The following is a 143,776-nucleotide window of genomic DNA, read 5'->3' as shown; positions in this document are numbered from 1 at the left end:
ACATTAAAAGAATAAGCAAAAAAGCGTATGTATTGATGTCTTAATCTTTTCAAACTAGAGTAGCAGAAAACTGGTGATAAATGATAGTTTTCAAACTGTAATAAAATTAACATGAATTTCACTTCATAGTAGGTGAACATTCTCCCTGCTGATTTCATGGCAGGAAAACTGGAAAGTCAAATTATTCAGAGACTAAGTGTTTCAAATATAGCAAGAAACAAACACATTCATATTTATAGAGATAATACTGTTCCTTCAAATCAGACTGTCAGTTCTCGCTTCTTGATAACAAATGTATTTTATTACAATTCTTACAACCGCTACAGAATATTTATTAAAACATGTTTTATTCCCGTAATTATGTCCACAAGGCAACATTTATAGAAACAGAAGAATTGGAGAAAACATTTCTTCCTGCATTTATGGACTCACAGTTGACACTTTAATTTCTGTAGAATGTTGTCAATACCGCACAAACAGGGATCATTAAGACAAAGAAGATGAGATGAACTGACAGAGGGTGGAAAACTGTTTGAAATTTTAGCTGAATGATGCCTAAGCCTATTTGCCAAGTTCACCGAAGCTGTGGGGCTGTCTGCTGTTTTGCACAACACCATCTTGCACTATGTGAGCTAAAAAATTCTGTTCTTCACGAGATAAAACTACTTCTATGGTCTTTGATGTAATTGATAAAAGGAAACTAATGGTGTGTTGCATAACTGTGAATTAGGGAATGTAGCTGTTAAATTAACAAATGTTCACAGACATGCTGTGGTTTCTCTTGGAAAATGTCACAGGGGATCCTCCTTTATTCAATAATTTGGTTGCAATCTAAATTCTGTTTTAGGATCTACATCTATATCATACTGAACATTTTCTGTGCTCATTAGAAAAAGCTGAAGGAGATTGAGATTTACTGAAGGAATACAGTCACGCCATGATTCCCTACAAAATACATATGAATAATGTGTTTATGCATTTAGAACTGTAAATATGCATAGGCTTAATGTAAGGACACACTCACTGAGGCATCTTTGCTCTGTTGTACCTTATATATTGTCAGAAGTTCTTTGGAATTTCTCTAAAATATTTTTGCAATACTTTACAATAACTGTGTTCCGAAGATTGTTAGAATTTGGATTCTTGTGTTTCTTTTTAATGCTTTTCCCCACACAATAATAGAACAGAAAGTTGTTATTTGGTGTTTGGATTTTCGTATTTCTTTTTTTATAATCTTTCCACATAATGTTTTTCTCTACACAGCAACAGAAAAAAAAAGCTATTTTATGCTTCATTAGGCTGGGTGACATATTCTTCCAAGATCCAATGGTCAGCAGTATTTTCAGCAAATTGTGTGTCACACTTGACTGCAGTTTAGAGGAAATTATAGAACAAGCAACTATAGAATACAACAGGTCTAATTATATTAAACTTTCTTTTCTGCTCACATGCCAGTCATAAACAGACCTTGATTTCTTTGTACATATTTGATATTCATAAGTATTTGCCAAACACCTTGGATAAATTATACACTGGTTTGTTGGTATCTGTTTGTCCTGAATGTTTGTGACTGATCACCTAAGCCAGAATATATTATTTCTACTTCGCACTTTGAGAAATGTTTTAACTGATGAACAAAAACCAGTGCAAGTTCTTGCTCTTGAGTATGTAGTATGCTTTCAAATGGAGTATATACTGTGCATTTTAAAAAATTCTCCCTTTTGAATTTTATTGCTGTGCTCATTTCTCATAGCACTTCTCATGTTGCTCTACTCAGTGCAGAATCCTGTCATCAGAATTTTAAATAACAATAAATTAAGTCCAACAAGGTAGTAAATATGACAGAATTTATTAACATCTCTTTGGAATTTCAAACAGCAAACTTCTGCATGGCAAAGTTGCTAAGTATAATGATTTGCTTTCTGAAAAACAAACTAGAGCTCTATGGAGAGCTCTTTCTGAAAACAATTACCAGTCACAAATCTCCACAGTACAGCTCATAACTGCAAGGAACACCTTTAGTTTGAGTGTTTTGAGGCACACTGGGCAAAAGACACTAGCTTTACAAATCACGATGTCATCAAGTGTCATTTGCCTAGAAATGTTAAAACAATACCACCAAAAAGCTTGTGATAGTTTGGAAATATTTTGGTTCAATATTGCGATAAACCATCCATGTCCAATTTAAAGAAATTATGTGATGGGTTCATACCAACTAACTGGTTGGTAGTTGGCAATGACGCAAAACTTTTTCTCTTGTAATCCTGTAAAACTGTCCCAAGACTGCAATGTCCCCATCCTTCACTGAAATAGTTCAATCTGTCATTTCAAGATGTCAGTGCTAGAAGTTTCCCTTACATTTTTGCCAAGGCTGTTTCCTCTTTAAGGATAGTGGAAGCATTATTTTGAAATACAGTTTAAAAACAGGTTGTAAAATGTTTTCAAGTTCTGAACATAGATAAAGCACTTGCAATTTGGCAGATTCATTTTTCCCTCAAGATGAGTGTGCTACATCATTGAGATTAAATATAGTTAAGCTGTCATGATTCTTAGCTTATTGCTTTGTTTCTCTAGATTCTCACTTCTACAGGTAGTCTTTAAAAATGAGTTAGCACAGAGGGTCAGCAAGAAATCTGAGTCTACTGGAATCCATTTTAAAAGATCAATTCTGACTATTTTCAATTTCATCATCACATCTTAATGATCCATAAAGTGACAAAGAAATGGACTACTCAAGTCAAACAAATGCACATGCATAGTCTCCACCTATCAAGGACAAAGCAAGCTCTTCTCTATACTAGAAACAAAACCGATCCTCAGATACAATTCTTGACAGAATAGCAGAAAAGTCCAAATAGAAGAGAAATTGTCATCCACCTTTAAAGACAAAATTATTACCTTATTATTGACTCAAATGCCCTGTATCCTCACCTTAACTTTGAAGCTTGACTTTCAAAAATGAACCTGCAGTTTGTTCATACATTGGCATAGATGCTTAATTCTGTGTCATATTCTCATGGATTCTGCAGTTCAGAACAAGCAAATACTCCTAGTTAATATGAGAAATGGCTGACTTCTAAAACCTAGGGGCCAATGGACAGCAACTTCTTTCCCTTAAGCAGCAATTTGAGCTCCACAAAATTATTCCGCTGCTAGACAACTGTTTTTTTCAAAATTCCTCATTCTTTTTATCAACCTGTAAAGTGTGTTTTGATTCACCTTTATCTGTGCTTTTCCTTGGGCATCCACTGCTGACCCCTGTTTCTGACTAGTGTGGTCCCTGAGCTGTAGGGAGCATGGCCAACCACCCAGGGCTCTCACCAGCAAAGGCAATCAGCCAAGACACTGGCTGTGAACTTTGCCTCCAACCAGTTCTCATTGCACAGCTGCTCTCTTTCATCTCCACTGAGATCTCCAAGCTGAAGATATGCACAGTGGCTAGCAGACAGTGAAGTGTTCAGTTATGTTTATGCCACAATGTGCACTACAGAAGCTGTTGTCAATTATTGACTCTGGGAAGGGACAAAAAGGCCAAACACCTTCCCAGTCAAGAGTGGCATATTTCTGGAGGAACTGGCTCAGATTCACAGCCAAGCACTGGGTGAGCTCTGCACCCCTCGGGGTCTGTGCAACCCCATCATGCAGCAACCTCATGCACACTGTGGACCCCACTGTGAGGAACTGTACAGAGAGCTCATCACAAAAATTAGAAAACTAACTTCTGTTCTTTATAAAGCTTCTAATCTCCATGACATGTGAGCAGCTCTCAGTAGAAGATCAGGCAATGTGCTGCTCATCTTTTACACATCTGCTCTGCATCTTCTCCTTGGATGAAAGGAGCAGCACAAGTAGAGGATGGAATGCTTCTGATGAGCTTTAATTCACGGCCTTTGGGTAGGCACCAAGCAAGGAAGGTTCTGGTTATCTGTGCCTGTGACATATGATGTCACAAGATTCAGTAACACATGAGAGCAGAAAGTTGAGGGAGATACTGTTTTGAGCAGTTAAAAATAAAATTCTACATTTGAATGGACATATGAAGAGAAGGAAGGTAGTATGGGATGCAAGAAGATAAATACTCATAAGCAGGGCTCCTGCTTAGCACTCATAAAAAAGAAATGCATGTGGACATGCATACAGACACTGCATTTGTTTTCTGTTTGGAGTTTCTCAGAGATTTGTGATGTGTACTCTGGTCACAAATTTCAAGTGCTGCTCTATAACCTTGACAGATAAAGGCAGGCCTTAAAAAAGGGAAGGAAAAGTGAGGAAAGGCAGGAAGAGGAGGGGAGAGAGGGGAGAGATGAGGATAAGAGAGGGAAGATTCCTTTGGCAACTGGGGCTTTTTTATCAAACATTAAGTAATAGTTTAAATAAAACCTTAAGTCTTCCTGATGCTTTATGAATGAAAGCAATAACATAAAAATAGCTGCATTAAACTGACAAAAGTCTAGTTTTAGTATTTTATATTACAGATATTGAAACATTCAGCTGTAGCCTTAATGACTAAACAGTCTTGTTGGATGGAGACCCTAAAAGAATAATCTCTAGAAGGATTAACTGGTTTTCTTCATGAAAATCACAGTGAAGTTTGCTTTCCAGTGCTTAAAAGCTTTTATTTCTAACAGAACTTCATTTAAGTAATTAGTGTCAAAAGTGTCTATCAACTGTTAAGTGTTTCAGTTTAATTGCCATTCTCTTCCCTATAATCTAGTTCTGGATAAAGCAGTATTTGTCAGAAGTATTTTAATAAAAACTGTTTAAACTGTTGTCCAAACAAGCACTTGTGTTATTAAAAGAGAATATAATAAAACAAACTTATGAAATACAATCTAGAGAGACAAATATTTTACTCTAAAGCATCCTCTTTAAAAATAAACACTATTTCTATATTCCTCCTTCACTCTGCAGTAGCTGGAGTTTTCTGGAGAAGTCTTATTTTGTTGAAAATTAGTAACATAATGCATCAGGCCTAGATTCTAGTCTGGTTTATTCACAAAAAAAATATTTAATCCATGTTTACTTGAGCAACACAATAAAACAGACATGAGGCATATGTGGGGTAACATCCTGGACACACTGAAGTCAGTGGTGCCTCATTATTTACTGGTATTTACAAACCTAATTTTTTTTTTTAAAAAAAGTGTGAAACTTTTATTAAATATTGATTATCTATACTCCGTTTTATGATAAAATAGACACTAGTCATTACCACATAGTTTATCATATGTCTAGCTAATAATATCAGATTATCAATTCTTTTAAAAATTAAACAGTAAATCCCAGTAAGAATACCTAGGAAGTTAAGAGAAAGCAAGTTGAACCTTTTGCTTTAAAGTCATATTGGCTGTTCACTGCTAAGAGACTTGAGGAGTTATTCAGTGGTCTGCAGACTTCCAAAGGGAACCAAAAGTTGATAAAACTATTTCTGCCACAGTAAATTATGTATTGTATGTATTTTCCATACATGGAAGACCATTTATCCAAATGAAGAATCCTCCTGTACCCAAGGCAATAAAGTAGTGATTGTACTTAATATTAGAGCTGAATACTGATAAATGCCCTTATCAAAATTTGAATGCCAAAAGCATTCTTGTAATTAGGTAATTTTACAAGTCTTGTCTGCTACCCGTAAGAACTCTTATCATGTATCCTAAAATAGGCCAGTACATTCATCCAGATGCCTAGCCAGTTCATGAAAGACAGTTCATGAAAAGCATCAGCTATTGTGCATATTCTGTGTGTCCTTGGGACTGAGGCTTCTGGTCTCTGGCATGGGACAGCACAGGGCCTAATGCTCACACAGCATCTAGCTTTGATACCCAGTCAGTATTGGGCTAGCATGTGCACTTGGATATAGGCTCTCCAAACTCCCTTATGATCTGCCAGCTGGGACACAGCCAGAGAATGCCAGGAAGGAAATGGCTAATGAAATGCCCAGCTTGATTCAAAGAAGAAACAGATTCTTCCCTCCGCCACTATTTTTATAATGATGTAAAAATCAGTGGCTACTAGTCCTGAGATTTCCGAGGGTCTCTCAAGATAGCAACTTGTGATGTGGTGGTTTTAACTGAGTAGCATCTTATTCCACAAGGGATACTACTGAAATCAACAATAACCATGGAGTAAGATGTTACTGTGAGAGAAAGCTGTCAGCATCTGGCCCCTGGTCAAAATCAACATGTTTTCAAAAATATTTTCATGAAAGGGGGGGCTGGTAGAAGAGAATGGTTTAAACAGAAGATCTGCATTCCTTTCTCTGAGGGAGCAGTGGAGACAGGTGGACAGGGTACAATGTTTCTGCCTCCTTGCAGAGTGGGGAACTAATGCGAAGAGTCTCTGCAATTCTACCCAAATGCTCAACCAGCCTCTGGAGATGGGGAAGAGGTAATCCCTCAAATTGAGTGGCAATTTCCCCACCTTCTATCTGTTGTCTGGTCTGTTAGGAAAAACAGAGAAAAGATGTGTGAAAGAGGGTATCTTCACCTTGGATTTATGTCAACACTGTTGAGATCCAGGAAGAAACAGGCGTCAAACTGCTTATGCCAGGGAAGAAAAAATCAAGTTCTTAAAATGCTATCAAAAGGCCTCCAAATAAAAGCTACTGTAGAATTGACAATGAGCAATGGTTTTGAAGACAACACTAGTGATACCTCCATAAAAAGTGTTGGTTTATGTTTAGGGAATATGACAGCAAGTTTAGGAAGGTTGGGAGGATGAATAAACCATTGAATTAAGGTAATATACCTTTTATGTAAATAGCAGATTGAGTACTTTATTTTCTGAGTACTTTATTTTCAACTTTTGAGGGAAAAAGAGTATTGATGATTTAATAGCAGGAACTGATGATTTGCTATTGAAAATTTAATACCTGGTGTTAAAAACATATGCATCCACAGTAAAAGATGAAAGCCTTGTGTAGTCATTATCTTGAGCACTGAGCTTTTATATAAACTCACATCATGGGACCATAATGTTACTGTCAATTATCATTCTTTTTCATTCATTACTCAGAGGAAAGGAAAGCATGATATGGATTTTTTTAGAGTTGTGGAATTATTTGGGAAACTAGAGTCAACAGAGAATCACTCTCCTCAGTGGCTTTAACTGAAGCTAGTTAATTAAGCACGCAAGTATTGGCTTGATAACTGAGTAAGACAAAAGACTACTTGTGCCATAATGGCCTTAGAATTTTGAAAATAACATCGTAGGGTATTTTTTCTAACTTCTTTTCAGAGTAGTTGTAGTTGTAGTGCAACCTTTTTTTTTTTTTTTTTTTTCCCTTTATAACTGTTCCATGGCACAAATCTTTCGGAATAGTGTATATATTTCAGCTGGGCCTATTGTGACCAAAGTTGCCCAAACTTGACCAAGTTATAAGAGCTCAAACCTTTGAAACCGTAATCCTTTGCTGCTACATAATGTGAAGGTCATGCTGGGCATGTCTGTCTCACACTGTCTCATAACTTCAGGTTCTATTCTGGTCTTTCCCTATGGTGGCCACTTGGATGGATTTGAAGGACAGGACCCTATGCTGTTAGCAATGAATGCTCCATGTTGCTGCAAGTCATGTCATAGGCATGGGAAAAATGTGAGCTCTGACTTGATGAGCATGCCTGAAGAGAAGCCAGAAAGGGTAGGGACAGCATTTCTCCAAGGGGGTTTCCATCTACCCAGAAAGAGGACTGAGGGCAGTTGTGGCTCCTCTTTTGAAGACTGGGAATAGGAGGAATGTCCCCTGGATGCAAAATGATATAGCATACAGGGGCTAAAGGTTGGCATAGATCCAAATGAAGGAGTCCATAACAAACAGAGAAAAGTGGGACATAGCAATTTCACTGCATTTGAAGGGTGCTGGGACTCTGCATTGGCCACCCTGAACATGGCAGCAGTCCTAGGGGCTCTGACACAGCACTTGATTCCTGGTTGCTCCACAGGCAAAAAAAGTGTGAGGGCATCAGTGGTGGACCTGATGTCATCAAAGAGGTTGGGAAACCACTGGAAACCACTGCCAGCCAGTGGAGATGACAGCAGCCAATAAAATGGAGTTGCTGGCAGTAGAGCTAGGGAAATTTCAGGAACCTGGTACACGTGACAAAGGTCTTTCTGTACATACTGATAAGCAGCACAGCAACAGGCTTTGTGCCTACCACACCACTTCCTGGGCCATTGCCACTGGGGCCAACTTCTCCTGACAGCACTGACTGCAGACACAGATATCTTACCTAAATCAACAAAAGGGAGTTCTTTAGATATAAACCATGGGATAAGAAAATTTGTGATTCCTTCCAGACAGACTGAAAAATCCCATGATCTTTCTCATAGTTTCCTTTCCCTTATAAAAAGAAATGTTGTTCTGGCTTTTTAAAATACTCTTAAAGTCAATTCTTGGCAAAAAAAGACCTTGAATGGTAAAGATCAAATCAAATTTCAGGAGAAAAGGAAACTTATAAAAGTACAGAAGAGTGGATATGAAGTTCTTTTACCAGGGAATAACTGAAGTTAAGTCCTTAAGCGGACAGCTAAGGCTGAGAGCAGTGGTGCTTAGAGGATTGAACTTGGCCTGCAAGAACGCTGCACACAGACCAGGATTAGAAATGAAAGCTGCATGATGCTTTTGCAAACTGAGCTCATGAAAAAACATAACGATACCAAGTACAAACCCTGCCAGTCATTGGGAGGTTTGCCATTTATTGTAAAAGCTGATTACACTTCATTATCTCTTCTTTATCAAGTGATATGGCATGCTTTTCAGTTGTGAATGCCTGGCTAGATGGGAGCCAAGCTTGGTAATGCAAAAAACCCAGATTTTCCATGCACCAAAATGACAGGATGTAGAGGATCTTTGAAAGCTGTAAAATAGCATTAGTTAGAGATAATAAATAGAATTTTTCCTCTGTGTTCATTAATAACACGGGGAATGGGAACAGCACTGGCTTTTTCAGAGCTGAAAAATATAAATCAGATGAGGCAAACTACCTTAAAAAGCAAAATCTGTCAGACTCCAGAGCATTTGTGGTATCAAAAGAAAACTGACAAAGTACCAATGCATATTTTCATTGCATATGCATTAACTTCAGTGAATATTTAATGAATTAATGGAAGTTATTCTACACAGCTATTTTGATAATGCAAAACAAGAGGTAATTATTTAACTGGCAAAAATTTTTGGCAGACATTTTTTGTAGCTTTGAGCAACAGCTGAGAATAATGCATTTTCAATTTAAAAGAACAAGACAGTGTCACGAAACACAGGATCTATAATGAAGATTTTGGGAGATGGGATACGAGTGAAGAACTCTAGTATAAAGTGCTATAATAAAAAATAATTTAAAAGAGGAACACTTTAAAAAAAAAAATAATCAGGACCCAAGCTTATTAAGGCTGTTAACAATACGATTTTCTGCCAACTGTTTCCTGTTTGTTCCTCCACTGAGAAATCTGGAAATAATAATGGCAAAGAAACAATTATCTCAGAAGCAGATTTTTAAAAAGAGCATGAATTTTATTATGCCAAATTAAATTCATCTCTCAATAAAAATGCCTCATTCACCTTTCAGCAGAAAGATGCTGTTTTGTACTTTTACAAGAAAGCCATGCTCCTTCTAAAAGACAAAGGCAAAAAATATACTTGAAAGATGGTTTCTTTCCAAAACCAAAAGCTTGATTGTTATTTTGTTGGCTTGATCAAAGGTATTCCTCCTCACTTGAGATCCTTCCTCATTTACATACTCAGAATACCATGGTAGAAAAATTTGATCACAAAGAATACAGCACACATCTTGAAGAACACTTTTTCAGTGCAAAATTAATTATAATTGACAGCTGTGACATTTATTTGTAGAAGAAAACTATATGCCTGGATACATGCCTCGATTTGCATTTCAGTGTAGAGCATAGCTTAAATGGATAGTTCTATCTATAAATTATTTCTGTTGGAGAAAATTCAATTGTTATTTAGTGCATTTTGCCCATAGCCACTACCGTGCTACTACTGTGTTGATGTAAGCCATTCCTTTAAGTCATAGCCCCGGAGTTAAAACTTTCTGTGACAGGATGTGAATAGTGAGACTGAGAAGAGACTTGAAGATTGTGTGACACTGCTATGGGTGCAAGTTACTGGAAACGTCCTGTTTAGAGTCATGTAACTGAGACATAGTGTTGGCCAGCTCTCAAGAGCCAATACCTAAAAAGTTACCACCATGTGCCTACTTCTCCACATCAAACAGTCAAACATAAACAGCCATCTGCAAGGCAGGTGCCTGGTCTAAGCTCAATATCTAGTCCTTCTCCAAAGACCTTGATTTATTCCACAGGTCTCAGTTCCCTATTTTCTGGAGGCGCTTATCTCTTAGCACCATTACAGAAAGAGCCTACCAACATATCTCATACTGGCCCGGTGATATTTGCCATGTAAAAGTTAGGTGAAATGAATACCACTCACAGGCAGTTGCATATATTAGGTACATGTGACCTTGGGAATCTTGGCAGTGGTTCATCTGATTTTAGCCATTCAGTTTAAGAACAAAAAAAAATTTTTAAAAAACCCAACCAAACCAACAACAAAAACAAAAAATGAACAAATAAAAATCTTAACAGGATCTGTTAGCATGGGAAGCTTGACATATACACAGTGAAATAAATTCCATTGAAGAAAAGTGATGGAAAATACTAGGTGTTTATCTGAAATAGGTGACAAAATTTATTAAATTATTTGCATATTTTAGGCAAGCTATTTCAATCATCTCTACTACCACATAAATTATATAAAAAGAATGCAAATAACCAGCCAGTACTGCATAGCTGTTACATTAGTAGAGCAGCTGGATGCAACATTAAAGTCCTTATAAACAAGAGGAATTATTGTTGTTATGCTACAGTATGACACTTGAATAAGAGTTTAAAAGTAGCATTCATTTTCTTGATTAAAGATTAACAAGGTTAAGTGTTTAATTGATATTTTAACTGGATAGCAAGGAGAGAAATTCTGCAGTTGGGAGTGAAATGAATTTTGTGGAACATGAAAGCACAGTTCTTTGTCTAACTTAAAATGAAATAGCTAACCCAAATTGCATTTGTTTAGGAACATACTGATCTAGATTTAGGAAAATAGGGGGATCTGATAAAAGTGTATTTTGATTCCTATGCTTTGTTTCTGTCTCAACTGTTTTTCTGCTTCACAGACACTAAATCGTGTGTAACTAATCTTAGAAATTTAATGATCTTTCAAGTTTGGCTCAAGAAGTTAATGATGCTGATATAACATTACTTCATCCATGAAATGGTGTCCTCTTAAGAACCCTAAAATATCTCTTTAACTGCCAACTGTCCTTCTCTCAGTGCAGCCACACATTTCTGGACCTACATTTTTGTTCATATAATTTCAATAATTTCTTTCTCTTGTCTATGATATAGGTTTTATCCCTTTCCACAAACTTCTGCTGCTTGATCTGTATCTTTTTTTAAAATGGTTTTTCTTCTTCAGCTGTAGTTTCCTTCTAATTTAGGTGTTTCATTTTGCCTTATATTATATATTTAAAAAAACAAAAACAAAAACCCCACAAAATGCTGGATGCCTCACTTCTCCTGACTTCCTTTTTCAGTCTCTACTAATTTTAACCTGTTCCATAGTTCAGCTTAATCCAGAAAGTGGCTAACAGGCTTGTTCATTGTCCTAAGATGTTTCTGTTACCACTTTTGCTCATTATCCTGGAATGAGATATTAAAGAATTTCTGGCTACATGGGTGGAAACTACAATGTCAGACTGATTCTTGAGGAATATCTTTTATAACAGCAATATAGGCATTTCTCTAACTTCAACAATAACTCATACTCTGTATGAATTCACACTTTGTAGTAATTATTCCAGATAATTGTCCCAATTTTCTCTCCTGTTATCCAAGTAATATTGGATTTACACAGCTGTGCTTTTCTGACTTACCAGTTTGTGACTATTTAAATCTGTGAAACATGCTAATATTTAGTATTTGTCAAGAAGTTGTTCATTGCAATGCCTACTGGTTGATAATGTCACCATGTTTAGAGAAGTTGCTTGATTTTCAAACTTTACTGAATAGTAACACCAATCTGAAAGATGAAGCTATGCAATACATGTCATAGTGTATAGGGACTGTTGGATTAAAGATGAGACAAACAAAACTCATAGGCAACAGTAAGAACCTTCCATTTTCAGCATCAGCATCTGCAGTAGCAGATGTTGATCAAACAACGTGTCTTAATAACTTTACTATGAAATGTTGTTGGATAGACCAGATTCTCACTCCCAAATCTATTTAGATTGGTGAACTCAGAGCTCACTTTCAATAAGTGGAGCAGAGGGCTACTTTCTTTGGGAGAGGTGAATTAAGAATATGTTTCTACACTATTTTTATATATTCAGAGATATCCATCACAACTCAGACTTTTTGCAGACAAGTCAGGAAAAGAGAGTCAAGGGACTTTCATTGCTGAACATATGTATCTCCTTCCGAAGATTGTTTAGGAGTCCTCAGATTTTCAGAAGTAGTGCCATCAGCTCCTCTTTAAACAAAACAAAACTGTAAGAGGGCAAAAGGAGTAGAATAGGTTTTTTACATAGTTTTTGATATTGCGGTAGTGTTGAAATGAGTAAACCTCAGAAAAGTCACCTTTAGCAATAGAGAGTGATGATGTACAGAGCAGTGGGAGTCGTGGTGGCATGCTGACCAGAGCTAAAACCGCTTTTGATTTTGAATCCATGCACCAGAGGAAAGGAGATGTCTTTCTACAAAGGGAAATGCATTACTCCACATGATGTGTATATGGCACATCTGTCACACGTGCATTACCATCGTACCTGTGCAGATTGGTATGCAGGGGAACCAACAAATACAGACAGACTATTTACCATAACTAAATCTTGTTCAACTTCAATAAAATTGGCTGGCAGCAACTAGGACCATAAAGGGTAAGAAACTGGTGGCTTCAAGTGAAACACTCCTTCAGCTACAGAAACTGTAGGCACTCTGCAAATGTCTTTATATGCAATGACTGGGATAACTTTATGTGTTATGAAATAATTTTTTTAAGGCTTTAAGGCTTACTGGGAAATGGCATGCTGTTTTAAGTAATAAACATAAAAGCAATATTTACAACTCATGACACTTAGCAGAGATTCTAAAATCATCACAATCTGAATTCAGTTTCTGTAAAATGTGTTCTATTGGAGATCCAAGAAAAAACTCTCCAAGTTGCCCTGATGTAAAGGGAAATCAAAAAAGACCAGAAGAGAACAAGAGCACTGATCTGTACCTGCTTTGGTACACTTACTTCTCTTTGATCCTTGGTAGCTCAGTTATTTAGTTTTGTTGAAGCTGATTGCGGGATCTCCATGTCATACAAAAAACCTTTACAGTTTGTTGTTTTAAGTGGAAAAGGGCTGCTGCTGGAGGATTAAAAAAAAAAAAAAAAAAAAGAGATAGTCAGCCTCTCTAAACTTTACAAACTTCACCTAGAATCTCCTAACAGTATTTTAATTTTCTCTTTACAATATATATAAAAAGGTATCTTTCTCTTTTGCATTAAAACTTAATTGACTGTTTACACTTGATGTCTCAACTGGATAGGAAGAAAGACGTCTCCCCAGATTAGATTGTTTTCTTCCAGATGTCAGACATGCACTGGTTTCTAGCTACAAATGCTGATCCTTCGTTGAACTTCAAACTTCAACGTGGTCACAACTGTGATAATGGTCATGATATCAATGGTCCTAATCTCTTCTATCACTTTGATATATTCAAAATCAACAATTTGTCTCCCATTTAACTTTAGGAATTATTTTTTTTTTTTTACCTTTTCCCGTAGACTGAAAACTGACAAATACTGTTTTATAGAAATATACTTTTTAGTGGACATCTTTTCCCTGCAAGAGCCAACTCTACACACTGATTGACTAATTCATTTAAAATACACTGACAAAAGGCCAGCTGCAAAAGCAACTACCCTAAACCGCTTCTTTCCCGTCAACACAATAGAGAAACCAGATATTTATTATTTGGATTTGATTGTTCACAGCTGGTGCTTTCATCAGCCAGGCATAAATATTGGATGTTGGACCCATGCCACAAAATTCAATTCTTCAAATTGTAATGCCCCAAAACAAATTTTGTGGGGTTCAGATGGAGAATATTTTTTTTTTCTTAATATAATAACAAAGGATGATTTGTAACTTGGGTTCTGTGGTCAAATTTCAGACTCTTCCAGATCTACAAATAATTGGTTATAGTGACTTAATCTGAGCACTTCTGTAGTCAATACACTTATGCACTAATGACACACGAAATGTTAACCTCAACGACTTAGAATCACAGAATAGTTTGGGTTGGAAGTGATTGGAAGCACTTGTTTTTTAAAAATAAATCTGGAGCTACTGAGTAAAATATTTTCACAGTCACCTGCCTTGTCTCTGAAAGAAGTGTCTCTCTAAATCTAACCTTTAGCCTGAACCTTTGGGTGTACAGCACAACATCCAGAAGCAGCCACAGGCATTTTAGGAAGAAAAGAATATTTAACTTAGGAACCTATAAAAATCTGATTCCTTATTTAAGTCACACTTCATTGAGGTTAATTATCTTTATTTCCATTTTTTTGTGTATGTGAAAGGGCACTGATGTAAAAAACAATATAGGTCAGAACTCATTTAATCAGCATTTTGGCAAAGGAAAAGGCCATTCTATATTGCAGCACTGGCTGTTTGCCTTATGTTATCAATCTTTTCAAACATGGGAATTCAAGCTAAAGCAATAAAATATGAACTTCCAATCTTTTTATTTTTTCCAAAAGAATACTGAAAAGGCCACATTAGTCAGAAGAAATATTGAATAAACTGAATAGTAAGATGAATATGAGTTTCTACGTGTGTATCCTCCTTCCTTTTCTAATTTAAGGTGATAAAAAGTTTCAAATTAAATATCTGCTCTCATATCAGTTGGGTAATCTCCAGAAAGGTATTCTGTTATGTACGAGCTCTAGTCAACTTAGCTGTACCTTTGAGCTGGTCAAATCAAAAAGTAGAGTTTATCCAAGCCACTAAATATATTACTTAGAGCATAGCACTTTCAGCATGAAAGATCCCCAACTGCTTTTACAAACTCTATTTACTCATTTTTAGTCACATTATTTTCTAGTGGAATACATCCACTGTTTTGATGGATCATAGCATCAATTTAAGAGCACAGTGACAACACAGCAGTAGACGATGGGAACTGAAGTGTTCTGGATTTACACTGAATGACAGAAAGTTTTAAGTAGATTTGCTACATATTGAGAAAGTGTGTACGAGCCAAAAGAACAGTGTCAGTCTTGCCAACCACCCAAACAAAATTGCTCTGATTAAGGAAGTTGACATGTTGAGAAGAGTACATTCAATTTTTAATAGTTAATCATGTTTCTAATTACAGTTATTTCTGGCTGCTGTGTGCAACTCAGCATCGATTTGAATGATGTGAGCCTTCATGAAAAGTCAAAAACATTATAGCAATGTCTTTAAACACTAAAAGCAACTTACACCATTGTGCAAACTAAGTATCAATTTTTGTCTCTGAGACACCACTGTTTCTCTTGGTTAGCCAACTCAAACAAGAGCAAGCTGGGAGCTTTCCAGACATGGCAGGCTGGCATCTGTAACACAGTAGCAAGTATCTTCACAAAACATATGGGATTTTTTTGCACTGCAGCATGAAACTTGAAATGAAGACTAAAGATGGGGGGGTTGACTATGATATCATCTAAGAGCTTCCTCTGGAGGATCTGACTGATGTTCATCTATACTATGTTTCACATCAATTTCATGATGACACCTGTTAAAGGAGAGGATACCAGAGTGAATATAAATAAATAAATAAATAATACTTTTTTTCCTTGTCATAGTTGTCCTTCCTGTCCTATGCTTTGAGCAGTTCACTGATTTTCAGAGAGCAGTCTGTCTAATATTTAAATATGTAACCTTTTTCTTCAGATGTATCTCCAACTACATTAACAGCTTTAAAATATTTAAGTTAGTGTTAAACTGTGTCCTGGTTCAGCTAGGATAGGGTTAAGTTTCCCCAGCAGAGAAGGGGGAAGGGATCTCCAGCCGGGCTATTCATACCATGCTGACGTCAGGTCCGGCGCGGCAACGCGGGAAGCTTTCCTTTGTGGCTTTGGTCGTGGGGAGCACGGGGCTGTCTGTATCCATTGCGGTGTTTCTCTGTGTATCTTTTGTCTTGTTCACTGTTATTGCTGTTTACTGTTGTTATCATTGCTACTGTTATTGTTCAGATTGTTTATTACACTGTTGTGTTAAATTTCTCCTTTATTTTAACCCGGGGTTTGTGCCCTACTTGTGATCGAGGGTGGGGGAGGGACAACGGCAACGTGGTCGCCGGTCCCAGCAGGGCTTAAAACCATCACAGACTGATACTACTATCTGATATTATGAATGAGTTACCTAGAAAAGGAAGTTAGATATGTGATCAAAACTGAACTTAACTGTTACTCATAATGAAATGTAAACGTGTGTTGGGTTTTAAATTATGACCACTGCTCTATCATCTTTCAACTTTAATGTGGGAGAGGTTTAGCCCTTACTTGAACAGGTTTAAAGAATATGTATGTATACATAAGAAAATTCTTGGGATTTGATAGATGCAATGTTAAAAATACAATAGCTTTCGATTTCTTTCCATGTAAAGCAGTTGATATCATTTCCTTTCATTTATTTCTGGAGTTTGAGACTGAATATATCAAATATTTTACTCTTCCTATTATAATTCTATCAAACACAATGTATGTATCTTTTCTAGGTGTCATTCTACTAGGAAAAACTTCCTTGACTTACAAAAATGAAATATCTGAAGTCCAGGAGTCAGCATCATCACAACTGAAGTAAGAATCTGTCCAAACTCATGAAAGGAAAATCAAATAATCTGCTGATTCTATCATATTCACATTTTCATATGAATTCCACCCCAAGTCCACAATCTTTTTTAACATTTGTGTTTGCTGAATCCAGTCTTTTGCTCTGGATAATGATATTGTAGATGAATCTAAGAAAAGGATAGCAATTACAGTTATCCTTGTGAAAAAAGATTAGAACCACTTAGGTATGAAATAGACAATTTGAGAGCAGAAAGTCTTTATAATTGCAAACAGAAGTAGATGGAGTAGGTAGCTGCTGAGGAAATTGAATAGCCTGAGGACAGGGTCCTTGCTGCCTTCACAACCTCTGCTACTGCCCTGGGTGTAGGGGCTAGTTTCGGAGAGAAAGAAGGGCAGCTCCCAGCCCTGCCCTCACCTGGCAGTGAGGGAATGAACTGCATGCTGCCAAGAGCTGGGAGGAGACACCTGCTCAGAGGAGAAGGTAATGCATATTAGTGAGGGGAGACACAAAGACCTCGTTCCTCCCTGGAGATCTGTGAGTCAAGCCCACCTCCATGCTCTGCCACTTTATGGTTTTCACCCCCCACCCCCCAAAATCTACCCTTGCCATCCCATCCTCCCCCTGCAGCCCCTCCTGGGATTCACTCTATGCCCCCACACCCGGAGCAATGCCATCCGCAGAGGTGAGGGAAAAGATCATTGACATCATCATCTTGGTGAATAACTTCCATTTTGTTTGCATTGCTACAAAACCACGAGCTGGCTCGGGGGAGAAAGCCCACTTTGAAGTTGAAATTGCTTTGAGTGCTGTGGTTTTTAATGGCCCACGTTGGCCAGCTTTTCCTCTTGCTTAAACTTACTGTAAATTTAAATGAATCCTGCTTAAACTGCAGTGTCACAAGTGAATGATTAGTCAAACTTAATGAATCCCTATTTGAAGTTGTTTCTGAAGAGGTTTCACAGTGCATCATCGAGTGGGAAATCTTTTTTATTCATGGAGTTTTTGTCTTAAGCAAAGAATCCTGAATGGTATGCTACACAAGCCTCAGACCAGTGGAGAAAGCAAAGGAGGAACAGGAATTTTCAGACTAAAATGATAAAGAAATCTAGGCATGTATATATTCTCTAGCTTGAATTACTGCAGCTCTGCATTTTATACATGGATCACAGTAATACGGAATTAGACTACAAAATAAACCCAACACAAAGGTTTTATTTGCATAAAAACTCAGCATTACCAAGAATACAGTTATTATTTCCTCCTTTGCCATTGCTGGCACTGTGCAACGTAGTTTACTAATGCACGTTTGAGAGGGGCACAGTGGGTATGGCATACTGAGAGTCTTTGGGCTTACTTTGAACTCAGTGCTCTGTGCACTGCCTATGAACCCACCAGTCCTCAGCTCCTTTAACTTATGTCCAGGTTCAGAAACTTTCTCCTCTTCCACTTCTCCGAAGGAGTCATTCTAGACAGAAGTAAGGTATGGATTTGCACCCTAAAACCTGACCACGACTTTGTCATCTGGATTGTACAAAAATATGTTTTCTTCTTAGGAAGTCAGTAATTGGTAGGAAATGAAAAGGGCTCCAAATACATTAATTCCACATGCTACTAATTTATCTCTGAAAGCATTCAAAGCAGTTTCCTCTTGTGCCTAGTAATAGAAATTCATTGTCTCTCTGAGAATTCTGCCTTTCTTCAGATACTCCTATCAAGAGTCACCAGGTTCTCTAAAACTGGTTATGTATTCACAGTTTTATAACGAGATAAATTGCTTTTGCTTGTTCTGTCTTCTTATTAAGGTCTTCTTATTAAGGTCAGAGATTATATAGGAGATTACATATTTGTCCCCAAAGAGAAAGTGATTTATAGCCTTTGCTAGAGAGGTATAAAAAGCTGGAACACACTTTCTTTCTTCTTTCCTATGAAAAGTATTAGAGGACAGTTTTAAAAAGTTATACTGAATGTGTGGAGGTGAACAATACTTAAGCACTAACAGCAATATAATATTATTACTACACTCCAGACCTTCTATATGACAGGTTCAGCTTTTCACAGCTGAAATGCAAAGTTTAATATTTTTTTTTCTTCATTGTTTTCTTTTTATTTTTAAATGGTAGTTATAAAAGCCTGGGATTCCATTTTAAAAACAAAATATTTATTCTTGAAGTAGTTATGGATATGTTGATAACTATTTATTTCTTTAAATTCTAGCAGTGTTCCAAAGCCTGTGTTGCATGGTAACAGCACTGAGCAAGCACACGTGCAGGCATATTCAGTGGCGAGGGCATGATCTAGAAACAGACTGCTTGATGATGAGTGAGTAAAAGCCATAGAATGTTAACTGATCCATCCATACGAACAATTCTTGAGGACCTAAGAGATGGCTCTCTCCGCCCAGCTCTCTCCGGACAGACGCCCCCAAGCACCAGCACCATCAGCTGTGACATGATCCTGCCATGCTGGCACCAGAGCTGTGGCAGGATGGATTGTATCCCCATGGCCCAGCAGCTTGAGGTCTGGGAAGATTCAGCCACGATGCTCAGCATAGGTTGTTCCAGGCACATTAACTGGTGCATTTAGATGGGTCTGGCCAGCCCAGGTAGGCACAAACTCATGGCAGTTCCTGCTGCCTTGGAAGACAAATACATGAAATTAAGATGCTCACATTAGTAAAAAGTTAAACCATCTGCAAGAAAAGCATGCCTATGGAAAAGCAAGAGCCATGAACACTGCCACATGTGACAGAAGCTGCAAAACGGGCTAAAAATGCATTTCACAGTTGCTACAGGGATTAATCTCATCCCACAATTAGTTTGGATACAAAGTCCTTTGATGTCAAATAGAAAGTTCTTTGGAAAAACTTCAGTGGCTTTTGACCCTGGCCACAGAGAGGAAAAAGCTGTGGGACTCTGTAAATCCTGAATCAGCTTTTGGTTAGTATGCTCTAAGAGTATGGCTTCATATGCTTAAATTAATTGAAAGAACAGTGCTTGCATAATGTCTTCAAGTTGCCTTTTGAAATTAGCTCTGCTACTTTTATTTAGTAGTTTTCACTGAAAAGCAAAGGAAAACTGTCTCATAATTGTATTGATAGCACAAAAGGAATCACTTTCATAGTATTGAAGGGGACTATAGCTGATGTAAAGATTGAAGCATGGATTGACCTTAGGAAGAACACTGTCATTTTCCATATCAGAAACATAGTGCCCCCAAAAAATCTTTTCCAGCCCCAGAAAAGCTGTCAGCAGCTATTTTGAAGCCTTACCTCCAAGCTCATAGAACTCATAAGCTGAAAGTCTGTACATGGACTGGGAACCATTTGCTAATTATGAACAACAACACTCATAATATAGCCAAAAGGCTAGAGAGACCTTTTTTTTAATTTTATTTTACTTCCCTATAGGAGAGGTTTCAGGAAGATTAAGATATGACAAATTTTTGCAGGGTAGTGAATTCCTTTTCCAAGTTGCCTGTTTCTCACTTAACATATCCCCACCGGACTTTATAATAAAGTCAGCTCACATCTTTCCATTCACACCACTGGGCTTATGAGGTGGACTGGTGTTAACAGGACAGAAGTGCTCTTTCTTTGGAGGATTTAGAAATCTATGTGTCATGGTCTTTTCAATTTAATTTAAATTAAGGAGAAAAAACATATTGTAAATATGATTTTCATAAGAACACAAAACATACGTATCAAACAACTGTACTGGATCACCAAAGGATATTCTATCTCCTAGCATCCTACTTCCATCACTGGCCAGTGGCACGTGCTTAACAGAATTATAGAAAGGAAAGCAAGCATGTTGTGAACACTTTCCCAGGGTACTTTCTCAGCCTCCAGCAATCTGTAGTACTAGAACTTACTAAACTAGAGATACAACTTCTAATAATCCACAATGGGTTTTCCTTTGTTGATCTGTCCAGGGGTTTTTTGAATCATAGTAAAATTCCAGCATTCACAACATCCAGTGGTAAGAAATTCCAGAGATTAACTATTCATCATGTGAAAAACACCTTCACTTTTGCTTTTGCTGCCAACTGTCTTGAAAAATACAGAGAAAAAAAATTTTCCTTATCCACTTTGTCTATGCCATTCACAATTTTACAAGCCTCTTTTTGCATTTTCACTCAGTTCTGTCTTTTCAAGCTAAACTACTTAAAATCTATGACTAGTAAGGAGCCAACCTTTGTTTACCCTTGCAACCCTTGGATCTTTTCTGCTTTTAGTATGTTCTTCTGAAATAGGATTGAAACTGCACATGCCAGTTTTAACTTACAAAAAGTCATGGTGCTGTGCTCTCTTCTGTTCTCTGCTCCTTTTCTGATCATTTCTCTGGCTTGGTATTTGCTTCATTCTGTTACTGCTACCAGGCTCAGAGCTGATATTTTCATCAAAAGGACCTGCTTTAACCCCAAGGTCACTTTCTGAAACCTACTCATATCCCATCATTTCCCAACATTTTAAAATAAGGATAATTTTTTTTCAGTGTGCACCATTTTAGTATTCTCATCGTATATAAGGCAAACTGCATACTGGACTCATTTATGAAGACCATGGCCAGAAGATCAAGACAAGTTGCTGTGCTCCTCAGCACTGGGGTCTAGTCTGGGGGTCCTCAGTTTAAGACTGCCAAGAAAGAGGAAAGGCAGGGGAAGGCTGCCAAGGGGTCAAGAGCACCATGAGAAGGGGCTGCAGGAGCTGGGCAAAGAGGAGACACTGCAAGACCAACCAGCAGTTACTTGAAGGGTAGTTGCAAAGGTGACAAATCCAACAGCTCCTCACTAGTGGTAAATGATGTAACACGGGACCACACATTGCAGCAAAGGAGACTGAGGCTGGACATCAGGAAAAACTTTTTCACTGGGAATGTAGTGCAAGTTTCCCAAAAGGGCCATGAAATCTCCGTCTTTGGAAGCTTTCAAGATTTGTGCCCTGATGTTGGCCCAGCTGACTTGGTCTAGTGTTGGTGATGGTCCCACCATCGAGCAGCAGGTTGGACTTGATGACTGCCAGAGGTTGTCCCAACCAACATTACTGCAAATCTGTGCCTGAATGACTACAGTTTTTACACTGGGTATGATACTTGTTGATCTGTTTCTTGAGTCAATGGTGTAGCAAATCTATCTGAATATCTTAATGAGTATTCAGCTTAAATAGATGTCTGTAGTTGTGCATCCTAGCTTTAAAAAGACACATCCCTGAGATTTCGAAGATGGTAGAAGCAGCAGTGAAAAATCCAGTGAAATACCATATTACTTCACAGAGCTCACATACTTGCAGTAAAAATTTGTTCGATTTGACAATAATTCACCTCTAAAAATTTACATGTTTTAAAAATATTAATGTAAGAGCATTTGTGGGTTTGCATCTACAAAAAGAAGAGGGAGCTCTTAAAAGTGTCTTTAGCACTTAACCACTGGGATTGATCACTGTAACTCACACAATGTGGTTTAGGCAACCAGCCGGGCAGATCAAGGGATCCCAATCTCCTTTGTTGGTTGATTCAGTGCACTACAAGCATGGGAGATGCTGAAGACTTTGAAACCTTCAGAGGTGAAACAGGAATAAGTAGGTCTCAAATGTTTTAAATATTTGAATATTTTTCTGTCACCTCTTTCCCAAGAGCTTATATTGCATTTAATAAGGTTCATGAACTCATGATCTTAAAATAGCTGTTTTCTCTCAGTACTACAGGAGACAGTAATAGATCAGATTTATTTCCAGTAATCAGACTCTACAATCAGCTTTATTTTGTCTTATTCACAATACAAATTTCACTTTTATGTCTTCTCCTTGCTGCTTTTATTCTAATTCCCACTGCAGTGAAAAAGTGACTAGAAAAGCATTTCTAGCATAAATTCAAGTGTGAATGCAAAAAATCTTTGTTCTATTTCATATTAGTGAAACAACTTCTCCAAGCATTGGCATAAAGAAAGGAAAATTTACAGAAAATACTGCAAAGTGTATGTTTGAAGATAACTACATTTACATTTGTAAGACACATTTAATGCATGCAGCTTTACTAATATGCAACCAAAAATGTTTTATAAGTATAAAACTGCTTACAATGTTAAGAAAAAGATAAAGATTATTGTACTGAACAGGACAGGTAAATATTTTTCAAGAAAAAAAAAAACAACACAATATAGGCCATATGTCTGTTTGCACTGAATAGCACTTCACTCTTAGGAACATAATTCATTGTCAATAATGCAATACATAAGTTTTGCTTTCTTACTGTCTGAATCTTTTCTGCTCATTTCTTGGTTTCTTTTTCCACAGTAATTTCCAAAGTTTTTACAAATATTGTTCTTTATATTGCTTTTCAGAAGGAGCAAAAAATTTATCATACTAGTGCTTTGATATAGCACAGTATATTTCATTACCGGACTTGATATGATAACCTGTAAAATTTGGTTCATGGTGTGAACAGAGCAGTAGAAAATTCAAATTTCTTTTATTGAATTACTTTATTAAACATCTCGATGTTTGCTTAAAATTGGCTGTTTACTAGACAGTTCACTTGCCAGATATATATAGGAAATGCAGAAGAAGTTGAGATAGGAACAAGACAAAACATTTTTAAAATGAAAATGTATGATGTTATTCTGTTGTGATCTTGGACTCATGGACTTCTTTCAAATAAAAGCAAATACTTCAGCAAGTACACAATCATAGAATCATAGAATACCATGTCAGAAGGGACCACAAGTATTATCTGGTCCAACTTCTCTTGGCAAAAGCATGGTCTAGAAAAGATGGCCCAGCACCCTGTCCAGTCAAATCTTAAAACTGCCCAATGTTGGGGAATCCACCACTTCCCTGGGGAGATTTTTCCAATGGCTGATTATTCTCATTGTGAAAAAATGTTCCTCTTGTGCCCAATCAGAAACTCCCCAGGAATAACTTGTACCCATTACCCCTGATCTTTTCCATGTGATTCCTTGTAAAAAGAGAGTCTCCATCTTCTTCATAGCCATCCTCTAAAATAATAAGTTGCACTGGCAAGAATTAAAAATTTACTGACATGTTATGTTTTCATACTACTGCAAAATGGAGAAACACTATTGCAAAATGATGCATCTAAATGATAAATTCTACCACTTCTCAGGTAATAAGGGCTGAAATGGCCTTCAACATAATTTTCACTCGTTTAAGCTTTATTCTAACTATGTTATTTCACTTAGCAGTGAGATGATGTGGAAGCCCATGCCAGCATACTTTGACAGCCAATGATTTGATTAAGGAGGGGGCATCTCTATACACATGGAAAAAGAAGAGTGACTTACTGTATGGTTTCTTGTCAAGACAATGAGCTAGAAAAATGGAGATTTAACAGGTCAGTCACCTCACTCAGAATCCTTGGAGATGTCCTTTCTCCACCTCCTTCACTCCTTTAAAAAATTTCTTGTAGGAGACATCCATTACCAGTGACACAAATCAAGTTTGGACCCTTTTAAAAGACAGCATCATGTCTTCAGGTGTGACACTGATGATGGAGAGGGGGACAAAGTCTAGGAAAACCTTGGTAAATGTGCTACAAGTGTTCCTGAAACAGAAATCACAAAACGGAAAAGTGGGTGCAGTCTGGAGGCCGAGGCACCATAAACAGAGAGCTCCAGCATCAGGCACCCCCAGGGCAGCAGCCTTGGGACTGACCTAGGAGCATGTACAGGGCCATCAGAGCCACACTGAAGCTTTCTGCTCCATTGTCTTTTCCAAAACACCCTGCACACAGAGACGGGGAGTGGATGATGCAAAACTAGTGAAGTCGGCTTTTTCAAGAGAGGCTCCCTGTATGTCAGTAGAAGTGGCATTTCCCTTACCAGCAGCTTTCCAGCTGGCTCGCAGCAAGGAAGCAGTGTGATGTGCCTGCAATGGGTGCTTAAGGGTCTAAAGGGACACCAAATTCTGGGAGAAAGGAAAGCTCAGTTAAAGCTGCTGCTCCAACTCGGGCTGCTGAAACACTAAGAGTGGCCATGGGAGAAAAAAAGTGCTTCTTCCTGCATTTTAGTTCTGTTGATCTGTGTGTTTATGTCACACGTTTTCAGTTTGCCCTTCCGAGAATCCTACACTGTCATGCAGTCCCCTTGTTTTGGGAACACATGCAGAACGTTTGAAAGCTCCCATTATTTATCCAGAAATGCAGATTACAGCAACTACTGATTGCATGAGGATGTACAAGAACAGTGGTGGAGTACTAAATACTGCAGCAGTTACTGTGGCTCTTCAGTGCACAAAGGGACTGAAAAGATGTTACATGCAAGTACAGTAAGAGGAAAAAAGCTGAAAAGTCCTAAAAAATTACACTAAGGAAAAATTTCAAGAGACAAATTCTGGTGTCAAAAGAGACTACTGCAATAGGTTAATTTTAAACAATGTCATTTGGATTGCTACAGGATGAAGGGACAAATGCTCCTTTTTAATATGTGAAAATGTTCTAAGAGATGTGTTATAATAAATTTAATTAGAATTGTTTAGAAATGTAGGAAAAAAACCCTCAAAAGATCTTCAAGGAGTTAAAATACAGGCAGGGACTTCTTAAATGTATTAACGTTTAAGGGGAATGAAAGTTCAAACAAGACCCTTCCATCCTACATACGATTCAAGCCAATAAAGAAATAAAACCCTGATATGTTAATGGAAAACTATCCATTGGTTTCACTGGGATTTCACCCCAGCAAGCCTCAGATATAGTCCTACTTTAATTTAAAGTTGAATCGGCAAACTTAAATCAGTACTTTTTATTTGAGGAAGATTTCTTAAGCTGCATTGAAACCCAGCAGACAAAGATAAATTATGCTTTCCTGCCCATCTCCTAATTTCTCACTTTTTACACACTTCAGATCAGCTCACAGAGAAGCTGCTCACTGATCAACACCACTCTGTGGTTACCTGCAGGTTTATTTCTGTCTGTTCCTGTGCTAGATCGCTGATCTCTGCTTTGTATTGTTAGCTTACACTAAATTCACCTTACCCCAGCTTGGGTCCAGAGCAGAAAAGCCTTCCGGCTCTGAGCGAATTAACCTTTCATTTGTCGACTTGTTTGATCATTTCAGCTGGTGTTAGATCACAAAGAGGGAAATTGCACTTCTGTACTGGTTTTGGCTGGGATAATTTTTTCATAGTAGCTGGTATGGGGCTGTCTTGGATTTGTGCTGAAAACATCGCTGAGCAGTGCTTACACAGAGTCAAGACCTCTTCTGCTTCTCACACTGACCCACCATGACAGCTTCTTAAAATAAATGCACAGAGGATGGGGTCAGAAACTGTAGGTGTGGTGAAAGATGCTGGTTCCTGACACCTCCACTGGTCCCAGAAAACCTCCTCTCAGGGATCTTCACTACCATGTCAGTGCCGATTAAGGCCGCCTGGCCCTCACACAAAGTCCCAGACAAGGACGATGCAAGTACCGATACCCACTCAATCTTCAGGTGAAGTGGCTGGAAAGGCATGGGGAGGTTGAAGCAGTAAATTTGTCCTTTACACCTACATTAAGTAAATTCATTGGCTTTAAGGATATATACATGTTTTTCTAGATTACTGTCGAGAGCACTTGGAAAGCACAGGTAAAGGCTTCAACACTAATATATAAATCAGTGAGCTTTCCAACCAGTCAAGTGAAGGATTAGAGAGAGAGGCTTCTCTGTCTCCAGTGCTACTTAAAAAGAAGAGTGATTTTTGTTTCTGCCCCCATCTTGCTGTTAATGGATTTCTCTGATGAAAGACCTTCAGCATTTAATTGAAGACTGTTATGTTAACCATGAGTGAAGGGAGATTCCTCCACTAGACCAGACACAAAGGAAACTGTGATCTGAGACATACCCTTGTCTTTGAGGGTTGCTGCTGACACCTCCTACTTGAAGATGATGGTTTATGTGTCTCAGTACAAGATGGCTAAGTTGCACCATTAACCATGCAGAAATCATGGTGGCAGGTCATTCAAAACTTTTTCAGACATCTCCATATGATGCTGAGATCTCAATATACCTTTCCAAAAACCCACTACCAGGTCTGGATTACTTGATCAAGATTTACAGAAAAAATATTGTGACATGATCAAGGACTGGATGTACTTCAACTAGGTCCCAGTTAAGCTTATAAACCTGATACCAGCTTTGTACTGGTTCTGCCACTTACTTGACCATAGAAATAATTCCGTATAACTTACTGAAATATCTGGCCATTAAAAAAAAAGAGCAAAATCAAAATGAGTCCTTAATTTAGGACTCAAATTACATTTGAGTCTGATTTAGAATAGTTGAGTAGGAACAACATGTTGCCAAGTGTTTTAAGAAATGAGGATTTGTGAGACTAAAAGACCAGTTAAAAAGCTTATCTTTAGGTTCTTTCTTTTTCCTGAAGGAAAAGCCTCATCTCTAGGGGTTAATGTTGATTTCAATTATATATAAAATCCCACAGATCAATTATACTCTTAGAGATGATGTCCCAAATATTGATTTTTTTCAATTGTGCAGTTTTTAAAAGGCTTTAAGGCTAAAGTTAGCAAGGCTGAAGTTAGTAATAAGCAGGGAACGTGTCAGTGGGTTTCAGCTCCTAAGAATATTTAGTGTTTCCTCCAACTAAACCATAGGCATTATCCTGATTACAGGAAAAAGGCTAAAAAAAAACATATCAAAGTATCTGGATGACACTAAGAGAATCAAGAAGCAGCAGAGGTTTTCTCCGAAACATATAAATTCAAATTATTGCAAGCATGATCAGATACCACAAACACAATGTAATTTTCTATTGCACGGGGAAAGTGATTTTGAACTATGTTAAAGGCAATAATGAAGATGCAATACGATTGTAAATTTTTAAGGCATTTGTCTTGGTCTCACTTTACACTTAAACTCCAAAAATGGGAAGTACACAAAACTACCACACCATATTCTATATGGATTAAAAGCCAGTAAATCACAAAATCTAATTGTGAACAAGAATGCACTGTGGTGGTGCAACTCCCTCCCTGCTCCTGGGGTGTTTGGTGCTTGGTGCGATTGCCCCTCCCTGGGCCACATAACAACCTAAGATAGATTGCAAAAGGCAGCAGACCAGAGTATTAAGGCTCCCCCTTAGTGGACCTGGCTCCTGCCTCCCCTGTCACTTGGGAACGGTAATGACGATCATCTCCTGACAGCCCAGTACATCTGTACCTGGGTTGTGGCCCAAAGGGGCGAGACCAGAACTTCAAAATCTAGCAAGTTCTGGGCCTGTGCAATTGGTGGAAGGTACCAGAGTATTTCATCATCCAAGTTGGGCTGAAATGAAAGAGTACCTGATGAAAACCAATTGTCTCAGACCCTATAGAGTGACCCTAAGCCCCTTTGAGGTCTCCTGGATTGCAGTTGGGGTGCCTCTCAGGTTTAAAGACCATTGGCCGACGAAGGGCAAGGGTGAAGTCTGACTTCCCAAGGCTCAATTATTGCCCGTTGAGAAATGCTGAGGCACCGTGAGAATTTAAACATGAGAAGAGGGAAATTTTAACTATAGGCTAGCCTCTCCCACCCACCTCTCTACCTATCTATATGTTTGAATATGCACATTTGCCTTCATGAATGTGGGTGTCTACATATTTCTGTCTGTCTCTGTGTGTGTATATTTTGTGTTTATAGATATGTACATACATATACATTTATTTAAGAAAGGTACCTTGTAGTAAGTTAGTGTGAATCTCGGCATTCTCAAATCTGTAATTAAGTCACTGTTTCAATTATAACATACTCTACCAAATCACCTTGTTAATCTTTAAATTGGTCAATCATTCAGTGCTGCTAAAATTCAAACTTTTGATCCACCTCACAGTATTAATAAATCTTGAATTGCTGCTAAATTGTGACCATGTCAAAAAATACTTCATCTGTGACAAACTGGCATAGTCACCAGGATGACAAGCAAAATGACCAAATACTTTCAAAAACATGGTATCCAACCAAATCCCACCTTCACAGAGGACTGGATTTGTAATAATTGACATAACTGGGAAGTGCTAGAAAAACAGTTAACTGATGCTAGAGGTTCAACTAAAGTTGAAAAAGATAAAAGTATAATTTGTAAAATCTTGGGAATGTGCCTAGAAGCTACTTATCAGGAAAGATGAAAACTTACTCATAAAATACAAGACTTGCAGGATGAGATTGAGAGGTGCAAATCTACCAAGACGCTGTTATCAATTAAAATAGAACAACTGCAAAAACAATTTAAGGAATCTCAATTAAAGCAACAAAAACTGGGAGAATGCATTAAAATTATGCTAATGCAATCTCCAAAACCCCATGACATAGTTCAAATTAGAAAACTAATTGTGTCTCCCAAAGTCTGGAATGGTAATATTTGGGGTGATTCAATTAATAATAGCTTGGACTAAGACAGTTCTTTCCATCCACCTGAGCTTCCCCCACTCAGTCAGACAAATCATTAAAACATAAGAAACCGTAGGAGCTCAGAGCAATGCAGGGAAACACACTAGTAAAACAACCCCATTTGATCCGACTCAGAGAGCCAATTTACAAGATCATTATGCCTGTAAGCCTGGAGAAACTGAAACTGAATACCTATGGAGAGTCTCTCTAACCAGGGCAATGCTAAGCAGAAATGAAGCCAGTGACTATTAGGGTCCTAGTGTCTTTTTAAATGCTGGCCCAAACACCCCAAATGACCCCCACTCACTGACAAGCAGAGTGCCATATTGGGCTGGTGGCATCAATGTATCAATGTCTTAGAGAGAGGAGAAACTCTGCTACCTATCAAATCTATAAATGAGCTCTCCACAGCTTTTACAAAGGCTTCCTGTACTCAAGCCATGCATCAATGTGATCCCATCGATGTTCCTGTCTCAGCACCTGTAGGTCTCACTATACTTAAACGGTTGATAAAAGGAGTCCCTGCCACACTCAAACCTTTTCTCATTACAAAGCAAGACGAAATTCAGGGGGACTTAATTCATAATGAATTAGTAAGCTTAACACAGATCATTAGAGATGGTGAGGAAGAACTACAATGAAGGGAGGTCCCCACCTAGGCAGTGTTAATGTGTGACATTATAAATCATGGGTGAGAAATGGGATGGGACAAAATTCCCAGTGGAAAAAAAAACACAGATTGTGCTGTTAGGCAAATTAAACAATCACATCAGAACAGCTCTCAGGAACCAAAACCCTTTGACTGACAATTAAAGGGTCAGGGGTGGAAAAATGAGCTATAGAAACAAACATTGGCACTAGGAATTCCTAGAGCCGCAATTCAGAGACAGCCTACTGGCATTATTCTGACTAATTCAAGTGTTTCAGAAACATGACACTCCAAATATTCCAACTCCTCCTTTAGGCCATCTCCTAGAGAGAAAACCCTTTCCTTCCTCATAGGGATCAATTACAAAACACAAGACCAAAAAAATAATAGTGCCTGGACAGCATTTGGGCCTGACTTTCTGGCAAGTAGAAGCTTATCAATAGCTAAACGGCTCTCATGTTTTAATTCCAGTTGGTTCTCAACAACAATTAATAAAATTTTTAATGAATACCAGAGCACAAATTTCAATAATTACATAACAAGATGTCAACAAGCTGGGTATATGACCTAGACAAAAATGAGTTAAAATTACTGGAGTTACGGGAACTTGTGCTGTGTGCCAAACAGCAGAAGTTAACTGATGGCTCCCTGGCAAAAACCATATGACATCTCTTTGTTTTGCAGTTAAAGATCACCATGAAAATATCCTAGATTTTGATGTTTTGAATGGCTGGACCTGGCATCTGCTGGACAGCAGTTTATCGTCTTCTGGTTTGAATGCCAAGCCTCACCTTAATAACAAACAACAAACTGCCACAATACATGTGCTCCATGCAGCCCCAGTACTTCCTAAATCAAAGATCAACAATGTCTTGAAGTATCCAATTTCTGCTGCAGCACGGACTGGGATTTCTGAAGTAATTACAGATTTAGAAAAACAACAAATTATTTCAGAACTCACTCCCCATATAATTCTCCAGTTTGGTGAGTCCATAAACTGGACGGGAGATGGCATTTAACAATTGATTATTGGTGCTTAAATGCCAATACAGCCCCATTGACAGCTGCAGCCCCCAGTACTGCAACTTTGACAGCTACATTATAATTGATGCACACCCTTGGATGGCAACGCTAAATGTGAAAGATATGTTCCTCACGGTCCCCGTGCAGGAAGAAGATATAGAAAAATTTGCTTTTACATGGGAGGGTACCCAATATATCTTTAACAGATTCCCACGGGGATATAAACACTCACCCGCAATTGCTCATGCTGCACTTGCTGAACTCTTACAGACAGTTTCACTCCCCGAAGAGGTAAAATTATATCAGTGTATAGATGATACTCTAATTGGAGGAACCTCCCCTGAAAAGGTGGGAGAAGCAGCAGCAACAGTTTGGCAAACATTGTATGAAGCAAAAATTGAAATTACACCTGAAAAATGTCAGAAACCAAGCAAAGAAGTAAATTTCTGAGCACTTGGTGGATTGCTGGAAGCACGGCAATCCCACCAGACACTCCAACTGAAATAGAACATCACAGATGCCCCAATATAGAAAAGAATTACAACAGTGGGTACTTTAGATTACTGGAGAAACCATGTACCTGGTTGCTCCATAATTGTCCATCCACTGCATTAACTTCTGTTAAAGGAAGAACTGTGGAAGTGGGACTCAGAGCATGAAGAGGCAGTCAAAACCCTAATACAGGCATTGTAAAAACCTATTAATCTCTCATATCAATCTATCTTACAACTCTATTCTATGGAGTTTCTATTATATGGGGTTTCACAGAACACGGTACTTACTGTAATCTATTTGAAATCGGTCCTAATGGACCAAAAGACAGAACAGAGGTATGCTGAGTGGGAAAAGGGTCTTTTGTCTTTAGTCCATGCAATTAAACAAGTTGAGAAAACAAACTAAGTATGAGCTGTTCAGACGGCTCCATTTAATTTATTAGATGCAATTCTAAAAGAGAGTGCTCCTCCTGAAGGAATTACGCAAAGGAAAATGTATGACTATCTAGTGGGAATAGCAGATGAAGTGTAATTGACTGAAGGACACACACAAGTTTCTATAATTGCAAATGCCTATTAACACCAACCCACAAGCATTACAACAACCATTTAAACCTTCACCAATGTTAAATGCACTCCCTTTCCACTGAAGATACCCTGACTGAGGGCATTTGTTTTACTGATGCCTCAGCAAAGAGAGTGGACGGTAGATGGCAATATAAAGCTGTTGCATTAGGAATTAAAACTGGTAAACCAGTAATCAAAGAGGGGGAGGGCAACACCCAAGTAGGAAAATTAAAATTGGTTGTTTTACCAGCACAAAATAAAGCAAAGGTCATATATGTGAACTCTCATGCTGTTTGGGCAGGTGCCACACAGTGGCTTTGTCAATAGGAAGCTCTAAATTGAGAAATAAATAGATCCCCCGATCTGGAGAACTGAAGACTGGCAATTACTATTACATATATCCAGGAAAACACCATTCCAAATAGTAAGGGTGAAAGCTCATGCCAGCAATAAATCAGCCACAAGTTGGAACAAAAAGGTAGATGAATTGATGAAAATAAGGAAAATAAAAATTGAAAATTCTTTCAACTCCACATGGTATTGACTGGGAGAATGGTTACATCAAAAATTAGGCCACATAGGCTGAGAAACTCTTTATTTTATAGCTCAAAGCTGAGGCTGGCCCCTCAGTAGAAAAACATGTGAAACCATCCTTGCCAAATGCCCCCAGTGGAAATTAAAATGACAAACAGATCACCCTGCTAAACCTCCGCCTTTGCACATTAGCAAAGGAAAAACTCTACAGTCTACTTGACAAATTGATTACGCTGGTCCTTTAAAATCTTCTGCCAGGTACAATTATATCTTAACAGGTGTAGAAATATTATCTGGATCCCTTACAGATACCAAATGCTGAAAGGCTGATGGACAAAATACCATCCGAGGTCTCTCTTCATGGCTCTCAATTTTACATATTCCTGACACCATCCAAAGTCATAATGGCTCACATTTTACTATCAAAGAAGTACAAGAATGGGCAAAACAAGAAGGAATAAAATTCCTCATCCACAATCTAATCATAGAGTCCAACGAGTTAACAGACTACTGAAAAAACATCTTAAACCACATGAAGGGCAATGGGACAATAATCTTTCTAAAACTTCACAGCAACTAAATAATCAGTATGGTCCCTACGGGAGTCCAATTACTGAAGCCTTTTTAACACCTCTAGAGAAGCCTGTAAACAACAGACATACCTGGTCTTCAGTGAAACTGGGACAGCCTTGATGGTAAAATCACCAACTGTGGGAACAATATCAGTAATCCTAATTAAACCATGAGGATTTCTAACATGGGATCCTATTGACAATGATGGAATAGAACACAAAATCCGTATCAGATGGATTTATCCTGTATCATAAAAGCGGTAACCTGTTTGGCCTTCCCCACTGAGGCCGTTCTCTTTTTCTTTCTCCTAACAGAAAAAATAAACTCCACCAGTGACATTGTGGGAACAAACAACACACCTAATGATCCCACTAATAGCACTGTGGAAGCAGTCCTCATCTTCAACATCAGCACCTTCCCAGCATTGTGCCTACGTCTTCTCTCCCTCACTGAATTATCTTCTGGGATATACGTCAATGGCAATGACAACGATGGGTATACGCCCTTCCCCACTCTCCCTGCTCATTGGAGTGACTGTATTCATAATGGCCCAACCACAAGATCCCTGGGACAGTGCACTAGTAAGATACCCTAGAAGCATTGGAACACCACAAAGCAAGGCAGGCCTAAATCTTTCTCTTTTAGTTTTACATGGAAATGAAGTATACTGAAAAGATAAATGGGGCTGGGATGACTCTCATTGGATGGCTCAATTTCAAGACATTCCAGAAGAGAAAATACAAATTGGATGCCAGATAATCAGTGGATCTACTTACCATAGGCCAACCAAAATGAAAGTATTTTATACTGATATTTCCAGAACAAAACCCAACAATAACGTTCGTTATAAAATAACGGAACTAAATTTAGATTGTTGGTATAATTTCATCTTTATGAAATCTATAATTTCACATTGTATTTGGGGCTATAAAAACACAGACTGATTATCTGATTTTAAAGTTGGCACATGTAATATATGGAACCTGTGCACAACAGGATGGCCATGGATCCATGCTCATATTGACTATAATGGATATGTGCCCTAGACTTATCCTGCCAAATCTCTAAATTTGTCTGTAGTAGTATTACACAATAACTTTGTCTTCTATAAACCATAATAGCTTATAAAAGATGAAGATTGACAAATTCCGTCTCTAAAAGGGACAAGCGGAGACACCATTTGAATAGGATGCCAAATTGAAAACCACACTGTGTGCAACAGCTTTACATACTACTGTGGAATACACTGGAAGAAAACTCAAACACGATTTGTACCACACACACGCTTGTCCTTACAGACATGAATGTTAATATACCTTTACCATATTCTGCTCAACGCTCATAACATGTTTTTGGGCCAACCTCAAACTGCATTCCAGGTTGACTCTCCAGTTCAAAGTCTAAATTGAAGAGCCATTTTTACCAACTCAGCCTCCTATTAAACTGTCTCCTCACATTTATAACACAGGCCCTTAAAGGATGTAAAATACAGGACAACAGTGAGTTCTCTTTAGCCCTAGTTGGTCTCTAAAAAAAAGGGTGGAGCTAGTGCTGCACATTAATGTGTCAGCAATTAAATCAGACTGTTCTGCCTTTTCAGGAGTTGCTTACACTGGTGGGCTAAGATGGTTATATGGATGATCTTTAAAACAATCCTGATGTATATACAGTGGGACATGTTATTGGGAACGGGATTAGGAGCACTAAATAGCATAGACACTGAGTTCCTAATGAACAAACTAACTGCTCCTACCAACAACTTAACAAAATTGGAACACCCCCTAAAGTTATCTTTATTTGCCTTAGGAGCAAGTCAATGGCTCCTCTCAGACCTTTTCCCTCACTGGAAATGAACTGAAGGAATTTATCATCAATTAATTGTAAAAGCCCTTGGAACAACCCAAGGTGATGCCTCTCTTGCCTTGAGTGGTATCCAAGCACAACTGTGGACACAGTCTACAAGAGCAGCCATTATTAGAGGAGAAGGAAGGACCCTACCCACTGAGATTCATAAATTGTTTGGGACAATGCTGCAGAATCTGAAAAGGAGTTTCAATCATGATGGCAATTAGCCAATTTCACATATCACTCAGAAGTGATAAGATTGTCACCTTTGTCCTCACCATATGCAATGCTTCGGTGTACAGTATATATCCAGTCACTGCATTGGGACTGAATCACAATGGAACTGTGCTCTATCCCTTAGAGCACAGAGTGTGGGCCCATCAAAAAGAGGAAAAGTGGCAAAGAGTTGATGTAAATGCATGCATTGTGCAAGAGCAACGAGGTTTCATTTGTGAAAGTAATACTCCTGAAGCTCAACACATGTGTTTGGACACGGAACAGAACATTTGCCACTTTGAAATCCAACCAAATGAGGCTCCTGAAACCATGGTCATATATGATGGAAAAGGATGTGTCTGCAAGCCTACATTGTGTAATGCGAACATTACTAATGAATAACTTTGTTTACAACATAATGAATCACTTTGATCTATGTGCATGTAATATGACTATGATTACTGATTGTGACTTTAATTTCTCTGTAACAATAACTACTCAGAATGACTTAACTTTTCATTACATGGTATATTGTGAGCTACAACTTACACCTATTGGAATGAATCTAACTATAATCAAACAACTCCTCCACCACCCTGATTTAAATAACTTTCTGCAACAAGCACGAGAAACCAGACAAAAGACTCTTATCACAGTCCATCATGATATTAAATATTGATGTATTTCTTTAATATTATAATGGACTGGGGTAAGTGTTGAAAAGAGTCAAAAAGGATGGAGCACACTGTGGCAGGTGCACCCACCCAATGAAAGCAGAGCTTCTTGGCTGCTGAAGTGTAGCAGCTCGGGGCTGCCTTTGTTCTCAGGGTTTTGCAGTAATTGGGGCCTTTTGCCAATGGGAGCCGCTATTGACTCCAGGTCAGATTGGGCCTGGGTATAAATGGAGTCCCCTGGGGGAGCCATTGGGAGCTCGTCCCCTGGAGCAGCACAGTGAGGTCAAGGACTCTCCCCTTAGGTCGGGATGCCACCCAAGGAAACTCCTTGAGGTGCCTTGGGTCGGGACACTGCCCTGAGCAGGTCCTCGAGGTTGAGAGCCCTCACTTGTCAGGTGAGTGATAGAGCGTTTGAGGTTGCTGTTAAACCCGAGGGAGTGGGGCTTTGTTCTGTGTTTTGGGTTGCTTAAACCCTAAGAAGTTGTGCTTTGTTCTGCATTTTGGGTTGTTGTTAAACCACAGGAAGTTGTTCTATCCTCCTCTCACAGACATTCAAACCTGTAATATATGGAGAGCTAGTTAATTGTGTTAATAATAAATTTTTAATTTTTGGTGGTTTGTTGTTTATTTGAGAGCCTCTGTAACAAACACCAATGGTGGGAAGTCCAATTTGAATGATCTCCAACAGCAACTGGGACACTGAGCCTGATGTTGTTTCCCATCATGATTTTATTGACTGCTGTTATACTATGCAAGTCATGTTTATATAGTATGCAGGACGTGACACACATCCAAAAGAAGAAATACAAGTCATGTTTCCAGGATGTGAGAGCCTGTCCTGGGAATCACTGCTTTGGAGCAGATGTTAGAAGCCTTGGCAAAAAACTAGCTAAGAATAACTCCTGAGTGACACTGTGGCCAGATTTGGAATATTATTTCTGCAGTCCAAGTAAAAATTCCTCTGTTTCACCCCAAAAGAACTCCACATTACATCATTTGTGTGACTGCTTCTCAGATACTAAGCCCAGTTTTAGTGTTCTCAGAGGATGCTGATCGAGCTCACTTAGAAGAAAATGAAGAAAGAATCACATAATCAATCTCATTAAATAAACTGAAAAAGAAAAAACTAATTTCAGTGAAGATTTCCCCCTGTGAACAGGGAAAGATCTGTAATGACTTGGTCGGTCTAATAAAATCTATAATGGTGAACAGAAATTCAGTAACAGCAAAAAAAAGAATGAGCAAAAACCAAACCAGAAAGTCAAAGGAGACAAATTCAGACGGGAAATACTTTTGGGAATGCATTTTTTACATATGAGAACAATTACCCAGGCTTGAGTATTAGTGGAAACAAAACCTTAAATCAACCAGCAAGTCAAAGTTAACAGGCAGTAAACTTGTATGGCAATTAACACAAAGGACACATGGAGTTAGCATGGTGTATAACTACAAGCGATTTCTAAAGTAAAACGGTTATCATTTTGTTTTTCACATTGTCTTTTTATAGAGATAATGGCAAAAAAAAATTGCAGACTTACATACAAATATTGTGTTAGGAACCTAGAAAAACACCTAGGGACTTTACATGACAAACTGGGCCAGTACAGAATTGAAAAACAAATACCACATTTTAAGTTTATTTGTTGTAAGGTTGAACTTCTGAAACATGCAAGTATGCATGAGTTTAAAAGAATTATGAAGTCAAAGGTAAAAAAATAAATTAAAAATGTAAATAAATGTCTGATATATTCTAGTACTAAAACAGTCACATTTCTGTATGGTATTTTCTGAGGCATGTTCAAGTAAGAAAGCAGCTGAGACCAACTAGTGTCACTGAAAACAAGCTATAAAGTTAAAATATTGAATTGCTCTTGGCCAGGGTAGCTAATACGAGTTATAAATTTGAATTCTCTTCCATTATGCTTAGTGCTTGGAAATGTGGAATGATCCAGCAACAATAAGAAATATATATAAATTGCATATTGTATTTGCTTCTTTGTGATTTAGCATTCTAAAACACTCAAGCAAAAGAAAGGTTGCATTAAGAGAACATCAAGCAACTCATACAGAAGACAGGCAATACCATATCTGAGATTGCTTTTATAATGTTAATTTAGCTCAGCTGTGTGAGTCCATTTCCAAACAGTGGGTCATTTAATGTGAGCATTCCTTTTCAGAAGACCTCTACTTCACTCAGATCTGGGAAAAAGTCAAGTTTGTGTTGAAAAAGATGCTAAATATGGGGTAGCAAATCCCTCATTTGCTGTAGAAATGGAATTTGATGTATTTTTTGATCCGAGATTTTTATTAAAAGAAAAACTATCTACTTTGTATTAGAAACAGATACATAGATGCAATTTATTTCATACTACATTTCATGGGGACTTCTGAGTTTCCTAATTTGTTGAAACTGTTAAACCTCTAAATTCAAAGATTGTATCATTAACAGATACATGCTCCAATTACCCAAACATGCCCTGACATATGTATTCACTAGGTACCCAACTCCTTATGGAATTCAAGTGTATAAACAAGCTCAACTAGATCTACCGACAAGAAATTACATAGAAATTATACATCCAATTGAGCAACATCCCCCTGATGTCTGTTTTTTCTAAACATTTGGCCTGTGACACAATATTACTGTCCCATTCACTTATGACTTGCATTTTTATTTACATATGAAAATGTGTTTCAAAAGTGACTTGATCAAGAACAGTTGAAAATTTGTATGACTGCCAGGCACCACATCTGCATTTACAAACACCTGGTTGGTGCTTTAGTAGCAGTAAAATCCTTCCTTCCTTTTAATTCTCAGAAGAATTCAGTTCTTAAAATACTACTCCTACAAAAGTTTGTCAAATCTTGTAATTTTTAAAAACTTAAATCACAAGAGAAATGTTTTTTCCAATAGCACTATTGAGTGAAATTAACACTGATTCCTGCCTTGCTTTCAGCAGGACCCAGACTCCAACTCAGCTGCATTCACTCTTCACGTGCATGGACTTTTCTGCCTACAGCATTGTAAAAGGTCTAATTTTTACTTAGACTTCTTACTTTACTTTAAATTTTAATTCTGTGTACATCACCAGCTGTGAGAAAAGCCATGTTATTCATTTGTTTTCATTTGGGTGATTGTTCCAGCACAAATCTTCTTAAACCTTGAATTGGTTCCCAGCATTGTTGATGGGTACCCTATATCTGCTTAGCTCTGTATAAAGTATCTATCATTCTGACCTCTAAACTATTGATATATCAGAGAATTGAATCTTCTAGCAAGAATTTTTTCATTCTACTGTGTTATAATACAATGCTGTGTAAAATTATTTCTCTCACCAATACAACATCCAGCAGCCCAGAGTATCATGGTGTAAGACAGATGTTAGTCTGGAGCCATCTACTGTTTGTATTGCTGAGCTCTAATAGATTTGAAAAACAACTTTACATTTGTAATTTTATTGTAATTACAAAAATAACAGTATATATATGAATAGATTAATCACCTAAGTATGCGATGTTTCTTCTGTACTAGTTCTTTGGTATTAAATTTAAATACTCAGTGAACTTAATATGGCCCAATTATCAAAATTTAAAAAAAAAAAAAAATATTTTGCTTTGATGAAATAAATAAAAATGGAGGGGGGGGGGAGGAGGCTAAAAAAGCTCTTATTTCTCAATAACACTGAAAAGAAACCAAAGAATAAGGTAATATTCGTGCTAAGTTGTAAACAATTTAGTGAAGTAATCCACATCTTATTTTTATTGCTGTGACCAAGAGGATAAATAATTTTATTGCCTTGTTTGATGCTTTGTAAGATTTCACCCTGAATTGGTATGTGTTGTTCTAAAGTAGATAAGATGCACCATGTACGGTTTTCTTCAGATTAAAAAAGGCCTCAGTCAATTTTATGACATTCCTCAAAGGCTTTTATTAAAAATAAATTCAGATAATAAGGGTAGCAGATGAACAGAAGTATAAAGCTTTTAAAACCAGAAGTTCTAATACACAAGCTACTACAAAATAAAAATACTCCAGACAATTTAGTTTGGAGACCAAAAGTATATTTATATAATGACACGGTTATGTATGTATTTACCCATTTATTATATTATAATATTGATAATTATTAGTGCTGTAATTTAGTCTTATTTCTATTATTGCAAGACTATATGTGACTAACTGTGTCTTCAGGGACAAGAGCAAATATTTTACAGATTTTACCAGTTTAAGAGAGATTCTTTGCAGCTATTAAATAAGCATACATATACATCTACGTATATGCATGTATACACAGACATTAAAAATATACACATATTAACTCATTATGCTAATGTCTATACGTACATGTGCATATATGTATTATACATGCACATGCATGTATATATACATATAAGTGCATATATATGCATATATGTATATACATGTATATATGTATGCATGTATATTAATCTATATACGTATATACATATATACGCATGCATGCATGCCTATATATCACACCTAATATCCAACTTGTACCTTCTACAATCTCAGTTAAACAAAATCCTCTGTTGGCTGTTAGTGGTACTGGGATAAGCATTTGCCATTATTCACACTTGTCCTCAGCAGATCCATCAGCAGGAGAGACTTCCAACAGCAGCTGTAAGTGGCAAGTAATTTTATCAAGAAATGCAAAATGAAATTTAAAATGTATAAAAGGCAGATAAACAACAAGGCTTCCCAGCATAAACAGGAAAGCATAAACATATTGCAGGTTTGGAGACCAGACTATGGGAGCTAAAACTAAAAAGAAAGACATTGCCACCATCACAAATGGAATGGGTAGAAACACCTGCAAAAGAAAGAAAGAAAGAAAGAAACTGGTTTAGGAAATAAACTGACCAATTGTGATTTTATTCATTCATTCATAAGAGTAATAATGCATTCTTTACCATACTAGAGTACCATTTCTCATGCTGCTGCAACCTCACCCAGGATGAGATTCATCTGACCTCATATTGCCTACAAGACAAATGTTATTTTCTAACTACTTGTTCAGGCTCCTTCTGTCATCAAGGGGGAGAGATAGGCAGTATCTGAAAACCATTTGTCCATATATGATCTTATGGGCTCCTAAAAGAAACTCAGGGTTGGGTGCCTAGAAGAAGTCTACACTTCTAACCCAGCTTTCTGACAGCTAGATTGAGAGGAAATTAAACCTATCCTTAATGTCTGTGGTTGTGTCAGTAAAGATGAGAGTAGATAAAGGTTTAATTAACCATGAATGGCAAGCCTGGATCCCACACTGTTCTGGTTACTGCTCCACTCTACTCTGGATTCACATTGTTTGCACATCACCCCCATTCTGCATATGTCACTCTCTTGTTTTCAAATGCAAGTTCTCTGGAGCAGAGACCATGTTTCTTTTCCTTCTACAGTGAAGCAAAGTTTCTGAATAAAGCTCTAAACATTGGTGATTATTATTATTATGTATATTTTTGTAGTGACTATCCACTTCTGACTTGCACTTATTCCATAACTTATGCACACTACCCACAACTCAAAGAAATCTCTAAAAATATTTTGTAACTTTTTCCATTTACTTTGTATGGTCGATGTAGATGAGGTTCCCGGTATCGAAGTACAATCAGGCTTGCACAAGTCAATCCAATCATAAGCCAGGCAGAAAATCCAAAGTAATTTGTTAACATAATAAGGTCAGAGGGGATGATAAAAATGGATGCAATGGTGGTTGAAAAAATCATGGCTGGTGCTGGAGTACAGGAGTGGACGTTGAGCATGGATATTAAAACAGGCAAATGTCCTGACTGACTTCCAGCATAGCTTAATCGACCTAGCGTGAACATGCTGCTGTTGAGGGCACCAAATATTGAGACAGCAACAGAGAGAGGAATTATCCAGGCAACAGAGGGGATCACTCGATCAGCCCATGTGACTGCCACAGCAACTGCAAGAAAGCAAAGCATTAGGGTAGTGTCAGTACCATGTTCTGAATTACTGACAGACTCAATAGAAATGAAACTTGTAAAATATAAGAAACACCTATTATTTACCAGCAACATCTGCATTTTTGTTGCAGTAGTCAAACGTGACTAATCTAATCCTAAGGGTATTTAATTCAGGAGCTAAAATCTTCCGGGGAGGGATGACAGTAGGAAGGAGTGCTGCCTGCCAGAGCAAGCCAGGTAAACCTGCTGGGGCCAATACTGTGGTAATGGACTGCCCAGCAGGCGAAGGCTGCATTTCACTGCAATGAATCAAATTTACATGAGGCAAGGCCATGCAGAAAACAAAATAAACGCATTAGTCCTGGGCATTGACACAGTGGTGACATGATCTACTGTTATGAGCAAACTGCCAACATGAGCGCATATACATGCAGAGACAGGTCACCAAGCATGTTATTAATCAGGTCTTGCTTTGGGTGGAACTGGGAAAGGTGAGATTATTTCTGAATAAGAGATATTCAGTATTGCTTGGAAATTAGCTACAGCCCATACTGTAGTGAGGACTAATACTTAGTGGGTCTATAACCAACTGCCGTGAGGAATATAAATCTTGTAGTGGCCTGTGCAGCATAGGAAATAATCAGAGATGGGGTAAACACACCTCATTCCCTCCAAAATGTAGTGAAAGAACAAGAGCCACAGCAATGTATAGCAACGTTTGAAGCAAGAGCTATAATTTTAAGGCTATCTCCTCAGCTGACAAAGATAAGCACAGCTCCCCTGGTATGACTGGAGTCGGTCATGCCAGCTGGGAAGCTGCTATTCACAGATAATTTGGTATTTGCTGCCTCTTTCATTGTAGGGTGGATCTGCAAATGCATGCATCTCTCCCAGCAGTTAGCTTGACAATGGCTGAGTGATAATACGAAGTTGCTAAGTGACAGCTACACTGCTCCCATTTATATTATTGAGCTGTTTTCACAGGAAAAAAAAAATAATTGACCCATCCAAATGAGGTATGTATTTTGTCACTCCTGGAGACAAGGTCTGACAGCTCATTCTCATTAGACTGGTTTTTAAAAGGTGCTGTTTGGACTATCAAGGATTGGACTTTTCATGGACAGCTTATTGGTACAGGATCTGAGATAAGCTTTAGATACACTTACATAGACTTGTCCACCTCCTAAACAGTAGTGGCTTTAGCTTGAGACACCATGAAGTAGGGAAGGAAGGAGGAGAGAGGATTAAAACTACAGGAAAACAAAGTCCTTCTCTATACTCAACAGAGACCTGATCTTCACCAGATTTTCCGGGTTTTAATACACTTCTGATTTCTTTTTAGACAGTGCAAGTATGAGCCAACATTTTCAGCACCTAATAACATCTCTCTGAATTCAGTGCAACTTGTGTTATATAGTAAAATTAAACAAGAATTCTCTATTAAAACTTAGAACAAACCCCAAACTTCCTGTGAAGTTAGGTGAGCAGAAGTAACCCAGTAAACTGACATCAGATGGGTATGTTAATGGGCCACACCTTTTAAAAAAAATAAAAATAAAAATCCATACCTGAAGAGACAATTTCCTTCGGTGTGAGAACAGTCAGATATGAGATGTTCACCAGTAAATAAAAAACAATTACTGCAGGAACAGCAGTCATCACAGTTAAGGGGATATTTCTGCTAGGGTTTTTCATCTCTTCTGAAAAATACAGTTTAAAAAGACTAATAAAGCAAGTAGTGTAGGTTCTGCAAGTCTGTTTCTGTAGTGAATCTGCACAGAGCTCCACAACCCTGATACCAAAGTCCTGCCCCAACCTCTAACCATGGCTGATAAGCTACAATGATTGTGAGGTCCTACAGTTGTTCTCAAATAGTTTATTATCAAAGAAGCCTATACTTTTTTTTTTTTTCCCTTATGTAGCTATTTTTTTTAACTATCTTGGAAGAAGGGATGGATGGAGGTCTGATAGACTGATGAAAAATTACAAAAGGACCGATAACTTTGATTTAACACATATTTGACTTACATTACAAAATAGATTTGGTAAAAAAATTTCAAGCAGACATACTTTTAAATCACCAGCTTAAACTCGAGACTCTAAAGTCAGATTATTCACACCTATATCACCTCATTAGTCCTCATCTGAAACTTTCTGTGTATTTTCCTATTGCTGCACAAAACCTTTCTCTTTGACCTTATACAAGGAAATACAGAAAAAGTAATAGGAGAGACTGAAGGTATGCAGTGACTTTAAAAGGGGGCCAGTCCCAGCTGGATTCTGCTGTTGATTATCTTTTCAGGGGAAAAGTTGGCAGGGGAAAACTGTTAAGTGCTAAGCCTGGCATCTTAGCTTAAAACTACTCTTATGAAATAAGAAAAAACTCCAAATTTTGCAGCAGCACCGGCTGTAGTGCACAGAGCCAGAGGGACTGAGTGAGCACAACAGCAGAATTCAGATATCAACTATCAGAGAATTTGGGATTTATTTCAAATGTAAGAAATACACTTGGTAATTTTGAGCCCAGAAGAGGACAATCACCAAAATTGCCAATTTAAATTTATCATTCCATTTGTTTTGTTGCTTGTTACGGTCCTGCCATCCAGCTGGCACCTGATGCTTTAGCTGAGGCTCACAGAAATGAAGTTATTGCTGAAGAATGGGAAATTCAGTCCAGAAGGGGACTATCGCATAGGTTGCATCCATCTAAACAGCTGTGCTCCCCGGTGTATGATATTTATTACTGCTGCTGATCAGGAAATAATATTTTACCAATAATTTTGTATATTCTCAGGCTTACAAAGCTAAGCACTTGCCTTTAAGGAAATCCTAAGATTCTAAAATTATACTTTGCTGATTTATATCACCTTTTTTATTGCAGCACATTGTTAATTCTGAATAGCTGGATTGTAATAATAACAGTAATTTTTTTAAACATTAACCCAATTTTCACACTGTTCTCACCGTTGAACTTTGTGTTATGCATTTCACACATTCAGTTTATTTAATGTTTTACATGTGATAGAGGTCAATGGATAAATAGGGTTAAAGATATAGGAGAAAAATCCACTTGCTTACAACTTAATTCTATAAATCTGATGATACTATAAAATACTATTCATTCAACATGATGTGTATAACTGACATTATGAACATTATCTCTGTAGTTTTCATGAAAAAAAGCTCTATTTATTACTGCCATATGTGTCATTAGATACAGAATACGATAAGTAAATAGATATTCAAAAATGCTTTGAATGTTTAAAATTGAGCATAAGTTATATGAAAGGATTTATACCACTTTCCTTAGATCCTTCATCACCTTCCGTGCACAACTCTATTTGTCACAACTGTGACTACCCTATACATCCCATAAAATTACTATATTTTAACACAATTCAAAAGGAATTTGACCACGTACAAACCAGCGGCATAATCTCAAAGAAGATACACGTATTTAAATACAAATAAATTATCTTTTTTGATTTGGTCCTTATTGTGCACATAGTTTGGCATGGATATCTTAATACTTTTCTAAAAATGAACTGACACTGAGAAAGACAAAATGCAACTTTTTAAGGTATGAAAACATCTGTTTATGCATGAGATTTAAAATTAACTATTTTGATTTCTCTTGTACTCCTCTGGAAATGTCAGCTTGATTCCAGTGACTGCACAAGAAGCAAGAAACTTCCCTAGAAAGGAATGACAACTCTTCTACCAGCCCCAACAAACACAGGACTCATGTAAACATGAGAGACCCTACGGTCTTGAAGGAGAGACAAGTTCTACCAAGATGAGCTAAGGAACATAAGAATGGCAGCAGCAGAACAAGATCTAAAAGAGGAGTGAGATACCTGCCATATAATTGAGGGACCACCAGCCACCATATGCATACAATCCTTGGAAGAAGGCTTCAGCAACCTGTGACGCGTTAGGGATCTCTGAGCCGAACGCATCTTCAAACCTGGCCAGGCTCTCCTTTCTCCTGCCAATGAGGAGAACTATGCCACCGATGGCGATTACAGACAAGGCCATCATCTTCAGCAGAGTGAAGACTGTCTGCACCCATGCAGCCATTTTGACACTGCGACCATTCAAAATCCCCAGGGACCAGAGAACGGCCAAGGCCAAGCATTTCTTCAGCACTTCTGGAGCAGGACAAATGCCGTAGAAGGGCTGGGTGGCGTACTCAGCAAACAGCAAGGCTCGAGCAGCATTTGATGCTGGCTTGGTAAATGTTGATGTCCAGATAAACATGAAGGCGGGTAGGGATCCAAGGCCTCTTTTAATATGGCTGTATTCTCCTCCGGAGAAGGGCAAAGCAGTTCCCAGCTCCGCATAGCAGAGGGAACCCATCAGAGAAACCAGCCCAGACGCAGTCCAGATCGTCAGTGCGACACCGATGTTGAGTAAGGAATGCTTTAACACCCCCATGGGAGACACAAAGATCCCTGCCCCGACAATTGATCCTATAATAAAACTTACCCCATCAAAATAACCTATACTTCTTTTGAGTTGCATCTTGTCTTTTTCTTTTCTTTTCACATCTTTGGGATGATCGCTTTTTCCTTTTCCCATTTTTTTTCTGTTTCTTCACAGCAGGTTTTTTAACTTCAGAGGCTGGATTACATGTATTTGCCTTTCCCTTTGTTGTTAGCAGAATGTTATGGCCCTACTTGCTAGTCAAATGTTACGGGAAGCCTGGCTTAATCATTCAGAAAAGAGAGCATACTTTGGGTTTTGATGTCTTCTTGTGTGAAGATGATTAACTAAATACTTCAAGAAACACTGGCAAATCATGTACCTGTTGGTTTAATATGTACTTCAGAAATTATTAAGGTCTGGAGGTATTTTTAAAGAGAACGCTATAACAAATAATGCACAGTAAATGCTCATTTCTCAGTGGATTTTCATCAATAGATTTCAATTTATTTTTATGTATGTCTTCAGAGACAGCTGCGAGAGGTGGATAGATGTGACCTCTGCATCAGATCTAGGGAAAGGGTGAAAGTATGGCAGCACAAAGAAAGAAATCAATCACCCTTATACTACTGACAGTGACATGGACATTAGTTGAACAGCCTGGTACTGGTTTTCCACTGTCAGTACATAAAATGGACAGTGATAATCAGTGACCGCCAGTAAGTTTTGCCAAATTCTCATCAGTCACTGGGTATACTGGAGCTTGTTTATACTTCACTCATTATACGCTGCCATAGAAACAAAATTACCATTTTATTCCCAGTTTTTCTTGAGCACTCATTGTTATAGTAGTACCAAGCACTTCCTAAGCAGGTATTAATCTTCAGACAGTGCTGTGAGGGGAAGGGGCTGTATCACTGTTTCCTCTGTCTGTATGGGAGCTGTGGAACAGAAAGATCAAGGTTGAAAGTTCCCATCAGTTTGGTGTGTGACTTTTAAGGTGCGGCCACGGATTTTTCTTTGTATTTAATAATCTGAAGTGTATTCCATGTTCACAATACAGAAAAGGAATTCCTCTTCAATCAGATGTGGATATACCATTGCCATAAACTTCTGCCCCCACCCCCCAAAATGTATTTATTCTTTTTAAGCGATGTAGAGAAAAATGGGCAGAAAGATGGAAACTAACTGAAAAAGAAGCTCAGCATATACCTTAAGGGTTGTTAAGTGCCCAAACTAGTAGCTGCAAAACTCTTACTCTTTACCAGTCAAGTTGTGGAACAAGTTTTGTCTCAAAGATCAAAGCTCAGTAACCCACCAAACAAAACTCCAGCTTTTACAGGGCCCAACTTGAAAGACATAGTGGTTCAGATCAGTTCTGAAGAGCAGGATTTTCATTCAAGTACAAAATAAATTTGTCTGAAAAGTTAGGTTTATGTAATATGTCATCATGTAAAAGACAGTTAAAATAGACATGTGCAGAGTGTTATTTTTTTAATTCTTTCAATGACTTGGTTAAAGTGGGTTTCTATCACCACACTGAAATTATGCAGCATGGTCAGTGACAGAATCCGCAGCTCCAGAGCAGCTTTTAACTATAAGACAATTCATCCACCTTCTGCAAATCACTGGAGCACTCACTATATACTTTCACCTTCAAGAAATCATTAAGTCCTACAAACTACAAAAATTTTAGTTCTACACAAAACACACCTCTATTTATAAAAGTTTACATGCACTTTAAATTGCATTTATTCACTTTATAAAAGGCAATATTTAAGTTCAAGTATGTATTTATCATGTATTATGAATAATTCATAATAATTAAAATATTTATTCACCAGTATTCGTGAAATGGAAATTAAGTGCGACAAATGTTTTACATGGCTAAAACATGTAATTTCCTGTTTTATTTCAGTGACTTTTCTGAGTCTCCTTCTCTGTAAATGCACACACATTTTTTGGTATCCAGCAATCTTCCAACTCTTTATTTTGGGTGTTCAGCCATGTACAGCTGGATTTGAATTACTATTTTAAAACAAATCAATATTACACTAAATGGTGGCTTAAAGTACAGATGCAATTGATTTTGTTTCACTTTTCATCCTAAAGTATGTTAATTTCTAGTATAAAAAAGGCATTTCCAAAATCTCCCAAGCAGCAGATTAGTAAGGATTTTTTACTTCTGACAAAGCTGCCTGATTTCAGAAAACCCCACTGAGATTATTACTTTCTTGTGTGTGCTTTCTGCCTACCTCAGATAAATGTTTCTAGGTTTTCAGTGAAATGCTTCAGCGATTTATGCAAAGTATGCTTTTCATTTTGCTGTGTTATTGCCAGAGTAGGAGGAGGTAAGAGCAGAGATAATGACAACATTCCTGCAAATCCAACAAAAATTGACATTCTGGAAACAGTACCCTAACATGAGCATTACTGGGGCAGAACTCAGTGAAACACAGCTGGTTACACAACACGTAGTTTTCAGCCAAACTGCTTTCTTTTTCAATATGTAAGGGCAGAGTCTTTTGAAGCAAATCATAAATACTCACTTCCCAGGTTTTCTGTAAGATGCCCAACTTCTCCCTCCATCTGAGAGGATAAATTGCCATAGTATATATGATTATCTCAAGGTCTCATATGTCTGTGTCTCCTGCCCATTACCCAACTATATACTCAATATTTGGTCATATTCACTTTGATGATATTATCCCAACTCAACAGCCAAATACAGGGCAAAGATAAATGATTAAAATAACCTAGACACGTTTGTAAGACAACATTCCCCTGATACATGGAGTAGGCTGAAAGGTTGTATCGTCCTCAGAATAAAATGCCAAAGTACTGCAATTTTTATAGTCAACAGGGAACAACGATATTTCTTCTGAGTGCCAACTACTCAGTTCTCTTTGACAGTAAAATGAGGTCAAGAGAGTGCTATGTAAGAGCTATGGTTGAAAGCTGCAACTTCAGTTGATCATTTCTAGTTCTCCTGGCATTTAGGATTTTTCCTTTTAATTTGCTTTCTAAATTCTTTTAGCCTTCAATGTCAAGGTTTTCATTATCAACTAACGTTTATCATGACTGATACCTTCAGTCACTGTAGTTTCACTAGACTTGAGAAACCAATACAGAAAAGTAATGGAAGAGTATTTCTGTTCCATAAAATGGCTATGTATTATCTCCTAACTGTAATTAACTGAATTTCAGTGTGCTTGGATAAGGAGTCTCAATTTCAGTCTTGTCAAGAATTTTCTGTGTGTACTCACTAGGTCTTTCCTACAATCCACTCACTGATTAGATGGACTAGAAAGAAGCCCATCTGTCTAAACAATGTCAGATGTAAAAACATTTATTTAGTTTCTTTTCAATTAACTACACAGAGTTTCAGGCACAGTATTGACTTATCTCTGCATCATCCCAAATCCTTTAAGGGGAGAAGATGTAGAAAAAATTAGAACCTAATTTGTCTTGCAAAGTTTCAACAAATACTTGTGTTGTCTCTGAAGAAGCTTCCTGCTGCTAACTAAGGATAAAGAAGCAGAGGAACAAAGGAAAAAGCTGAAGACACCTTCCAGGAAAAAAAGTCACAGTTAATCTTCCTTGGCATACGTCAAGGGACATAGTATATTTGATATGACAGAGAGATTTTATTTACAAACCTTTTTTTTCTTTCCTTTAGCTCACCTTTTGTTGGGAATATAACATTTCAAAGTAGTTTTCTTTGTCTTGCCTTCTGAAAGGAGCTCAACAGCTATTCAAGGATTTCTGTAAGTCCCATTAGATAGAAGCCATTTGTCACACTGGACCCTATAATGTATTCACAAATTTTTATTCAGAAAATGAGTTTGCAAACAGAGGCATGTGACAAATATGCCGCCTTGGCAATACTCTTTTTCTTACATCTGCCTTTTAATAAAAGTCATAAGGATCTACTTGTTTCCATGGCAGGTACATATTTTGCCTTTTACTACTGATCAAGAAACAGAGCCCGCATAGTAGTCAGCTAATGGAATACCAGAAAACAGGGGGAAGCCACTGCCCTCTGACATGCTACAACGTTTGCATTTGCATCCTATACAGCTGTTCATACTAGCCACAGAGTTTACTTAACTATTTCTCTTTGATAAAATATCAGTGTGTGTTTGCATGAGCTGTTGTATACATTCTTTGTTGGGCTATAACGTATAAAGAAAAGTATGACGGATTTTTTGCTGTAATCTGTGGCTGGTGAGCATGTCCAGCAATAGCACTCAGATGTGTAAATGCAGATTATTTTAAAAATGTCTAGATTTTGTTAGGCTTCCCCTGTAGTAAATAGCATGAGATGGGTTGAGACTCATCCAATCCCAGCAATGGCTGCATGAAATGCCCACTGGAAATTACTCCCCTTCTACTTTTAGATGGTTAGATGAATGTACCCCTCCCCACATTTTCTACATCAAATACTCAGTATTGCACTGTAAGGTTATACAGTGATCCTATAGCACCCTGAAAAATAAAGCCATTCATGGAGAAATGCCAATATAGTAAAGAGGTACTACGATAGCACTGATATTAAAAAGCATGTACAGTGCCTAGTCCAAGTAAGAAGCCTATCAGGACATCTAGTTCAGCCTTACTGAAATTGCTTAACCAAAATTCACCTTTTGCTACTTTTCTCTTAAAAATCCTTGTGGTACTGTAACAGCCAGTGCCTTGGCACTAGTTACAGCCACCTCGCAGCTCTCCCCAGCCGTGCAGGCAGGCCATGCTGAACAAGATCCCCCAGCCGCGGCCCATAGATATCGCCCAGCAGAATTCTGGGATTTTTCTGCTCTTCGCGATCCAGCGGGGGTCACATCATGCACAAACACCAGGGTGGGAACCCCACATTTCAGCCCAGTAACCCTGCGCAGGCAGGCCCATGGACAGGCAGTGAACCAGCGCTCAAAGTGCTGTCTGTCAGGGCTTCAATTCATCAAAAAACTCTTGTACAGCGTAGACCTGTGGCCTCTGGCAAGGTGAGGCCAGGCCCGCTTGAACCAGTGGTGAGCTTCAAGCCACGACTGGAGTGAGCTCTTAATACTGTATCAGCCCTAAAAAAAATTCCCAAACAGCTCCCTGAGGAGAACTCAAAGCAGCCCGTTTTATACACCCAGGCTCCTCGGTAGGCGCTCCCGGCCGGCGGGCAGTGCCCGGCCCCGCCGCTGCCCAGCGACGGGCAGAGCGCGGCCTCGCGGGCGGCTGTGCGCGTGCGCCACTGCCGGCGGCGGGAGGCGGCGGAAAACGCGGGAAGGCGCTGCTTTGCGGTGGGGTTGTCGTGAAGGGTTTGCGTCTTAGCCGTAAAGCACGGAGCGTTGCCGTTAGGGAGACGAGGGAAGTTTGAAGTGAAGTGCTGGTTTGTGCGGGTGATCCAGTGGAATGGCGGGGCACCGCGCTGTCGCCGGCGAGCTCAGCCTCATGGATAAAGGCCTTAAGAGGTGAGGAGCTCGCGGGAGGCGAGGCGACCCACTGCAGCAGCCGCGGGGATCTGAGCCCTTGGGGTGCGGGGACGCCGTGGTGGGATGCTGGTTAGAGCAGCCCGGGAATGAAGGTGCGCGGCTGATAACAGGTGCCTTTCTTTCGCAGCTTGCTGGAGGTCTCCCTGAGCTCGGACCTGCACACGCTCAACGTGCACTGTAACTGCATCGCCAGAATCGAGGGGCTCAGCCACCTCCGGAATCTGCAGCATTTAGATCTGTCATCAAACCAAATCCGCCGGATCGAGGGGCTCAATTCCCTGGCTAATCTGCGCACCCTAAGCTTATCCTGTAACCTGCTAACGAAAGTGGAGGGTCTGCGATATTTATTTCTGTCCATTTAGCAACTCCTGAAGCTTTTCTAAGAGTTGTGTTAAATCTTGCTTATGGAAAGTATGCATATAATTAAGGTTTTACAAAGTTACTATGAGCTACTAGCCATCTTACATAAATTTTGAAAGACTACATAGTCAGTATAGGCTTTATCATAGCAAAATGCCTTAATTTAGAAGAAAAAAAATTATTTTTATTTTATGATCATAGTTTATTTTCACAATTTGTTATGATTTTTAAAGGCTTACTTTGCAAATTTTGACTGGATGAGAACAGCGCATTCTTCAGAAAATCTTAACTATTTTTTCTTCATTTTATTTAGGACTGGAAAAACTCTTTAATTTAACTATACTGAATTTGTCTTATAATCGCATACATGATCTCTCTGGTAAGTGACTCTGGCATGTGCAGTGCAATAAAAAGAATTTGTCTCACTTTAATTTTGAAAAACTTGATGAAGTGTATTTTTAGAAGTTTCTAGTAGTTCAGCCAATCGAATAATGCTACTAAAGGTGGCAATTGCTGCTACTCTCATATTTAAAGTTTCTAACATTAAGGGTTGTTCTGAACTGGAGTTTATTCAGTATTTGGCAGGATTGAGCATGTTCACAAAGTAGTACAATAAACATTTCAAACTTATTTCCAAATTGAAAAGTGCAATAGTTTTGGAAGATATTTCCAAAAATATTAATATTTTTCCTTTTTATAGGACAAAAATGCAACTTTGGGTATGAATCTATTCTAAATCTATTTGTTGCAATTGTCAATTGTTGCTTCTAACTAAGGTTTTAAGCTACAGAATCAAGGGAGTTTGTAAAAGAAAACTAAAAATAATATTGGTAACAATTTTGTTAATGGACTGAGTTATAAAAAGGAACTTCAAGCAAAATTTGTATTTTTATATGCTTAACAGTTAGAAACTAATCTGTGTCTTTAAAGAAAGTTAGCTCTCATAATTGGCTTAAGTGTTGTACTGAGTAGCAGTGTAGCTAATTAATATATGTAGATAAGGATAGGGAGCAAAAGCTGTTAACATAATTTCCAGTTAAGATGTATTACTTACTGAATATTTTTCAATAAAGTGCCATTTTTTATAAACCCTGTAGTCTAAGATCATATAAGAAATTATTATTTTGTGTTTTTTCTCAAATTTTCAGGATTTCAGTGCCTTCATGGAACCAATCATAAGATTAGCCATATTGACCTTCACAGCAACTGTGTAAACAATATTAATCACTTACTTCAGTGCACAAAGGGGCTGTGCTGTTTGACGAATCTGACACTGGAAAAAAATGGAAAAGCCAATCCAGTTTGTTTCACATCAGGTATGGATCGCATGTTAGGTAGACATTGTGTGCTCATTAGGTCAGTGATTTCTCTTAAGCTGTGAGCCAGGTTCTGAAGCTTGGAAATTCATTCATAAACTGGCCAGCCTGCAGAAATCTAGATTCTGTCAAAAATAATTTGTTTTCCTCCTTTTTTTTTTTTTTCTTTTCCCCCAGGCATATCTCAAAATTGTGACTTGTATGCTTTGATAAGGCTTGGCTTTTCCCATATTATTTTGAGTTAAGGCAGGAGAGAGACAAAGAGTGCTGGGAAAAGAAAGTATTGCAGAAATAAGAGGAAAGGTGTATTAGTATTATAAGGTAGATGGGTGGAGAATTTGAAGAATGTACATAGAAATATTGCACTATATAGAAGGAGGGCAGGCATGGGAAGTAGATGGTCTACTGCTGGAAGACCTTCAGAGGAAGAACAGTAATAAGCACTATTAGCCTTGATTCTCCTTTTCCCACAGCTTCAGTAAACAGTGAGAGACTCGTAAGATGCTCTGTAGTAATTACCATTTTCATCAAAATAGTAGGCAGGGACTTCACTAGGCAGTGTGGAGACAAGTTGGAGGAATGTGTGTGGATACATCATTTTCAGTTGCATTACTTAGAGCTTCCAGTTTGGGGGTAGGTTCTTTTACACTGTTTAAATATTACACCCTGTGTTCAAACAAGTTAAATTGTAGCATCCTGTTTTGGTGCAGATTTTGTTTGTTTTCTTCGTTTGTGTATAAGAGAAGGGAAAAATTTTCTAGAGGAAGGTAGAAGTGGAGGATTGATACTTTTGGGACAGCTCAAAGATAATTTAATTACAAAGCGTAGAACAGTAGGAATTACAATGATACAAAAATAACAACCATATGAGCATGTAACTGGTACAGGTGTAATGTGTGTACAGTTCTTGGAAAGAAATCTCAGAGATAATTGAGGGAAGGTAAATAAGGACTTGGGTAATGTTTTCAAAAGCACCCACAAACAAGTTTTACAAATGCATTCAGGCACCATGGAAGCAGTAACAGGACTATTGAAGTTACCTGGATAACTTAGAAAATTCCACTAGTTTTCTTCTGTAAGTTTTGATGTACCTCTTTGTATCTACCTGATGGCACTTATTTTCAAAACTGCAATATACAGAAGTCCAAATTCTATTAATTTAAAGAAGTTTAACTTTGATGCCTTACGGTTTCATAACACCTTATGTCATTCACTGAAAAAGGATGACATTATCTAAGCCCTTTCAGAACTTGCCTTTCCATTATGTTTATCTGTCCTTGCACCTGGTACAACTGTTTTTGGTGCAGTAGGCTGACATTAAAATGTTGTCTGTGCAGCTGCAGGATGCTGATGGTGGTGGGTAAATCCCTGTGCAGACTGGGACAAGGCAATCAGCTTCCCAGTTAATTTGTTTTGTAATGTTGTCTGTTGAAAGCCTTATGGGTGGGGAAAGGTGAGACACTTGTAGATAACTCACTGCTTTTTTCTTCTATTAAAAATGCAGAGAATAATTTAAGACAACATGGTACCTAAAATGCACTAGGCCTCTCCATTGGAGATTAATTTCAATTTAAATGTGGTCTTTTCCTCAAGGTTATAGAGAAATTGTTCTTCAGACGTTGCCCCAGCTAACAGCTCTAGATGGAAGAAGTATTTCTGGTGAACCACTGGACATGGCAGAAGAAAACTCTTCAAATTTGCAGTGTTTAGAAGACATTTTGGGCTGTTTGGCTTCATCTGGGTGCCCCTCGTCCGGAGATCAGGTGCCGTAGTTTGTGTGTACTGATTTTAAAATTGATATATTTAATTTTTATATTGCATGCAACTCATTAATGTTACAAGGGTTCTATTTCCTTTTGTTAGAACTATGCTACCTTACCAGTGATGACACCACATATTGACCAGGCATTAGCTCATTTTCGTCAACGTACAAGAACACCAGTACAAAGTGCTATCAGCTCTTCTACAGAGCTTGTCTCTTCTTCAGAACCAGAGAAGGCTGAACTTGATAAAATATACAGTGAGGTGAGGATTAAGAAAATAGAAGATCAAATTTCACAGATACTGCAAAAGGTGAGGTTTTTTCTGTGATTGCACAGAAAGTTTTGTTTGTAAAATGAGGTGTACCTTTTGATAATGTAAAAGTTTGCTGGGACAGACTGGAACATTTCTACTGGTATGTATGTGCTGACTTCATGCTAATGTGTTCTTAATTTTGAGAAACTGAAAATAAAATAAAAACAAGTCTTTAGAAGTGAAGCTTTTGAATCACAAAAACTTTCATACTGAATAAAAACCGTAGTGTGAGACTAGGAAAACTTATCTGATCATATTATATTGGAAAATTGTTTCTGTTTTTTACCCTGAAGCCATCAATATAGTAACTGAACCAGAGTAGAATATGAAATGCAGCAAAGTACCTGGATTATAGAGTTTGTGGAAATTAATTTTGCTAATAGGTCAAGTTGGTCTGATATGTTTGTCAGGTATGTTTTTGTAACAGTTTGTGGTGTAACTTGCATGTTTGCAAGACTTTTCTGGTTTTAAATACAGTATGTATTTTACATATTGCACCAAGCTTCTGTGCCTAAGGATTTTACCCAACTTCAGATATTTCAAAAAGATACAACTGTGTGTTCTCAGGCATGCTGTTCTGTTAGGTTTATTTTATCTTTAAAACAACAAAATGCTTTAGCAAGGAGAGAAAGGGTTGTTTGGAAGCAATTATTTACTTTTCTGTCAAAATTATTTTGTGTGAACTTAAAAATAGCACCTGAGTAATGTTGGAAATTAGCCAATTGGAAATTTTCAAATGCATACGTAAAACTTGCATCTGTCCCTAGGTGTCTGATACCTCCAGAAAGGAAGCTCCTCCAAATGTCCTCAAAGCTAAGAGAGATACAGATCCAACTTCTGAGAGCGAAAATGATAGTGGGAAAGAGAACAACAGAAAGGTTGTGAAAAGAAGCAAGATCCCTACTTACCGCAGAACTACTTTATCTGCTAGGTGTCATGCGAATCATCTTAAGGACAAAATAACTGACAGGTATCTCAGTCTTTGCCATATAAAGCCAAAACGAATTAAGATGAATATTGTCCAAGTGAATGTAGTCTGACTTGAAATATTTTGCTGAAAGCGGTAGGTTGGGTAAATTAACTCAATTGTTAATGCTCTAAAAATCACTAGCCACTGAGGCTTCACTCAGTCATTTTCTTCCTGTATGAGCATTTTCTGTCTTTAGGTGAAAAGGAACTTGAACTGAAGATTCCAAAACAAACACTTTCAGAATTCTAACAGCTTGTATTTTCATCTTTGTTTTAAGTTGTGGTGACAGAAGAATTCTCCACAGAGAGAAGAATTGAGTCATTGAAAAATAAAAGATTCAGGGTGTCAAAGCAGTGGTCAAGGATATAACTGTCCATATTTTGTGATGAAACTGAGGATGCCATAATAGTTCCCATCACTTCTGATATTTATAATGTAAATCACAGAAGATGATATAAATTGGAACATGTTAGTTTAGTCAGCCACTGGAGCTCTACAGCTGCTCTGCTTCTCTAAAACTGTTTCAAATCTATGTGATCATAAGATGTTTTTCAGATAGCATCTACTAGTGATATTTTTTTACAGCTGAAGATTTGAATTTAGCTGTTTGGTTTATGATCTGCTTGAAAATTTTCTGTGTGGTTTTGAACTCTGTACACTTCAACATCTACACAGAACTGTAAAATTTTATCCTGCCTGAAAAAATGTCTGAATCCTCTGTTACTGGTTAAACTCTGCATGTTCTTAAATATACTTTGATGGCCTGCTATTATAGGGAAGAGAAGAAGAGTTCCTCAAAGTGTCCACGCTCCAGTCAGAGAAACTCTCATCTCAATTCATCATTGGAAGCTCAAGACTTGGAAGTAGTGGGAAGCAAAGCTGAAATATTAACTGGAAGACAGAGCAATATAGAAAAAGTAGAAGAAATTAATTCAAATGCCACAGAGGAATCAACATATCGAGTATGTTTTGCATCTTATCAAGTTAAATGAGTATGTCTTCACCTGGAGCCATGCATATGTCCCCTGGTGAAACTAAAACTGGAAGTGACAAAGATAATTGTGTCTTAGTATCAAAAAATAGTGGAGTTCTTGTAGTGTCAGCTGGAAGAGAATTTATTTATTTCAGTTTTGTGGGGGTTTTTGGCCTGGCCACTTGCACGTCATCCATGAATTCCAGAAAAACAAAGAATATTTGTTCTACAATTATGAATATTGTTTGTCACTTTTGGCTACATTTGAACGTTTCCTAGTAAGTTGATGCTTACCACATTCTTGCTAAGGTGCTGATTCAAGAACTGGATCAGGAGAAAGAAAGGAGATGGAAAGCAGAGCAAGCAGAGAAGAAATTAATAGAGCACGTCAGAGAGCTACAGAAACATGCAAAAGAAGAAAAGAATATTCAGAGTATGGCTGTATACACTACAGACAGGTAGGGAAACAGTGCTGTAGTGAGTTTGTTTCATTGTTTTGGTGGTTTTTTTGAAATTGAGAACAGCTTTAAACAATACACTTGGAAAATAATGAATCAAGAAGTAAAGCTAAAATTTCTCTCAGTATTACCTGATGAAATTCCTTTCTGTAGCTCTGCAGCTTTCTTCCTGTTCTTGTCTCAGAACAGTATCAGTATGTCACCTCCATTTCTAGCCATCACTTTCTAATCAATCTATCATAATTGTACTTGGTCTTTCAGCTCAAGTAGCTGTCTCGTATCATTCTTTCTGCTTCCAATTCCCAATCTCCCTTTTTACCTGTACATACAGCATTCTTTTTTTCCAGCACAGTGCACTTGAACAAAGATGTTTCTGGCAGGCCAGAGTTGGCCAGTAGGCAGTATGTTGTGCAAGTCAGGCCTAGCATATCTTCCTATAGACTGCTGTCATCATCCTTGCAGGTTCTGAGCAGCATCCTTTTTTCCAAAAGTTCTCCCTTCTGACAAAGCATTGTTTGTTATCAGCTATGATTGGAGTTGTCCACTCTATTTGTCTTTTTCTTAACTGTTGTTATGTAAGACACTTTTTTTTTTTTTCTTTCCTGTAAGGAAGAAACAAGCCAAGTGCATCCTGAGTTACCATCCATGACTGACTTGATTATTCCCCCCCTCCTTTTTTTTTCGTTTTATGTTCACTTCCCACCTTTATTTGTTACCACCTTGGATAAGAAGATTATTATGTTCCTTTTCTTTTGAGAAAGATATCAAAAATTATTAGAATATTTAAGGGTATTCCAAAGTTTTCTTAAGAAAATTATTAAATTACAATTTGTTACTATATGTTCAACTTCTGTATAAGGCAAAATGATACTGGAATGTAATTTCCTTAAAGACCTATCTATGAGGTTGCCTCCAGTTCAGTTTCTTTTAAAATAAATCTCCATATAGTAATACTACATGTGACTTCACTAATATTTTACATGTTTTCAAACAGTTTGACATGACAGTACTGTAAATAGTAAAACTCAAAGAAAAACATACAGCGCCATGACACTTACTGATGTATTCTTCTCAATGTATTTGGCATCAAACTAAATACTAAAATGTTCGTAATACAACTTTATTGCATTTATTCTCAGATTGAAGGAGTTGATATTGAAAGAGAGAGATGTTAAAGCAAGACTGCAAGCAGATGTTCAACAGCTGAAAGGTGAAACTGAAAGATTGACAGATGCGTTAAATCAGGCAAGAAATAAAGAAGCAGAACATCAGAAGGCCATGAAAGCTTTAGAAGAAACACTTTCCAAGATGGAGACACAGAGATTGCAGCAACGAACCATAGAGGTAAATATCTTTTAATGAGTAAATAATACAATGGCAACAGGATGGCTACTGTAGTCCTAGATATTAAGAAACACTAGATTTTACAAGCCTTAAGTCTGAGTTTTCCACAATAAACCTGAGGCTTTCTTCTGCATAGTAGTAGTTAATAACAAGTATCCATTTTAATTGTCAATTAATGTCTCCTATAAATAGAAGTATGTCATGTAATGTGGTCTTAAAGGAGAACAAGTCCCATGTACTTAACACTGATAGTTAATATTTTTGAAAATACACAGTAACAAAGACAAGTGGTTTTTTTAAAATGTTGATGAAATCAATAAAGATCTTGCTAGCAGGATGGAAATCTGGTGGTTCTGTTTGTTTTGCTGATCTAAAGAATTAGATGCTTTAATTGTGAACAGAACAGTAATTGCTGAGAATTTATTTTAAAGATTCTAGTTTGGGGTTTTTTTGTTTGGCATTTTTTAGGTTTTGGTTTTACAGCTGGAGAAGATAATGATACTTTTGTTGTCAGAGGTACTTTGTTCAGTGTACAAAGACATAAGATCAAGATGTGGGACCAGATACTATTTTTTCTGACTGAATAATTAATTGGTGAATTTTCAGTGGCCAAATGCTGCATCCTCCAATATCTATTCCTATTGTTTGATTGTATTCCTATATCAGCCCATTCCTGTGTCACTGAACACATCCACTTACAGAACTGAATCCTAATATCCATCCTGAAAAGTCTCTGAACTGCTAGTCTGGTGCTCTAGACACCCTGAAAGGAAACAGACTCAGGGACTGTGTGCTGACAGCCAAACTGCAACTTCAAGCTATGGATTATCTACTCTCCACTACAGGCTCAGGTTTAGGTACTTGAGTGGCTCTTTCATTTTCTTCCTTATTGAGAAATACTCTGGAGTTACTGTGGATGTAGAAGTGACTTTCAGTTTAGATTAGGTATCTGCTTGTCACTTTGACGAGTACTAAATTTAGTGATGTGGAGAGTGGTTGGGTTTTTTGTTTGTTTGTTTTTCTTTTCCTATAAGAAAGGAAATACCTTATTGGTGTATGAGGTTTTCATTTTTCCTTTAATGAGTTTTTAGAAATAAGTAATCTCTTTTGATAGTAGCATAATCTTTTTGAACTGCAAAATGTTTTAAAGGGAAGGTCTTTGTTCCTGTATTTAAGATCCTGTAGCAAATGCTCTTTAATAACTATGTTTCAAAGAATAATCATGATGCTCTAGAGACTACATTATCTTCTTGAATGCTCAGATTTAATATACTTTTGGCCTATTTTATCAACTCCAAAATTAACATTCTATAATACTTTATGGAGCTTTCTCATAGTACACATTGGCAGTTAGCTTCAGTGGTAAATTATGGTTATTCTAGGTAGTCACTGTTTAAGGATTTCAGTCAACATTGCCAGATTGCTTCTTTAAGTGATTCAAGATAAATAAGTTGCTATGCATATAAAATGTGCCCTATTTTCTGGAACTCTTTATTTGCATGTGGTTTTGTTTTAAAGTGCTTCAGTTTTGGAGAGAATTGCTTCACTTTACCCACAAAACAGGAGTACAGTGGGATGCATCTAAATGTTACTTGTGAAGAGGCTTAACATGTAGAATGTCAGAATTTAGCTTCATACTCAAGCCTCACACCAATTTTTGTACAATTGAAGCTACTCTGTGAACTTTAGATACCTCTGGCATTCACGAGCAGGAACTCGTAACATGCAGCAGCACTTAGGTGTCTTAAGGGACATTGCAGGAGATGATAAACAATTTCCAGTGTTTTATTTGTCAGTTCAGGACATTCCATACAGCTGTTCCTTAATTTTTTATTTTTCATTTTGATTGCTCAGAAATCAAGTTTGAGGGAGAGTTGTGATGGAATTTTGAAAGAAAACAGATTTGTGTTGCAGGGGGTTTTGTTGTTTTTTGTTTTGTGGTGGTTGGGCATTTCTGTTTTATTTTCTTGTGAGAGTTGGAAAGTAAACTGGGTTGTCTGTATTACAGATACAGACTGCATTAGATAACTGACAGAGTATTCTTGAGTAGTCTATTAACCATTCACAAATTTGATACTCTGGAAAGCAAAGAGATTAGAATTGTGTAAGTACAGAATGTGGAAATCCTTTGCTTTACTTAGGAGGACAGGTTGACAAGATAGTTGTTACTGCTCACTGCCTGAGCACAAAAGGATTGAGATAAATGCTACAAGTAATGATTAGGAATAAGAATATCTCCATTAACATCATCTCTGCTGTTTCTGTTGCATATTCTAATTTGCAGCCTTCTAAAGTGTCTTGATTCTGAATTACCATTCCATGAGTAATTAAAATCTTTATAACTGTTTTCATTTTTTTTCCTACTTGTGGAGTCAGAAAAGACAGCTTTGTATATAAAACGCTTAAGATTATAAAATGGAATTACTTATAAAAACTTGCATCAAATGGAAAAAGTGTAGTATGCCACCTGGTGTTTATATTCATTCTCCTTTTTTTTGGTAGAATCTTTAGAAAGCAGCTTTCTTCAACTTTTAAACTGTAAAACTCAGATAACTCAAAACATTAAAAAGTCATATTGAATACATCTAAAAATGTTTTGCTTGAAACTAATAACTCATATTGCAATATGAGAGTTTGTAACTGAGATCATTCTGCCAATGCACTTGTTCCACTTCTGCAGGATGCTTTCAAGTTCTTTATAAATTTAGTAAATGTCCTTGGTTCTTCATAAAAGTTACCTTGTTTTTTAATAAGTTAAGCTAAGACAAACATCTTATGTTAAATTTCTGCAAGTGTGACAAAATACATTGAGTAAAAAGGAAAAAAAATAACCTTCCTTTGTCTTGGGCTAGATAACATAATAAAATTTTGTGAAAAATACTGCCAGTTGTGGAGTATGCTGTGAACATAACAGCCCAGGCAGACATGTATAAAACTTTAAAAAAGCACCTATTACTTTGTATTCTAGTATAACATAGAAGAATATGTTATGGTTTTAAGAAAATCTTGCTTCTCTCTTTATGAATTCTACACAGATGAAACAGGTGCAAGAAGCAGAGCTTAAAGCATCAGCAAATGAAAGAGAAGTACAGTTACTTCGAATATCCTTTCGACAACAGAAGGAGAAGGTAAAACAACTACATGAACTTCTTATATTAAGAGAACAAGAGCAAAGGTATGGGGTCTTCTACTTTCACAAGTAGAGATGCTAGTGTTGTGAACATGTTTTGTTTAAATGTGTTCTGCAAAGTGTGGGTGTGGTGTTGTTTGTTTCTAATGTGAGAAATGGTCTTTGTAAAAGTGTAGAAGTCTTCCTACCCATTTTTCTGCTCATTTAAGAATGTTTTCATATCTTGTAGATTCTTGACTGCTAAGTCCATGTAGGCAGCTGTGTTCTTATGGCCCTTCACTTGATAGGTTCTTGTCTTATGGATGGCTGAACTTTTTATTTTAAATACTTGATCTTTAATCCAGAAAATAACCAGATAAAAATAAAATTGCATTTGAATTATTGTCTGAAGGTCTGCATACACTACAGTAACACAAAGTGTTCCAAAAAAAAGTCAGCTTCTACAGTGTCTTGCATTAGGGTTGGCAGGTGGCTTGTGACTGGTTTCTTGTTTCCTCTCAAAATTCCTTTTTTTGGAGAATACTTGAACATAAGTTCTATACTGTTTAGCTTATGCAATCAAATATGCGTACAAACTAAAGCAACAAGTGGTGTGTTGTATACTAGTATGTGAGGGAGGTTATTAATAAAATAAGCTGGTTACACTTGCTAAATTTTACAAGGATAAATGTATTCAGATACCAAGGTAACTGCAGGTTTAGATGGGAAGAATCTGACAGCTGTGTTTTGAGAACTTCCAATTCTTATCTCATAAATCTTCAAAAGATGTAATGTGAAGGACAGAGGACATGTTTTGTATTTGAGCCTTAAAGCAGATGAACAGAATAATCTTAAAGTACAAGGTACTTTTGCTTCAGCATTCTCCTAGAGAGATCCTTCCAGACAGGAAGGAGGCTTATCCTGGAACCCTTCAGGTCCCTGCTCTGCTGCTGCTGCTTTTCAGGTTTTGGGTCTGACTGAGAAGCAACAGTTGCTGGGTGAGGGTGAAGAGAATGACTGCAAAAGAGGGTATCTGGCTGTACAATGCGTTTCCCTGCTTCAGATGTCTCTTCCAGATCTTTGTTAACAGCAAAGCAAACAAATGCTAACTACAGCAAAAAAGTAATTGAATAATTTCTACAAAAGTTTGAACTAAACTTTAAGGTTATTCCTTTAGGTGTGTAACAGTAGTCAACACACTTCTCCTCACCCTAGGGCCATTGTCAGACTGAAATCTGTCTGTGAAATTAAGGAGTTGATACCATTTATTATGTAATTTATTATCCGTTTTAAGAAATACTAAGGAAATTAATTGAAACAGCATTGTGAGATACTTGTTGTCTCAAGTATATGTCTGATAACTTCAGGAAAGAACTTGAAACCCGAGTTGCTTTAAATGGACCTGAATTTCAAGATGCTTTGTCAAAAGAAGTGGCTAAAGAGGAGCAGAGGCATGAACAACGTGTTAAAGAATTTCAGGAGAAAATTAATATGTTAAACCAGAAGTACAAAGAATTAGAAGATGAATTTCGCTTAGCTTTAACTATTGAAGCAAAGCGGTTTAAAGAGGTAAGACTAAGAGAAATTTAATCTCAAACTAGGTGAAGTTGTAGTTCTCTTAAATGTGTTGAGTTTTGGGGTTTGGTTTTTTTGCTTTTGTCTTTTTTTTTTTTTTCTTTTAATCCTTAAGGTCTTTGCCCCAAGCTTTGGGGCTTTGAAAGATCAATGATTAGAGCTTAGACACCAAATGCCAAGTCAGCACTCAAAAAACCCAACATTTTTGTTCATAGCTAAAAGTTAATCAAAAGAAAAACTTGTATCTGGTGGTATCAGTTAATTTTAAAAAATGTTGACCTATTAGAATATATTCAATTACTGTAAAAAATTGTGATGTTTTCATAAGGTTATGGTTACATATATACTAGTGTATTTAATAATAAAGTTCCATATAGTTTATCTATTCAGAATTGAATTTTGGATATGCATTTTGAAATTCAAATTCAAAACCTGCTTACTAAATTCCTTAGATAACTTATTTCTATGGCTAGTCTTCACATTATTTTATATGTTAAATGACATAAAATTTTGAATGCTTCACCTTCCCTTATACTTGGTTTTCTTTTAAACCACTTGCATACATAGGAGAAGGGAAAGAAAAGACGGGATTTTTTTCACCCCTCAAATCTTTCTCTTGCAAGGAAAAGAAATAGAATTAACTTTAAGCTCATTTTTCCAGATTTCAGTGTTAATCTTAACAATGAGATTAAACCAATCCATTGTTTTAATTTCCCAAACTGGGGTTTTTCTGCTCTGCTTCCCATCCACCCATGAATTATTTTTTTCCAGGTTTTTCTTTTACAAGTTTGTAGCTGAGTAGAACCATTTTTTTGAGTTGAAATATCATCAACAAATTAGTAGAATACCAGTTTCAGATATTCACTGATTTCACATACTGTTGATGAACTTCTATTTCTTCCTTTATTTGAAATTCAGATTTCATTTGTGTGTATGTATACACCCTTTTGCCAAATGTTATCATTTTTCGAGTCTTATCTTGTAAAACTTTAGGTAAAAGAGGGTTTTGAAAATGTTGCTGCTGATCTAGTTGAACATAAACGAGCCCTCTTTGAATTTGAACAAAAGGAAAAGGAAATGGCAAGTCTGATCCAAGACCTGACAAGTCTAGTGAAAGAACAGAAAGCAAAGATTGCAGAACTAACAAAATCAAATGAAGAAGCGACAGAAAACCTAAAGGTACTTGTTTCAAAAGATTTCAACTGCATATTACCAAAATATCATATATTTTATCTATAAAAGTAACAATTCCATACAAGGTAGATTGACTGAAAGACATGTTTCCTGTTGTGCTAAAAGCTTGTACTCTGCATCAGCCTTTATTCTTGTATTTTCCACTTCTGTTCCTCACAAACACCGTTCCACATACAGCAAAATCTAGACTCATTTGTGTCTTTAGAAGTGCACTCCTTAGCTTGTAATTGCTAGCAGTTTGTATATAATCAAGTGGTCACTCTAAACTGAGATTTTAAAACCTACATTAATAGTCCTGACCCTTTGTAAATTCAAAGTAATGGAATATAGTTCTGTAGTTGTTACTCTACGTGAAGTAAAAATGAACCTGGACAAATAATCAAGTGTAGTTTTTAGCAGCTTAGTGTCTCAGGGTTGCAGAAAATTAGCAGAATTAGTCATTATCTACTCATTGTCTAATTTGATTGTTAAGTACCAGGGGAACGGTTGCTTTATGTTACGCTACTGATCACTGTGTGGTAACATATTATAGTACTATGTTGTCTGTAAATAATTCTTTAAAATCTTGAGAACATAACTTCTCAGCTGTTGTGTGATCCAGTCCATGTACGGATCCAGTCCATCTTTATGTTAAAATTTCTGTGCAGCACAGCCCCTGCATAGCTGTTTCTAATCACTTCCCTGCATGTTGCGGTTGGGGTGTCCAAACATCGTGCTGCTATGCAGAATAGGATCCTGCCAGTCAGTGATGCTGCTAAAACCAAAATTTAAAAATGGCTATATAAAACAGCTGTAATCTGTAAAACAAAAGGTAGCCTGCATAGTTGAGGATAAATATCATGGGAAGTGGAAGTTCATCCCAGTTTCTGTCTGTTTTCAATTTGTTTTTTATATCTTGACTTTGTTTCTCCTTTTTTTTATTGACTTGTACATTTAGAATTCTAAGTAAATGTTTATAATGGCACTGGTAATTTAAGATGGCTACTTAGAAATCAGTTTTACAGTTTTCTGAGATTTAAATATGTCTATTTGAAGCAAACATTTGTGCTTCACTACTGGGAAGAGATGCAGAGAGAATCCTGTTTACAAGCAGCATATTCTTTAGTTAACTTAATTTGCTTAATAAGTATTACTTTCCTAGCCACTTAGTATTGATTTGAAATTTCAATTCATAGTGTCGAACTGGAGAACTTGCAACTGTGACTGAGGAAGACAAACAGAAGGCTGTTCAACTTGAACTTCTGAAAAAGGAAAATGGAAAACTTATTTCTCAGCTGACAGCCCAGGAATCTGTGATTGATGGATTAAAAATGGAAAGAAAAATATGGGGGCAAGAGTTGGCACAACAAGGTAAAATAATGTGGGGTTGTTTTTACTTTCGCAGAAAAAATGGTGATGTTCAATGTCATACCTTTCAGATTAATGCTCCAATATGGTTGTAATCATGTCAGGGTCTCTGGATGCCTTTTTGATCTTATCCAGTTGTAAAGATGATGTGCAAAAGTAGATTTTCTGTAGTATGCAGACCATTATAGGAACTATAACAGCAGTTGTGGGAGTTAGTTGCCAATATAGTTTATTTCCCAAAAATGTCAAAATACCATAATGTTATACAAAGAACTTTTAAATATGAAACTAGGAAAACAAGGATTTGTAAATAGTATTATGTAATGCTACTTGTCTATCAGATAAGCCTAATGGAAAATTTCAGTATATATCTTAAAAATACAAATAACCACCAAACCAACCACCTGGTAAATACTGGGTGAAAAAAAACTTGGGCTTTTTTAATTGTTCCCTGATTCATGTGACTCAGCACTATCTTGTGGGCTCTTTGAGATTGGGTGGATCTGTAAGGATTACTGTTTACTTTTATCAGAGTTGTTTTCAAAGGATAAAATACAGACCTTCAATTCTACATTTCCTCTTTTGTTACCTGCCTACAGATTAAAGCCCGACAGTGGCAGTTTCCAGTGGCAAAATGATCATGTTTTGTTTTTTAAGGTGGTCCTTACCTTCACTTCCTCACAACATTATACATCTTGAGGTCATCTGTAAAATGAGTGCTGTAGTGTGAATATCCTGTTTTATCTAGGAGCTCATCTTGCTCAAGATCGGGGAAAACTGGAAGCAAAAATTGAAGTTTTAACAAATGAGATTGAGACGTTAAAAAAGCAAAAGGAACAGGACAGTGATACAATAAGAATTAAAAACAAAATAGTGGACGATCAGACAGAAACAATTAGGAGATTAAAAGAAGTAAGTGCTGTGTCTGACAACTTGCATGCTTAATTAAAATTAAGACTTGCCCTGAAAGTTATTGTAAAGGCAGTAAAGAAAGCTGGCTCTGCTCTCCTAGTGTACCAGCTTGGAAAGGACAGTCAGGCTGTCAGTGGCAATTGATTTCACTGAGAGCAGAAGAGGGCTTTGTAGTAACTCGGTGTACAGAGATGTACTTTGAATCTCTCATTGAACCATACTTATGTAAAGCCTTTCTTTTCTTTGCCTTGATTCAAGTTATTCTTGATAATAATTTTGAGAGAGGAATATCCTAGGATAGCATAATTCTTCCTGTGTGTTTAAAAGAAAAGAAAAAAAAAAAAAACAAACCAACATGTAAAAACTTTGCTTCAGGTTTATTTTACAATGTAAATACTTTATTCTCTATTCTGTTCTTGTAACTAAATATTTGAACAACAGAGCTACTGTGTTTTGTTCTGTTAATTCCATTCATCTCATTTAGAGACTTTCGCTTATTAATCAGAGCAAAGTTTTAGACCATATTATGTCAGGCATGGTTAGATGTTTTACTCATACAGCCACGTAACAAAATATTACGTTATGTGAGCTCAGTGATTTGTGTATGTAGAATAACTTGTAACTCTTTCTTAACTTGTTTTCAATTTCAGATTTATGTTTTGATGACTTCTTTTTTTAATTCTGACTTTTTTCAGATAAAGGTTATTTAACTGGCTACCAGTTTACTAAGTATTTTTCATATAATACAATTGGAAGAGTAAACTTTCACATGTCTGTGTCTGCTTTATTCCAGCATAGACTAAACAGATACCCTTAAAGGGTAACAGTAAAGTTAAAATGAAGGCAGTTTGTGTTCTAAAATATTTATCTTATAAAGGGCTTACAAGAAAAAGATAAACAAATCAGAAAACAGCATGAAGAAAATCTGGAAGCTCAGAAATTTTTTCAAGTGCAGTTGGATGAAAAAGCTGCTGAATTTGAAGAGCTAATGGAGAAATTAGAAAGGCAAAATGAAAGAAAAGAGGAATTAAAGCAACTGCTAGAAGAAAAAGAAGTAGAACTTGACAGCATTAAGAATGCACACAGGTAATAATTCTTTGGAATCCTAATAGTATGCAACACTTCTCTGAAGTTACTCTGTGTTCAGAGAGTACTTGTTTGCTATTAAAACCCACAGAAATGTGGAAAAATGGAAGCATGGAAAACTTTTTTTCTGTCCTCCTAATAAAATACATCCACATTAATTGTAAATATGTTCATTTGATTTTCAGTGCACTGAAAAAGAAGTGGCAAGGTAAAGGAGAACTATTAAGCCAGCTGGAGGTGCAGGTTAAACAAATGAAGGAGAGCTTTGATATTAAAGAAAAGAAGCTGATTGAAGAGAGAAATAAAAGTCTTCAGACTCAGAGGTGAATATCTTAATAGCTTATTTTGTGACTGCTCAGTTAGAGAGTTGTTCTGTTAATAAGTATACAAAAATGTTAGATTATATGGTGAAAGGATGTGAGATACCTTTTGAATTACTGGGTGAGCCCAGGTGCTGCAAACTCTGTGTGCATAGAAGTAATTCTTGCTATACAGGTGACTGACTTTGTGGTACTAGTATTGTTACAGGACTCATCCTTTAAACTTCTTAGCTGTGTGACCATTTTTTTTGAAATAAGTGGAGCCTACACTCATTCCTGCCCAGTATGCCCATTCCACCACAAGGCTTTTGGTTTACCTCTGTGAGGAAACTCCATGTCACACTTATATGATAGCAGTTCTTCTACAGTTATCACACATGCTGACTGGAGTCATGTACTGAAGATGCTTGTGCACATGAAGCACAGTCTTACAGTCTGTAGCCGGGCGTTTTTGAGCATGAGCCTGTCTAGAACCTTCTAGCTCATGACCAGGATACATGGGACAAATTGGTTGCACATCACAGGTCAAGCCAGGCAACTGTGGCTGGCATTTGGGTTTATGAGAGAGACCATAGTGCCTCACTAAGGTCTGTGCAGGATGATGACAATACCTTGTGCACTGTGTAGGACAGATCCTCAGTATGTATCACAACAATACTAATAAATCATAGCATCATTTAGGTTGGAAAAGACCTTTAAGATCATTGAGTCCAACCATTAACCCAACACTGCCAAGTCCACCCCTAAACCATGTCCCTAAGCACCACATCTACATGTCTTTTAAATATCTCCAGGAATGGTGACTCAACCACTTCTCTGGGAAGTCTGTTCCAATGCTTGACAACCCTTTCAGTGAATAAATTTTTCCTAATATCCAGTCTAAACCCTGCCTGGCATAACTTGAGGCCATTTCCTCTTGTTCTATCGCTTGTTACTTGGGAGAAGAGAGCCACACCCACCTCACTACAACCTCCTTTCAGATAGCTGTAGAGCACAATAAGGTCTCCCTTGAGCCTCCTCTTCTCCAGACTAAACGACCCTAGATCCCTCAGCTGCTGCTCATAAGACTTGTGCTCTACACCTTTCACCAGCTTCACCAACCTTTTGACACACTTCAATGTCTGTCGTCTTGTGAGGGGCCCAAAACTGAACACATTACTTGATGTGCGGTCTCACCAGTGCCGAGTACAGGGGTAAGGTCCCTTCCCTGTCCCTGCTGGCCACGCTGTTCCTTATACAAGCCAGGATACTACTGGCTGCCTTGGCCACGTGAGCACACTGCTGGCTCATGTTCATCCAGCTGTTGACCAACACCCCAGGTCCTTTTCCACCAGGCAGCTCTCCAACCACTCTTCTCCAAGCCTGCAGCGTTGCATGCGGTTGCTGTGACCCAGATCCAGGACCTGGCACTTAGCCTTGTTGAACCTCATACAGTTGGCCTCAGCCCACCAATTCATCCTGTCCAGATCCCTCTGTTGAACCTTCCTACCTTTAAGCAGACCAACACTCCCACCCAACTCGGTGTCATAATATTTCAGTCTGGGACAAACAGACTGTTTGTAAGTTACGTGTCATTCTCTTCCCATACAGGTAGCAACAGGTTTTAATTTCTTTTATTATTCCTCTTGTAAACTTTTTTGAGCAGTTAATAGTAAATATGAGATGATACAGAAACAAATACTCATAACCCAGAAAATAATAGTCAGGAACTTAGATGATGCTCACTTACTTAAGATGCTTCTGGCATTATGGAGAAGTATGGTAGACTGCTGCCTGTCATGAGCTCAGATTGTTAGTATGATTTTTACTTTATTCTTTGGCCACTTTATCTTATTTTTCTTCCTTCCTCTCAACTATTCTTTAAAAAATATTAGCTAGTTAGTAAGACTGTGTATTTATCTAGTAGTGATAACAACCACACTGTTACTGAAGGAATAAGCCTGTATGACTAAGGTTTTTTGCTTCACCTTTTTTAATTAAATGCTTTGATTAATTTCACTTTCACTATTATTTTAAGGAAGGTTATCTGATTAATAAATGGAAGAAAATACCTTGATGGTCAAGCTTGATTTTAAAAAAAACAAACCAAATAAATAAATATCCAACCCTCCCAAAAAAGAAAAACAAAAACCAACTACCTCAAATAGTCAGTAGGACTAGGTTTTGGAATTATTGGAAGATCAGTAGTGAAACTGAAATTTTGCCCCAGATAATGCTATTTTGTTGTAAATTAATTGTATAGTGGAATAATTTGCCTTACCTTCTGTTGCCACATAATTCAGAATTGTCCCCTAAAACCAGAATTTGCTTGGAGTCAAGGAAATGCTTCACTACTGTGAAGCAGACACTGTTCTGTTTCTGAGACACGGTTTACAGGATTGCATAGCTCAGTTATTGACTTCTCAGGAAGTAAAAGTGTGATCAGTAGATCTTTGTAAACAGGTGGAGTTCTTATCCATGTTGATAGTAGCAAGCCCGAATGTTTGTGTTGCTAGCGGTTAGCAGAAGCCCTAAACACGGTGCATAAAACTAGAACACGCAGAGAAAACGGGACATCTTCTGATGTTGAAATAATTGTCTTCGTGCCTATGTTATTAAAACCTTATCAAAGGCAGAATTGGGCAAACCAGAATACTTCAGTTGTTTGCAGGAGTGTGATTTTTTTTTTTTTAATTATTATTATTTATTTATAATTTTTTAGGATTGCTGTGGAAAAACTTCATGAAATGGATGATGCTTTTAGAAAACAACTTGAGTCAATGTTGGCAGCTCATCAGGAAGAACTATTGCAGCTGGCAACTGAAAAGGAAAAACAAATTGAAGCAGCAAATGAAAAAGTAACTTTAATACTACATTTATATGTATACTCTATTTGCATTTTTACTCTATGGTTGCTACAACAGTGGTGCTTGCAGATCACCTGTTTCTATCTATCTGGCTAATCTCTGGATGGAAATAACCCTGGTTTAGTAATTGATCTTTACACAGCAAGAAAATCTCTAGAACTGTACCATCATGAGGTTCTGTATTCAAGCAAAGTAAAGCTGTGTGCTATGTAGCTGTTATAAGTTGATAGCTAAACATTTCCTTACCTATACAGCCAAGAATAATGGTGATTATGCCAGATAATCCATTTAACTCACCTATGCCAGCATTAACAGTTACTGTTCCTGTCATATACTGCATTCTTCCTTAGTGTGACAGCTGGTGCTTTTTCTGCATAGTAGGTATTTTGGGTTTGACACATTACTATCTCCTAGCAAATTAATACTTTTTTAAAGCAAAATTCTGCTACTGCATCCACTCTCAAAAGTAGTGCACTGCTTATTTAAACATAAGCATGTAACTCTTACATTTCTTATCAGTGTTTAAAATTGCCAAGATTATATGGTTTTAGGCATATTAAGGAAAAGCAAGAATTCTATTTGATCTCTGTGTGCTCTTTCAGGTTTACTACGTTGAAGAAGAAATGCGGCAGCTTTTGCAGGAAACGGCAAACAATAAAAAAGCCATGGAAAATAAAATAAGACGACTTACACATGCGCTGGATGATATTCAGCAAGATCTTTGAAGATTATTAATATAGCCACTTATTACACAAACTTAAGCAAATTCATACACTATAATGCACTATTCCTTGTTTTCTGAATTCTGTGATATATTTTGATGGTTCAGGAATCAGACAATTTTTTTTACATTATTTTCATAATAAATAGTTATTTCTAACCTTTGGTTATTTTTACCTGTTTTGTCAAAATGGGTCAAAACACATATATAGAAGCAGAGTATCATATGAAATTAGGAAAAGAAGTTTGGGACTTTGTCTTTAAGACAAGAGCTTGGAGCTTTGGTTCACTGGGCTAAAGAGTCTTGTAATGAGAGATCCAAGAATTTACCTGAAAATGTTTAATCTGCCACTGCTGATGAGGAGTGCATGACTCCTGCAACTTAGAGTGACTTTTTTGGCAGCATAGTTTGGTTCTCTAAAGCAAGAAGCTTCCTATTGGGCTTTTGAAGAATAGGAGATAATAAACGAAGCTGCTTCTGGATGCTAATCATAAGCCTTATGTTAATATGACCATTATACTTCCTTCATGATTGAGACTCTATCCTCTCCACTGTACTCAGCCATTTATTTTCATTTGATTTGTTCTCAGAGGATCCTAAACTGTTACTATACTATGTCATACTCAAGTGTTTAATGCTGCAGTAGTAAGCAAAATAGTAAGTAGTAAAATTAGTTATTTGTCTGTGCACCAGGTGGAGCTATTTCTTCTCACCTTCCACTTTGCAGGAGCTAAAGCAGAGCCCTGTTGCCACTAAGCCGACATTACCGTCAGCTTACTCAGAACCCTGGTGTAAGCACATGGATGTGGTATACCTGTATATGCATTTTTATGCCCAGTAAAAGCACTAGTGCTAGTAAAAGGCCCTGGCCTTTAGCTAACTGTGTAAGCCCTGCTGGGCTTGTTGCCAGCTTGTTATGAGAACTTGCTGTGTGAAATAGAGCTTTGATATCAGCTGCCTCTTGTTACAAGGTGCAGCTTCAGCAGGGGGATGTAACAAAGGCCTTGAAAACACAAGCACAATTTCAAAGCAAGAGGCTGTGGCAGAAAAAACAACTTGCTGATGGTCAGTGACCAGTCTTGGATAAAGCACAACCTTGAGAGCTGGGAACAGACTGCTCTTGCTTTAAGAAAGGAAGCAGCAATGAAGCAAAATTAAATAAATTTTAAAAAGCCACCCACCAACTGAATAAGGCACCTGCTGTGGCCTGGGAAAACAATATCCCTGCCCCACTTCGCACAGTAACATTGTCCAAGGGTGGAGGCGGAGGGCTGGGAATTGTCTAGAGACTGCATGGTCTTACAAAAGGGTAAGATTCCAAATTTGTGGGTGGCAGCAGAAGGCAGACGCTTGCTCCAGCTCTAGCTCCCTGCATCCAGAGTTCCTGCACCTGGCCCCTGGGGCCACCAAGAACAGGAGCAATCAGCTCTGAGGAGCACTGTGTACTCTCAGCTCAGGTGGGTTTTAGAGGCTAAGGACTGACTGCTTTGAATCCATGCAGACAGTTGATAGTATGTAAAAATTAACATGTGGTGGTTAGCAAGGTGCAAGAACCAACTCTTAGCACAGCTAGGTTAATGAATGTCAGTTTACTAAATTTTGCCGTGAAGTTGAAAATGAGCCTGATTTATTGGTCTGCTGGCATATCAGTAATCTGTTGATTCCCTGACAGAAATATATCAATGTTACCTAAATGCAGAAAAAAAATTACCTCATTCTTACCTTGTGCTCTACACACTCCTGCTTCTTCAGGAGCTGCATTATGGGAGGAAATGTTCACCTGGAAAGCTGTTCTATGGTATTTAAATGGGTATCGCTGGCACAGAAATCACTGGGATTTTTGTCATGTTTATCAAGTGCTTCCTTGGATGCTTCTTACTTCTTTGCTTATTAATTGACGCAGCTACACTTTGGGTCAAGTAATTGAATGCCTGGAATGTACCAGGAAGGTAAAAGAACTTACCCCGCTTCAATTCTAAATACCGGCTCAGTGTTTTGGAATTAAAATTTTGGAGGAAAAACTATTTTCTAATTTCATCACAGGGCATTTTTACTGTTTTTAACATTAATTCTATTCCTCGCTGTTGGCTCAGAAATCTCACGCTTGGATACATACATACATCAGTAGTGTTTGGATTGTTTTTCTTGTGGCTAATTCTGGTTTTGGCATTGCTTCCCTCTTTATGCTTACATGGCTGCTTTAGAGCCTTTTAACAGATATTTAATGATTTCTGCCTTCAAAATGATAAAACAATACATGGTGTAGGTCAAAGCTGTGCCAAATCTACCTGTTCACAAGGATAAATTTCAGCGTGACATTAATGAAAGGTAAAAATAATAAATAAAAATATAAATGAAATGTGAATTCTAACCTTGTCAGATGCAAGGCATTTTCTCCTGCGTTAATCATGACAATTTAAAACTAATTGTGATTAGATTGGGTTTTTTCGTTTCTAGACGAGATAACGCATCTATTTAAATCAATATTGAATGTGTCAGGAAACTTCTGTGCTACCTCAGAGCAGGAGGGATGTGATTCAAGGTCCAGAGTGTGTACCTGCTTGCTCCTATACATGCGATGATCTGTGAAGGTAGAGCTCCTCTGTGACACGGCACATTCCGTGTAATGTCCCTTCATAACACGCTCCCCTGCCTGCTGTCATGGGGGATCGGAGGGTCTTTTCCCAAGGGCATTTCTTTCTTAAAGGACATCTCTTGAATTCTTAGGCTATGTGGGCTTTAAATTCCGCTGCTACCCGAAGGTAACTGAAGGCGTACCCCAGTGGAGGTTAAAGGCAGAGTATATTCGGAACCCCCTGCAAGGGACTGGGTAAGCACTCGCCATTCGCGGTGCCCTTCGCTAGGCCACCAGCGTGTCCTGCGTCGGGCCTCAGGAGATGGGAGAACGTAGTTTATCATTAATCCGGTTTATTTATATCAAATGCAAACGCGGAAGGGCGTGACGAGGAGCTACGGGGTAGGGTAGGGCAGGCTTGTGGGGGCTCTTCAGGCGCTGGGGTCTGTCGCCGACGTCCCCGTCCTCCCGCCCTGAGGCGGGCCCCGGCCTGTGCCGCCCGCTCCGGGAAAGCCGGAGCGAAGGCCCGGCCCGGCCCGCTCAGCCGAGCGCGGCTCCTCTCCGCACGCCGCGGGCTTGCGCGTCCCGCCCCGGCCCCTCCTGGAGGCCGCAGGGCCGAGGATCGCGGCCCCGCGGCCGCCCCGTCCCCTGTCCCGCGGCCGCGGCCCCGCGGGGCGGGCACGGCCCGGTCCCGGCCGGCGGCCCCTCGCCCCCCGCGGCCGAAACGCGCCGGTGTCCAGGCAACGGCGGCGGCGTCACTTCCTGCGGCGCCGCCCCTCCCGCCGCAGCCCTCGGGCCGGGGCTCCGTTCCGGGCTCGGGCCGTTGCAGCGGTCGCGACACGTGGCGCGGCGGGGCGGCCCCGCGGGCGGCATGGCCGCGGCGGCCGAGGCGGCGGCGGGCGGCGGCGGCAGCAGCCGCCACGAGAAGAGCCTGGGGCTGCTGACCACCAAGTTCGTGTCGCTGCTGCAGGAGGCCAAGGACGGCGTGCTGGACCTCAAAGCGGTGCGAGGGCGGGGCGGGGCGGCGGCGCCATGGCGGCGGCCTGCCCGCGGCGGGGGGACGGCGCCCGCGGCACCGCCGGGCCCCGCCGGGCCTCGCCGCCCCGCACAGCCCCGCCGCGCTGCCGGGAGGGCGGCGCAGCGCGGGGGCCGGGCCGCCCCCTCCCTCCCTCCCCGGGCGGCGGGGGGTGCCGGCCGCTGACGGGCAGCGGCTGCCCGGTGATGGCTGACAGCCGCCGCGGTCGGCTGAAATACGCGTTCCGACTCTTTTAAAGGAGGGTGAAATGGTTACTGTGCATAAAACGTAGGTCACTAGGGGCTTTGTATTTACTTTTCACTCCTGCGTTGCTCTGCGCACTCGCTCAGTGTACGGGCCGTTATTTACACCTGTTTCTCGCCTGTTCCCCTCAATGTCCTTTTAGCAAAGGAAAACTATGTTGAAAAACAGACCAGGGCCTTTTGAGAGCTTTATATATATACATATATATACGTAAAAGATGCTTAACTGGCGACGTGGGTGGCAAATCAGCTTCACCCACTTCTGCAGCCTGCCGCTCCTGAGCCGTGAAGGCGCTGGACTGCAGCAGCGGGGGGACTTCACCCGTGGAGCCCTGGGACGAGCCCACCTTGCGCCGGGTCACTCTCTCGGGAGGGCCCCTTGGCGAGTGTCCGCTCCCCGGTGCCCCGGAGCGTTCTGCCGTGCGGGCCGAGGGGCCGGGGCGCTGCTCGGGCCCTCCCGGCTGTCGGCCTGTGCAGCGCGTCGAGGGGAAAGTGTATTTTTCCTGGCTGGTTAAAGTTCTCTAGCGAACTGCTGAGGAGTTGAGCAAAGGGCAGTTTGGTTATTTGAAGTCTTTTTTGGAAAACTGACCTTTTTATTGATTATTCTTAGTGGGCTACAGGAGGTGAGTGGTGGTGTTGGAGCTGTGTCTGTGCATCCCTGTTCAGAAGCAAGCGCTTCGGTAGCGTTACAGTGGCTAGTGAAACTTCAGGGTGAACTAGGTAGGATACTGGGTAGGTTTTATACTCCTCCTTTAGTTATGTTGTGGCTTGTACGCATTAACTTCTTCGTATTTAATTGCCTCTTTCTTCATTCAGCAAAACAGAACAAAGCTGTCCACATCTCGGGGATCGTTGTGCAACTTGCTTTATTATCTCTCATGAGCTACGAGGTGTTCCAGAATTAGTTTGAGAAGCAAAGCATACTCAGTTTGTAAGACATCAGGCTAAAAAGCTTAGCTTAAAGAGCCAGAGAGGATCGATTTGAACTATAAAGTTGGGCTGTGTAGAGGGATGGGACTGTTTTCATCCCCTTTTATGAGGAAGGTAACCACCCAGAGGGAATGGAAAGGTTGATAGTCAGGGAAACACAAGTGGACATTGCAACAAGACATAGACATTCTGCTCAAGACCCTTTTTGGAGACTGGTTTCTGAACTACGGGATACTATTTGTTAAAAGTAAATACTCAAGTGAGTAAATTGTTGGTACTTTCATAAACAATGAGTCAGAACGTACACTTCTGTAACTGGTGTTTCTCATAAATAAGCCACATATTGAAAACCAGCAGGCACATTATGTCGGTGTGCTCAGGGAGCTGAAGAACCAGGACGGTGTTGAAACAGAACAGGGCGTTCTGAGAAATGATTCATGCAGTGAATATCTTCAGATGTCTCCCTGCTGACAGGTACTGACTGATGTTATGGTACTGATTAGTATTTCTGTAACAAAACCAGCAGTGCACTATGAAGTAAATACAATTTGGAAACATTAAGTGTACTTCTAGCTTTGTGATACAGCAATTGAGAGTGGAAAGCTGTTTTATAGGACCTTTCCTGGTGATTTTGGATACATGTATAGTTACAGTTAAACAGTCTGTAAGAGGATACTCTGGGGCATGTGTGCTGAGCCGTCATGAAGCAGTAGTGATGTGTTGTCCTATGTGTGGGCAGAGTTCCTTGCTTTAGGAGCAGGAAGCCCTGCGAGCTCTGTATGCTGAACTGATTTTGGAAATGGTTTAGTGCTGGATGCTTCTCTGCTAACATCTGACCACATCCTGGGAGTGGAAGTAAGGATTTTTTTTACTTGGAATTTGAATTCTACAGTGCTTACTTTAAAATTAAACAGCTATTCTCCAGTAATTGTATAGCTGTCCCTGAATAATCCTGTATAAACAAATCTTGTTTTCGAAACATAGCCTAAGACATTAAGGAGATGGAAGGGAAGGAGAGCAAAGTTCCTATATGCAGCAACCCATGAATTGAAGGGAAGAGAGAAAAAAAGCAAGATGAGTGAATATGGAATAAGCCTCCTGAAATGACTCCCACATCATTTGTTCTTTCTCTTCAGTAGCATACAACCGCTTTTGCCTTGATTTCTTAAATGGGCTTGGTTTAAAGCAGAATGCTATACTCCAGGTTAAGTAGTGTTTCTGATCAGCAGTGCAGAACATCAAGTACTCTAAAATCTACTTGTTTGCTACTACCTTTATAAATGTGTTGATCAGCAGCAAATAACAACTGCCATACACTTGCCATATTCTACAGAAGAAGAAAAAGCCTATCTGCTAAATTTGATGTTCCCTTAACCTTTATGCATGCAGTGATATTCATTAGTTTTATGTACAGGTTGCCAAGCACACTGTTCAGTTTAACTCTCACTGAAATGTTGACAGTCCTCTTGGGGACACAGGGAGAGCAGGCAGGCATTGCTGGCCCTTCTGCTTTGTTAAGCTTTTCAGTAATGACTCTGCCATGGTGCTCTAGCAAATTCATCTGCTCTTCAGTGCTAATGCAGTGAATGTGCAGCTGATGATTCCCACTGCCTTTTGTCAGCATTCAGGGAGCAAAGAAGTTGTGTCAGAGTCCACCCAAACTCTCAATTACCCTTTTTCTGGTTGGTTGTTTTATTCATGGGCAGGTTTTTGTGTGTATGTGTATGCCTGCAGCTGACACTGTGCTGAACAGCACATTGTCAGTATTCCACAAGTTGCATGATCTGAATGCACACGGAACCAAAGCCCTGCACTTAGAGATTTTTCTTCTAGTTCCAAACCTGTCTGTGAGACACTTACACAATGCTTGTCTTGGATACATACTTAATCAAAGTATGAGGAGATACTAGAAGGAATGACTAGAATGCAGCAGCTTTACATTTAAAAGATTTTAAGAAAACTCCAAATACAAATGGTTCAGAGGAAGGAGTGTGGAAGCTACCTCCAACCATGTTAGCAGGGCCATTGTGGTAGATGTCCCTTTCTTGTGATGCTGGATCTGCTTCCACCATTTGACATAGGCTGAGAAATTACGAGTTTTATAAATATTGTTGACAACAGGAGATTTGTCTCAAAAGACTCTTAATTATTGAAGTCATTGTTTTGTGGTTCGTGTGGAGGAACTGAATGCCTGAACTTAATTTCTGAACCGTGTGCCCACAAGAAGGTGTCACATTTGTAACTACTAGAGTGTCAAGGAACTTTTCAATTGATTTTTAAAATATCTCTGAAACACTCCATAAAATTTTGAGAAGGTAATTAGGTTGCAAGATCAGCACCAGAAAACTAGTGAATGTCTGGATTACACTTTCCAGATTGTCCATCGTTTGACTTCTTTGTTGGAATTCCTGTTGTAAGTAGTTGGACTTTGCAGCTGTGATTGAATTATATACAGTGCTAGTCAAGCCGGATACGTATGTAACTGTGTCCTTCATTTTCTCAGTCCCTAACTTGGGGTTCTGGAGCCTGGTTTGCAGCAGCAGTGAATCTCCACTGCTGGTGTTAATGGGAGCTCTGCTTTGAGTATATGAAATGCAGGAGAATTTAGAGTACCGAGACCACTCCAACTTCGAAACATCTGAAGTTGGGCACTCAAAATTAGTGTTCTGGTTTTTTTTTTTAGTCTCGAAAATACATTAAGATTAGTAAAGCATTTATATGTTGCACAGACAGGTATTTTGGAGAATCTCATGAGGTAATGAAACCAGTCTCCAGAGCAGTTTCTCCATCACTCAAACCATGAGCGGTACACCAAGTCCTAGGTTCATGTGTTGAGCAATGGAAAAAAAGCAGAAAGTAATTAATCAGAATAGGAACTGATTAAGTGTGTGCTGTCCATTCCTTGCACTGAACAATGTAGAGAGCTTGTAGATATTATGCCTCTGAAGACTATGAGATATACAGGGTGTTGATTAAATGTTGTGCAGGCAGCATCAATTTTGTCACTGCCTAGATTCTGAAGGCCTGTCTTGCAGTCATTGTAAGCAGTGTGTATGCATGCAGCAAACATAGCAGGTTAAGATAGCAGGTGCATGCCTGCTGGTACAAGTGGTCAAAGAGCCTGTCTCCTTGGAGAGAACTAAAGTGTGTGCTTTGTATTAATTTGTATGTGTTTTGTTGTTAGATAGGAAAATATTTTAACAGACTACTACAGAAGACAATACAAAAGATAAATGTTGGTAACACTGTTATTAGGTACCTCACTGTCAAGGAGAAAGAGCAGTGTTTATATTTCGTGGCTGTAAGAGTATTTTTTCCATCTCCATTCTTCTTCCATTTTTTCCTTTAATTTTACTTCACTAGAAAAACATTCACCATATAAATTGGACTACTAAGTCCTAGTAATTAACTTTATTAGTAAAGTGTCATTTCTTTGGAAGATTAGTGAGTTTGTTTAGAGCTCAGAAAATACTGTAAAAGGAGTTATATGGACTTCACTCTAAAATGGATTTGGTTTTCCTTCCTATTTGTGGTTGTCTCAGGTTGTACTCTTCATGTAGGCTACCTTACTAAAAGCATTCATTTAATAGACCGTTGGACAAACTGAAATAAATCATTATATGCAGTGGAAATCATTATATGTAGTGGAAATTAGGTGACTTTGTGCGTTTGTTCAAATTCAGAATGCAGAAGTCTTTGCCAGCTATCCTTCCCTCTATTTTTCTTCTTTTTTTTTCTTTTAATCTGTTTAATATATATAATCCCTTGTAATCGTTTATCTGAGCATCCTGAGTAGTTGCTGATTCAGACTCCTCTTTGCTTTCTCTCCTTTTAGCTAATATTCTCTGAACTTGAGCTGCTTTACAGCATCAAAGAGCTGAGGGTGTGGAAGGCATAATGAGCTCAAGTTTGCTTATTTTATCTTAAATCTTTGCATCAGGTACATAAAAGTCACCATGGAGAGAATTATGTCATGAAGCAGACTGTTACCTCTGCCTTACATGCTGCTTTACTTTGAATGACGAGCTGTGACAGCACACAGACACATGGCCTAGCTAGCTGGAACGTGAAAATGATAGTGTGACAGCGGCGAGCATCCCTGTGAGCTGTACCATGTCCTGGTGGCTGTGAAACAGCTCTTGGTACTCAGTGTGACAGATTGAGCAAGCCCAGGTACACCGGGAGGCGAATTCGTGCAGTGAAATGTTAGAGGATGTTGCCTGCTTGAAGTATTGCAGCTCTCCTTCAGCCACTTTGTGAAATTGCAGCCCTGTCACTTCGTTTCCTAGCACAGTTTAATCCAAACAAAAACTGCAATACCTCAAGTGTCAGTGGAAGGGATGATAAACTTAATACATCGTTGCTTCAGAGGCATATTCCACTGCAGGGTGTTGCTGTCTGCCTTCCCCACTTTTTCCTACCTTACAAAAAGAACACTGTAAGCTCCTCTGTGCAGTTGAATAGCACATGCTCCAAATACCGAACATGGTCTTTGCAACACACGTGAACTCTCTGTCGAGGGTAAGCCTGCTGCCTTCAAAGAGGTGACTCCTCTCAGCTTTGTAGCACTACACGCAGGTGCTGAACTCTTGAATTCATGATTGAGCATCTGGCTCTTGAAGAGCCAAACCTCCTCCCTTCAGTATGACAGTAGTTGGCATTTTTCCAAGGGAATGGCTTAACTGTCTTTTGCCCTCAGCATGCAAGCTGCTGATACTTGTTCTTCTCTTGGCAGGCTGCTGATACCCTTGCTGTGAGGCAGAAGAGAAGGATCTATGATATCACCAATGTTTTAGAGGGAATTGATCTCATTGAGAAGAAGTCAAAAAACAGTATTCAGTGGAAGTAAGCCATGTCAATTCTGCAAATTTTCATGTGCTCAAGAGCAACAAATATTGCCTCTTCCCCCTTCTCCTGAGTAGATACAACATAAAATTAACGTTATGCTCACCAACGAGCAATACGGTATTTTAGAATTACAGCAAAGTTACAAATGAACTTTTATTTGTCTTCCCTTTAACTTGTGTCTTTCATACATAAAAAGTCTAGAGCATACAGGAGAGAAACTTTCAGAAAACTTGTGCTACTTTACAACTAGTACTTGTAGTTGAAAAATTTAGATGAATCTGGGAGGGGTATTGGGACACACTGTCTCCACCTGCCTACATCCTGTAGTCCATGCCTATTTCTTCCTGCGTCACTGAAGCTGAAAGCTCAAGCTAAGAGTTAAGAGGGGAAGAAAGTGTCTGCAAACCAGCTCTAACGCAGAAAAAAACCTACATTCCAAAAGAAAATAAATTTCAGTAGAGGGAAATTCTAAATTTTATCTGAATTTTCATTAAGAATTTTCATTTTTCTGTTAAATCAGCGCTGGGAAAGTAAATGTTCATTTCCCTAATATTAGTATTCCCTGAATATTAGTAGATATTCCAAAATTTTGAAAACAGTCCATCTTTGCATGCTTGCTTTAGATTTTCACTTGTGGTTTCATGCACCCTTATATCTTTTTAAGAGGAGTAGGTGCTGGCTGCAATACAAAAGAAGTCATAGACAGGCTTAGGTATCTGGAAGCTGAAATTGAAGATCTAGAGCTAAAAGAAAAAGAATTGGATCAGCAGAAACTATGGCTTCAGCAAAGTATCAAGAACGTCATGGATGATTCTACGAACCACCAATATCCTTTTAAATTAATTGCGTGTATCTTGGAAGTAGAATTAAAGCAACAGTTAAAGTATAGGTATTGGATAAAGCATAACGTAGTCCATCTTATCAAGAAGCAAGGAAAGGCAAATATATTTTTCTGGTTTTGGTTGAAAAAGAAAGAAAATATAAATCTTATTTACATGACTTTTTAACTTCTCTGACTGTATGATTGGATCTGAAAACAATTTAGCACACACACACACATATATATGGCAGTAATTTTTAGTCCATAGTATAATCCTGGTGTCTTATTTTAAATTAATTCTGTTGCTTTCTGGCACTTGAATTTATACTTTTTACCGGTGCTTTACATGAATCTTTTTTTGTGTTGCTTCCTTCTCTTGAAAAGGTTAAGCTATCACCCAAAGATAGAGTCGACAAAGTCCTGAAGCTTGTTGGGTTTGAAACTGGAAAAATATCCTGCGTGTAAATACCCCATGAGCAGAGAGTTACAGCTACATTGCTTGTAAACATGTGTTTAGGTGTCTTGCAAGATTATTGAGCAAAATAAGACACCTGAGATTGGGAACAGGAAAGTGCCCTTCTTATCTATACCACCAGTGATAAGTACTTACAAATTGCTTGAGTTGTTCTACAGAAACTGTTCCTATGAAATGGATTTTGTAGCAAAGGAGACTGAAGTTAGATGTTAGGAGAAACTTTGCTTTGGGAGAGCTAGCACTGGAATTGACCCCCCAGGGAGGTGGTGGAATAGCCATTACTGGAGGTTTTCCAGAAGAGGGGAGGCAAACATCTGTTTAGAATGTCTTAACAGTTGATCTACATTGAGGGAGGGAATGGGATGGGACAGCAGGTGAACTCTCATGTCCCCTCTGGCAGTATTTTTGTGTGATTCTGGGAAGTCCTGATACGTACTTGAATTCTGTGGTGTCAAGTTAAAAAGGTAAATGGTATTCCTCAAAACAAGATTTTACATGTTTTCCTTTTTTAGAAGAATCTCTTCTCATTGAAACTACACAATTATTTTTTTTTCTTCACAGATACAGATTTTTTTTTCTTTAGAAGACAGAACTTTGCTGTTTTTAACTAGCCATTCCGAAAGCCAAAAATCATGCCTTGATTACACCTCTGAGTAATAGCAGTAAGTTTATAGTTTAGGCTCAGTTTGGACAAACTTCTTTCAAAGGGTAACAAATACCAGTTTCATGTTGCTTTAAGAAAAATGTTCCTTGACATAAGTCACGTTTTCATATGTCACCCATGAAGATATCTGCAACTGCTTCAATGGTAAGTTGCTGCTAGGCTGTTATTTCTTAAAATGAGAGATTTCTTGATCTTCCTCTTGAAAACTAACTTGCTAACTAATCTGCTTTTTCCCTGCAAGTATTTAAAATTTAGAAGTATTCAATAGTGATTAGTACTAAGTAGATGTCTCTCATAATGTTCATGACTAGCAAGTTCTGTCATTTCTAGGTGTAGTCACAGATTGTACAGAATGAAAGCTCAGCTGTTTTTTGAGTACTGGTTTCAGATGTCTTTTTCTGTATTCATACTTTGCAGTGGCTTACCTCAGGCTGTTAATGGAACCAGGGACAGGACATGTTGGTCCGTCCCACCAGAAAGACCAGACAGGTCCAAATTTCATAACATTTTCTGGTGGCAGCTGCAGCCAAAAGGAGCTCCTGATGATGCTGTATAAATGGAGCCAGCTGAAGTTCAATGATGGGGCACAGCTACTAAATCAAAAGGATTCCTACTGTACAGGAGGCTTGAAGAAATTGCCAACAATTGCTGGCAAAAGTTACTTCCCTTGACATCTTCTCCTGATCCTGGGACACCCAAGAGAAGATTGTTGTTTAGCCTCCAGCTTGGCTCAGAACTACCTCTTCTTTGCCACAAAGACGATTGGGGTTTTTTTTAAATAAAAAACTCCAAAACTGCTGCAGATTTTCACAAAAATAAGCTGTTACTAAAAAGAGTTACTCGTCACAAAATGTGGAGGCATCTAATATGCCAGTCACATAGTACTTCGTGTAAGTGTCTCTTAGGAGGCAGAGAAAGAAAAGCATTATTCCAAGTTATGGACAAAGGGGAAATGATGTACAGGTAGGTTAGTGACCTGCAGTGTAAGGCAGGTTGTGCCTGTGCTGTTGAGGTACTTGTGATCTCCTGACTCTAACCAATACATTTTAGTGTGCATAGTAAGCCACAGGTGAGTTTGATAGCCAGCTGCTACATCCCAGTATGTGCTGCAGAAGCTGAGGGTTTAAACACTTGGAAGTGCTGGCACTGAAGCTGATCATTAATACATTTTATTCCTTCTGTTAAATCTCTCTCTACTACTACTGTTCTTCAAAGCCATAAAGTGAGCTGGACCAGAGAGCTGGTTTAGCTGAAAAAGAAGCTAGTTAAATATTTTCACCTCATTATGCGTACCACTAGGAGATCTGGGGACAGTAACAAACAGGTAAAGGAAGTGGTAAATCTTGTACTGCTACAAGAAAAGGTTCTTGCAACTATGGTCTAAATATTGGAATTCTGTGATTTATATTATGCAGTGGCGCCTTAAAGAATTACCGTATCTCATTTGAGTGGATACTATGCAAGACTTAAGAAAAATATGCACACTTAACACTTTCTTTAAAATTGATATTTAACCAGGAGACACACTTCTAGCAATTCAAGCACCTTGTGGTACACAGTTAGAAGTACCTATACCCGAAATGGTATGTACTGGTGGTTTCTTGTTTATCTAAGAGTTCTAGAGGGACAGCGGAAAAGAAGAGCTACATTAGAGCAGAGGATTTATCTCTGTGTGTAAGAGGGGTAAAAAAACTAAGGTTGTTTGAGTTGAGAAGGGAGAGGCCATGTGGGAAAAGTGGGTTTTGTACACCTAGACTAATGATAACTCTGTCTTATATTAAAATAAAGATGCAGTAGTGGGTTTCTTTGCCCTCCCTTCTCTCTTGCTTTTAAATGTTGTAGTTTTCCAAATTTTACATAATTGCCATGAATCCCCTTAAGAACTTACTAGCAGTGACTTTTATGTGTCCAATTTCTCTGTCGCATTGTTAAAACAGATCTTTTACCAAAAAGCTTTTCCATTTAGTTGTAGGTTTAGTTTAGATTTAGTTTATGTTTAGTCTCGTGGTACTAGACGGGATAGAAAAACAGACTGCACTCTCACTTTCCCCAAAAGGCTGAAATGGGCAAGGTTAAAGTAGGAGGCCAAATTACTTACCTCTGCTCATCTTTAATTTTTTTGTTGTTGTTGCAGTGTTCTGTTTTACATAGGGTTTATATGGTTGGGAGAGAGGATTGTATGAAGCATGATAGCCACTACACTTGTAGAAGGCTGAAATTCACCTGAGAAGTTTCACAAGCTATTTTTAGTGAGGCTAAGCACAGTCTAGTATCGTAAGAGCATCCAACGCTAGAACCATGAAGCTGATTGGTGGTACTATCTCTGTCTGTCTCTGCTGAAATCAGTTTAGGCAATGGTAAAGTGCTCAGTGGGACCAAAGTTAGTAGCTGTGATGCTGGGGTGGAGATTTTTTGGCTTTTTGTAAGGGACTAAAAGACCTGATCTTAAGTCTTCATCACCAAGTTCAAACTGGATGTTTTTGCTTTGGTTCCCATTTCCTGAGGCTTCTTTTCCACTTTTCTCATTCTAGAACATACTTGCTGAAAACCTGTTTGCTGAATTAGCCACTGTGGAGTCAGTGGTCTCATTGAGACTAGCTAGAGGAAGCTAGTCCTAGCTGTATTGCTTAATTAACTTGCCAAAAGAAGGCCTGGCAAATGAGCTAAGAAATTGTTTCTACTGACTCGTGGTCCTGTGTTCACTCAGTCTTGGTGATATATCCATCTGTTTTAGGATGCTTGGTCTCAACCAGGATAATTCTGAAGCTCCGTCTAAAAAGAAAAAAATGTAAATGTGCAGAAATCACTATCGTTGTTCTTATTGATAAGATGTAGCCCTGCTATAAGTCTCATATGACTTGAAATCAAGCTTAGTTAAACACTTCAGATTGTGTTTGTGTCCTCTGTATCTGTTCTGGTCAGGTAAATACATTACAGGTTTGTAATCTGGTTTGGTTTTGGGGTTTTTTTATTAGATCACATGTATTAATTTAAAATATATTTTTCCTGAATATGATTTGATAAGTTTCTGTCAATTCTCAGCTTTTCCTAGTGATCTAACTAGAAAAGCACTGTATTTATCTTCTGCATCAGTTTGAGAATTCTGTTCAAACATCTTCATTACTTTCTGTGAGAAATAACTCTATGCAGTTACTGTTACGTTTTGTAAAGTTCCAAGTTCTCAAAGAACGGTATGTTCATAATACACCACCTTTACAGGGACAGAATGGACAGAAGAAATACCAGATCAATCTCAAAAGTAGTTCAGGACCTATCCATGTGCTGCTTATAAATAAAGACTCAAGCTCCGCCAAGCCCATGGTGTTTCCAGTTCCTCCACCTGACGACCTTGCACAGCCCCCATCTCAACCTGCAGCTCCAGCCACCCCCCTTAAACCTGCTACAGCTCCTCAAAATCCACCAGAACAACATGATCTGAACCAAGGACAGGAGTTACCGCAAACAGCAGTTGCGGACACACCATCAGGTGGGTCCAGAGTTTTTCCTACCTTAGATGGGTGGGGGAGCTCAGGAGCTGGAGGGAAAGAACTGTTAGAAAAGGTGGTAGATAAAGGAAAGATCAAGAATTTGTGCAAGGTAGCAGCTGTCTGTTAAGAAACTACCCCAAGGGCTTACTACTAGCTCTCAGGCTACAGAGAAGCCTCTTCCTCTTCTGTCTGCTGAAAGAGAAGACAAGCTTCCCTTGTAGCTTATCATTTTATACTGAACAGGTTTTGGATGTGATCCTGTTAATTATTCTGAGGTGCTTCTCCTGAATGCAGTATGGAATGAAATTGCCAACCTCTGATGGAAGATAGGATTTGAACCACGTACCTTTTAATGAGACAGATAATACAGGCACCAGTTCCCCTTTTGTGCCACAGGGTCGCTTATCTTCTTTCACGTAGCCACAGTGAGAGACTCCCTGAGTATCAGGTGGTTTTTTTCATAATAACAGGAGGATAATAGGAAAATGTTCAAGAAAATTATATCAGTGTTACATACTGCATTTCTGAGGGGTCCTGATAAAACTGTGCCTGTGACTTTGGAAGGGGGAGGCTTCTCTTGCCTCATTCCAGACATTGGCCATGTTCTCCTCAAAAGACAAAGCTGGGTGCAGGAGTTTTGTATTCCCTTTTACTGTAACAGACTTCATAACGTGCCTTTCTGTCTTTGTTACAGACGACAGTGTGCAGCAGAGCAGTACAACCCCAGCAGCTCCTTACTCCAGCCTTCCAGAGTCGGTGTTGTACCCCAGCCTTTCAGGAGATGTCGCCCAAGCTACAACTAGCTCAAATGACTACCAGGGCTTGCTGCCCCTGGATGTTAACTGTATCCTCAAGCCAAACTCATTTGACATAGCAAAGATGGAGGAGCCCACAGGTAGGAAGCAGTAGTGACTGTTTAAATGTTAGTAGTTTCCTGAGCCCTTCTTTATGACCGAGTTACTGATGAGTTATACAGAGAAAACGACAGGCTTCTGTTCATCTCCTAATGAAGCTGCTGAGCCAAGTAGCAAGTATATGCTGAGCATAAGTAGCAAACTCATTTTGACCAAAATACCTTTCTCTGCCACCAGATCAGCTCTGTGTTGTACATGGTTCTAGGGTTATAAGGGATCATTGGGAGAAATCTATCAGGAAAAAAATGAGGAATACAAAGATGGAATCTATTTTATATACGCATGGCATGCTGTTGCTATCTCTACCGCTCTTACGCTGTGCATGAGCCATACTGCACTTTGCAGTTCAGTGTTTTAATGAGTCTGTGTCAACTTCCATAAACACATGCTCCTGTCTTTTACAGGAAATATCAGTGGGGATATTATTGATGAACTCATGTCTTCTGACGGTAAGTATTTTAACATCTTTACTTTTCTAATAATTGCAAGTGGCAGCATGTTTTTTGTGTGAAGAGCACTCTTGATAGGTGTCTGTTAAATCTGATGCCAAGAGTCAGTATTAAACTACTTCTTCCCCCTGTACTGCCTCCTCTATCTTTGTCATTCTTGTCTTTGCTCCCCTTTCCATTCCCTGCAAGTTTTACTTAACAATCAAAATACGAAAGCCTTAATCCAGAAAGCACTTACATGCATGAGTAACCCACCAGTCCTTAATTCAGGAACAGAGAAAGAACAGGCTGATGACTAGAGTGCTGCCTTAAAAAAAAGTTCTGGTTGAATTCTGTTCTGCCTCAGGCTTCCTGCAGGAGCTTTGAGTAAACAAACATTTCAGAGCATGCATGCCTGCATGCAGACCTATACAGGGGCAGCTGTGGTACACTGATAGAGCAGACAAAGGTCACCCCTTTCTGCTCTTGCACCTTCGTAGCCATGTGAGTACAGAACTAAACTAGAGCTAGTAGGTTTATATGCTCCCTGCCTCGCTGCTTTAGCTTGCTGAGGTGCCAGGTAAAGAGATGAACTCAGCTGGCATTATTCCTCTCTCCCTGTAACTATGCTGCTGTGAGCAGGCTGTGCTATTATCTGCCCTTTAAGCAGACAACCTCAGAGCTTATCAGAAAGAACCAAGTAATTATACGATTTGAGGGGCAAGATAGCATTATGTGAAAGTGCCGATACGTAGCTACAATGGAAAGTCTCCACTTTTAGAGCAGGTACAGCATGCACAGCTCATCTGCACTAGGTTAGTGTTCCTGAGGTGCAGATGAAGGCTGGGGCTTCTTTTCTTGCGTTCCCTCCCCAAAGATGACATGAAGTCCATGCTTGAAATGCAGTGCACAGAGAAACTGCTAGCCTTCACTTTTCATTTGTAAAATAGGGATAATGTTAAATTCCTTACTTAAGGTTATAAATATTTGAAAGCTGATAGCATGCAATACAGCAACAAGACAAAGTAATTACAAATATGAATGATGGCTTTCTGATGAAAGTTTCCAAAGCTGCTCAGGCACTCCTTTGCTGCAGAAGAACTTAAGTTCGTATTCCACAGCTATCACTCCATTCCAGCAAATGCACTTAAAAATACTAAGCAAAAAATGTAGACATGTCACTTACTGCCTTAGTTTGAAGGCAATACAGGTATTCACAGTATATATCCTAGCATGCTTGTCAGATTATCAAGACTGTTTTAATTAAGACTAACCATGATACTGCTGATGACAAACACTGAATTATGAGATAGGGCTGATATTCCAAAAGTGTTTTAATTTAAACTAAACTATTCCTGCTTTACAGTTTTTCCTCTCTTACGACTCTCTCCTACTCCCGGAGATGACTACAACTTTAACCTGGATGATAATGAAGGAGTCTGTGATCTCTTTGATGTGCAGATACTAAATTATTAGATATTGTGTCAACCAGACTACTTATCTACCTCTAACTATAACATTCTAGACTTCTTCATAACCTAAGTATTTGAATAATGAATGTATAACTTCTTAGTTCACTGACTCTGGGAGTATATTTCCTTTTGCTTCCTTTAACTACTTCACAAAACAAATTCCACAACCAGAAAAAAGGGCTTTTATCAAAAATTCTGGCACCTTTTTTTTCACCTGAGTATCCTCTGTGTAATGCAAGTATTTGGAGTTTTCTTCAGTAAGAAAAGTAAAGATGCTCTACAGCCTTTTGATCATTTAAAAAAAAAATGATTAGGCTTCTTGCTTACAGTTAACAGCATTTTCTTTGAAGCTTTACTGCCAAGAAGCTTTTTTTTTTTAACCTTTCAATCCATTTTGAAGCTTTCACTGCCACGCTGAAAAGTGAAGGATGTCAACTTTAGTTATGCTAAACTGTTTCAGTGAACCAATTTTGTGAAGTGCCTTCTGTTTTAGCACTTTAAGTTTCTCACACTGACTTCTGACATTCCACTTTCCTAGATGATAGGAAAGGTCTGTTTGTAGTTTGTATTAAAGTGTGCCAATACTTGTATATTAACAAGATTTTTTTAATAAAATTGTACAAACAAAGCCATCAGTATTTGTGATCTTCATTTCTTGCAATCCCTCCATTGTCCATTATGTATTACAACTGAGACAACAGGTTTGTAGCAGCATCCACATTTGCTGGTTCCTCTTCCAGATTTGTAGAAGCCTGAAAAAAATGAATTTCAGTTTAAAGTAGAAAGCAATTTCTTTTTACTCTACTTGGCAGAAAAACACTAGTAAATATCCCTTGTCTAGAAGATTAATTTTTTCTCTATGTATTTAATTTAGGCTAATTTTACAGTCATAATTCAGTAATTTGGGGCATTACAGGATTCACTAAACTTGACAGATAAGCAGCTGACACTTTATGCTGCAGGAGAAAGACAAACTACCATGTTAGTAATGTAACATACACGGCCAAATAGAAATAGGCTCAGCTTTTAGTTCGGAAGTGCTCTCAACAGCGCTTTTGCAACTTTAAAGAAAATACAGTCCGAGTGATCAAATTCAACATTATATCACGTACAGCCCTACTAGCATGGGAGCAGTGGTGCAAGTCCGAGTTCCTGGCTGTGTGCAATAACAAACCAGCAGGACAGGGCTGCTGGCACCAACTGCCTTGAAACCCTTGCTCAGCCTCATCCTGTTCTGGCAGGACTGTCACCTATGTTTCATTTTTCCCTCAGCCTCTCCTTAAGTTATTTGATGCTGCTTTTGTTGCTTCCAGCCATACAGAAACTCGGTCACCCCAGGCACGGTAAATCATGCTCAACTCGTGTGCTTCTACCAACTCCCTCTACTTCCCCCAACAGCCAGTGTGGATTGATGTGTGCCTTAACCACAGCTTTTCTCTCTCCCCCAAACCATTCCTGGAGCATCAGAGTCAGCATTAAGAGTTTATATGGAAAAGCTTGTCAGCAATTAAATTCCATTAATTATTACTTGCGCAAGACTGCACGAAGCCCTTTTTCAAAGGCTAGACAAAGGAAGACAAGTGAAACACTGTCTTGAACCCTAAGTACTACAGGCAAGAGCTCCAGTACAGAAATTGCTGTTCAGGTGTTGGTATTTCTGATGAGAGAATATGAAGGCATAGGAATCAGGAACAGAAAGAGGCAGAGCTGTTTCTTTGGTTCAAAGCACTATCAGGTACTTTATGTAAGGAACAGCAAGGTTCATCCTTGCTTTCTGTGTCTATCACGTTGTGACATAAGTCTCAAATCAAGGGGCTGGAGCTGGAATTAACTTTTTAAAAAAAAATCAGTTAAAAACCAACTAGAACATAATTTAAAAATATGTTTTGGAAGCATGCTATGGCTTGGCTGCCCACCCTAGTCTCTCATTACTTTAGTAGTTAAAGTAGTTCTATTACTAGTTAAATAGCGCTTGAATATGCTAACCGGATTTCAACATTACCACAACTGAAATTAATAAAGCTGGGCTTAAAGCTTTAAACCAACTGCATGAATTGCCTGCAGTCTTAGAGCTAGAATATAATGCTTTGAACATGCACATTCCTTCTACTTCCCTCCTCAGATTTTCACAAAGGGAAATTACCTGATGACTCTTCTGAGGTTCTGCTGCAGTGCCTTTTGATATCTGCTGTACTTCTTTCTGAACTTCAGCAAATGCTTTATTTATTGTGCTAACTTTCTCAGCATTTCTAATGTTTATCTGGGAAGAAAAAACATACACACATTGGTATTTTTAGCAGAAATTCCACTGGCATGAGGAAGTGCACTATTTTTGTACAACTAGTTCTATATGCATTATCTTCCAAAATTCCTTTTTAGTAGGTTGATTCTGTACTTAATTATATCATCTAGTCATGTAATACTAATGTTCTAATAAAATTATGAAAGCAGTTAAAAGGAGGCCCATAGTGATCCAGAAACAGAACACAAAACAAAAGCCAGGCTGCAGACAGGCCGTGTGCACCACCCTCAGCTCCTCTTAGCTGGATTGGAGCTACAGGAAGGGTTCCTTCCCTGTGGTGGGTTGACCCTGGCCGGATGCCAGGTGCCCACCAAAGCTTCTCTATCACTCCACTCCTCAGCTGAACATGGGAGAGAAAACATAACGAAAGGCTCGTGAGTCAAGGTAAAGACAGGGAGATCACTCAGTAATTACCATCACAGGCAAAACTGAGTCAACTTGGGGAAAATTTAATACCAATCAAATCAGAGTAGGGTAATGAGAGATAAAACCAAATCTTAACAACACCTTTCCCACACCCCACCCTTCTTCCCAGGCTTAACTTTACTCCTGATTTTCTCTACCTCCTTCTCCCCAGCAGCATAGAGGGTTGGGGAATGGGGGTTGTGGTCAGTTCATCACACATCTCTGGTGTTCCTTCCTTCTCAGAGGGAGGGGACTCCTCACACCCTTCCCTTGCTCCAGCATGGGGTCCCTCCCACAGGACACAGTCCTCCACAAACTTCTCCAGTGTGAGTCCTTCCCATGGGCTGCAGCTCTCAATGAACTGCTCCAGTATGGGTTACTTCCATGGAGTGCAGTCCTTCAGAAATAGACTGCTCCAGTGCGGGTCCCCCACAGGATCACCAGTCCTGCCAGAAAACCTGCTCCAACGTGGGCTCCTCTCTCCATGGGGCCATGGGTCCTGCCAGGATCCTACTCCAGTGCAGGCTCTCCAATGGGACACAGCCTCCTTTAGGCACATCCACCTGCTCTGCTGTGGGGTCCTCCCCGGGGTGCAGGTGGAGGTCTGCTCCACCGTTCACCTCCCTGGGCTGCAGGGGCACAGCTGCCTCACCATGGCCTGCACCACGGGCTGCAGGGGAACCTCTGCTCCACGCCTGGAGCACCTCCTGCCCCTCCTTCTTCTCTGACCTTGGTCTCTGCAGAGCTGTTTCTCTCACATATTCTCACTCCTCTCTCTGTCTGCACTTGCACAGCAACATTTTCCTCTTCTTAAATACATTATCCCAGAAGCGCTACCACCATTGCTGATGGGCTCGGCCTTGGCCAGCGGTGGGTCCCTCTTGGAGCTGGCTGGCACTGGCTCTGTTGGACGCAGGGGAAGCTTCTGGCAGCTTCTCACAGAAGCCACCCCTGTAGCCCCTGCGAGCTACCAAAACCTTGCCATGCAAACCCAACACAGTTTGTAAAGGATCTTACCATTCTGAGTTCTTTCAGTAGTTTGCCTTTCAACATCACACCTTCCATTCCTATGTGTTAATATAGGTTTGGCCAAGAATGTCTACCAGATTTTGTTGTAGTATTTAAAGAAACTTCTATGACTGCACCAGACCAGGATGTGCATCTGATCCCTGGACACCTCAGCCTCACTAGCCCAAATCTGCCTTCATAAGTTATTTCAGCAAAGATGCTTCCTTTCAAAGGGGAGGAGCTAAGACATGGACATGTGCTGTGCTCTGGGGACAATAATCTGTGGTAGAGGAGCAGGGTGGATGCAAGGGGGCATAAACTCCTTCACTGCTGCAGCAAAGTAAGATTCAGCTGCTCTCAGCCCTAGCACCTGTTGCTTCTGAAGCACCAAGTCTGGAACAGGATTGTAGCCAGATAATGTCCTATTACATTGCACATGTTCATACACCTTCAGGGAACCCCAGATTTCAGGATGGCTACTGCTCTTCCAAAGGCTACCCCTGTAATTCACCTCTCGGCAATTTACACAGGCAGAAGCAAACTGTGAATGGTTACACATATTCATTTTGCTTTCAAAGCTTCCATAATTTCAGAGCATGTACACATTAACAGTAATTCCACTTACTCTGAGTGATCAAGAGAACTAGCAGTGGCAAGAGGCTGATATAACAAGTCTACTCAGATTATCACTTTAATCGATAACAAACTGGACAGTGACTTGAGAAATATAGACTCAGCTCCTAGCTCAAATCCAGAGTGGATGGGACTGTGGGCAACGCAATTTACAAAGATTTTCAGTTTCCCATCAGGGCTTGTTAGCATTTTCCAGCTTCACAGGATTGCTGAAAGGATCCAGTCACTTTTAATACCTGATATCCTCAGCTACTCTGGCAGGACTCCTCCATAGAAAGAGGTTCTGTAGCTAGCATGTGTATCTATATCAGAAGTTGTTTGAATAGGTTTTAATCTATTAAAGAATAAACCTATTTTAACAAATTTTCCTGAGCATCTTCCTATACTGCTATATAACTAAATCCCCAAAGGCTTAATGAATTAAAGAATACAGCTTCAAAGACACAGAATAAAATTTTACTCGTAATAAGCTACTCACTTTTCATGAATATGATTTTTAAACTTGTTTCTCTCTTTATTATACAGAACCCTCTAGACTAAGTGGAGGTGTGACGCCAGCCACATGAAATTGTTTATTTCCAAAGTTTGTTACATTCCTGTCTGTCTACCAGATTAACTTGTCAAGTGGCTTTAGTCTGTAGGGGAAATTTGAAAGGACTTTTTTTTAGAGTGGCTGTTTGACTCTTTTTGCCCAGCAGACTGCAACTAAATCTAATGGGAACAATAAGCCACTAACTTTCTGCTTTTATTATCAGATGCCCTTCTAGAGGGCCCAGCTGAACTCAGCAGATCGCACAGCTCAGGCTGGAGGCAGGGTTTGAGAATAAGATGACTTGCTGCTACCAAGAGAAAAACCCTTGCTTAGATCACGCCCATCCCTCTTTCCTTGCATCACTGCCAGCCACGACTCACTCGCTCCCTCCCCTGGGCAGTGGTGCTCTCCAGACATGAAAATGGTAGAATACTGGTTTTGCTTGTTTACTTTTCGATTCCTTCAGTATGTTAAATCAGCTCACAGAAGGGTCTGCAGAGCATCACAGTCCATCTAAAGTGCAAGAAGAGGGAAAAGAGGGATTAAAGAGTAAAACGTGGCAGTGTGTGCTCTCAGATCTGTTCACTGCACCTCACTGACATGGTTTTACTTGACAGCTAAGACAACTAACAGCTACTGGATCAGAAAAGGTTCCATCCTTTCTGGTTCTTCCCCCCTAAAACGTTTTCCTTTGTACTCATTCATAATCAAGTTTGTTCAACCTGCCAACCCAGCACAGAAAAAAACAAAATGCATTTTTAATTGCTTTTGCTGCTGATTTTAGCACGTTGAATCACCTGAGTTCCTGAGCCAGCATCAAGCAGAGCTGTGGGAACAGAGCCCCGGCCTGGAAAAGGGGCCTGGGGTTGGGAACCTGGTGGAAAACAGCAGGACTTCCCCTCGCAGTATCTGTGCCTGGTGGTTTCGATCAAGCCATTTTGTTAAACCGTGCCCCGAATTACACCATCAGTGACGCTGCAAGCGTGGTCTAGGAAAGGTAAACTTGCTGAACTACGGCTGTTGTCTGTAGCATCGGGTTCCCTAGGCCATAGTGAAATGCCATCAGATACTTTCTAAATGACCCCCCTCAAAAAGAACAGCTAGAAGTCTTCTGTGGTGGACGCTTGCAGAGATCAGTCAAATAACATTTTTTGTGTTTCCCTTTTTGAAGATGATGACATCCATGCATAAACCTAATTTTCAGGTGGGAACTATGTACTTTGCAATGTTGTTCCCAGGAGAAAACGGCCCATAAAGCAGCTCTACCGTGTCCGTCACAAGCGCTCCGTTCGCCGCGCAGAAGAGGCCTCAGAGGAGGAAAGGCCGCACCGCCCCGGCCCGGAGGGATCCCCGCGGAAGCGGCCGGACCCGCCCGGCCGAAGCCTCGCGCGGGGCCGCCGGGCGACCCGGCAGGCCGGAGGCTCTCCGGCGGGAAGCTGCCGCGCCGCCCCACCGGCCCCCCTATCCCCCCGCCGCCGCTCCGCCGGCAAACCCACCGGCCCCCGGCCCCCGCTCACCTGCTTCAGCCCGGAGGTGACGGGCCGCGCCTTGCCTTTGGCCTTGGCCTTGATGGCGCCGCTGCGGGCGATGCGGAACACGCTCGCCGCCTTCGCCGCCCGCGACCGACTCTTGCCCATGGCGGCGGCTCCGCGCGGGCGGGCGGCTGTGACGTCACGCCCCGCGCGCCGGGGAAGCCGCCAATCCCCGCCAGCGCTGCCGGCAGGGGGCGCTGCGCCCCCCGCCACCGCGCGCCTCTGCCCCGGGCCGGCCGGCGGGCGCGGCGGGGTCCCGGCGGGTGCTCCCGCTCCCCCGGCAGCCTCTAGCACGGGCGGGCGGAGTTTTCCGCCCGTGTGGTTGTGCCGAAGTGCCCGAGTTGGCCACGGTGCCAAGGCACGTGCCTGACAGTCCCAGAAACACGGGGGTTTTAAGAAAGAGTAAATTTCGGGTGGGTTGTGGGAAACCCTTCTGTCCACGGGCCGCGCCTGTAAAGCGTGAATCTGTCTAGGGCCAGTTCCGAAGGGAATCAGCTTCCCTCCCCTCGGAGTAAGGGGAGGGGGGGGGGCACAGGGGCCCGCCGCGAGGCGCAGCGGGGCCGGGCAGCGATGGTCGTTTTGCTTGACCTTCGGGGGGCGGGGGGGTCACCCCAGCATCAGACCCTTACCTCCCCGGTTTCCCTTGGCGCCCGACTCGTGCCACTCGCGGGCAGGCGGCTGGCAGAGGGTAACACTCTCCTGGAGCGGTCCCGTGAGAGCCGGCACCGCAGCTGCCAGCCGGCCGCGGCCCCCGGGCCGCCCCGACGGCACGGCGGGGATGCTGAGCGGCGGGCAGGGGGCGAGAACCGGCACGGATGGGCCGGGGCCGGGCTGCGCGGGCGCGGAGCGCTGCAGGCTCCTTATCGGCGCCCGAGCATCGGGGCGTCGCCGCCCGTCGCCTTCAAAGCGGGCGGCGGTGACGGCGCGGCCGCCTCTCCCGTCCCAGCCCAGCCCAGCCCGTCCGATCCCGTCCCGTCCCGGCAGGAGACCAGAGCCATGCTGCACTGGGGATACGACGAGCACAACGGTAGGGCGGCGGACGGGGGGCTGGGGGCGGCCGCGGTTCTTCCTGCGGGGCCGTCGGGGCGGCCGCTGCCGCCGCGGCCAGCGGGGCCCCGCCGAGGGCAGCTCGCTTCGGCTGCTCCCGAGCCCGTCAGGAAGCTGAATGAGCTGAAATGCTGTCGAGGCTTTGCGAGGTTGAGACCGAGCAGATTTTTGTCTCTGAATGATGCCACGCTGCCTGCTGAGAGGGGTGTTTCGTGCGTGCAGCATCGCCTGCCAGAGGCGGGTCGGGGTATGGCGCGGAGCTGGCTCTGCCTCACTCACTCTAGGGATTCCGTTTGCTCATCTAGTCGATCGGTTGCGTGTGCGTATCGGTATTTATTCGTTAGCCAGTCACACCGATCGGAGCTGCTCTATCGGCAGTGCTTTTCTGATTCCGGCTGTGTCCTGCTCCTGTTCAGTGGTGGGAAATACTAGGTCCTAGGATCGGTCATTTGAATGTATATGCACCTAAGAGGAGTTGCTTTTGGATTTTGGTTGTTTCATGGTTTCCTTAATCTTGTTGATCTTTGAAGTCCCAAGATGTGCTGCTCATCAACAGGCTTAAAGACTTTCCTCTGTTTTGCATTGTAAGTCATGCAAACGCTGCTCCTGTGTGCAGACCGGCTCACGAGTCATGCCAAGTGGAAATGAAAGTGCTTTTCTAAATTGGGGACTCGGCTCTGGTAAAATAAATGGAATAACTTACGTTGTGTGTTATAATACACAGAGAAATAAACACCATGATAGTAAAAGGAGAAAGCTATATATTTGAATATGCTAATGCATACAGGGGTATACTTCGTGTATATTATTACTGGGAGTTTGGAATTCTGTTTACTTAACTGCTACCTCTCCTTCCTGGTCCTTTTGTTCCATCTTTTCTGGATGGATATACTTTTCCTGAAAAACTGGGTGGTGGTGGATCGCAGCGATGTTGCAACGATTAGGCGTGTTATCTGCTGTTGTGCAGTCTACTCTACCCCTCCCCTGAAGACGTAAATGGGTCTTGTTTTTCAAATTTGTTTCTCCATATGTTTTCCAAGAGTGCTGTGGACTTCACCTGCACTGTCCAGATAAGAAACCCACTTTCCCTCCCTTATCCTATCCCTCCTCCTTTGCTATTCTTAACTTCTAGGAAGGGAAGGGCACCAGAAATTCTATCGGGGTGGCCCTGGACCTTGCTTGAGGCCCCATTTCTCCTATAAACTCTGTTTACTGACTGATAACATATTTGGGGTGACGTTTGGTTTTCTCTCCTTTCTTGGACCCCACAGCAGCTGCAGGGTGGGTAGTTCCTTATCAGGCCATCCCCTTCCCCCACCTCTCATAGGAGACTAAAGGAGAGAGTCGTGGATATCTAACACTTCACTGCTGTTCTCTAGCATCAGTTTTATTTCTCAGCGTTTTCTCTTCTTATGCATTTATTTTATTGTTTTTTCTTGTTTCTTGTTTGGCTGAATACCACATGAAGGAGATTGCTTTCGTTCTTGAAAAATTTTGTTGCCCTGCATGGCCCTGCAAGTAGTTTCCCTGAAACTAAGATTAACTTTTGCAACTAATGAGGCAGAAACAAAGTGAAATTAATTAAATGTGGTGTCATGTGTTAAAGCTGACTTCCTGAAGAGTTGGAAAGCCATCTACATTCACTTTTGAGTTTTCTGCATTTGCTACTTGCAGTGATAAAAGCGCAGGGTTATTGTTAAACCAGGGGAAAAGTCATTTGCCCCTTAGCAATAATAATCACAACAGAAATCATTATGTACATAAATATTACACAGACGTGTCTGCATTATGTGGTATATCTATGTATAAGGACATGGGTTGACTGTTATACACAGAATGAAATGTTCTCCCCTGCTGTGATGCACGTATTTCTGAAATGCAAAGAGGTATTATTTTATTCCTGTGCAAAACTTGGCCTGTGCTTTCTTGCCACTGTTCTTAACTTACAGTTTAGTTGGTGCTTATGTGTGGAGACACAATACTGAGATCTTGAAAATGGGCGTCAGTGTGGCATCATGCATGTGTTTCTTTGCTGGCTCAAAGTTCCTGTGAAGAGGGAAATGTTCTCAGCCCTTCAAAGAAACAATCCTTTTAGTTAACTAGGCAATTGTCTTAGTTAAAGTGCAAATCAAGAATCAATTGCCTTCAGTTTACTATTTGTTTAATAAAATATATGGAAAGTACTTACGTGTATTGTGTTTTGCTGCAAAAACATCTCTCGATCTAGTTACTACAATAACACGGAGACGTTTCCTAAGTAAGAAGGGATATGAATTCATGGAAGCATTTAGGTTGGAAGAGACTTTTAAGATCTTCGAGTCCAACAGTAATTCCTTATACTATTTTTTCCTCCCTGAGAATAATTACATAATTTTGATGTCTGCTTTAAAAAACAGCACTTAATTTTACCCATTATGAATTTCCAATTGTTTTTATTTGAGCTAGTCGTATTGTAATCTAATACACACATAACCTACTACTTATAAACCTAACTCTATAAATTTAAGCATTTTCTGTATGATAAACTGGGCAATGAATTCTCTTTATGAGTATATGAGAATGTGGTCCTGCAAAGGTCAGACCGTACCAAGCTAATGAACTTTCTGCATATAATGGCAAACTATCCAAAAAAGGAATCCACTTTTCACCTGCACATGCTCTGTTTATGCAAGTATAGAGACTCATTGCAATTGAAATGTATCCTGCAATGTCTCCACCAGTCTTATTTCAAGTTAGTCTATCCTTTTGATGAAACTCATAATCTTTTAACTCCAGCTGCAAAAAAGCACCACTGTTAGGTGCTATAGCGAGTTCTAGTTCCTGACAAATTCGTAACTGCCTTCATGATGAGATCTGTTTCATGAGCTGCATGTGTACAATGCTGGTGGGTTCCATAAGTAGTGATAATTTGATCTAAAGGTGGCAGAGGTGTGAATTGCATTTGGTAATTCTGTGTCCAAAATAAAGGCATGCTATTTTTGGAGCTAATGGTTCAGTGTTTCATCCTGAATCTTGGTCACAATGGCTCTGATTGTTAAAAGCTCGTAGATAATCTCCTCTAGCAACAGAACAGATTTTCCCATCAACAGGAGAGGATTTAATAAATTCAAAAATTGGTATATTTAATCATGTTCCTTCAGTTAGTTAAAAAATGAAGGGAGGTGAATCGGAGAGTTACAATTTCCTGGGTATGTCCTAAAGTACATATCTCAAAAATTAAAGTGTACATTATGTTGAGGTGAAGCATATAATTCAGGTCCAAATAAAGAAGAAATTTTCACCCTGGAGACCCCATTGGCTTAAATCTGACTGAAATGCATGTATGACATGCATTTGAGCATCTCTTCCAACTGTAACGACTTATTTTCCAACACTCACATACAAAGTTTGCTTTGGGGTGAGGTCCATAGTAATGAATAGAGTCACAGTTTTCCTACGGTGGCAAGAGTATTGTAACTGTATTAGATTGCTGCTAGATAAGCTAGTAAGGAATACCACCTGATATAACCTAGCGGTACAAAATGAGCTGAAGTTTCTTAATATTTTCCTGTATACTTTTGAAAGATCAGATTTCTGGCAGTTTTATGTTACCGATAGATGTTTAGTCACTACAGCAAAACATGAGTTTGGTCATCTGAGCTAAGGACAAGTATAAAAGCAGGCACAATGTCTTTTTGGAACTGAAGCTAATGACAGGATCGCAGCCTTAGGTCCTCTTTTTTGCACATTCATGTTGTTTCTGAATGCAAATAATTCATATTATTTAATGTACAATAACTATAGTTATTTCTGAGACGGAACAATAGGACCAAGTAGTTAAACACATAAATATATTTTGCCTTTTCTCAGCTAAGGAATATCTAAAACATTAAAATTAAGTAGCAATCATCTTTTTGTAAGCATCCTAAATCACAGTAGCTGGGTATAAATGATGGAGTGGTGCTTATGAATAAAATTGTGCCTTGCATCTCTAACTACAGGGTGCTAGGATCTAAACACAAAATTATATCATATGCTAAAATTTAATTGAAATAGTGAATAGATTTGATGGCCATTTGTGAAGTGAGAAGAATTAAGCTTTATATTTCAAATCAGTAGGATTTTTATCTTCTACATTAAAAGCAGTTTCCTTAATGAGTTTAGTTAATGAAGTCATTAACAAAAGGACTTTTTAACAAACTCAAGATTGAAGGCCCTTGCCTTTGTTCTATCTGAGGTTTAAGTGTTAGGCTGGTCTTTACAAGGTACTTCTTCCTTCTTCTATTTTTTGGTGCTGCTCAAAGGAGAGTCAGTCTCTGCGCAGGTGGCTGTGCAAGCTGCTTCCCCACAGCGCCTTGGGACGCTTCCCTCCCTGATTTATTCTTGGGGCAATTGGGTTATTTTAGCACCTGTGAGTTTCTGAGCTATGTTCACTTCTATCAAAGTCGAGGAGAGAAAAGTATCTGACAACTTTTGATGTTAGGCTATTAATCACAGTGTAATAAATTTTAATCCTTTGTTGTCATAATGTTTATTTAAGTGCTAAGCCATCCAGAAAGACCCAAACTAACAGGCTGATTTTTAGACTAATATCAGTTACTTTCAGTATAGGGAGTTATGAGGATTTTCAGCGATGCAGATTTTACAAGATCAGTTCCTGAAGCTCATATTTAAGTTTTGCTTATATCCATTCTTTCTGAGTTGATTTATTATGCTTCTCACCCCTGATAAGCCTGGAGGAAAAACAAGTGCTATGCTCTTTATAATACTGAAAGATCTTTAGCCCTGCAGACTTTTCCCTTTTCCCTTACCTTACCCTCTTTCCCATACTAAACCTTGTTTGCTATCTTTACCTTATAGAGCATATTCCCCAAGCAACCTATTGTTTCTATTTTTCTTCTATGGCCTCTTTCCACAATTGTTTATTATTCACATATGGTTCAACCATGGCACATATATTCTTACTGAGGACTCTGATGTTTAACCACGGACACCTCACACATCTCATCTGTGAAGCTTGTCTTACTATTTTAGTATGACATTTGCCATTTTTCTCATATCCATATTAATTGATTTAGAGAGACAGTGCTTTTCAGCTGACTTTAGGCTTAGCTTGTATGCAGAGAGGAAGGTTGATATCACTAGTATTGGTTAACAGCTTCTTTAGTGTTTTACTTTCTAGCTAACTCTTGTGAGTGGTGTTGCAAGTCTGTGTCTGGGAGATACACTCATCTATCAGCAGGAGGTGGTAGAAATCCAAACCTTGCACAGGCACCACTGTCTTGAGCGTTTCTGTTTGCTGATTTTGTCAGCACTGTACTAGTGTTGGTGTATATGTATGTGTGTGTGTGCATGTGTGTAGACTTTATGTTTAGAGAGTGACTCTCTTGTGTTGTGACAGTTGGTTTTCAGTGATGATGGGTTGTGCAGTGATGCAGCGCTGCCATCAGGCCCCAGGAGAGTTCATGCACCATGCAGCATTTTTGTCTTTTTTGACTTCTCCCCATCTCATTCAGCATAGTCAGTAGAAGATGTGTTCTCAGGCCTTTGACTAAGGTATAAAAAACCCCCTTAATTCAGGGAATTTGGATAGATAAGAGGTAATCCTTAAAAAGACATAATGAAACATGATATTAGGTAAAAATGGCATGTCAAAAATTTATGGGGGCAGAGTGCCTATTGGATACAGGATGCTTGATTTGAATGAGCATTTGTTGGATATGTCTTGTGCATAGTTGAGTCTTAACTGTGAATAATTAAATATCTGTCTAATGCATGTGGCCTTGTTCAAAGGTCAAATACAGTTAGCTACACCATGCAAGGTAGATAAAGGGTCCTTAGGGCTGCTGTTGCAATGTGGTGCAGCAAAATTAGCTGAATATTTTGATCTGTGTTTTCCTGATGTGCTCTTTTTGAATTTAAAAGATGCAGACAAGAACAATCGAAGCAGTCTTCTTTCATACGAAGCAGGGTACTACCATCAATTTAAATTTTTTCTCTAATGCATTGCAGGGCCTGCTCACTGGAAGGAGGTTTTTCCTGTTGCTAATGGAGACCGTCAGTCACCCATTGACATCAAAACTGAGGAAACCAAGTATGATCCCTCTCTCCGTCCTCTAAATCCCAATTATGATCCAGCTTCTGCTAAAATCATCCTTAACAATGGACACTCCACCAGTGTTGAGTTTGATGACACCGTCAACAAATCAGGTTTGTTCCTTTCCTGTTGCACTGTGTCTTCTTCCACCATTTCCTGAATAGAGTACGTACAGCCTGGGTATGTCTCACTGCCGCATATCAACAGTAAAGCTTTGCTTCTTCGGATGAGAGATTCCTTTTTTTCCCTGTCTTTCAGCATGATACAATGTGGGAACATATTTGGACACAAGTTTGAAGTTGTGTTTCTCAGAAAGCTCTAGGATTCCCTTTTCACAAGGATGCTTTGATCCACCCCCAAACAGCTAGATAGTGCCAGCTTCCCTGTTTGAACAGTGTTGTGTACAATTTTCAAATGCTGCTCTCTCTCACTGCAGATGAATCCTTTGTGTCTCATTACAGGTTCATTCCAACCGAATCGCTCAAGTCTCTTATCTGACTTTAGCTGCAGGTTTGGTTATATATTTTTCCCCTTTTTGCAGTCCATACCTGGGCTTTTTGTGTCAGGAAGGAATCAATACAGAACAAATGAAATATATCCCAAGTGATTCATTGTCTTCTCTGAAAAGTGTTATTTTTCTAGTCTTTTCTGAGAGTATGTAGTTTCCCTTTTTGCAAGCAGTAATTCTGATTTAGAAGTTCTCTGGTTTTGCATAGCCTTTGTAATGTTAGTGCCTTCATCTTTAAAACCTTCTCTTGGATGCTAGGCAAGCTAGCACACCTTGCCTTGAAACTGGAGGAGTGCAGTTTCTACAAGCAATGAAATCCTGTTGTGCTTGCGTGAGGCTTAGTTGAGGATCCAAGCCCATGTTGTGCATTCACAAGGGTCAAAGCCAGAGGGGAACTGGTTTGCGATCACCCTATCCATTAGTCCTGAGGAACTATTGACTTACAGTGGCGTCAGGGAGAGACCTAGATGGAGACAACATCATACTTTGCTTTCCCAAACAGTCTTAGTTTAATTCTTATATTTCCTGTTAATACAAGCAACATTGGATGTTGCCTGAAAGCCATCGGCTGACCGTCAGTGATCTGATCTGACCTCGTGTGTGTCAGATGCCATCTCTGCTTCAAGCCTAGTAGGCGTGGCTGAACTAAAGCACATCTCTTAGAAAACCATACAATCTTGATTTCAAAATTTCCAGCGATGATGAACCTACCACAGCCTTTGGTAAGTTGTTCTAATTGTTAATTACCCTCACAATTTAAAAAATTCAAAATTATACTTTATTTCTGGTGTGAGTTAGATCAACTCAGCCTTTAAACTTCTTTTCTTTTTTTTTCTAAAAAAAACCCCCTTAAGGATATGAATATGAGTACACCAAGAACCTCTTCTGCTTTCTAACTCCATCCATGAAGTGACAGGGCCTGAATAGAGTATCTCTGCAAGCTTACAATGGTACCAAAGCAGTGACACTGTGATCCTCTTCTTATCACATTCCTCAGGCCATATCTCCAAGGATATAGTTCATGTCATAGCAGAGCACTGCCAGATGTTGATCATATAGTTAACAAATGTAATCTCCAGTCTCCTTCAGGAGACTCCATATCTTTGTATGGACTAGATTCTTCACTCCACATACATAGCTTTACATTTTGGCCATTATCATGCCGTACTTATCAAAGAATTCAAATCCTTCTGTATCCATAAACTGAATTATTCACGATTTTCCCTAATACTTGTCACTGACAAACTTTATCAGTAATGTTTTTGTTTTCTTTCAGGTCATTGATCAAAAAATACTGAATTTTCTAGGGCCAAAATTTGGCCTCTGGGGCACCCCTGTGAAGTAAGCACTCCTGTCATATGGTGGTTTTATGAAAAAAAAAATTAATTGGTACTAAATACATTAGCATCTTTTAATACATTAACTGACTTCTATATGAATTTTTTTTTTCACTTTGGCCAGCATTGAAACTGGTCTGTCAAGTCTGTAACTATTTTTGTAATTCTGTTTATCCTCTTGGATACCACATTAGCTCCATTCTCTGAAACTGACCTATTGATGTTTCAGAGACCTCTTCTTCCAGATCTTTTCAGGCTCTGAGATGCTGATATTTGCCTTAAATAACTTCTGACTGACCTCTTCCTTAATTACTGTTGGAATGGAAGGGTTTTGCCATCACTGTTTGATGTGGCACAAATACATCATCAGGCTATTTTCTATGTTTTTCAGCAGTAGTTCATTGAATGCTGATGCATTTCTATGTAATTGTTTTCCTTCAGCCAGTTAGAACACCAGTCTTTACACATTTCTAGGATTATTTACCTCCAAGTTTTCATTCCTTGAAAGAAGGAATTTGTTTTAGGAGTGCCACTTTCCCATACCCTTTGGTCACTATGTTATAGGCTCTGCAAAAGCATGGTTTAGAGTTAAAGTTTTAAGGTTGTGAAATATTTCTCCCAACAGATAAACAGTTCCACTTTCTTTTCATTAGCCAGGATACTTAGCAGACAGACAACTTAAGAAATTCATCTTTTATCTTTATTTGGTGGTATTTTGTTCCTAACAAAGTTTAAGTTTTGGACTAAATCTAGAAGAGAGAAAAAATTACTGTCCTCTCCAGCGCTTTTAGTTTAAAAAACATCTGGTTAAAGCTCCCATTCTTTCCCCTTAAAATCTCTGTAATGAGCCAGTAAACCAACTCAGACTAATTCCCAAACCCTCGGAGGAGATATGGAGCCAGGAGAGTGGGGTGATTTGTTTTGCGGTGAATAAGGAGTCTTTCTGAATGTGACTGACGTTCAAGTCTCTATGCAGAGATGGCTTGATTCCAACTCTGATTAGCAAAAACGAGCACTTGCGAAAGCAAAACAATGAAAAGCCCACCCATATGCCTATTAAGTTGAAATAAATGGCTCATTAAGTGTCAGTAATATTGCAGTTGTACAATGCATATATAGTTGGCTTCATTTTATTTATGTTAATATATGCTCCTTTTTCTCAGACTTCAATCTGATGTAACTGGATCTAGTTGCAGCTGATGGAAAGAGCCTTGAAAATTATTTTAAGCTCCACCTACTTTCCCCCAAATTTCGAAGAGAATAAATTCTGTTCACATTATATTTTTCTGATCCTCCTCTTTATTCATAAAACCTGTATTTTAAGCTTAATTTCTCAGTGATTCTTTAAAATACATTCAAGAGAGGAAACCACTTGCAAAACAGAAATATTTTCCCATCTTCTGAGAAATATCCAACCCTTAGCAAGACAAACCTGTGATAACAATATACATACCCTTTAGTGGGCCATAACCCACTAATCTACACATAAATGCAATTTTGAAAGTCATATTCTGGACAAGTTAGGGTTTCTGTATACTTCAAAGAAATAGGAAGCCATCTGAGACAGCTTTTAAGAAGAAGTAGGGGACTGTCCGAAAACTGAAGTCTGGTCAGAGGATGTGGGTAGTGGCTCCTGTTCCTGCAGTGAAACCTTTTCCTCTGCTTGGGTTTCCAGTGCTGACCGGGGGGCCACTCAGTGGGACCTACAGGCTGCGCCAGATTCACTTCCATTGGGGGTCCAACGACGAAGCCGGCTCTGAGCACGCGGTCGATGGGATGAAGTACGCAGCAGAGGTAAGGCTTTACACGGAGTCTTCTGTACCTCTAAGCCTGTGACTAGTTTTCCACTGTAAGAATAATGTTACCCCTCCTTTTCCTGCTTTTTATTCTCCCCCCCCCCCATTTTACTAAAAGACAAGCGGTCTTCTTGAAGTGTTGTGTTTTGGTCCTTTCTCAAAAAAGAATGTATTTGAAAGCTTTGGAGAGGAATAAAAAAGGAGTACAGAAGACAAGAGCTTGATATGAGCAAGATTTAATGTCAAGAGTTATTTTAAAATTTTGTCTTTCACTGTCTCTTCCTTGGAGAATATTTTCAAAGTCAGCTTCAGTTACAGACCACAGAATTATTTGATTTGGGGCCTGTGCCATGTAAAATTTATGCAAGACTTAGGAGTGTTGCATTTTGTGGTGCATTTAGCAATATGGTAGTTACGACTTTCTTTGAGAACCAGACCTTAATATCTGTGGGGTGCCAGCTGTCTGTGGAGGTAGCATGCCACAGGGAGAAGTGTACCGTCTGCTCTGGCACAGAGAATTCACTCCCACTCTGTCTCCTTGATGCATTTGAGTAGTCTGCAGTAAAAAGTATTCAGTACCTGAATTCTCTTTGCAAACGGAAGTAACGTGGAGTATTTGATGATACTGAGATCTTTAACAACAAATAGTGCAGACAGTGAAGAGTTTTCTGGGGTTAAAAAGAAGTAAAAAGTATAAAAATAAATGTTAATGGACAAATAAAAGACAATACTAAAGAAGAAAAAAATTAAATGTATGAACAGTGATATGGTCAGATTTTACTGGAAATGCTATAAGAGATAGTGGTCAGAAAAAAAATCAGTTTTCTAACACTAATGGGGAAAAGTGACATTTGCAGTGTTTAAAGGCTTATGTTTTCCACAGGAACCAGGTGAGATGGAATATAAAGAATTAATAGAGGTGCTTTAAAACCATTAAGTACCAAAACCAAATTTCTAGCTGAGAAAATATATATATGTTTCCCATCTAAGAAACCAAATGGAAGGAGAAAATATCTCTGAATTTCTAGCCAGTCTAAAAACCTTTCCGTTACCTGTTGGTTGGGTAACCCTCCACAAGAAGCTCTCTAGATGACACTTTGGCTTTGGGATAAGAAACCCAGAATTAAGATCAAGGCTTCTGAGCACTGGTCATACAAAAGAAAATACCTCAGAAGGAAACACGAAGATGGTTTCAGTGCTCACCTTCGTAAGGAAGATGTGTAAGATTGCAAAAAAAAAGCATCAACCAAGTTGAAGAAAGAATTAGTGTACAGGTAAAGAAGACTGCAAGGTTCAGACCCTAATCCCACCAGGAAGCAGAAGGGATCCATGGCTCCATTCTTTGTGACAACGTATGGTCTGATCAAGGTCTCTTCACAAGCTGCAGTGACAGAGCGGTGGTAAGACGGGATATATTCCTTAAAGAGAAGTCACAAGCCATTGAGAATGGGGCTGTACCCAAAAGTGTTGCACAGCTCTGTTTGTTTGGGGTTTTGTTTTTTAGGGGAGGTTGGTTTGGGGTTTTTTTGGCAAAGCTATGAGGGAGCGGGAGTGGGCTTTATTTAGCTGTGGGAATTTTGCTTTTTGTTCTTTGTTGTTTTTTTCTTTTTTTTTAAATCCACAATAAAAGTCAATTCTGACTGAGAGTATCTGTTTCATTTTTGTGTATGTAAAAATGTAATTGTTTCAAAGTTGTTCAGTGTAGCTTTTGTGAACTTAGTGAGTGGTACAGGTGCTATGAGCTTCAGGATACTAAAGCATCTGAGAATGGTTTAGTGGACTGTGTTCTCCTCCCAGTTTAATTTAAAATGTTTTCAGCAACTTTCCTTCAAGGATCTCTGAAGCTGTGAGCCAGCATGTGTTTCATTGTGAGCATACCTTGTATTATCACTGATTTCAGTGGGATTCTTACTTGCTGGAATAATGTTTCAGCACTTGAGAGTCCAAGTGCTTAATAAACATTAATTATACCCTGTGACACCAAGTAATGGCTCTGTTTTACAGATATGGAAAATTAAAATTCTTAGAGGTTAGGCAAGGATTGAGATTCAGAGTCAGAATCTTCACACTCCTAGATTCCTGTTTCAATCACACAGCTATGTTGCTTCCCATAAAAAGACTTTAAAGCAAATACCAGCTTTCTTATATTCCTCTTACTATGGAGGTCTTGAAGTGCTGTATTCCAAGGGCAAGGCTTTTTTTTTTTTTTTTTCAGGGTTTCATCCCAGTTTAAGTCATTCAAGAGTAAAGTTCAAAGTCTGAAAAGATGATCACCAATTTTAGAAAAGCCAAGCCTATGCCTTGTTTCTGACCCTCTCTTTCCTTATCTAAAAGCTATGGGTCGTAAGAGTTACTAGTCCACTGAGGACTTCTGAGAGTAATTAATGCTTGTGAAGTACTTAGTCTTAAGCGCTGTGTGAGTGTTTGTGCTCTCTCCAGTTTGGCAGACGGACCATTGCTCAAGGCTGGGATGACCTGGTGCTTCCCGGGAACCAGAAGCTCCTGCTGTAGAGTGTGGCCAGGATTTAGGAAACCTGGCTTAGCAGGAGGGACTGAGGTGGTATGAGGGTAGACATCACTGGCTTTTCCTCTCCCCACCTGTCTAAGTGGTGTCTTTGAGCTTAAGCAACTACCACAGGACAGTTCCAGAATAATGCATGTTGGAAATGCAGATGCTCAAACCTGAGATAATCAAGCTGCTTGTAAGTGCCTAACTACTGGTAATCATAGAAAATGGCATTTGGAAAGTATCAAAAACTGAATTTTGATGTTCAGTTAAAACTAAACAGGGGAAGGGGTCAGTACAAGTTTAATGTGTGTTCCTCTGCCTGTTTTCTAGCTACTTATGTGGCTGATTAATGTTACTGAAAGCTTGAATAAGGAAAAAAGAGCAACTAGTAACATTCTCATGATTGTCAGTCACTTTTAAAACCAGCTGTACTGAAAAATGGATTTAAAAGCTTTAGTTTTATAACCATGGGATATCCTGTCTTAGCTTCTCTGTTCAAAATCTGGGGACCCAACAGCAAGTTTGCCAGACACTGTAATGTGTTGATTGCTTCTAAATTTTGAATAATCTCAGCCACTGGAAATGCTTTTTGCCATTTGTGTGAACTATGTATTTAACAATTTCAAAAAATAATTGCATTTAGAAAACTGAATGGCTCTGAATACAAAGAGTGAAGTACAAAGAGAAAATCAGTAAAGTTGTAGTATTCATTTGTGACTATTTGAGTTCAGCGAGAGTTGATGCTGTCTGTGTCTCTTGCTTTTCAGCTTCATGTGGTCCACTGGAACGCAGAAAAGTATTCCAGTTTTGTTGAGGCAGCTCGTCAGTCAGATGGATTAGCAGTCATGGCTGTATTTCTGAAGGTAAGAAAAATTTGCCTCAGCCCTCCTAATAAATCTGCATTATAAGCCCAAAGGCATAATGGTGATGGTTGGTATAATTATTGCTAAAGAGCTACTTGTTTAATATGGGCATTAAATTACTCCATTTCTTTCATACTGTTGCCTTTCCCTTGAAGATAAAAATATCAAATTAATAGATTTTCAAGACAGTGAAGCTCTTCAGTTTGCCCAGTCTGCACTCCTGTACAACATAGGATGTGGAACTTAATTCAGCTGCCCCTATATGGATGCCCCACCCCTATAAGGATCCTCATCAAGGCCAGGTTGAGCAACCTGGTCTAGTGGAAGGTGTCCCTGCCCATGGCAGGGGCGTTGGAACTAGGTGATCTATAAGATCCCTTCCAACCTAAACCATTCTATGACTTTATGATTCTATGTGGATCCCAATAATTTGTGCTTGACTAATAGGTTTCTTTAGGAGGGTGATCTTATTTGTTTCAAATGCTTCTTTAACAGTTTGTTTTTGCAGTGGTAGTTTCTTCTGAAAAATAAATAAAATAAACCCAGACTGAGAAACTGGAGAATTTCCTTTTAATTGTTATATACATCTTTGCCTTTTGTACCTGTTCTAAGATGAAATTAAGCTCTTGCAACAGCTTCATTGACATCTGTATGAAGAAGTAGATGGAAAATTCACACAGTCCATGACAAAGGATAGGCCTTTGGTCAAAACTGGGGTTTCTGCCTGGCTGCCACAGCTTACTGAGCACAGTTAGTGCTGATGCTGGTGCTGGCATAGTCGGGGAGTCATGACATACAGCGGTTGCAAAGACCTGTTTCAGTAATTCTGTCTTTCTGGTTTACATTATAATGATTCAAAGAAAGTTTCACTGGATTTCTTCGCACACAAATTGTGCTTGAGATAGATAAGAATGATGTTTTCACTGTTTTAAGCAATTTAAATTTCAGATGTAAGTCTGCAACTTTTAATATCCTGCATATAAAACATGAAAAATAAATTGCTTTTATTCCCCTGCAGTGTAAAGTTTGTGGGTCTTTTGTAGCTGAAATAATTACTATGAATAGCCAGCATAAATAATGGCAGCAAGGGAGTGGATCTTCTTAACAGCTAGTACTATTTCTAAGGACCAGCTAGTCACAGGTTCATACTCACAAAATGCATCAGATCTCACAGTCACTTAAGTAAAGTTATATATAAACAGTTTCATTATGCATTTGCTTTTTGATTATTTATTTTTGCTGTTTTTCTCTGGAGTTAAACTATTTCTTTTTTCTTTGGTGTTAATAGATTGGTGAATGCAACCCTCAGCTGAAGAAGATTACTGACCGCTTGGACACCATCAGAATCAAGGTGAACAAATGCTTCTAAAAGAATACTAATATTGGTGGTTGCTTTTGTTGTTTTGGTTTTTTTTTGTAATCTGGCTGCTCCTCCTGTCACCTCCATGTTCCCTAGTACCTAATTTCTTAGCTATCCATATCCAACTCTGATTTGGGACTGCTTAGGAACATTCTTGTTAGGTACAGTTGAGAACTAAGCACTCAAACAATAATTTTTATACAATAAGAGATCGGAGGAAAAAAAAAATTCCTCACAGAACCTAGTCTGGAACAAATCTGTTGCTATGAGAATAGTAGCGGGAGAACATATTATATGGGAAGTTGTGAAAAAGATGATGGAAAGGATTCTCCTCTGTTTTGCTGAGGTAGGGTGAGAACTAAGCTATTTGTGTGAGAGAAATCAGCCAGACTCACAACATCATGTTTTGTCCAGGCGTCTCTGCCCTGGCAGTCAGGACAGGGAGAAGTAGTAACCTGTGGGCCTGGGAGGAGTGCCCTGAGGAGGGAGGCAGGTGGCAGTAACCTGTGGGGTTACTCTGCCAGCCCCATAGAGACCACACTGAAAGTCCAACATCTTCTCACCTCTCCTTCCAACTTCCATCTCCTGGTCATTTGTAACTATAGGGAGCCTCTGCTAACAGGGCACTTTGATGGTGTCCTGCCGGCATCAAGGACAGCAGCAGCAAAGCTGGCGCCAAGGTAGGGCCCCATCAGAAGGGCACTGGCTCGTCTGCTGTGATCGTCCAGGATGCTGGCAGCCCACCCTACAGTGGAACAAGCTCTGCTGCCTTTGGCATGATTTACCTTGGCCTCTTGCTTTTAAATTAATATTGCCCTGATTTTTCTTTTCTTGTTTTTTTGTTTTTTTTTTTTTAACTTTGTGTAAGAATTAAATTTATAAATATATTTCATCTAGAACCACTTTGGGCTTTTTTTTTTCCTTTCCAGGGTAAAAGAGCTCTATTCACAAACTTCGATCCTAGCTGTCTGCTTCCCAAGTCCCTGGACTACTGGACTTACTTTGGCTCTCTCACTGTTCCACCTCTTCTTGAGAGTGTCATCTGGATTGTTCTGAGAGAGCCCATAAGTGTTTGTTCTGAACAGGTATTTTTTTTTAAATTTTTCACTGCTGTAGAATTGTTGCTTTTCTAGGACTTGAAATTGTAAATGCCACACAGAAATACATTTTTTTTGCAGACTTGGACATTGCATACCTCATCAAATTTTTCAAAGACAAAATATGTCTGTAAATTTATCCTGACTTGTTGCCTTTCTTTGTATAACAGCTATTTATTATCCACTTTTTTAAAAAACATCTGCATACTCTAAAAATTAACAGTCAGAAATAACTCACAGGGAATTTATGGGAAAAAAAAGGTTCTGGTGACACTTGGAAGTCCTGGAGTTCTACCCGATTTGATTATTTTCATCTCCTGCTCAGACCTCTTCTCTGGCATTTTTATTTGGCAGATCAGTAGTGAATTTCTTATTGGATTCCAGACGTATAAAACTTGGTGAATTTAATAGACTAATAAAAAGCAAATTCAATTGGAATAAGTTGGCGGTTATGTTAGGCTAGCTGAGGAATCTACTATCTACTTACATTTCTTGTTAAATTAAGCTTCATGCTATATATATTAATGTTGCAACAGTGACACCCAGTGGGCTGGTCATTTTAGGTATGGAGTTCCCACTGGAGACACTGAAATATATCAGATTATAGATTCTAATATTGGATGTTGGTAAGTATGTTACAATAAAATAAGATGTTACAATATTCTTGGCGCAATGTAAATCTTAACATTTTTGTACCACCACGATTGTCTCATTCATGGTCAATATTACAAATACTTCAGAGAATTCAGTACCCTAGGCCACATTCTCAGCAGAAATGGTAACTTCAGTCTTTGTGCAAAATAGTAAGTTCACTGGATGGGATGCTTGTTAGTCAAGAGACCTCAAATTCTGTTTGTAACTGATTTTGAAATCATGAACTTGCTCAGCGTGTGCAGTTTTCTCATACGTATCTCTTCCCCAATCCCCTCAAACTGACTTTGTAAGACTTCCTGCAATGCATATGGATCTAGGATTTAAAATTTGTGTTAAGATACCAATTTCCAAAAGACAAGCCATTGTTCAGGTTAAAAGGTTCTTATTTGGGCTAATATATAATTAATCCATTCTAAAATGTGAAATACTGTATGAAAACACCCACATGTAAAAGGTTCAGAGGACGTGGTGTCAGAAACAATGTCAAATACAGTGATTCTTTACTAGTCATTTTTCACAGACTGTAGCTATATCTTATGTATTAAAGTATAAATGTACTATATTCTTATAAACATGCATGTAGCTAAAAATGTTTGTTTCCAGTAATGCCCACCATTGTGATTGATCAGTCATCACCATGACTGATACTGTTTTGTCATTTAATCTTATTTCTCAAGTTTATATTTCTTGAGGGCTTTACAAATTATTACCTACTTTTTGGTGCACTTTTCAGGTTGAAATAAACTAAAAATAAATTTTAAGATTTTAGAAACTCACAGGGAGCCTGAATTAGAAATGTTAGGATTAGAATGGGGTGAAGTAAGATTGTATTGACTTTGTTTGCTCTTAATGCAACTAAGATGTAATGTGCTGAACAACTAAATGCTCTGTTATAATGGAATGATTTTAGTGCTGTCCTACCTTTGGTAACCTAGAAGGAAGTAAGGTGGTATGTAGGAATAGTAAATATCGAAAATATTAGAAAATGGACAAAATACTAAACTACTAATCCAAGTCAGAAATCAGACTCAGATTTCCTGAGGTTTAGACATGGAGCTCTACTCTCTGTTTCTGCTGAGATCAGCTTAGGCAGAGAATCTTATGAGGAGGTATGAATAACTGCTTGTTCTGTGTCTTCACAAGGGAAGAATATGGAGTCTCTCCTGGTCTGAGTACATGTTTAATATATGAAAATCTTTAATTACAGAAGCTTTGTATAGCACCACACCTACTATTCCAGGTTAATTGTGAATGTACTCTTTGAACATGAAGATGGACACAGGTGCACATGAGAAATCTAATTTTTGGCATTAAACATTCCAGAATCTCCAAACTCTAAAATCATATTAAAAAATATAAAAATCCCTGGCTTAGATCATCTTATGGAAGATAAATTGTGAATACAGGAAACAAATAATCTTTCTGCAGTTTCAATCTGACAAGTATTTGGGAGATTTTCTCAGTAGTCGGTGTTTTTCATTTGCAAGGACAGAAATGGTGAAATTTCCACTCCCCACATGCCATAGAAAAATACAGTTCCATTCTTCCTGGCAGAAAAAAAAGGTGACAAGTATCTTTAATATTCACTATATGCTTTTTCATTAATATGAGTGTGAGGGATTTCTGCTGAACCTTATGTCTCTTTTGATTGCAGCTAGCCAAATTTCGTAGCCTCCTGAGCACTGCTGAAGATGAGGTCGCCTGCTGCTTGCTGAGAAACTACCGGCCTCCCCAGCCTTTAAAGGGACGAGAAGTCAGAAGGAATTAAAGCAGTAAAGCCTGAGTAGTCTCCCTCTGAAACCAAAGGCTGAATTAATTTTAATAGTTAATATACTTTGTGATTTTTTAGGTTGGGTTTTTGTTTTTTTGGTGAGTTGTTTTAACAAATATGTGTTGTTTGATTACTGGTTACAATGCAGTCATTTCTCAAACACAAGTATGTCCTGAGTTGTTGCAGGTTCATCAATATTAACAGGTCTGACTGTGTTTAGGTGCGTTGGTTTGGGAGCATTGAAGCATTAGCATTGCATGCAGAGGGCAATGCTAATCCTAAGGGAGAGATGTAGTGAAGGAGTTGTCCAGAATTTGCCACCAAATTACTGAACAGGATCCCTGATATTAATAGCAGTAAAAAATGTTCTGGGATTATTCTTCGGGTCTCTAACATAACATTTAGCTTCTGTATATGACTTCACACTGTAATTCTCAAAAAAAAATATTTCAAGGCTGATAAAATTCATTGCTGACTTCTGCAATACCGTGTTTACCTTCCTACAAAAAGCAATAATGACTAACAGCATTTAAGCAAAACATATTTATGTGATTCTGTTATTCTGACTGCTGCATAACAGTAACGATGTACTGATTGATATTTTTTTAAAAAAGCAAATAGTAAGGATTTTGTGTATTGCAGGATCACATCAGGTGGATTAGGTATTCCTGAATTCCACCACGTATAGTGATGAAATTGTCCTGAAACCTGAAAATTGCAAGGTGGAAGGTCACAGAGGGAGCTGTTCATTCCTAAATCCAGTCTGTTGCATTTGGTGAACAATAAGGGACTGTAACACTATATCCATGTAGCATCAGACTCCTACCACTTAAAATCAGGGGGCAGGGGTAGCTGTTGCTCCAGTCCATCTCATACTAGACATGTTGCATGCTGCAGTGTGAAACACATGCTGCATACCTCACATCTTGCAGTGGAGCAGAGCACTACTCAGGTATGTAATGTCTCCTACGTACTGGCTGATGTTCTGCTGTCATAGCTGAACTTGGGTGGTTGCACTTTTATTTCAAGACCAAAGATAGCAGTTAGAGCAAGCCAAAGAAATCAGAATCAAGTCAATGTCTAATAAAAGATCAACCCTCAACAGCGACATGTTGAAATGTCTGTCTTTATGAATTGACTTGAGCCTGTGTTTCTCTCAGGAGCTTTTGTTATCTGAATATAATTGCTTTACAACAAATTTATTATTTTTAATGAACTTGCCATAGGATGTAGCTTAGTATAGGATTAGATTTACCCTCAGACTGTGAGAACTACATAGCAAAAACCAGTGATACCTGAAAGAGGCAGCTAGAATTTCATGTGTAGTAACTACCACCAAACTCTGTAGTACTTCTAACATGACTTCTATGACTGCTTTCCATGAATTTGATTTTTTTATAGGTTATATAGGCTGTGCCTTTTACCTCAACAGGTCTTTCGATCTTAGACGGACAAACATGAGGGAAATCACAATCAGGATTGACTTTATATGCCTTCTTATAACTGAATAAATTAGACATAGAGCCATAGATATTTTAGCTGAGTTTAAGATAGGTGGATTTTTTTTGTTTTCTCCTCCCCAGAATATAGCTACAATTGCTGCAAGGCCTCTTGATGCCTTCTGAATGTTTTCTGAAGGAAAGAACACAAATAGACCATGGGAGAAATAAAAGGCATTTGTCAGTGGCAGCAGGTACAAGTATTAACCACAGGGGAAAGACCTGCAGGCACTTTTTGTTTTCTGGCATAGTGAGAGGAATGCGGCTGAAAAGACATCAGATTGGTTCTTTCTGAATGAGGACATCTGGAAAGTGTGTGTGGAGAGAGCGGGAATGTGTTGCGTGTTTTCACACCCTTTTTTAGACTTAGTGTTGGTTCTGATATGTTTCCCTGTCACATGAGTAGCTGCAGAACATGAACAAAATGTTTACAAATTGCATGAGGGTTATAAAGTTTGTTTGCCTCAGAAGAGAAAGTAATAAGGCTACTGCTTCATATCAGAAACAAAAGTTTTACATGTTTTTTACATATTGAAAACAGTGGAGTTGATCCAGTGCTTTGGTATTTATAAGGATTTTATCAAAATAAAAAATCGATTTTATGAATGTGTCTTGTATTTTCTATTGAAAAGATGGAAGTTTTACAGAGAAGGCTGCAGTTTTATAACTAGTGCCTGCAGCTCTAGTTTTGGAAAAAAATGTTACCTCTCATTAGCTATCTTTTTTATGTTCCATGTAAAATGCCTTTGGCAGTGGTAGGATGTGCAATCAGTTGTCCATAAAGTTTCTGACAGTGCTTTTCTGAACTATTGACTATTTTTATAGTGTTATGCAAATAAGTTTTAGAAGAAGACATCATTCACAGAAGTCTTCTAATGTGGAGATGCTATGTTCTGATTAGATTGACCTAGCATGGTACTGCATCTGGGCTGAATGGGAGACATCTGAAAAAGAGTATAAATATTCAGTTGCCTGAAATCCTTTGGGAACAGCTTCCTGCTGCAACTGTAAGGTGAGAGCATGGACCCAGTCTTGTCACTAAGCATTTAGTTGCATCCTCAGACACTAGCTTACTCTATGCCCAAGCTGCACTGAGTCTTAACCAGAATACATGACATGCTCCCAGAGAATTAAATCTCAGGTATGGGCTCCATGCTGTACTAAGATGACTAGAGCAAACCAAGGCTAAAATATGTCATTACCCCCTCAGCTGCAGGTCTCTTTGATCAATTGTTTACCCTCTGACACACTTGGAGCCTTTATACTAAGAAGACTGAAATGCTTAGTGACCAAAATCATATAGGGTATTTTCTGAAAATAGTAGCTGTCAAGAATTGTATATGGCTGCATGGTTGGTCACCAATAAACTTATTCTCAGAATTAAATAAACTGCAGTAGATCCATGGGGTCAGCTCTGCTGTTTTTGGCACAGGAGGGAAGAAGTGTGCCTTGCTGTGTTTATAGCCTTTGCCAGTCATGCTCATGATGTCTTTCATGTTGCAAAGACAGAGTTTAACAACAGCTGGGAATTTTCTTTATGTCAGAGAAAAAAACTGGGAAGTAGCTGTCTTTCATGCTGGAGTACAGTGGGCTGATCAGGCAGATATCTGTTTGCTGCCATACACCCACTTGCTACATACCTGTGCTTTCTCTGCCCCTGCAGAGATTTGTCTCTCTCTTGCTTCAGCATACAGGACTATGCTGGCCTTCCAGACATGCACTGGGACCTAAAAGGATTCAAGGAATCAATTCCAGGAAAAAAAAACAACTAAGTCTTCCAAGTAATCAATTTCAAAATAACTTCACCAAAAAAAGTGGAATATGGCATATGAGTAAAATAACATAATAGAAAGAAATATGTAAAACATTTTTATAAATGTAATGGAAAGGAAATTTGGGATTTAGATTCTTGTAGCTTTAGGTAGGCAAGGAGCAGACTGCTATAAATAAACCTTGCGTAGCCTGCACATGTTAAAAGTTGCAAATAATTGAGAGACTTAGAGCACCTTCAGGTCACAGCCTCAACATGAAGGTACAAATGCCAGAGGACTGCTGCTCTAGAGATGTTTTTTCTTTTATTATCTGTTAACTACTATAAAAAAGCATTGTGACAATCTCCTTTATCACTCTTTCTAGGTAGGCTACATCTAACTTCTGACCCAACTTATATTTTGATTCCTCCCCTGCCCAGTCTGATCTTGCTTTGTAGTTTTAGCTGTAATGAGTTTGTTCCATTTTTGGTTTACCATTGCTTGCCTATGCTCATTTTTCTTTGGCATCTCTTCAGGACTTAGGAGAAAAACCTTAACTTACAAAGCATCCTACAAAAATACAGTAGTGTTTTCTTTCCATCAGTGTTCTGCACATATGGATAACTTGCTTGGTTTTCATATTAAGTCTTGCAAATTTGTACAGTTCTAATAGAATTTTAGTCTGTGACTTAATCTCTTAGATACTGTTATTTCCATACCTTTTATTCATAAAGTACTTACTCTATGGACAGATGGCCTTTTCTGGGTGTCTGCTGTCTTCGTGAGACAGAAGATAATGCTGAAGTGCTTAAACAATAATGTTTCTAAACTAATGTTTTGTTGCCTATTTCTGTCAACATCTCCATCATTTATGCCAAGTACAAATTTTCACTGTGGTGAAGCATTTGCATATGTGATCTGTGTTGGCTTCTCTTGTGCAGCAGAATTTGAAGACAGGGAATGTGTCTGACTGGACTGTACGGGATTGTCATGTGAAAACAAAGATTCCCTGCCTCTGATTAACAGAACTGATGTGCACAGTCAATTCCTGTGTCATTTCTATTTTATCAAATTTCACCCACATTCATGAGTACATAAATTTCAATAATTTGTAGATGCTCCTGACAGTTTCATTTTTTTAGATGTAAATTGTACAGGTTGCATGCAACAGATGAAATGTATTTTTTATGAAGGTCTGATTTAAATTTTTTCTGTCTCTGATTTGAAAATATTCTGAATAAGGCATCAGCCATTTAAATATCAACATTTTGCTTCCAGTTCTCCTCTTTTCTACAGTAGTATGAATATCAGACAGAAATGTGTTCCTAATAAAATAAAATTAGAAAAAAACCCAGAACTTTGGCATTTTTAAGGAAAAAAAGGAACCCAGTCATCCTTGGTATTTTTTTAGGGAGTTTGTTCTTGATTTCTGTTTTTTCCCTTTGTTTAAACTCCAGCTTCTTATGTAGTCTGCGATTTCATGAATAAGCAATTTACCTGGAAATCACAAAGAATCTCAGCATCCAAATTTATGTTCCAAATTTGTTTTAAAATTGTTATGGTTATATAGAAAGCATAAGTACCTATATATGAATAGCTGAGAGAATGCTGTGTCCCTGGATCTGCAGATGGCAGTATCAATACAAAAATTGCTGAAGATTATTTAAATAGTATGTGTTACCTATTTCATTGCAGATACAGTGATAAATAAGAGCAATAACTTACTATTGTATCAAACTAAATAATGCAATAGTCATGGTACCGTGCTATTCAACAACATACTATTTTTTAAGTCTGTTAAAAATGTACGCAGAGACTATCCAAAGAACTTCCAGCCTGTTTGCCTAATGTCCAAAAGAAACCTTGAGTCTCTCAATATAGTTTAGCTCATCTTCATGACTGGTTCAGGAAACCTTCATCAGAAGAACAAAGTCTGTATCCAGTAGTCTAAAATGCTGAACTGTCTGTGGACAACTGAGTGGTGAGATGTGAAGGTGAAGGTGAGGTGTGAAGGAAATGCCAAAGATAGGATAACGAACACAGAAAAACCTTCTAATAGAGAGACCCTTTGCAGATTGCTTTTGCCAGTAGGTGTCACTGTAAATAAGACAATGGTGCGACGGCCCGCAGTGTAACTCACGTATTAAGGATGTGCCATTGGTTGTGACTTACTCCCTTTTTAAGAAGTGAAATAAGGATTATGAAAAAAAATTTGATTACTTTCAGATAGAAAAAAACAAAACAAAACAAAAACCAAAACATGTTCAGATTTAAAAGATCATAGGTGAATCTGCGCAATTAAATGATCCCCTGTTTTCCGTAAGCAATTACCATCACACGGCTCCACACATGCCTAAAAGACACATGCCAGAAACAACCACTATAGGAGCAAGGTAAGTATTCCTGTTTTCTTCTAGCTGGAAGTTTCCCCAGGCATTAAAAAAAAAAAATTTAAAAAAATAAAAAAAATCTAAGTTATATGTGTACAGGGAGCTTTGGGTTGTGGCTCTGTCAGCGTTACCAAGCAGGGTCTGTGTGTTGAGCTGGACTTAGCTGGACTTCCCTGAGCATATGGAAAGCCACTGGACAGAGCACGGAAGAAATTCTTTTGTGTGAGGGTGGTGAGACACTGAAACATGTTGTCCAGAGAAGTTGTGGATGGCCTTTCCAGGAAGCGTTCAAGGCCAGGTAGGATGAGGCTTTGAGCAACCTAATCTAGTGAAAGGTGGCAGGGGGGTTGGCACTACATGGTCTTTAAGGTCCCTTCCAACCCAAACCACCCTGTGATTATGTGGGCAGCAGGTCAGACTGTGCTGGCACCTGAAGCTCTGGACGCAAGCTCCATGCAAGGACAAGGAAATACAACTGCACGTAGGTGATCATAATTTAATTTTTTGCCAAGGGAACAGTAAAGATTCCTATAGAAAATATGACCACTTATTTGAAACCAGTTTCTGCTTCAGTTTCCTGACTGATTCAGATGAATGGTGGTACTCACTTCAGCTGTGGCACCACTCGCACTGCACTCTCTGTGTGAGGTTCCAGAAAGTGTTTGCCTACCTGTCTCTCTCTGTTATGAGATATCTAAATATCATTTCTAGAACTCAAGGCAGGCTTCTTGGTTCAAACAAGCACACTGTAAATATGTGTTAACTGGAAAGAGATTTTCATGATTACAGAAAGATAGGAGTTGTAATTGTGAACAGGAAAACGCACTACCAAAATGTTCTTTTCTGGCCTCCTGCTGCTTTTTTTTTTTTTTTTTTTTCCTTTTTTAATTTGTCGGCTATAATTTACTGATCTGGATTTCACCCTCAGCGTACAGAGGGTATATACAACCTACAGTGCCCCTACCTCTGGGTTATGGCAATCAGGAACCAATCTAGAAATCTAGCCCTGCAGTGCAGCCATCTAACAGCGGAGTGGGAATACCCAGGGTATCAGAGCCGAACAGCACTTGGGTATGCACTCTGCTTAGTTGTGATACTGCATAAATAATGCAGGAGTCTCATGATTGTGCTTCACTTTTCCTTAGTGACTGGTATGGGTGTGTTGCATAATGACAGTGTGTTCAGGGATGTTTGTAATCACTTGCACTAAGCACCTACTAAAACAGGTTGAGATTTAAAAAAAGGATTAAACTACAGAAATTTCTCTTGCCTCTTGTATTCATTGATTCATGCAAGAGGAAAACATGACTGACTGAACTGCTTTGTTCTGAAATAGATAAAGGTCCATCTCATTTTTTAAAAAATGTCACACTGTTTAGTTGTGCTTTACACACGGTTACTTGTATGCCTGTAATGGACTTCTTTTCTATTATGAATTATTTAGCCTCTTCAGAGTCATAGTTGTCCCAGTCTGGGCAGTGGGACATGCAGGTCTTTGAGTGCTAAAATGCTCTTCACTTCTAGTACTTAGCACTCTTGCATTGGTAGACACTGTGCAAACATTAGCTAATGCTTCTTACCAGCACTAAGAGTTACCTTCCTCATCTGGCAGGGAAAAAGCTACCCAGCAGAGGTATAAAACCATTAACCAAATGAATGGCTAAATTGTTAAAAGAAAATATTTTAGTTGTGTATTCTTGTTTCTATCACTTTATTTTCTGCGTTTACAGAGAGGCATAATCTCACACCGACAATACAAGTACGACCCAGTTACAGCAGTGAAGAGTTCATGTTAAAAACCATTGTAGCTGTTTCAAAGCCTGCCCATCAGGGCACTTGCAGAAGCAACAGGGATCCCTCAGGCTGAGCAGGGAAAAGCCACCTACTACTTGAATGAGTGTGTTAATTACCAACACTCCCTGCTTTTCCAGAGGGAAATAGAGAATATCTGTTGTGCTTTGTAGTGAACTTAATAGCTGTGCCTATCATGGTAAATAAAACAAACCAGATTCCCACTTTCTGGTCCTGGAACAAAGGCTATAACATGTCCTGAGTCTGTACAGCTGAACCTTCCTGTGTACCTTCTTCCATATGGTCTTGAGAACCGTCATTTCACCTGGTCTGGGCCTTCTCACAGAGAGCTCTAGCTGACGTTTACCAAAACCATGCTAGGGAGCTTCCACTTGATGATGGCCAAGTCCTGTTCCTCTCCAGTTGCTAGTATGGGCATGGCCAACACTTCTGGTGTGCCATGTGCAGAAGTGTCACCCAGGGCTTCACCAGCACCTCTCTCCTTTCTATATCCCACCAGAGTGACTGTGTGGCACCTTGTCCCCACTTGGTCTGAACACTTAAGTCTGCATAAGCTGGCTGGTGCGTGGGTGCCACTACATGCAGCATTCCTGTGCAACAGTGGTATTTAGATTTCTCGTAAATGAGAGGGGTGGGCTGGCATCCACTTTCTGGAGTTCTGTACTGAATTTAGCCACTGGCATTCATCCTAAGTTTCATTGCAGGTGCCAAAATGCATCTTCTGCATCCTATTGTAAGCTTTTCTTGTGCCTTTCCCTGTTTGCAAAACTGGTGAATTAATGCTGTTCTATTCATTAGTCTGTTGTCTTTCAGCAGAAATTCAAGATTTTTGTGACTTCCATGTCACAGAAGCCAACACATTATTGAATGTTGATTTAACTATGGAAACAGCCACCGTTTTTGTTAGGTATATGGTAAAACTAGAACTAACTGGTCCTGTGGTCAAAGACAGGTGAGATTAAGGAGGACAGAAGCAATTAGAAATTCCTCTGCGAGGAAAGAGGGGCCTTCTGGTGTGAAATCTGGAAAACTGGATGTGTAGAAGGAATTTACTTTAGGCCAGAGATGGGCCATGTATCTGTCTCAGGGAGAGCAGTGGAAGGTGTTTTTGGAAAGCGATGTTTTAATGGTAGGTTTGATGTAGGGGATTGAGTGACCTCTAGCATGTGAGCCCTGCGCAGAAACTCTGTTTTGTTCCTAACTTTGCACCAATTTTCTTTGTGGCTTTGCAATAGTCACATCACATCAGTATTTTCAAACTGGTACTTAACTCCTTGTTTAGCCATTTAAGAAGCAGCTTTTAATTTCCTTGAAGTACTGACTGCCTAAGAGATCTAGTTAATGGCAGGTCCAGCCCTGTGGCAAGCCGGGTCACTTCTGTTGTTATGTTCAGATATTTCAAAGCATTATCTTTGGGCACAAGGGCTCAGGAGTAGCTGCTGAATCATAATATTATTCTAACCATGCCATTGGAATAACTATGTCCCTGTGTGCTTGCAGATCTACAGAAGAACATGAGTATGAACACTGTGTATATCACGGTCTTGAACACAATTAGGTTTTAATATATTCTCCTTTATACTTACAATATTGTTCCATTGAATATTTATTTGTTCACACACGTTTATTTATAAACACATTTACATAAATTTATTTATTTCTTTATTCAGTCTATGATCCTTTCACAACTGGCCCAACTTGCTGTAGTATCAAGGAAATGGGATTTCAGAAACAGGTCTAGAGCTTGATGTCCTGTACATGTCTGGTTTTGCAACTGCTTAAGCCAAATATCCACCTCCCTCTCATCAATCAGATACGCTCAAATGAGTTAAAATGTCACTTGAAGAAATAAATATGCATACAACAAATACTTGGAAGGAGAGCTAAAGGTTCACAGGATAGGTCAGCAATGTTCATACCAGGGAAACCTAGGAGGCCAGAAGTAGGGTACAATGAATGAAATAGGAAACAATTCTGCAGTCTTGGCAGTGCTTTGCTTTGCAACAATTATCTAAAGCTGTCTGGAGGCTTTCCCTGGAGCCTTTCTCTCCCTTGACCCAATAACAAAAGAATCCATGTTACAAACTTTGCTCTGGGATATGTAATAGAAATGCAAAATGCAACATTGTGAGCTGGCAGCCTTTTAAAACCCTGCCTAATGTTAATCCTACAGGAATTGTTCAAGGGCTGAGAGCACTCTGAATAGTTGGAGTATGACCCTTTCAGGTTTTCCTCTTGCACAGATGCATTTTCACAGACAGAAGACACAATTACTTCATTGTACCATGCCTCTGAAGTATGTTGCCATTGCTGAAACGGCCTGTATGCTTCCATGAAGATAATTAAGAAATAAGGTTCTGTGGAAGGATATTAGACTACACTTCTCAACAGTGTAAATCAACGGAAGAACGTACAGTTTGGTAAGGGACAGAGGGGCATGTGCAGATCTGACCTCCCCCAGAGGTCTGCAGGGAAGCCAATTTGCTTGCACAGAAGTAGCTGTGGATGTCCCCCTCCTTGCTCTTCCTTATGGGGATCTTACCGATAAGACAGGGGTGGTCCTATTGCATCAGTTGCTGACAGCTTTTTGTGCCATTGCTACCAAATCTGTCCTAACACATTTTTCAAGAGTAAATCTAAATGTTTTCTGACGGCATGTTGTTGGTGTGCCAGGGGTTAGTGTCTCCTTATCGTGAGGAAGCAGTCTGGTTTCAAGGGGTGGCCCAGATGACCAGATTGCCCCTGCCCTCAGCTCTCTCCTGATTAACACCCCTCCAGCTGAAGGAGCAAGTTTACAGCAGGGCAGGAGAGGGTATGTTCAGAGGTACCATCTATAAAGGTATTGGCAGTGCATGACTTGGTCTTTTATATTGGTTCATGTTATGACATTGCTCTGGTAACCAAATGTCCCAGATAGAGATGAGTTCTTATTCCATTACATTTTGTCATACCAGACACTATTTTTTTTCTAGTCTTTCAGCCTCATTCACTGCTTTATCTTGTTCAACTTCAGTCAACATGTAGTTTGCTAAAGATTTCAGTGAGAATAAGAGTAGGCCAAATCATCACCACAAATCAAATTTGTGGTATCTCAAAAAAGTTAGTCCTCGTGCCACCAAGATTCTGGTGCAGATCTGATGTTCTTTATGACCAAAAGGTCAAAAAGCTGCTTAGCAAACTGTCTAACCTGATGCTGACAAAGTCAGCGCTCGCCTACATGAGGGTGAGCCCGGGGGCCAGTGGGCTCAGCCAGGGCTGAAGCAGTGACACGGCTGTAGCTGGGGCCTGGTGCGGATCATGCACAGCTGAGCTGCAGGCCCGTCCCCCAGCCATGCTCTGGGGCAGCATTTTGGCAGCCACACGCTGCCCCTCTGCCCGCCATATCCAGTTACTGAGGCATCGCTCCAGCAGCCATCGTCCCGCTGAGCGACATGCGCCAAGAGCCGCCAGGCATGTGACATGCTCTGTCGCCCCTCGGTCATCCCCGGATTTCTCTTGCTTGGGTGGGATGGATTTAAGTTCACAGGTGTCCTGAGAAGAGGTAAATGCTGTTCAAAGAGTATGTGAGGAATGAAGCTGATTCACCCCCTAGATGGGAAGAGAGAGGGAAGCTTGGGGATTTCCCCAGCTCACTCTTAAATTTCCACGCTGGAGTGTGTGTGTGTTTATTTATGAGAAAATTAAGCAGAGGCTACACATTGCCCGATACATTGAATATCAGGGATAAGATATTCCAGCCTCTCAATTTCATAGATTTATCCAAATGTGAGCCGTGGCTCTCCACAGTCAAAATAGGAAGTGAATGTAATGGATATCTAAAAGGGGATCATCAGGTGGTGATAGTTCGGCAGTGAGGGAAGCGCTCGTTTCAGGCTGCAGGAACAGAAAGTGCTGCTGCTGTCACTGATCCCAAAATGGCACAGCTTGGTCTTGCATCCGCTCAGGCTCCGCGGACCCCAGCAGGCCAGCGCCCCATGGCAGCACCACCCTTTGCTGGTCTGCTGGAAGCTGCCAGGACACCCTGGGGACGAAGGGCACTTGCCTCTTTGTCACCTGGGTTCCTTTAGCACCGTTCTGAGAGGAACCTTACAACTTTGTCTGACTTAGTGCTTCAACAGTTAGCCCTTAAAGACATTAGTCACAGTTCACTGTACTGGTGTGAACACAACCCCATAGGTGTATTTATCTTACACATATACTATTTAACCTGACTTGGCTCTAGCTATGCTACAGTGAACTTTGTGACACAATTTAGTTTGTTGATTTTAAAGTTTTTATGGTGTCATCTCCTGGTTACCTCAGAGCATTGCAAAAGACCTAATGACTTAAGCAGTCAGAAAATAAATGCATTTTATTCGCGCTCTGTGCTAAGGCACAAAAACTTGAATAAGGCATGCAAGGAAGCTATAATGCATTACAAAAACATGGGCAGCTGTACACCATTAGTCCTGCTGCGTTTTTTCCAGCAGTTTAAAAATGTTTTTTTCTTTGATAAATAATGCAATCAAGAAATTCAGAATAGCTAGCAAATGTGTAGATTTTGACAAACAATTTTGCTTGAAAAGCAATTTTAAAAGTTTCAAGATTACATCAAATATTACATCTGGACATTTTCTAAATGGTCTACTAAGGCTGATTTCAGTTTTAAGTGGTTTCTTCCACTGCCCAGCGTTGTTGCTAGCTGCTTCCAAGTCCCATATTTCCCACCCTGTGTTGCTGGGCTTGCTCAGCACTGCAGCCCTGCACCTGTTACAGACAGGATTAAAGGTGCAGAGGATTCCCAGAAAGTCCTAGGAAAAAAGTCGAGACTCTACAAACCCTACAGTAAAATCCCTAAACTGTATCAGGAGCTATTAACTAGGCCTCCGCAGACCATCTCAGGGTTTTATCTGGGCATTCTCCAAGCATACTTATCAGTTGACACTTCTGTGGTTATAACAGTAGACTTCTTCCCTCAACATAAGGGAAAAGTTGAATTAGGAAGGATTTTCTAAAGAAAAAATTAATGTGACACATTAAACAATCCAATTTTGTCTTATAACACTAACAAAGGAGTCCTAGTTAATGTGCCCAGCAGAGATCAAGGTGGAAGGCTTCGCTGGAGTCTGACCTGAAGTGCATTCTGCTGATCAGATGGCAAATGCTAACTTTTTCACAGCTGTGGAGCTACACAAGGAAACTTTATTTTAGCAGAGTTACTGTATTTTGAAAGTCTCTGTGAGGTGAAGAGAAGCCTCGCAGAAGTTCTCCAGATGAATTGCATCTGTGGTAGCTTGCATTTACCTGTTCCTCTGTATTTTGGGTTTAAAGGTGATTTGCTGTTGGGTTAGGCTGCTGATGCACAGCACACAGATAACAATGTTTTTATGTATGGAGAAAATATGGAGCAACAAATGAAAAAATGATTCATTCTGGTAAAAGGCAGAAATGGTATTCTTAAAATAAGACTTAAAAGATTTATGTTTTTCTGTGTAATTTCCTCAAGTCTTTGGCATTGAGATACCACCCATTCAAACTACTACACTGGGTAATTTTCCTTCCCATTTCTTTTATATTGCCAGCAAGTACCATTAGATGTCAATATAGCTTTATGTCCTAAAACAAAATCCTGTTTGTATTTTGTTCTCTTTCTTTGCTGTAAAGATAAGAGATCTCTCCTTCACTGGCAGTCAAAGTCTAGATATACTATGAAATGAGCTTGCCTTTCCTTCATCGAGTCAAGGACATTGAATTTGCCTTACCATTTCCTAGACTATGAATTGCTTATTCATTTTCTTGGTTGTCATAATCAGGTCCATTTGATTTTCACAGTCGTTCCTACTCGATGTTCACTTGTATTTTATTAATTTTCCAAGGGAGTTACACAAAAAGAAGCAGGGTGAAGTCATTTATATTGGAGACGAACTTGAGACAAACTAGTAAATCCAGCTGCCCACTTCCGTGTCACCCTTGTGCACACATGCAAAGGTCTCCAACCAACTGAACGCACAGTTCTGCAGCTCAAGCGCACTCTAAATCTGAGAAATTACAATATATAGGTCAGCACACTAGTCAGAGAGCTTTTTAAATAGACTCTGAAGGAAGATGTTATTCTGCCTAACAGATTTGTTCCCATTTCTCAAATGTGTGCCCATTGTGATCTCTTTGTGAGGTTTAATTTTTTTGCCATCACATGGAAGATGCTTCCTCTGAAACCAGTCAAAGTGATATAGCTGTGTCTCCATTCTCACTTTTCCAACAAACACCATCAGTCTTTTCCTCCGGAGAACTGAGAGGAGTGAAAATTATTATCTTCCTGTTCATGGCACTTAAAGGGATGATGCAGTTGTTGCACTAAGGCAGAGACAAGTGGTGTGGTTTTAGGATCACTCATTATGAAGGTACCAATTACTTGAAGGAATTATTGACCTCTGTAATTCTTTTTGTAAGTTTATGAACCAAACGAGGCATTTTACTAGCTTTGCTTATTCAGATAATAGGACTAGGTATTGCTGATGAGGATGGCAGGAATATCTGACTGAATGTTGATTTGTCTGCTTTTTAATTAACATGGAAGTGGAGACTGCTTTTAAATACTGAGCTCCCCATTCCCATGCCTATAGGTGAGCTCCCATTTTATTCATGATTCTGCATCAGAAATTGATATTATTAGGAGAAGAAGCTTTTATGACAAGAGGAATAGTCTTGTTCATAAAGGTGGAGGTCTAAGACTAAGCAGAAGTATTACATTTAGCTGCCATGTGCTTATCTGCAGTTTGTGCTCAGTCTTCTGCACTTTCAATGAACAATTTTTCCTCTAGTTCCAAGCTAGGAGAATAAGACTAAATGACCTCTCCTTTTTTTCAGGTGTAAACTGTTTGTGGTATCTCAAAACTTATTTCATATAGAAAGTTAGCCATAAATGTGGCACCTCTTTTGGAATGGAATAAAGGTCTTGGTATGATTTTATTGTGTTTCTTACAAATGCATTGCATTGAATAAAGTTAGTCTTGACTTCTGTCATAGTGCCTAACAGGCTAATGGCACAAGGCATCAAGGGTACACAAGCCAAGCAGGTATAAGATAATTTCATTGGGGCAGGTGATTAGTTATTCATTTCACGTGTTCTGATATGATAAGTGTTGCCACTGCATTATGGTGGCAAGTCACAGACCAAGGCCTTATTGATCCAGTTGCTGGATACACACACTGGTTAGCTGAAGAGGTTGACCTAGAAGTACGTCTCACTGAATGCAGCTGGCATTGCATTTAAAGCAATTCAGGTTTTGAATATGTTGGAAATGTGGATCTGAAAATTTTTTGTACTTTATAAAGGAAGTGTGAGGAACTGTAAATGTTTACAGCCCTGCTTTTATGGTATAGTCAAAGGCATGCAAATGTTAAAGAAGAAACTATATCTAGCAAGATGTGCTGCAAAACCCCAACAGATAATAGTCACTTATGTAATTTAATGAAGGTACTTTATCATTGCAGTCAAATAACATTTAAGTTACATAATGGGGTCAACTGGAAATCTAATTTTTTTTCTCATGCTTTTTGTTGTTCATTGTAGAGTCTGACTTTATCTTCTTCAGACCTTTGCCACTGCTGGCTATTAAATAATTTAGTTGTCACTGCTGGAGCCATTTGCAAAGCTGAGTATGGCTCTGCTTGAGAAATAGTGAAGCTGTGTGACTTAACTGTACAGCCAGACCAAGGTGCTTTATTTTTCCATGGACATATGTCTAATAAGTCTTTATTAGGTCTGCAGGTGAAATAAAAGAGCAATTATCACACCTTTTCTTTTAAAACACTTATAGCATAGCACTGTTACAATACTGTTTCATTTCAAAGCACTTTATTAATTTAATTTAATTTAAATCAGTCATATATCAGTTAAGCTAGAAAAAGAAACCATTTTTATTAGCCAAAGCAACAATAACCGATTAGTAATTGCCATTAACAGAAGAAATTTCATTGCAAAAAACAACAGACATACAGTTGCATAAACTCTCTTGTGGGAAGCTGAGTGCTGATTAATTTCACTCTGAACATTTACTTTGCTTTTTATCACCACAGTTTACTTAGTACATCAGGAGGAATGTGAAGATTCATAAAAAAATTTAAACTACATTTCACTGTTAGAAGTCGTGCATTAAAACAGATTAGTTGCCTACCACAAAAAGAATATAGATTAATTCCAGTAAAAGCACTAGCCAGTGAATTTCAACAGCTTCTGGCGGGACAGGAATATTGCAGCTAAGAACACACGCACTGTTCTCATTTCTTTGGTAGATTTTTCCATAGTCTTTGTTTGGATGTGTTGCTCTTGACGAGCAGACTGTGCTCCAGGTTTGCTTTGGTTTTCTGGGATTAGTCTCTCACCACTCTGCCTTTCAGCGGTTGGGGTTGCCGGTGATTGCTCAGTATGGGACAAGGTGCTTCCCCTTCAGCAGAAGACAGGATTGTGCGGAATTGAGCCAACTAAGTGGGGCAAGGAAGGAAGGGATATATTTAGCTTTTCACTTTTATCTTGCATATCTGAGAAATTGTTATACTTCCTAACTAACGTTCTTTTTTTTTTTTTTTTTTTTTTTTTTAAAATAAGCTTCATAATATTGAATTAATCCAGTGGCAAGTCAGGATTTAAGCTACCACAGAAGTACTGGAACAACCAACCAGCTTTGAATATCCTATTGATCCCTGTATCCAACTACCACAGAAACTTTCATACACCGGTACTACTGTGTTATCACTTATGTAAAAAAAAGCTGATAAATTAAACATATCACCAGCTGTGAAAGTAAAAAGCAAGGCTTAAGAACTAATTCAACTTTGCTTCAAACATTGCTTTTATGTCAGACTATTTGTACTTAATTTCTATTCCCTATCCATTCAATAGCCTAATGAATAACACCTTGAACAAACATTAAGGATCTTCACAATACCCAAATTATTTCTACCCGTGTGCTTTTTATTTTCAAAGATTCCAAGTACTTAACTAGACTTATCTGGAAAGATATTAATTCAAACACCTTTGGAGGGACAGGTGGCAATAACTGTGTGACAGTTGCCCAAGAGTTTAGAACACAAAGAATACTTACCTGAGGCCAGTGAGGGATATTTAGCTTGTCCTACAGACATTGCTAGGAAAAAATGCAGTAATAAAGCAATTGGTACACCTCCTAACTACTCTACGATAGCACTGAATAGAGCTATACTCTGGCTATTTGATCTTGTGGCACAGCACAAAGCTCCCTGCTCAGGCAGTTTTTTGGCTGAGATTTGATGAGAATATGAACTTCTTTTGGAGAGTCTTCTAGGAATGAAGATGGGAAGAATTCAGCTTTCTGCCTGTCTTCTGCTTTGGGAGACACAGCACTTCAAGGAAATTTAATTAAGAAAATTGCGTTTCCTGGAGCAATAGAAGCAACTCCACAAATCTGAAGTCTTCTTATCTCAATTCCCACAAGACTTTGTAAGATGTGAGTAGCCTAACCCAGCTGAGGCAGAATCATAAGTGTTTATTAAAAGCAACAATGTGGTGTAAAGATAATGCTCATTTAACAGTAAAAATGAGAAAAATAAACCTAATAAAATGCAGCAGTGCAATGTAAAGGGTCTTGTTCCCTGTAATAACGTACCTGCTCTGAACTGATAGTAATTGGCTCTTTAAGTATAATCCAGATGACACTCTCATGGAGGGGAGGATGAGTCAGAGAGCCATTGTAGGTCCAGTAATCCATGGATTTAGGCAGCAGGCTTGAAGGATCAAAATCAGAAAAGGGAGCTTTCTTACCCTGTGGAAGATACTCTGGGTTAATGAAACCCATGAATAAGATAGGATTTACATCCCAGACTACAAAGGAGTGTGTTCCTAAATCAGAGGAGGTAATTTCAAAACACCAGTGTTTTCTCATAGCATCAGAGGTGAGTTGCTTGCCCTGGTGGTAAGTTTGACACTGAGATACATCTAGGCTGACACCACTGACAATGAGCCGTGTTACTCAAAAAAACCCAAACAAAAAACAATTTTCCCCAAAAATGGTATCAGATACCAAAGAGTTCAGTCATCACTGACTAAAGGTGTTTGTTTTGTTTTGTTTTGTTTTTCCCAAATACTGAACTCTATGCTCCTGAGCAAGCAAAACACTTCAGTGTATAATTAATTTTCAGCTGTCTGTTGAGAGAGGCTAAGGGAGGATTCACCCATGTTGGTAATGTTTGTATGTTCGGGGTCAAAGTCTACATTCCTTTTTAAAATCCTGTGGGAGATGCTGTGTTGTATTTTCAACATGCTTCACTAAAATTCCAATATTCAGACTCTATCTCTGCTTACCTTGTGCCTTTATGAGAGGTTTAGTGGGAATAGCCACTGCTTTACAAGACTGCTTGAGAAAAATGCAGTTCTGGTGTTATTTCTTCTCCCTTTTTTTCCTTCCTTTAACTGAGAGAACTTCAGTTTGGTTACTATTAGGCTGTGCTGGTGATGGACACCGGGGTTAATTTTAAATAGACTGATGGATGGATGGAAGCATAGGATTAGTTAGGAATCAGGAACTGTGTACTCTTAGACAAAGAGCTCATAGCTGTCTACAGGGTGGAGCCCCAACAATCCAAAATATTTTACAGGATCCCATAAACTCATGTCCAGAACCATGCTTTTGACTCCCACATCTCAGCAGCATTCTTCAGCTGAACACCTGCATTATTCTGAAGTCTTCAAAAAGGCAGATGAGAGACTGTGTAGATTTTGATTTAACTACTCTATATCATGATCAGGCTGTGATGATGTTTACCTTAGTCTTTACTGAATCCAAGGCCTTCAAGACACCCTTCAGATTTTCATTGCATAAGCCAAGCTGTAAATAAAAAATACTTTAAAATCCTAAATATGTAACAATAGTTTTATTCTAACAGAATCAAGAATGTGCTTTATAAATCTTCATGAGTTTATCTTTGCAAACCCGCTATGAACGAGACAAAATTTGAACTTTTTGAGGAAATAGCAGGACATTTTGCTTCTGCTTTGCAGAGTAATGCAAACAGACTGCAAAAATAATCCATGGTTCAGAAGTATATGATTGATATTATCATATGTGCTTATCTTTGAAATTCGCTTTGAAAGCATTCAGAGAGATGGTTTTGCTGCTAACTTTTTTGCAATATGAACTATGAGTAATTATATTTTAGCATTATATAATAAAATATAGTATTATTTAATGGTATTTTGTTAACATAACGAAGTCCTTAATAATAAGGAATTCTTTTTCCTGCCTTGCTTTTGAAAGGCTAAATATGCCATGTGCATGGATTCAAGATTTCTTGGAGTGCTGATTTAGATTTTTTTTTCTGACTGCTAGACAGTAATAGCATACGTGACTGAAACCATCTTTCTGTGAAAGTTCACATTGCTGTAAATGGAGTGGAAAGCAAACAGAAAAGGTGTGAGCATTGCCTGTTACAAAGGTGAATGAAACAGCACAAGCTCACTAGTACCCATGCTTTAAAGTGCAGGTCTTCTTGAAGGGTCTGTGGATGAAATGGGGATTTGGGTAAAACAACCATGTAGAAGCATGAACAAAGTTGGCAATAGGAGCTAAATCAGGATAAGAGACAGTCATGTCCACTGGTTCAAGAGAAAGACGTGTTTTTCCTAGTCCTCATCATGGACTGCAGTTTTGGTAAGGAAAGGGAAGAGAGAGACATGTGGTTTAAGTATGTCAGTAACTGACCTTCAGGAAGACAGTGACAATTGCCAAGCCATCCGGCTTGTCAAAAGCCTCAGCTACATTTGAATACTTGTCTGCATTCCAGTGAATGAGATGAAGCTAAAAAGCAATTGACAGGATCATTTTTGCTGGTTCTATTACAGAGAAATGCCACAACTAGAGTAACATAGTTAGAAACGCCACTCTGCACTCTTAGGGTCTGAGCGTGAAACTGAGAACATGCTTGTGAACGCCTGCAGATTTATGGTGCTTTGCTGAATCACCCTGGCATTGTCAGGACTCATACCCCGGCTTCACCTTGGGGTAGGCAGAACTGCACATATTCCTGAAAGCAGTTTAGGGGTAAGTACACAGAGATGTGGAAAATCACAACTTACAAGGGACATACATATTTCTAACTCTATTGCTAGCAGTCTCCTGTGCATGCCTTTATCTTCCTGTCTTCAAAAATGTAATACATAAAATATCATTTTACAAAGTGTAACAACTTCGTTACACATGGGGCAACATTTATGCATAATAGTCCCATTTACTGCAAAAGAGTGATCATACGGCCATGAACATCACGGCTGTGGATGGTTTATATTCAACCTAAATCTTTCAACAGTTATTTGACAGTATTTGTTTTAAAAGAGTTAAGGAACTCAGCCTACTATTGCTTATTATATCTTAAGCTAGTTTTTGTGAAATATAAATTTCAAAAACTTACAGAATGTGGAAATCATAGGAGTTTCTTTATGTGCCTTCTCACCTATTAATATGCCTAGCAATTCCTTAGCAACTATGTAACTCTATGGTGATAATCTAGTCCTGAATTATTTCTATAACGTTTCAGCAACATGGTCACAAAAAATATCAAAACTTCTTAAAATACAACAACGAGATTCTAAAATATAGAAACAGAACATGGAAATTATCGTATAATGCACGTAATCTTAACATTCTGATTTAAAACAATTAAAAATAAATTCTGGTATTTATTAAAGCTGAATTGCTATCTTTTCAACTTAACATCTTTACTGTTTCAACATATTTTAAACTATTGATTCAAAGCAAACTAATAAATACTTAATCATGTGTTGCTTAAACACAGTGAAAGTGCACTATCTCTTTACAGCAGAAAGTAATTCTAAAGGGACACCCCTTTCTTATCTTGGCTGTATCAAATGAGATAGCTTTAGCACTCTCAACAGTGGAAAATTTCCTATTAGGAACGCATTTCTGGCTGTGTGTTCCTAATGCCTACATTAAAAATGTGTAATCTGTCTCATTAGTGTCTCATGTTGTAATGTTCCTAAAATCTAAAAAGTTGCCAAAGATAACATTACATGAATTGAACATTAATTGTTTGCTGGCATGTTCATGACTGTTAGCAGGTCACTAAGGTCTTGGAAAACAAATAAAATCTCTTACTTTAGGGGTAGTTTTTGTAAAACAGATCTTGCTTCATTATCTGAAAACATTTAATGTACTTGACAGCTTCTGAGGCCATTACTAGATAACTTTTTTTATCTCTTTATTTTCATTAATTTGTTCTGGGTTTCGTTCTTATTTGCTGCTTTTGAAAAGCCAGAGAAGAAACCTTACAGTGATCAGCATGCTTGTAGCTTTGACAAATTGCAGCTACAATTATAGTGGGGCATTGGGTTATCAGACTCTAAAAAGCAGATTATTTAGTATTAAGCTGAATGTGTGTGTACAACTGATCTTTTTAACATTTAGCAAACATTACTTTCATACCTGCACCTTTCAGCTCTATTTCATTATTTAAATATGGATTTAGATTATGTAAATTTAGATTAATAAGTACTGACCACAAAATCCAATTTGCTCTTGCAAAGCCAACTTCGCATTTGCAGAGATGGTATTGCTTTTGCAAAATAAAATAACTACTAAAGCTATCTAGATATGCTTGTTTGGCTTTGTTTGTTTGTGTTTGTTTTTTTTTTTTCTTCTTAAGGATGATATACATGACCAGACTTTGAAAACTTGATTTCAACTTTCCTTTCATTGACTCTACCTCTGAAGCGTATTTCCTTCCATCCACTGTGTGCTCTGAGCCTTGCTCATCTGTTTGGCCCCAATGGAAATGAAACTGCCGCAATCTATATGTTCCGGTGAGAGGTCCACCTGCCAGCACTGCAAATGAATGAAGTACGGTAAAAACATCAATCAATAAAGTCTTCCTGTTGGGCAAGTTATAGATTTCAAAGACTTTGTAACATGCAAGCAGTTTTCTCCATGTTAACATGTTAATATTTTTTGATATTCAATTATTTTTAAACATCTAGAGGAAAAAACAAAACAAAACAAAACAAAACATTTTGTGCAGTTAAGCCAAAGTTATTGAAGGTTTTAATTCTAGGTATGTGTATGAGTGAATTGGTTATAGTAAATCTGCATGTCTCCTCAATGCGGTTCCAAAATTCAGGTGAATAGACTTTCTACCTCAGAGAGAAAATAAAAGAAAAAATAATGCAGAAAAAAAGCAGTTTGCCAGAAAGAGTAATTGGATTTTAATAACTGCAGAACAAACCATCCTACCTCATGGTACTCACTTCCCACTAAAATTTGCATTATTTATGACAGCATTTTAAAGTTGTCTTTCTTCACAGAAGTAACAGTTACAGGTAGCCTGAATATAGGTAGTCAGAATTTAGACTATGAAATGCCATAGGTGTACTTCAATGTTATTGACTCTGTTTATTGGTCATTATCATTAATTCCTTGCTTACAAGCACATAAATATGTCTTGATTCCTAACGTGGTGATAGGCACCTGTAATTGTGCATGATGCTTAGAATTATGTGCCTGGAGTTCCTGCAGCACTTACAATGTTATGCATCAGTACAAAGAAATCTCCTCCTTTGCTATCAAGGTAGTAAAACTGTGAGAAAAAAAACCTAGTCCAGAGTGATTCCATATGGAGTTATACTGTGACTAACTTTTACATATGTATAAATCTCCCACTGCATGTTGATTTAAAATAAAAGCACAACTGAGTAACTGTGTTTAGAAACTCTCCTCCTACCTTCCCCTTCAGAAATCAGTGATTATCCTGGAGGTTTCCTACTGGGAAATTACCAGTCCTTTTGCTGTTAACACAGGAACACTTGCCAACAAGTCCTGATTTTAGAGAACATAATCTGGACCTTCTGTGGCACTTAAAGGGTGTTGCCAACTGTTGCAACAAAATTAGCAAGCATATCCTATCTATATAAAAAACTCCTGGAAGGCTAGTCTTGTTTTCTATATAAATTAGAGAAAAAGAGAATGAAAAAGAAAACATTCCCCTCTTCAGATCCAGATTTTTACACACCTGATTGATTGTCCTTATCCTCAAAATTCACATGGAATGAATGTCCAACATTGACAATCTCTTTGCATGTGGAAGGTTTCCAAGTGATCTGAAGAAATCCCAGAGATGCATCTTTTTTGACTTCCTTCAGTTTAATATCAATAGGAGATTGACGGTCTCCATTGGCAATAGGGTATAACTTGTGCCAGTGGTCAGGTCCTGGGTAAAATAAATAAATAATTCAAGTTTTCTACTTCTAATTCTGTACCAATACTAAATTCATTCCACTTTTCCTTGGAACCAATTGTATACATACTACAGATACTTGATATGTTACTAATCCATGTAATTCCGAAGAATTTCTGTAAGGAAAATAAGGAAATATTCAATACATTATAAATACATCTGATTTTCTATTAAAGATAGCTTTTACCATTGTTGCCTTGATAACTCCAGTTCAAACTTGACATTTCTTTCTCGTTGCAAGGCACTGTCTTCTTTAAAAAGAAACTACTGGTGTTGATGAAAGTTGTTAAGATGAGATCTCTGCTTTGATTTTCTTCTGAATTTCTAACTTATGCCTAGGCTTTTATACGCCTGCTTAAACAGTAAAGACAGTAATATTTTCTAACCAACCTTTATGGATTTCATACGATTTCAAAATGCCATATGAAACTGTGATAAGGGTAAGGATTGTAATAAGGAAACAGTGTGCTTGCAATCTGTTTACTTTTTGATTCAGTACATATATTAAGATAGGTATGAGTTAGATGCCAAATTAAAATATACATAATTCTGACTGTTCAAATGTTGTCCAAAGACCTTTACACTAAATCTTCTCAATCCAAAGGATAATTATGGTACAAAAGTGCAGACTACACAGAAAGCAATGGATGCTCAGCCGTTTGGAAAATTCATGTCAATGATTTAAGACATCTGTGTATAGATTTTGGAACATTAATTTGATAAACACAAAAAACCAGTCAATCTCAGTAGCTTTTAGTGGTGGAAAACTTAGTATTAAATACTGCATTAATATGACTAGCAATACTCTCAGTGAAAAAGGAGGTCCAAAGCCTACTAAGTCTTACCAGCTTCAGGAGTTTTGGGAATGATCTCAAGCCATTTTTGTACTGCTGTGAATCTTCAAGGCAATCTTCTTGTGGACTGATGCCTGATTAAATGCATGACTGAAATCCAACTTCCAAAGTTTTCTCCTGAAGTAGGTCCTATCTTGCAGTTCAACAATATTTACACACAATCCACCATTTCTTTAGAGGTAAGATGCCATGCCCTGACTCTCTGTTTTAAAGCTAAATTCTACTAACACATATGGGATTTTGCCTGGCTTAAACTCTCATACCTGCTTAAAAGTAGGATTGTATTTTTAGGACCATATGCTTGACAAGTACAGCATAGTTAAATAGTTGTGGTATTATCTAGACTGTAACCAGTTGAACTGAGTGTATGGAGCAATTATTTCTATATAAATAAGGTTTATCATAGACTATGTAAGCATTGCCTTGTCATCCTGCGTTGCAAAAATGGAACCTGTTGACATTTTCCTGTTTTTCTTACAGACTATTCTCAGTAATAGGAAACAGTTACTGATATCTGCCTTTGCAGATGTCCACAGCTGACGTCAGGAATTTCAGATAGCATTGTGCAAGTAATATTATAACCTGTAAAACTTGTGGCATTGATGCCTAGGAATATGACAGCTTTTAGGAGTGTCTCAGTTATAGGTGGATTGCAATTTTATGTTAATTTTTTGTTGTTGTTCAGAGATTATATTTTATCAGAATGGTAAACATTCAAAGGAAAATTACCACCACAAACTTCTGCTGAAAGAGATAGAGCTTCAGCTGCTTAGTCCCTGACCAATTTTCTAGTCAGATTACTAAAATGATATCAGTGTTTCACTACATCATGAAATTTCTGCTTGAAGTGAAGGGTGCACAATTTATGATCCTTGGGCAACCTTGCTATGTAAACTACGTGAGAAACGAAGATAGCAAAACTAATAGATCAGATGGAAATACTAGGTATGCTGGACCTGGCCAGTTATTAACATGTAGTTCTCCAGCAGGGAGTCTGAAGACCTCAGTAACCAGGCTTCCATCAAGCCTTCAGCACCCTGTTGAGGGGAGGGGATGCGGGAGGCCTGCCACTGTCCTGGCTGCTACGGCCTGGAATGGCTGTGATAAATTACTGCCATGTTTACTGCTGAAACAGACTCAGGCTGGTGTCAGTGAGTATGTTTTGAGGCTTTGGAAACCAGACCTGGTGCCAGACACTAAAAAGATTCAATCCACTGCTCTGGAGAACCGAGCTGTGCAGAAGGCAGCCCAGGAGCCCCAAAAAAGCTACCTTCATCCCGGGCACTCAGGACTTGCATGCTGCAGGAGAAAATTTGGGGTTTGAGTCCAAGTTACAAGGTTATTAGTGACATGTAAGCTTTCCAGCTTCCTGCCTGTCCCCTAGGATGGTTAGGAGTCCTGGAGGGATGGATAAGCCTGGTTCACTGGGGCAAAGGTGTTGATGGCTCAAGAGTTTTTCACTTTGAGAATCAGAACTCTTGAATGTATTGTTCCTTCGGAACAATGTAGGAAAAGTTCATTCACTCCTATGAGAGCCACAGCACCAAATGGACTGCAGCTTTTCACACGCACAGCAGGGTGAAAGAGCTAGAGACCCCTCAATTCCTTGTCTGCTATCAGTCATCTGTAGACAGTGTGGGTGACGATGAGTTAGTTATATAGGTAATATCAAAGACCTTCTGTTGGTTGTCAAGAGCTATCACATGGACCACTGAAAAAAAACAAGTGACTAGTTAGATAGGACTAATCCAGAGTCATCTCAAATTGTGTTTATGGTTTGAGTGAAGCAGATGGTGTGTTCCAGCATGATATGGTGACAAGATAATATAAAGAAATTCAGCGACAAAGAATACAGAAGAGTGGGGGAAGATAATTTTGAATTTTCTAACAATGAAAGGAATGAAGTTTTAGGAATAATAGCCAAAGGAGATATAAATCTCGTCTTGTTAGACAAATGCAATGGGAATATAATGCGGAAAAATTGCCATAGTGTCTTTTGCTTCATCAGATAATCAATGTCAATTTTCTGAATATGAAAAATATTCTTTCTGCGCGAGGTGAGCATGGCAGAGATTCAGTAAAATGATCTTTTGCAAGAGGAGCCAAGATTTCAGAATTGTGACCTTTTTACTGTCTCATCAGCCAGGCTCTGAAGTAATTCTAGATCTCCAATTTAAATGCATCAGACTGTGTGTGACTGACACAACAACTGCTTTGCTTCTTGAAACCCAACACAACTGGCTTATGATTCCTCCTGTTACACCCATTACACCCTTTTATACCTCCCTAAGTGCACTTCAGCTTTTAACTAGGACGCTATCACTGTTGCTAAAGTATTTAATTACTAGTATTTTCTGCATGAATGTAGAGAATAAGGTTAATGTTATGAAGGAACTCTTGAGCTCATGAAGAACTCATGGACCAGGACCCAAAGGAAAAGAATCCAGTATTTCTTTGAATAGATTAATTCCTGAAGTTATAATGCGACTGTACTATCAACTGCATGACAAAGAAATTATATTTGACTTTAAACAAAGTCCCAGGAACTAAGGTGATGCAATTTAGGAAAGGTGCTTGTTGCACAGCATTTGCCATTTGGGTGACTTCTTTCAGATCCCTCTTCTACCTGACAAAAACCATTTCAAGGCTTTTTTTACTACAACTTCATGCTAGGTGGAAAGACTTCTGAACTCAAAGAGCACTGAACTCTTTTTCCAAAAGAAAAGCTTTTCACAAATTGCAATAGGGATCAAAGTAATTTATCTATAAATGTAGGTTAAAATAATATGTTTTGAATAATTTTATAACTATTTTTGTGGCTCTTGTGAACTTCTTCAGAGTATATGTAGCCCACATGTTGTCAACAATGCATTAGAAGTGTGGGACTAAATTGCTGTGACAGCAACCACAGAAAATAAAAAGCTGAGGATCATGGATGGCAGTAAGCTTCTTAAAACACAAGCCTGTATTCCATCAACCACTGATTGTTGCCTCCACATTTTAGGCTATCCACACTCTGCAGGGAAAGTATTAGCACCTTTCCAGGAAACTGGAACTAAGGAAATGTGATATCCTTGGCAAAAACTTCACAGTATAAATAGAAGTGGATCTCTAGCTTTCCAGATGAGTGCAGATGAAGTTTTATGTCTAAAGCTCTGAACTTGAAAACCACTATAGGTGTGTCTAACTTTATGCATAGCAGGACACCCATTGACTTTATTTGCGAGTATGAAATTAAAAATTAACATAGGATAGGAATGAATGTAAAATAATCTTATTTTAAGGACATTGGCCAGAAAAAAACAGAAAACCCTTCTGAAAAATATTAAATTATAAAAACAGTCAAAGGAAATTTTTCAATTTTTAAGTGCCAAATACTACATATCTTGGTAGTGAATTGATTTGTAAAAAAGTCCTGCAAAAATTTTTAAAAATATTTCACTAGCTCTCATAGTGATCCTTTTTAGTTAATGTTTACAGAGATTCAAAATATTGTTATTTGTAGTGCTCTAGTTAAAAATAAATAAGCTGTATTAGATAATCTTCCCTTATAGCTGTAGTAAGTAAACTAGTGGGAGGAAAATAGCAAAGTTATGAGTTTTGGAGTGAATTAGAAGGAGGGCGCTTCCAAGCCATCAGGCATCTCTTGATAGGAGGAAGCTCTGTCCATCCTTATGCAATACTTCACATAGGGTTCAAGAGATAAGGGTTGCCTGAAAATAAAGTAAGACATAGTAAATATTGGCCTGTGGCATAAAGGCAGGAGATAATAGGACCACAATGGTTGTGAAAGAGGTATTGTCTCATATTACCTTGTGTCTGCTTCCTGCACTGGGCTTTGCTAATGGGAGAGATACAGCTCAGTTTGTCTACGCACAGCTGGTTACTGCAGATAGGATCAAACCTGGCCCCTCTTTGTGAGGGGCTTAACTGGGCAGTTTTATTTGCTATTGGCTACAGTTTTAGGTTTTTAATACTAACTGAGCATTTATTTTAAGTGGTGAAAGATAATACATCTCCCTATTTTTATTTGCAGACAGACCTATAAAATATAAAACTGTCTGTCCTATAATTCACTGTCCCAGTTATGAGAACAGCCAAAGTCTGAAGCAAGGAAAAAAAAGTTGTGTCCAAATAACGAAGCATCCATAATCTTTCCTTGTTACCAGGTATTCTGTGAGCTTATTTAGTCCATATTTTCTAGCAAATACCAACAAAACTTTATAAATGTCATTATCCATCTCATATTCAGGGAATATATTGAACTGCAACTAATACATTTAGATACTAAACCAGATTTGCAGCTGGACATGACATGGTAATAAATACAAATTTTATTATTTGTACTTATACTGATATAACATTAAACAATCTGTATCAGAAGTGATGGGGTAGTTCTATAGGTTTTTTTAATTCTGTACCTTAATATGAAAGAACACTACATAGCTGCAATAGACTTAATCTGATTTACAGATATAACATATGAAAGAGAAAGACAGACTGCTATGTTGGTACATTTTACTTGTCCTACATTAGGGGTTTTCAACTTTTTGATATCTGTATGTTTAAATGATTACTAGCAAAGAT

The 143,776-nt window shown here is 39.0% G+C and overlaps 6 protein-coding genes across 9 annotated transcripts; 3 read left to right on the top strand and 3 right to left on the bottom strand.

The window, feature by feature from the left end:
• Window positions 1–40,431: 40,431 nt before the first annotated feature.
• On the bottom strand, window positions 40,432–46,375 carry SLC7A13 (solute carrier family 7 member 13). Its single transcript, XM_074897654.1, has 4 exons — window positions 45,652–46,375; window positions 43,363–43,494; window positions 41,429–41,793; window positions 40,432–40,677 (listed from the first exon to the last, which is right to left on the bottom strand). Exons 1-4 carry the CDS (start codon window positions 46,373–46,375, stop codon window positions 40,432–40,434), a joined length of 1,467 nt encoding a protein of 488 aa, XP_074753755.1.
• Window positions 46,376–51,563: 5,188 nt separating this feature from the next.
• LRRCC1 (leucine rich repeat and coiled-coil centrosomal protein 1) lies at window positions 51,564–72,417 on the top strand. Of its 2 annotated transcripts, XM_074897652.1 has the most exons (19): window positions 51,564–51,678; window positions 51,827–52,032; window positions 52,373–52,438; window positions 53,208–53,375; window positions 54,969–55,138; window positions 55,239–55,448; window positions 56,219–56,421; window positions 57,197–57,383; window positions 57,704–57,852; window positions 58,992–59,196; window positions 62,232–62,371; window positions 63,673–63,874; window positions 64,874–65,059; window positions 66,250–66,424; window positions 67,170–67,333; window positions 68,211–68,419; window positions 68,605–68,742; window positions 71,441–71,576; window positions 72,188–72,417. In XM_074897652.1, exons 1-19 carry the CDS (start codon window positions 51,620–51,622, stop codon window positions 72,308–72,310), a joined length of 3,096 nt encoding a protein of 1,031 aa, XP_074753753.1. In that variant the 5' UTR covers window positions 51,564–51,619; the 3' UTR covers window positions 72,311–72,417. The 2 variants fall into 2 exon arrangements, with proteins under 2 accessions (XP_074753753.1, XP_074753754.1); XM_074897653.1 differs by lacking the exons at window positions 51,564–51,678; window positions 51,827–52,032 and adding an exon at window positions 52,033–52,110.
• Window positions 72,418–75,735: 3,318 nt separating this feature from the next.
• Window positions 75,736–90,231, top strand: E2F5 (E2F transcription factor 5). Of its 3 annotated transcripts, XM_074898770.1 has the most exons (9): window positions 75,736–75,884; window positions 81,825–81,934; window positions 82,602–82,763; window positions 83,997–84,040; window positions 85,415–85,479; window positions 87,116–87,383; window positions 88,079–88,279; window positions 88,703–88,747; window positions 90,093–90,231. In XM_074898770.1, exons 1-9 carry the CDS (start codon window positions 75,753–75,755, stop codon window positions 90,200–90,202), a joined length of 1,137 nt encoding a protein of 378 aa, XP_074754871.1. In that variant the 5' UTR covers window positions 75,736–75,752; the 3' UTR covers window positions 90,203–90,231. The 3 variants fall into 3 exon arrangements, with proteins under 3 accessions (XP_074754871.1, XP_074754872.1, XP_074754873.1); XM_074898771.1 differs by lacking the exon at window positions 88,079–88,279; XM_074898772.1 differs by lacking the exons at window positions 81,825–81,934; window positions 82,602–82,763; window positions 83,997–84,040; window positions 85,415–85,479.
• Window positions 90,232–90,813: 582 nt separating this feature from the next.
• Window positions 90,814–96,737, bottom strand: RBIS (ribosomal biogenesis factor). Its single transcript, XM_074898773.1, has 3 exons — window positions 96,596–96,737; window positions 92,342–92,458; window positions 90,814–90,950 (listed from the first exon to the last, which is right to left on the bottom strand). The coding sequence occupies exons 1-3, from the start codon at window positions 96,713–96,715 to the stop codon at window positions 90,882–90,884; spliced, it is 306 nt and encodes a 101-aa protein (XP_074754874.1). The 5' UTR covers window positions 96,716–96,737; the 3' UTR covers window positions 90,814–90,881.
• An 822-nt stretch (window positions 96,738–97,559) lies between these two features.
• On the top strand, window positions 97,560–117,729 carry LOC141957379 (carbonic anhydrase 13-like). Its single transcript, XM_074898769.1, has 7 exons — window positions 97,560–97,637; window positions 103,649–103,846; window positions 107,254–107,372; window positions 110,651–110,746; window positions 112,035–112,097; window positions 113,036–113,191; window positions 115,512–117,729. Exons 1-7 carry the CDS (start codon window positions 97,607–97,609, stop codon window positions 115,623–115,625), a joined length of 777 nt encoding a protein of 258 aa, XP_074754870.1. The 5' UTR covers window positions 97,560–97,606; the 3' UTR covers window positions 115,626–117,729.
• Window positions 117,730–130,706: 12,977 nt separating this feature from the next.
• On the bottom strand, window positions 130,707–138,559 carry CA1 (carbonic anhydrase 1). The gene is made up of 7 exons (XM_074897651.1): window positions 138,523–138,559; window positions 138,111–138,308; window positions 136,812–136,930; window positions 134,795–134,890; window positions 133,859–133,921; window positions 132,704–132,859; window positions 130,707–131,543 (listed from the first exon to the last, which is right to left on the bottom strand). The coding sequence occupies exons 1-7, from the start codon at window positions 138,557–138,559 to the stop codon at window positions 131,433–131,435; spliced, it is 780 nt and encodes a 259-aa protein (XP_074753752.1). The 3' UTR covers window positions 130,707–131,432.
• Between the last annotated feature and the right edge of the window lie 5,217 nt (window positions 138,560–143,776).

The sequence above is a fragment of the Athene noctua genome, chromosome 2 (assembly GCF_965140245.1).
Source record: "Athene noctua chromosome 2, bAthNoc1.hap1.1, whole genome shotgun sequence".
Classification (NCBI taxonomy): Eukaryota; Metazoa; Chordata; class Aves; order Strigiformes; family Strigidae; genus Athene; species Athene noctua.
Note: the sequence above shows the minus strand (reverse complement) of the source record. Positions and strands in the feature narration are given on the sequence as shown.

Bases quoted from the DNA above. Each gene is read 5' to 3' on its own strand.
- SLC7A13 (XM_074897654.1), bottom strand. From the start codon at position 46,375: ATGGGAAAAGGAAAAAGCGATCATCCCAAAGATGTGAAAAGAAAAGAA. The intron at 43,495-45,651 runs GTATCTCACTCC...TGTATTTTTCAG, and splicing joins GTCCCTCAATTATATGGCAG to AAGAGATGAAAAACCCTAGC. The intron at 40,678-41,428 runs GTAAATGGAAAA...TTTCTTTTGCAG, and splicing joins ATCTACATCGACCATACAAA to GTGTTTCTACCCATTCCATT.
- RBIS (XM_074898773.1), bottom strand. From the start codon at position 96,715: ATGGGCAAGAGTCGGTCGCGGGCGGCGAAGGCGGCGAGCGTGTTCCGC. The intron at 92,459-96,595 runs GTGAGCGGGGGC...TTTTCTTCCCAG, and splicing joins TCACCTCCGGGCTGAAGCAG to ATAAACATTAGAAATGCTGA. The intron at 90,951-92,341 runs GTAATTTCCCTT...CATTTTTTTCAG, and splicing joins AACCTCAGAAGAGTCATCAG to GCTTCTACAAATCTGGAAGA.
- LRRCC1 (XM_074897652.1), top strand. From the start codon at position 51,620: ATGGCGGGGCACCGCGCTGTCGCCGGCGAGCTCAGCCTCATGGATAAA. The intron at 62,372-63,672 runs GTATGGGGTCTT...TGATAACTTCAG, and splicing joins TTAAGAGAACAAGAGCAAAG to GAAAGAACTTGAAACCCGAG. The intron at 63,875-64,873 runs GTAAGACTAAGA...GTAAAACTTTAG, and splicing joins AAGCAAAGCGGTTTAAAGAG to GTAAAAGAGGGTTTTGAAAA.
- LOC141957379 (XM_074898769.1), top strand. From the start codon at position 97,607: ATGCTGCACTGGGGATACGACGAGCACAACG. The intron at 103,847-107,253 runs GTTTGTTCCTTT...TTGGGTTTCCAG, and splicing joins TGACACCGTCAACAAATCAG to TGCTGACCGGGGGGCCACTC. The intron at 107,373-110,650 runs GTAAGGCTTTAC...CTTGCTTTTCAG, and splicing joins GGATGAAGTACGCAGCAGAG to CTTCATGTGGTCCACTGGAA.
- CA1 (XM_074897651.1), bottom strand. From the start codon at position 138,559: ATGTCAAGTTTGAACTGGAGTTATCAAGGCAACAATG. The intron at 134,891-136,811 runs GTAGAGTCAATG...ATTGCTTTTTAG, and splicing joins GAAGGAAATACGCTTCAGAG to CTTCATCTCATTCACTGGAA. The intron at 133,922-134,794 runs GTCAGTTACTGA...TTTTATTTACAG, and splicing joins TTGTCACTGTCTTCCTGAAG to CTTGGCTTATGCAATGAAAA.
- E2F5 (XM_074898770.1), top strand. From the start codon at position 75,753: ATGGCCGCGGCGGCCGAGGCGGCGGCGGGCGGCGGCGGCAGCAGCCGC. The intron at 81,935-82,601 runs GTAAGCCATGTC...TATCTTTTTAAG, and splicing joins AAAAACAGTATTCAGTGGAA to AGGAGTAGGTGCTGGCTGCA. The intron at 82,764-83,996 runs ATATCCTTTTAA...GACATAAGTCAC, and splicing joins GATGATTCTACGAACCACCA to GTTTTCATATGTCACCCATG.